This window comes from Meles meles, chromosome 7, assembly GCF_922984935.1.
Source record: "Meles meles chromosome 7, mMelMel3.1 paternal haplotype, whole genome shotgun sequence".
Classification (NCBI taxonomy): domain Eukaryota; kingdom Metazoa; phylum Chordata; class Mammalia; order Carnivora; family Mustelidae; genus Meles; species Meles meles.
The window spans coordinates 56,401,389-56,533,749 of NC_060072.1; the positions used below are offsets into that span (position 1 = coordinate 56,401,389).

The 132,361-nt window shown below is 43.4% G+C and overlaps 3 protein-coding genes across 18 annotated transcripts; 2 read left to right on the forward strand and 1 right to left on the reverse strand.

Annotated features, from left to right (window-relative positions):
• Positions 1 to 702: 702 nt before the first annotated feature.
• On the reverse strand, positions 703 to 37,542 carry GPR19 (G protein-coupled receptor 19). Of its 9 annotated transcripts, none has more exons than XM_046010805.1 (5): positions 37,170 to 37,528; positions 36,750 to 36,837; positions 23,401 to 23,557; positions 2,335 to 2,464; positions 703 to 2,029 (listed from the first exon to the last, which is right to left on the reverse strand). In XM_046010805.1, exon 5 carries the CDS (start codon positions 2,005 to 2,007, stop codon positions 760 to 762), a length of 1,248 nt encoding a protein of 415 aa, XP_045866761.1. In that variant the 5' UTR covers positions 2,008 to 2,029; positions 2,335 to 2,464; positions 23,401 to 23,557; positions 36,750 to 36,837; positions 37,170 to 37,528; the 3' UTR covers positions 703 to 759. The 9 variants fall into 9 exon arrangements, with proteins under 9 accessions (XP_045866761.1, XP_045866757.1, XP_045866760.1 ...); XM_046010801.1 differs by lacking the exon at positions 2,335 to 2,464 and adding an exon at positions 30,006 to 30,090; XM_046010804.1 differs by lacking the exon at positions 2,335 to 2,464 and adding an exon at positions 30,006 to 30,090 and having other exon boundaries at positions 37,494 to 37,520.
• A 19,703-nt stretch (positions 37,543 to 57,245) lies between these two features.
• Positions 57,246 to 62,420, forward strand: CDKN1B (cyclin dependent kinase inhibitor 1B). The gene is made up of 3 exons (XM_046013449.1): positions 57,246 to 58,259; positions 58,796 to 58,925; positions 61,050 to 62,420. Exons 1-2 carry the CDS (start codon positions 57,785 to 57,787, stop codon positions 58,915 to 58,917), a joined length of 597 nt encoding a protein of 198 aa, XP_045869405.1. The 5' UTR covers positions 57,246 to 57,784; the 3' UTR covers positions 58,918 to 58,925; positions 61,050 to 62,420.
• Positions 62,421 to 66,063: 3,643 nt separating this feature from the next.
• APOLD1 (apolipoprotein L domain containing 1) lies at positions 66,064 to 116,388 on the forward strand. Of its 8 annotated transcripts, none has more exons than XR_006819635.1 (5): positions 66,064 to 66,285; positions 70,693 to 70,873; positions 75,668 to 75,935; positions 87,803 to 87,981; positions 109,673 to 109,966. XR_006819635.1 is itself a non-coding variant. In XM_046012110.1 (4 exons), the coding sequence occupies exons 3-4, from the start codon at positions 75,933 to 75,935 to the stop codon at positions 113,362 to 113,364; spliced, it is 747 nt and encodes a 248-aa protein (XP_045868066.1). In that variant the 5' UTR covers positions 66,064 to 66,285; positions 70,693 to 70,873; positions 75,668 to 75,932; the 3' UTR covers positions 113,365 to 116,388. The 8 variants fall into 8 exon arrangements, 4 of the variants coding, with proteins under 4 accessions (XP_045868066.1, XP_045868067.1, XP_045868064.1 ...); XR_006819634.1 differs by lacking the exon at positions 109,673 to 109,966 and adding an exon at positions 90,263 to 92,384; XR_006819636.1 differs by lacking the exon at positions 87,803 to 87,981.
• The last annotated feature ends 15,973 nt before the right edge of the window (positions 116,389 to 132,361 follow it).

The following is a 132,361-nucleotide window of genomic DNA, read 5'->3' on the forward strand; positions in this document are numbered from 1 at the left end:
AGAAGGGAAGGAAGTAAACATCCCAGACACAGCCTCGATGGGGTACAGATGTGAGAAAAAAACATTATGACTTCAGAAGTTTCAGGGCATCATCAGTTGCTTAGGTTAAGGGGGAATGGAAAAAAGAGAGAGAGAAAGAAAGAGGGAAATTAGGCAACTTGATTATCAATTTTCTTTCCCTAAGAATCCTGACTAAATTCAATCACAAAGTTCCCAGCAAGTTCCAACCTATTTCATCCTATGGAGTGCATTCTATAGGAGATCTGGACAGTGGATTCTCGGAAGAAGGTAATGTAAAAATATATACAATATTAACATTACCTCAGTGTTATTTAGAGTAATGCAAGTCTCTGAAATGTGTGACACAGAAGATTGCATTCAGAACCAGAAGCCCAGAGTTAAAAAATTTCAGGAGGGAGGAGAAAAAGCAGACAGAATAAAACTAAGTTGAGTCATGAATCGAAGACTGTGTGTATGGTTTATGCTTTTTGGACCTAATAAGGGTAAGTAAAAAGTAGGAAAGCATTACTTTTTTTAATGAATGTAACTAATACAGTAAAGGACTACTGACCATAGCTCAAAGTGAAAGCTTCCTCTAAAACAAAAAGCAGCCAAAATAAAACCACAGTTTACAAAATAAAACATTTCCCTCAGAAAGTTGATTGGAAAAAAAAAAAAAACATATAAAAAGCTCCTGTTTTTAGAGTTAAAGCTTTTTAATCTCTGGCACATAACAATAATTGAAAGACTTCTGCGAAATCACACAAAAGTATTTGGCGGATTTGAATTAATGGGCCAAGCGAGCTTTTTTTCCTTGGCTTCTCTGTCAAATGAATCATATATCGAGTCTTTGGTTATAGTTTTGGCCGTGGGAGGAATTTCTGAAATGCCAACGTAGTTTTTTTTTGCCATCCTTGAACTGGTTGTGATAGTATAGGCATTGCTTCGGTAACATTTCATCGAGGACATGCAAAAAGTCTCTTTCATTCCTCTCCTAAAGTTGGCATTATAGACGGAATACAGCGTAGGTTTAGAGGCTGAAGAACTAAAGGATATCCACGTGATAGCTGTGAAAACAAGGGAACTTTTCTTCAAGTCTCGTTCGTGGGGGTGCCACAGCTGAGCCACATGGAAAGGCAGCCAGGAGAGCAAAAACAACAGATTTAAAATGAGGAACATCTTGATCGTTTTCACTTTGGTCCTTGGGACAATGTTCATGGTCCTCCTCACTGTTCGGCCATCAGTGCCTATTCTCCAAATGTACTTCACAACCTTCTGGTAAAACAAGATGATGAGGACAGACGGGATCACAAAGCTCACCAAGAAATGGATGACACTATAGGCAGTTCCTTCCCAGGAGGAAGGGAAGAAATAGTTGCAGTGATTGTCCCAGCTCGAGCCAAAGAAAAAGAACACGGGGGTCACAAAGGCAGCATCGAAGACCCACGAGGCCACGATCATTTTCTTGGCCTTCTCTCTGGACACCTTGAAGCTCAGGGGGTAGACAATGGTGTAGAACCGGTCTATGCAGATGGAGAGGAGAACATAGATCTGGACGCCTGGGGTGAGGTACTGGAAATACCGCACGACCTTGCACATGACGCTGCCAAGTGTCCACCTGCCAGTGGCAAACTGCAGCAAGACGAAAGGCGTGCTGGCCACGCTGACAAGGAGGTCTGCGCATGCCATGGAGACCACAAAGTAGTTGGTGGTGGACTGAGTCCTCCTGCTCCGGTGGATGACCAGACAAACCAGGGAATTGCCGAAGACAGAAAACAACCACAGGGTCCCAAAGAAAATGCTGGCCGTGGCCACCTCGCCAGGTTTCAGCCCCAGCTGCACGTCTGTTCCGTTGCTCGTCCAGCCGCGCACCTCCTCTAATTCCGTCAGGTCACGGCGTGGCAGGGAGGAGGCGACCTCTGTGCAGCTGTGGTTTTGTAGGGGCACCAGCAGTGTGGGAATAACCAAGGGTGGCTTGCTGTTCTCCATTCTGGGAGCAAAAACCATACTCACTTGCTTCCTCTCAATTCTGGATAAGAAAAGAAGAAGGAGGTCTCCTATTAAAATGGTGTCATACAGAGCGACCCCCAAGCCTACCAATCTTATCTGACAATTAGATGGGCTGTCATTCGCCAGGGAGGAGGACTTGTGCCTTGGCAGGAAAACGGGACTACTATCCAGAAACAGCTCGAGCTCCGTCTCTCTTTCAGGAGCTGTTTTAGCTGATCCCAGCTCAGGCTCTCTCTGGACTCCCCCTCTTTTGACCCTTCATCAAATGGGGTAGAACTCGTGCCAAGCCCCACCCCTGAACATACCCATGTCGCCCTCACACACCAGGGACCACGAAGGGTAAAGGTGCTCGGATCTGGCTCATGGCAAGGGCACCACCCCCCAAATAAAGAGCACTGGAATGGGGGTCAACAGATGAGAAGTTTTTAAAGGTCATGACACTGAAGCAATGAGGCTGTGAGCGGAAAACATGAGGAGATGGAAACACACAGATGTCAGCTCTGGAAATGGCTTCCAGGAATCTGTGCATACAGACTGGCTCGCTCCTGGAAGGGGCCCCGTTCTTCCTTCTGCAGAGCTTCCAGTACAGAAGCATGAGGGAAGTACAGAGCCACCGTACGTAACCCTTACAGGAGCCGGAATAGCGCCTAATTTAATGACCTCTGAAAATGGCTCACTTTTTTCCCAAAGAGGATGTACTTCATGTTCTAATAGCTTTGCCACTTCTCCATGACATATCTTGAGGTCCATCTGCTTGTTACTGTTTCATAAAAGGACATATTGACAGGAGAACATACAAGGTGTCCTCTAAAGAATGTAACCAGGTTACGGGAAGCTTGTGGTCTCCAGATGACTAAAAGCAACCAACTATTAACCGTTAGCTTTTCAAAAGCTTATGATCCTTAGATATAGAAGAATATTATAAAGTCTAGCCTTTATTTTAATTTTGGGGGGAGCTACTTGGTGAGAGGAAAAAATTATCCTTTTGAATAGGTAAAATGATTATATACTTGTGAGCTTTTCAGTTAAAATTGGGATGACTTGGGTCACAGTTGGATTTATTAAGGTCTAACTTGTTCTGAATCTCTTAAGCAGAAATGAGAAAGCACAGCCCCTATAACCAGAGCAATTCCATGTGGGCTGTGGACAAGAGGACGGCATCCAGCATCAGGGCCCAGGGTCCGCCCCCGCTGGGTTCCTGTGACTAGCCTCACAAAGAAACATTTCTGAAGTTTTAGAGGTGGGATTAAGGAACATGTTTTTGGGATTTTTTTAAGATTTCATTTTTTTAAAAGTAATCTCTACACTCAATGTTGGGCTCAAACTCACAATCCCAAGATCAAGAGTTGCATGCTCTACCCACTGAGCCAGACAGGTACCCTGAGGACAGTTCTTTTTTTTTTTTTTTTTTTTTTTTTTAAAGATTTTATTTATTTAGTTGACAGACAGAGATCACAAGTAGGCAGAGAGGCAGGCAGAGAGAGAGAGAGAGAGAAGAGAAAGCAGGCTCCCTGCAGAGCAGAGAGCCCAATGCGGGACTCGATGCCAGGATCCTGGGATCATGACCTGAGCCGAAGGCAGAGGCTTTAACCCACTGAGCCACCCAGGTGCCCCCTGAGGACAGTTCTTAATGAAAGAACAGTTCTTACTGGCCTGTTTTTCTTCGAAGGAATTTGTGCTTATTTGTAGCAGGGAGAGGAGTGTTAATATATACTGGCTTCACCAAGAAACCACATTCAATGAAAATCTGGAGCTCAGGGCAGTCCCATATTATCTTCAAGGTTTTATCTGTTTTGTCCATGAGGCAGTCCTACTTGATTTCTCAAAAGAAATGTAAGATAATTAGACATTTGACTACTAGAAGTCCTTTAAGCATGGCTGGTTGGTTGAGAGTCAGTTGTAAGAATAGCAACCATACTTTCCTTATAAAAAAACCAGGATATGCAGTCTGAAAACAGAACATGAGATCTAAAATTAGCACTGTCCTAGAAAATCTGGAATGCATGACCCTTGTACTTAAAAAATTGAAGTAATCTCTTCACCTTCATTTGTGTAAAGCTTACAAAATGTCCCCCAAAATTTTTTAAAGATTTAAAATTTAGGGGTACATGGCTGGCTCAGTCAGTAGAGCATGCAACTTGATCTCAAGGTTATGAGTTCAAGCCCCACGTTGGGTGTAGAGCTTACTTACAAATTAAATCTTAAAATAAAATAAAGATTTAAAGTTTAAAGGAGACGAGCAAGTCTCCCAGGCAAAAAGGGCTGTTCTAAACATTTTGGATGCCTGCGGCCTAAATAAAACAGGAGTTGGTGCCACAGGCACTAATCTGTAGTCAATACCCATTATTTTGAAACCTGTGAACTGACTTGTTTCTCTCTTCCTCTCATAGCAAAACCTTGAAGATGAAACTCAAGTTCACCACCACAACTTGGGCACCGTGAGGCCTCCCATCTGCCATCACTTCCTCCAGCTGCATGTCACCAGTGAGTGTGTCTGCCCACTCTTCTAGCCCCACCACTGGGAGCAGAGGGTCCCGCTCCTCAGAAATTGGACAAGGGAGCCTTGAGGAGCTCCTGAGTCCACGTCTCCCCCTGATGATGGCACAGCTGTTCTGACTCTACACAAAATCGCTGCAGCTCTGTTTATTCATTCCACAAATCAAGACACTATGCTAGGTACTAGGGAAACAAAGGTAAGTAAGGCCAAGAAGAGGGCAAATGTATACACAAGCTGTTTGGTCATATTATAACTAAATCCTAAAATAATTAAAACTGACACAACAAGACAAGGAGCTAAGTGGCAGAGGAAAACAAGGACCTGATTTTGCATGGGATAGGAGAAGGAAAGATTTCACAAAGGAGGTGAGGTTCGAGTTGGGAACGAGGAGACCAGGACTTCTTCAGGAAGACAAGGGAATGAAAAAACATTCCAAGGGAGAGAGAAAGAACATGGAATGATTTGGGTGTGTGTGTGTGGGGGTCATCTTTCTGGGTTGATCTTTTTGGGGCCCTTTTCCCTTTAGAGACCTCACTTTCTGCCAATCATACCTTCCAGAGTTTGTCATTTTTAAATGCCCGACAATCAGACTGGCCTAACTTTCCCCCAAGGTTACAATGAGAGGTTATATTTTCTGTATTCATGGGCTGCGATGTGATCAGACAGTGGATGAGAATATTAACATATCCAGAACGGTTGTGATATCCTTGTTCACACAGCACTTCAGCATTTTCCAAGTGTGTTTTGCTTTACGGCAATGGTTCTCTAGCTCAGCAATGCACTGGACCCTCCCAAAGAGCTTTATCTTTTTTTTTTTTTTTTAAGATTTTATTTATTTATTTGACAGACAGAGATCACAAGTAGGCAGAAAGGCAGGCAGAGAGAGAGAGAGGGAAGCAGGCTCCCTGCTGAGCAGAGAGCCTGATGCAGGGCTCGATCTCAGGACCCTGGGATCACGACCTGAGCTGAATGAAGACAGAGGCTTAACCCACTGAGCCACCCAGGTGCCCCGAGATAGCTTTAAAAAAATAACCCTGCTCTAGTCCTACCCCCAGAGAGTCTAACTGAATTGGTCCAGAGAACAGCCTGGGCAGCGGGAAATTTCAGGGTTCCCCCAGGTGATCCTCACGTGCAGCCGAGATCAGGAATTCCTGCTTTAGAACTGTTTCCATGTTTCTGTCTTTCCCCCACCAAGCTGGGGGCTCCCAGAGGAAGAATGTTATTCTTTTTCTTTACATTAATAATTTTTTATTAAGTATTTACTGAATCAAATCCATGACAGAGAACTGAAATGCGTGACTCCTGCTCTAGGGGGCTCTGCTAGGAGAATTAAACCAGAGATAGAGAGTGACTGTGTCTTCTTTGGAGCTGAAACACTGATGACCATGGAGACAGGGAAAACAACTCCTGAGCAGAGCAGGGCAGGCGAAACTGAAGTCCCCCTGGACAACTGTCACCTACAGAAGAATTCCCATTGAAGGAGAGTGAAGGTAGCTGAGGGGGTCCTCAGACAGGTTTCTGCAATCCCCACTCCAGAAAAAAATAGTATGCCATATTATATAAGTAAATTCTAGGGTCCCTAAGTAAAATTTCAGAAAGGTTTCCCTGCTTCATTGATTTGGAAATAAATCCCTCTTCAGAGGAGTGTTTCTGAAATACAAGGGCTTCTTAACTGATTTTTATGTCTGGGTCGTTCATATGCAGGAATTTTAAAAGGTTTCCTGCTCAACCTATGTTTTCCCATCCAGTTCTGGGACTGCCACATGACACACCCCACTGACTGAAGGCCCTTATTAAAATATATCTCTGTACAGGGGCACTTGGGTGGCTCAGTTGGTTAAGTGTCCAATTCTTGGTTTCAGCTCAGGTCGTGATCTCGGTATCATGAGATTGAACCCCACAGCAGGCTCTGCACAGGCGTGGAACCTGCCTAAGATTCTCTCTCTCCCTTTCCCCAATCCCTCCCCCAACATTTTCTCTTTCAAAAAAAAATTTTTTTTAAGTATCTAATACTTGAAAATAAGGCAAAGAGAGTATAGCAGATCTTCTTAATGTCATGCTAAGACATTGTTAAATTGGCTTCCCCCCAAAATTATTTAATTCTCTGGGAGAGAGCATCCATGCTTGACTTTGCTATTTACTATATGACGAGAGCCCAGACATGTGAAGGTACGTGTTAACATGCAGATTTCTGTCTAGCAGAAAAAATAACCCCCCAATTTATGAACTTATTGCTCTGTAGGACATTAACTAGTTTTGTGTCTACCTAGCAATCTTATGTCCACCTTCTTTAAAAAAAAAAAAAAAAGACAATAACAAAATCCTATAAATACCTGTTTATTCGAATGCTCTCGGAACCAGCCTAATGATCTCACCGATTCCTTCAGGAGTAAGTTGACAAATCTCTGGCATGCATTCATCCTTTATTTGTAAAAGACCCATTACTTTATTATTCATTCATTCATTTATTCATTCATTCACTCATTCCCTTATGGGGGGACAGAAGGAGAGAGAGTGAATCTTAAGCAGACTCCACACCCAGTGCGGAATTGACTCTATGACCCTGAAATTGTGAACTGAGCTGAAATCAAGAGTCAGATGCTTAATCAACTCAGCCACGCAGGCACCCCAGGAGTATGACCCTAGCTTTCTGAAAATCACCCTGAGAGGTGGATGAATGTATGAATGATGAGAAGCACATGAAAGGACCACAGGGAGGTACAGAGGGGCTCGGCTGACAAACTCCGTGTATGTCACAGTTCTGCCTGAGGTGATTCTTGGCCAAGCATATCAACTGGAGTTTAGGCTTGTTCTTGAGTCCAAGAATCCTAACAACGAATGTCTTTTCCCTCATGAAATTATAAAGATTCACAGACATTCTCACAACATAGGAAGACCATTTTTATTTCTGACATTTGTTCAAAAATGTAATGTCAAACTAGAATTTTTATAATGTTGAATTTTTACATGATTTGGTTGGAAAAAAGAAAACCTGTAGCATTTTCTGTAGAATAGTAAGCATCTGCTGGACAGAAGCCAACACCTACGATAAGGCTGTTTACTAATGACCAATAAGATTAATTACAAGGACAGCAGTTATAACATTAATACTATGGAGAGTTGATAGATATTTTGTGCTTATCTTATGTCAGGTATCTTTGAGGTAGGTAATATTGTTAGCTCTATTTCACAGATGGAATAAACCAAGTTCCTCCCCAAGATCATACAGTTATAAAGGAGTCACCACAGACTGCCTCACTCCAAAGTCCATGCTCTTAACCACCCCTGGGGCTTCATGCGTGAAGAGGCCACAAAAGGCAGGATCTGAATTCAGAAGTTCAAATGGTTGTACGGGGATAGGTCTTTCTTGACTCCTCAATCAAACAGAGGAAGGTAAAATTATTCTGCCACAGCCTCTTGCCTACCCACAGATACATCTGTTCAATATGCTAGCTCAGAAATATGTGACATAGTGAACATTTGGGGGAAAAAAATCACTCCCACCACATACTGCACAGAGGCTTGGCATCAAAAGTGCAGTAGACATATTGGTCTGGAAATACAGCCTTTCTTCAGAATAGCCCCTGAGACTACAGGAAATTCATTATGACAGATGAACTCTTGTAGCCTTTAAACGCAGGATGAAAGCCGAACTCTAAACCATTGTGAACTGAAAGGAGGAGAAATTCGATCAGTGGTACTAGCGCAGGTAAGAAATTGCCTCCTTTAAATTTTAATTGTTATAACTTAGAGAATACCGCGGTGGTAGAGATTTTCTCTTAAACATTTCATGACGATGTAGGCTCTGTGTATCTGTGAAAAGAAGAAATGCCCAGAACAGGGGTGGGTGACTGGCTTGCGTGAGCTCCCCAGAACCAGCTGTGTGCATTTATTCCCAACTCCAATGACATCATGTTGGCATAAATCAGCCACGGTTGGAACAGTCACACCATGGAAATGGACAAACACCACAAATGAGGTTTTTTGCCCCCTGCGCACCCAGCTGTCCCACATTTACCAGCCTCACACTTCGTAGGATACGATTTACAGGGCGACATCTCCCGGACCCCTGAATTTACAAACAGCGAAGGAGGCCACAGAAGGCATCAGAAGCTTCCCGAGTGGCTCTCTTGCTCTCTGGCCCTGAGCTTCGGCTCTAGTATGCACATTGAGCCAAGTGCTTCATGACTTTGGTGGGGGCACAGGAAAACCAGGGAGGATAAGACACATTCTCACAATGGGCCGCCCAGGTACAGCTGCCAGATGAAATACAGGATGCCCGGTTCAAGGCAAATTCCAGATCAATGGCTTTTCTTAGCATAAATATGGACCATATAATATTCAACTGGTGTCTTGTATTTTTATTAGCTAAATCTAGCAAACTTATACCCAGAACGTAATCCTGTGCTAAAAAACATCTATTCTTCACCTTACAACACAGGGATATTGTGAAGTAGATATGTACACAGGCTTTGAAGTCAGACAGCTGAATTATGACACACGAGTGTCACACACTAACTAGTTGTGTCACCCAGGACACATTTTCTAGCCCTCTTGAGCTCCAGTTATCTTATCTGTCAAACAAGGATAATTAGTCCCTATCTCACTTGATTATTGTGAAGTTTACATGAGATAATATATGTACAGGAGTGAAACGAGTTAACACAAGTCAGTCTGCCTGGTAGGAGGAAAATACTCAATCAGTGTTATCCCTGTACAGTTATATAAATTATCTAACACAGTGTTAGATAATTTATAAGCACACAGCACGTGCTTAAACAATTAGCACTCTTGGGGCACCTGGGTGGCTTAGTCGGATAAGTCTGACGTTGGCTCAGGTCATGATCTTAGGGTCCTGGGATCCAGTCCCACATAGGTGTCCCTGCTCAGTAGGGAGTCTGCTTCTCCCTCTCCTTCCACCCCTGGCCCTGCTTGTGCTCACGCATGCACACACGCGCTCTCTAGCTCGCAAAATTAAAAAAAAAAAAAAATTAGCACTCTTATGGAGGGTCCTCAGAAAGTTAAAAGTAGAACTACCTCATGATCCAGCAATTGCACTTCTAGGTATTTACCCAAAGAATAAAAAAAAATGCTGATTCAAAAGGAAACATGCATCCCAGTATTTACAGCAGCATTATCAACAATGGCCAAATTATGGAAACAGCCCAAGTCCATCGACTGATGAATGGATAAAAAAGAGGTGGGGTGTGTGTGTGTGCATGTGTGTGTAATGGAACAGCAGCCATAAAAATGAATGGAATTTTGCCATTTACAATGACATGGATGGAGCTAGAGAGTGCTTTGCTAAGCGAAATAAGTCAGTCAGAGAAAGACAAATACCATATGATTTTATATATATGTAAAATTTAAGAAACATATAAGCACAGGGAAAAAAGAGAGAGACAAACCAAGAAAGAGACCCTTAACTATAGAGAACAAACTAATGGTAACCAGAGGGGAGTGGAGTGGGGGATGGGAGAAATGCATGATGGGGATTAAGGCATGCACTTGTGATGAACAAGGGGTGATGTATGGAAGTGCTGAATCACTATACTGTACACCTGAAACTAACATTATACTCTATGTTAACTCACTGGAATTTAAATTAAAACTTATTAAAAAATTTTTAAACTTAGCCCTCTTACTATTGTTAGCCCATAAAAGTCTTAAAAGCACTATGACAAGCAAATTTTAATAACCATATCACACATCATGTACTATAGTGATAATACTAACATGAGTCACATAATTTAACTATGTTAAGAGCCAGTGGCTTTGGGGGAAGAGCCTAGTACCTAATCATCATTCACATTGTTGGTTTTAAGGGGAAAATCACTAAGGTCCTAATAAATCAACACAAGCTTTCCCCAAGTTGGGCATGATTTCTTTTAGTGACATATTAGCCCATAAAACTTTTTCTATACCCTAAACCAAAACATGTAATACAATGAGTTGAATATTTCTCAAAAGCATCTAAAATCTACTCTCCTAAATTACTTCCATCAGGTAATTTTGAATACTTGCCAAAAACTTTGTATTTCCAATGAAAAGAACTTCCCCTCCACCATTTGGGACTCCTAGTATCACAGGCTAATAAGCCTAGAATTTTCTTGAATGCCCTTTTCCCCTTTCCTATTATAGATTATGTAATATATACAAATATTCCTCCATAGTATTTCCAGCTCTGTGCCTTTCATCTGTTTCCCAACTGGGATAAGCTCAGTTTCCTGAGATCAGACTGGGTACACCACTTTTGTGTTTGGAGACTGGCTGTTTAAGGAACTGCATTTACTCTTCTACCACATTTACCGTTCTTTGTCCTTCATGTGAATTTTAAGTCAGCATCATAGGAGTGATTTCTGGAAACAAGGAAGGCTTCTATCCCAACTCCTCTTATCATTAGAATATCACTCTTCTAAGGTCAAGGTCCCAATTAAAATGTAATTCCTATGTAAGATGCAATGCTTCTTTTTTTCTAAAAAATGTTTTATTTATTTAATTTATTTTTAAGATTTTATTTATTCATTTGAGAGAGAGAGAGAGAGAGAATGAGTGGGGAGGGAAGAGGGAGAGGGAGAAGCAGGCTCCCTGCTGAGCAGGGAGCCAAAAGTAGGGCTTGATCCCAGACATGAGCTGAAGGCAGATACTTAACTGACTGAGCCACCTAGGTACCCCAAAATGTAAATGTTTCTTAAAGAGTACTTATTTTTACATATTATCAGTAGAATGGTGATCTCTGAGACCTCAGTTACCTCTGAGATCTATGATCTTAGTGGAAATGAAAACAGAAGAGATGCTGAAACAAAAGCCTTGAGGACAATCAGTATCTGGAACAATGGGGCTGGGGTGCCCATTACAGAAGAGAGTGGGGGAAGGGTGAAAGACTGATGGAGAAGCAGCACCTACTTGATGGTTCTATGCAGGGATGGCTCTAGCATTGCAATAAATGCCGCACCCAAGAGAAGGTAACAGAAAGGAGTCCAAGCTTTACTCCACAAGGTTTCTGCTGGCTGCAAGCTGCAGGCCTCTCCAAATTCTTTACAGTGTTGCAGGAAAAAATGTTAGGTCGTACTGGCACCCCAACGTGGGTATGTATAAAGGACACTGGCCAGTATTTCTTACCCTATTGCCACTTAGTAGAGTCGTGCATAGGAGGGATGCAGCTCCAGACCTTATAATACTAAACTTGTCGCTCTCTCTACTGTTCCCACAAAATCTGTAAAGTCAGAGAAGGTGGGGGAAAAAAGAGAAATAAACACTAAGAAACTTCACCCTAAGAAATGACTATGTTGTTACGATGGTATATGTAAAATCATCTTCTATTTCACATTTACCCAATATTCTTTTCATACATAGTATGAACAGGATTGTGCTAACTACTGGAAGTACAGAAGTCAACGAGATAGACAAGGTCCCTGCTTTTATGGAGCTTATCTCTGGGGAAGGGTGGGGAGAGAAATAACAGCAAAACAAACAAATACATGCATAGTAAAGAAATGGCTGGTGCTATGGAGGAAAATAAAGCAGAATGAGGTACCAAGGGTCCATGGGAAATGGAATGATAGGTGACTGGTTGGTCATCTAATGGCCATTCCCAACTTCTCCCTCACCTTCCTCTGTCAAGTGGCTGAAAAGGCAACATAACCACTTTCCGCCATCCCTTGCAGCTAGGGATGGTCACATCAACATCCTCTGCTTCTAGCAAGACAAGAGGAAATCTCTAGGAGGGTGTTGTGAAGCTCTTGGAAAAATGTCTCTTTCTTGGTAAGAGGAAAGAGGCATGCAGAGTGTTCTCTCTTGTGGGCCTGGCTGCCCCTTGCTTCTCACCTTTGTAAACTGTCATGTGATGATGCCAGGGCACTGGGTGGTATCTTAGAAGGTCAAGGAAGTCCTGAGACTCACAAAGATACTACCCAGTGTCCTGACACTGTGGTGCATCCATCACTAGACTCATTAAATAAGCAATATGTTATGGTTTAAGCCCCTCTGAGTTTTCTGTTATTTGCCTCTAAAATCATCCAGACTGATGCAGGGTCTTATTTCAGATGGAGTGGCCAGAGAAAGGTTCTCTGAAGAAGTGATACTAGAGCTGAAACCCCAGTGATGAGAAGTCAGCCATGTGAAAATTGGAAGAGCATTCTGTGCAGAAGCGATGTGTGCAAAGACCCTGGGGCAGTAATAAGCTATAAGCTGGAGCAGATGAATGTGGAAGGAAATGGCTCCTGATAATCATCAGAAAGGTGGGCAGGGAATCAGATCACACGGCATTGTCAGGCACAGGTATTAGTCCTACTGCAGTGAAATCAATTTCAGGTTTTATGCAAGGGCGTGATAGGAGTATGACCTGATTTATGTTTTAAAAATACAACTTTAATTGCTGTGTAGGTGGCCAAGAGAAGTGGGGGGCATCAGTTAAGAGGCTATTACAATAACCTAAGTAAGTGATAATGATGGCTTAGACCTAGTAGTGATGTAGGTGAAGAAAAGCAGATCAATACTGAAAATATTTTGGGGACAGCCAAAAAGATTTGTTGATGTGTGACAGGGTTTGGGGGCAGGGATGACTCCCTGGGCTTGAGGTTCTGAGATGGGGGGAAAGTTTGGGGAGCTGGAAATCAATAATTCTATTTTGGGTGAGTTGCATTCTTATTAGATACCCAAGTAGAGCTATCCAGTTGGCAGATGAATATCAAAGTTTGGAAAAATGTCTATTCAGATTATTTGCTCATTTTCATTAACTCATTCATCATTCCATAAATACATTTTACGATCCTACCCTGTGCCAGAATGTACTGTACTAAGAACCATGTATACAGTGGCCAATAAAACTGTGCCCCTCCCTTCATGAAGATCACAGTCTAATTATGACTATGGTGGAGGGATCTGGAAAAGAGTAATAAATAAGTATAAATAAAGACAGTAAGTTGTAATGAGCAGAAAAAAGCTAAGGAGCAGAGCATGGCAGGAGGGCCTGCTTTGGGACTGGATGGTCAGGGAAGCAATGGAAGCAGTAGGAGCCAAGACAGAGAAGAACAGGGCCATCTATGGTAGACTCTCTAGGACTCCTCCTGCAGACAGATGACAGGACAAGGAAACCAAGTCACCAAGCTGCCTTGGATCCCCAGCCAGCTTTCAGATCCTGAGCAATGTTTCAGGCTCCTTGAGGCCTGGCCTTAGGGCTTGTTATAGGCTGATTCCCTTGAGGCAACTCAGACTTCTCTGCAGTCCAAAGAACCTATCACATGGTGGGGGATGGGGTGAGGAAGAGAAAAAAAGGGGCAAGTGGGCCCCGGAGGGACAAAGTGCCTCTGGAAACTTCCTTGCACTCTTGTACAAGATGTGTTCCTCTATTCTCCCATCCCACTCCACACTGCATCACCATTGGGTCATTTAAGCAGGAAGCAAAGAATGCCTTCATTTCTGCTTAGAGGAGGAAGGAAGCGGGGGAGGGGGCGGGAGGGTGGGGGAGAAGGTCTGACTCACTTCCCTGCAGGTCACTGCTCAATGGAGTCAGAGCTGTCCAATAACTGCAACTGGATGACTCCCGCACATCATACAGAGGCAAGATAAGTCACTGGGGGTATTGATCTGTGCTATGCTTCTTGTTGAGATTCTTTCCTATTCCCTTCTGAGAATGAACCCAGACCCTAAATGCTGCCTTATCTTGAAGGAGAGTCGTATCGCTGGGCCCAAGAAAACCGTTTCCTTGGCTTTCATTTTCTGGAGGCTGAGTTCTCTGAGGGGGATTTCTACAGAGTGTAGGAGGAAGAAACAAGGATGTCGGAACCAGGATATGGCTGTGGCCCCTGGAGTCATGCAAAAGGCAGGCCTGGATGGTCACAAGAGATCTTTTTGGGGATGATGAAAAGGTTCTGAAATTTGATTATGGTTGTGCAACTCTGTAAATATAACAAAAATCACTGCCTTGTACACTATTATGAGTGGGTGTTATGCTATACAAATAGAGTTGTTTAAAAAAAGAAGAAGAAAAAGGTAGGCCTGGGACCCTTGCCTCACTTCCCCACTGCACTCCAGGTAAGTGACAAGTGGTAATGGAGGAGTGCAGCAGAGGGGCTGGATCCAAAGACTTCCTGGCAGAAAGTAGAGTCCACTACCCCAGGGCGGGTACCAAAGTCGCGATCTCCCAGCTTTCAAGGATACACGCCACCTCAGACCATAATTACACCTCAGCCATGATCAGAAGGGATCCAAGGTTAGAGGGACTACCCATACATTTTGCTGGGTTTGCAAGCCCCAGGAGCTAGGAAAAGGAAGAAAATCCCAGAGATGCTTGTCACTGACTTTCCCATTAGCCTGAAAGGATGGAACCCTCTGTTATTTAAAGGAAGTAATGTATGTAGTAGGCAGACTGGCCTCCTAAAGATGTCCATGCCACACAGCAAAAGGGACTCTGCATACATAATTAAGGTTATGAAACTTAAAATGGGAAGATTATCCTAGACTATCCAGGTGGCCACAAACTAATGAACCCTTAAAAACAGAGGATCCTCTCTGGTTAGAAGCAGAGAGATGAGGCAAAAGAAGTCAGAGAATGATTCCAAGCATGAGAAGGAGCAGACATGCTTGCTCTGAGATCCAGGAGCTCCGATGCGATAACCAGCGAGAGGCCACTAGTTGTTACAGATGGCCTCAATTGACAGCCATCCAGAAAATGCGACCTTAGTCCTACAACCACAAGGCACTGGATTCTGCCAACCACTGCAAAGAGTCTGGAAGAGGAATCATCCTCTAAGAGGAACACAGTCCTGCCAACACCTTGATTTCAGCCTATGAGACTCAAAGCAGAGAAACCAGCCAACCCACCCAGACTTCTGACCTGCAGAACTGTGATATAAGAAATAACTGTTGGGGCACCTGAGTGGCTCAGTGGGTTAAAGCCTCTGCCTTCGGCTCAGGTCATGATCCCAGGGTCCTGGGATCGAGCCCCACATCGGGCTCTCTGCTCCGCGGGGAGCCTGCTTCCTCCTCCCTCTCTGCCTGCCTCTCTGCCTAGTTGTGATTTCTTTCTGTCAAATAAATAAAATATTAAAAAAAAGAGAAATAACTGTTATTTTAAGCCATTAAATTTGTGCTACTTGTTCTGCAGTAATAAAAACTAATTCAATATAGCCATTTCTTTGATAATTCAGTGTGAACATTAAAATTCATACCAGCCATCCTACCACTACCTTCCACTACTCCACCAGCATCTAGAATATCAGAAACCTTGAGAAGCTAGAACAGTATAGTGCTTTCTGGTTTACCTTAAACATGGCACTGGGGCTAAGAAACCTCGGCTCTAATTCTGAATATAAGCACTGAACAGCAAGACAAGAGACACAGGTCTTATTTCTATATCACGGTAAGGACCTTAAGTAAATCAACCTCTCAGAATCCCCATTTCCATGGCTATCACATAAGTGAGTTGGTCTAGATGATTTCTGAAGTCCTTTTAGCATTATGAACTAAAACTGATAGGCAGACATTGTGATGAGCAACACACATTTGTTTAATTTATAACTCACTACTTTCACCTGGCAGAGAGCTCGCCCCAAGAGTGCATTTTGGTGGGAGGAGAGGGAAGCTAGTTAGGGCTGCTGGGGCTTCTGTGAGCTTCTGATATCCAAGATCAAGAGTATGGGTCTCCAAAGGAGGGGTGAATTTTCCCTAGAGGCCAGCTAAGCAGCCCTCCTCAACAACCCCAGTAATTATTCTGGAAGTGCCAACAATCTCTTACTAAGATTCCCTGCAAGAAGTGGTCTGGTCAAAGAGCACTTGCCAGCTGTGTCTGTCTGCCTTTCTATCTACTACCAAGCTTCTCAGAGGGGAGAGACACTTACTAGAATCCCTGGCTATCCTCTACCGATTTCCCACACCTCTCTTTTCAGTATGGAGTCTTTCGAATTCAGAAGCAGACAGTTTGGCCAAGGCATATGCACCTCCCCAAACTCAACTTAATTCATTACCACAGACATTTTTTAAATAGTAGCTGTGTGCTCGCTGAGTCTAAAGTAGAGGGAAACAGCTGTTTGGGAGGTAAGCATTTAGTTTCATTTTTCAAGCTCGGATTTCAGTATCAACAGCTCTAGTTGCACAACTTAAATAAGAAAGAAGCAAGGAGGCAAAGACCAGACACATCACACTCAAAGCCAAGAACTACAGAGATGCAATTTACAGGAATTTGAAAAGAAGGTGAAGTTGATGGTAAGCACGGAGTACAAACGCTACACAAAGAGTTACTAAGAACTCTGATTTTCAGAAATATATTCTGTCTCACAGCAACACTCAGGGTAAATTTTAATCCACACCACTATCGTCAATCAAGGTGTTCTGAGAAAGCAAACCTTTAAGTTCACAGAACAGAAGTTAGATTTGAATTTGCTTTCATGTGCATTTTTCATGGACAAATAATGCAACTGTATGTAGTCAGTTGTCATTGAAAATATGTTGAATGTGGGGCACCTGGGTGGCTCAGTTGGTTAAGCCATTGTCTTAGGCTCAGGTCATGATTCTGGAGTCCCAGGATCAAGTCGCGCATCAGGCTCCTGGCTCTGAGGCGAGTCTGCTTCTCCCTCTGACCTTCTCCCCTCTCATGTTCTCTCTCACTCTTTTTCTCTCTCTCAAATAAATAAGAATCTTAAAAAAAAAATGCTGAATGTGTATTTGCATGTTTCACATGGTTAATATATATTTTAGTACTGTGTATTTTTAGACATCTGTTCGGTTAAAATGATATTGCTCCCTTCTCTCAGTGCTTCTTACTTTAATCCCTCTGCACATCAGTCATGGTTCACCCAAATCATCAACACCAGCCATTTTTAGCCTTTCTTCCTCAGAGACAGATGTGACAAATGTGTTCATACATGCAACACACTCCTACAGATATACCCAGAATTATGTGCAACTCTAGGAGCTTGACCTGTAACTCCAACACCAGGTCCTCAACCTAAGAAAGCATGTGGAAAAGAACATTATTACGTAAATATCCTTAACTTTATCCTAATTAATTTAAAAAAATCACTAGCAAATCTTGGAATTTGATTTATTAGCAAGCAATTATTTGCAACAGACATCCTCTGTTTGGGACATATTTTGACACCATGGTTGATAAGCACAGTCTGCTATACCGTAAGTGTACAGTATACACCTGAAGTCTGAATTCTTTTTTTTTTAAGGATGTATTTATTTATTTGAGAGAGAGAACATGAGAGAGAGCACACAAGCTAGGGGAGGGGCAGCCGGAGAGGGAGAATCTCAAGCAGACTCCCCACTGTGTACGGAGGCTGAAGCAGGGCTCAGTCTCAGAACCCTGAGATCATGACTTGAGCCGAAATTAAGAGTCAGACACTTAAATGACTGAACCACCCTGGTGTCCCTGAAATCTGAATTCATGAAGGCTAAGGGTGCCTACCACAGAGAACGGAGGGAAAGACTTGAGACAGAAATATGGTTATTTTTCAAACTGGGCAATGACGGGATACTATGAACCTGTTATAAAAGTCTATTAAGGAGCATTTTTTTGTAAGTAACTAATCTCCTACCTATGACCTATAAAGCCACTGATATTCCAGAAGGTTTCATAGGCTGCACCCAAACTTGAAGGCATGCTTCCTTCTTTAGATGTGGAAGAAAATAACTTTTTGCAGATCTTAAATATGAAGAGGCTATATAATGCAGTGATTAGGAGCATGGGCTCTTAGAGCTGTGGTTCACAGGTCGTTCTGCCTCCCAGGGGACATCTGGCAATGTCTGAAGACATTCTTGATGTCACACCTGGGGAAGGAGGGTGTTACTGACATCCAGTAAGTAGAGGCTAGGGATGCTGCTAACCATTCTAGAGTGAAGTGAGATAGCCTCCCGCAACACAGATGTAGCTGGCCCCAATACCAACAGTGCTGAGGTTAAGAAACCCTCCTGTAAAGCAGCCTGAATGGGTTTCAGGTCACTTAATACTTGTGTAACCTCTACCAAGTTACTTAACATCTTTGTCCTTATTGTCTTTACCAATGAAATTAGGATAATAATGGTACCTACCTCATTGATTTGTTGTGAGAGTAAAATAAATGATGCAAGAAAGGAGCTAAGAACAATTCCTGAAATAAAAGGAGTGCTCAACAGATGTTTACTTTCCTTATTACCGAATGCACTGAGAAAGACTGAGAAAGAAATATACCAAAATTTTAACAGTGGTTGTTTCTAGGTAGCAAGATCATAACTGATTTTTATTACACTTCTTGTTTTTGTTTTTTCAAAAGATTTTATTTATTTATTTGACACAAAGAGAGGGAGAGAGTGAGCACAAGCAGGGGGAACAGCATGCAGGGGAGAAGCAAACTCCCCACTGAGTATGGAGCCTGACGTGGGGCTCGATCCCAGGACCCTGGGATCATGACCTGAGCTGAAGCAGTCGCTCAACCGACTGGATCCGTGTGTGGGTGTGCGCGCGCATGTGTGTGCGTGTGCGTGTGTGTGTTTTAAGATCTTTATTTGAGAGTGAGACAGAACTTGAATGGGGAAGGGCGGAGAGGGAGGAAGAAAGAATCTGAAGCAGATTTCCCACTGAGCACAGAACCCGTGCAGCTCAATCCCACAACCATGAGATCATGACCTGAGCTGAAAGCAAGAGCCAGACACTTAACTGACTGAGCCATCCAGGCACCCCTATTTTCATTACATCTCTCCATTTCTCTTCATTTCCCAAATTTTCTAGAACTGTACTTATATTAACCTAATATCCAAAAACGTATATATTTTTAAAGAATGCAGAGGAAAGAACTTTACTTGTCATAGAACAGAAAGAGCACAGAATTCAGATCCTGGCTCTATTTGTTGTGTGGGACTTCAGGCAGGTTGGTTAATGTCTCTGAGCTTCAGTTTCCTGATCAGAAATTGGGGCTAATAACTTATATCGCAGAGTCTCTATCAGGATTTCACATGCAGACATCCAGTGCCTAGTAAAGTATGCCAAATGAGAGGCTCCATGAGATGATGACTTCAGAAGTTTAGCTGAGGGAAAATGACCCCATAAACAGGAAAATATATTTATTATGGTACCCCTATTTTAGTTTTGAAACTGTCCTCTTGGAGAGACCACCTCTCAGCTCATGCCATTTTTTTGGCTTGGGTCATAAAGGAGAAGTTGCATCCATACTCAGGTTCTTCTGTTTATCCCCTCCTCCTTCCCTATGTACACATATGCTAGGAAATGATCCAGTCAGTAGGCTGGCAAAGCCTGACTCGGGTGGCAGGGTTTACTGGCAGTGGGCAAGTGACTGTGCCTGAAAGGCAGGACCCAGACCTCACTTTCTTGTATCTGCCCCCCAAGCTTACTGCCCCCTATCTCCTCTTTCATTCCAAGTCTCCAAGTGGAAAGCACACTTGGCAAGGCCTCTCCGTAAAGGGACACCTCGCTACTTTCTCTCTCTGTTGGATCTTCTGTTCAGCTGGTTGAGCAGAGCTGGGAGATTTGAGACAGAAGAGTAGGAAGCCCAGCAAGGCTTCCAGATAGCCTGTAGAGGACACCAGGCCGGCTTCTTTGGGCAGCCCTGCAGGAACGTGGTGGGCATGCAGCTCGTGCCCAGCCGTACTGGGTTGCCTGCAGAGCTGTTTCTTCTGCACAACTCACTCAGCAGGTAACACTGGAGGTAAGGAAGATGAGTGGATAGGATTTAAGGATCCATACCTTATCTATAAACCCTATTCTTCCACTCAGTGACTTAATTAGATGGGAATAATAGAACAAGTATGTTTGTGATTATCAAGAGAAGTGACTTTTTTTTTCGATTTTTTTTTTTTTAAGATTTTATTTACTTATTTGACAGAGAGAGATCACAAGTAGGCAGAGAGGCAGGCAGAGAGAGAAAGAGAGGAGGAAGCAGGCTCCCTGCCAAGCAGAGAGCCCGATGCGGGACTCAATCCCAGGACCCTGAGATCATGACCTGAGCCGAAGACAGTGGCTTAACCCACTGAGCCACCCAGGCTCCCCTTCAATATTTTTTTTTTTTTTAAAGATTTATTTATTTGACAGATAGAGATTACAAGCAGGCAGAGAGGCAGGCAGAGAGAGAGAGAGGAGGAAGCAGGCTCCCAGCCAAGCAGAGAGCCCGATGCGGGGCTCGATCCCAGGACCCTGGGATCATGACCTGAGCTGAAGGCAGAGGCTTTAACCCGCTGAGCCACCCAGGCGCCCCTCCCCTTCAATATTTTTTAACATAATCTCTACAACCAGTGGGGGGGGTCGGACTCATGAGCCCAAGATCAAGAGTTACACAGGAGCTCCAAGACAGAGGACTATTCTAACCCCAGTTAGCCTGCTAACTTGAACTCAAATCCTAATCAACATTTCCAGATACCTTGAGACAATCTTTAACACTCAAGTCCTAGCTGCCTCGGTTTGGGAAAGGCAGCCTGGCTCCAATCTACTCTAATACTAAGGATCCCAGGGTTCTCTGGGGAGGAGTCCAATAGTCCTCTGAGCTCTTGGTTCAGCACTCCGAGGACTGGGAGCCACAGCTGATTAGGAGAGGCCTGCCTGGGGCAAGAATTGACCTCAACATGTTCAATCTCAACCCAAGGTGAACTATTTCAAGTGTTGGGAAATGGTGCCAGGCAAACGCCACAAGAAAATGAGATTGTTAGGGTGCTCTACATCCAGATATAAATACAAATACCAGGAGAACTTCATTCTAAAGATAAATAAAATGTCAGGGGGATTCATAATCCCCAGGAAAGAATTTATGGATACTTCTTGAACTCTAGTGTGCTACTGCTCCAGAGTCAGTCAGACTAGCATATATAAATTTCAGACATAATTCTGGCTGTTGCCCAAGTCCCTCCTACTACACTGTCCTCCCTATGAGCACATGCAGAACAAAACAGTAATGGGCCCCTATACAGGCCCTGGCAGAATGCTTTACAGAACTTCCACAAATGGGTATCGAGAGCTTACCATAAACCAGGTCTAGTGCTAAGTGCTAGAAACCTGACGATGGAAGCTATGGTCCCTTTGCTCAAGAAGCTCACTTCAGGAGACTATGATAGTGTAAATGTGGTACTTGCCCCAGGGAAACAGATTTCAGCAGGGATCCAGAGTTTAATATAAAGGACCAAAGTTCAGTATTGTAGGGGACCTAACCACTCTTCAAAGTATTCTTCAGTGAAACCCTGATAGTAAAGAATTTCACAAATTTTAGATTTCTATCCCTTTTTTTCTCCTTATACCTTTATTCCAGTAACTTCCCTTAGTTTTCCTATAGCATATAAGAATGAGATCAGTCATCATTTATTGTCAAGAAGGGAAACTACACAGACCATGGAAGAAATCTCTATATTTCAGAAATTTCTAGAAGTTAAGAAAAAAAAAAAAACAAAACTTCCTTTTTCCCTTAAACCCTAAAATAATTTGCAAAGAGAGTAATCTATTCCCTTGAAGTATGGTAATATTATTTTAAAGCAACAAATCTCGTCCATTCAATACCACAGTTTGTATTCATAATTTTTAGAAGTTGTTAATCTATTTATTTTATTGTGAAAACCAAGTAAGTGCTTTTTAAAGATAGTATGTTTAGGCTGGTATTGTTACTAGGTTCAGCGGATGAAAGAATGTTAAGTTCAATTAAAAAAAAAAAATCAACCATGATGTAATTCTAGATTTCTTTTTTGCCTTTGGACATCATCTAGTCACCATAGTAACACGGTATTTTACTACCAGATATCTATACAGCTCAAAGGGAAGAGAAGAACAGGCAATTACTTACTGGGTTATTTGGGGGTACAGAAGATGACTATTGGGATAATTTAATATATAAATACAGATTCCACTGGGGATCTGTTTCAGCCAGGCAAGGTAATTTGATCTTCTAGTAGCGTCAGCTGAACAAAATTTGTAGCCAAATCAACTGTTGACATCATTTGAAATAACACAAACAGGGAAGAAGCAAAGGTTAGATTAGGAGTTAAACTCATGGACTCCGAGGTCAAGTTTCTTGGGTCCAAATACTGTTTCTAGTATTTGCTAGCTGTGTGATCTTGGGAATATTCCCTAACTTCTCTGTGCTTTAGTTTTTTCATTACCAAAATGTGAGTACTAATACCTCCCACAGAGGGTTACTATAAGGATTAAATGACGGATTATTTGTGCTTATAATGACGTCTCACACACAGCAAGAACTTTGTAAGTATTTGTTAAAGATGAAATAAAATTTAAATTTGCTAGCTTCTCTCATTGTGCTGGGTAGAAATGGTCAGAGATACCAAGATTTGAGTACATGACAGATTATTTTAGCCTGTAACTTTGGAAGATTCCTTTGAGAACTTCCTGGGAGCCTTCTTGAGAGCTATTCTGTAAGATTTGGAAGTCAGTGGCACTCTACTATCCCAAACTGGAGACGGAAATAATCATAAGCTCTTCTGTTATCAGGAACATCAGAAGGCACACAATTGCACAGCACAAAGAAACAGCATGCCTGCCCACTCAGGCTCCCTAAGCCACTGCCAATCACCTCTGGGAACATGGGCACAGAATAAGCACTAAAAATGGAGAAAACAAGATTTTATGGCAGTGACAAAGAAATTTAGTTGATTTCAGTAATATTATTTGTTTCCTCTTTCCAGGACTCAAAGAAAAAAAATCATTTTCATCAATTAGTGCTTTGTTTTATTAATTATCACTATACATAATTTCCATCAATTTTTCTTCAAGGGGCACTTACTCTGGTGAATCAATTCATTTTACAGTAACTATCTAAGCATCTTTTCTAGACCTGTAACAAATCTAAAGCCCCCTAACCAAATCTAAGCCAGGACAAAAATCTCCAAATTGTCTAGAAAAAAGAAGGTATCATGTCCTATTAGCCAAATTTCAGCCGCGATACCACGGGAGCCCTGACACGTACCTTCATCTGGACTTGATTTCAGAGACCGCCTCCTTGGGTCTTCTCGGTCATGAATAGCCCTTGCACAGGAGTTTGGAGAATGCCATACACCACCGGGAAAGCTTGGGAGCACATTCATTTCTGTCCTCTGCCTTCCCCTTGGCTCATAGCCTGCTTCCTGGTAGGAAGACAAGATGACGCTGTGCTGGGTTGACTGTTAAACCATCTTCCCGCCCCCAGCCCCACTCTCTTGGTGCCCCTCCCTTCTCCTTTCCAAGGCTCTGGAATGTGTCACATGGGAAATGGATCATGTGGCTCAAGGGGAGAATGTGGCCATCTTCTATCTCCCTTCCCCCACTTTTCCTTTCAGGAGCAAAAGCAGCAGAAATCTCTGACCTGATTGGCTCTGACCAAAAATCTCCATATGAAAAGGAGAAAATTCAACCAAACCTCAAGTCTTCTCCACTTTCTTTTTTGTTTTATTTTTCATCTGAACATTTTATTCTAGACATTCAGGGTTGCTTGGTAAGGAGTGAAATGTTACTTTCCTCCCAGCCTCTTTCTTTCTTTCCTATCATCAACACCCTAACACGACAAAGGTGTTCCCTCACTCCCCTCTGGAGCCCCCTTATCACGTCTGAGACAACTGAGTGTTCAGCACCAAGGACAGCATTACACCCCTTTCAGCATTCATTAAAACCATTTGTCTATTTCATCCTCAGGTAAATAAAGATATTTTAAAAATATTTCTCTGAGGTCTTGTGTCCAAATATAAATCAGGCTGTATAATTAGGGCTCTGACTGCCCCTACTATCAACTTATTGCTACCTTATAAATACAATTTTTACATATCATTAAACCCCAAATCCCATGCCTATCTACCTTCCAGTCCCCATTCTACCACCCATCTCCACCCCTTAGATATACTCCATGTTTTGGGGGAGGGGAAATTCTCATAGCACAGTTTACTATATGCCCATATATCTATGCTTATGGACAAAACAAAACACAGAAACACATATGATTTTTTTTTTTAAGTATATATGTCAAGACGTCCTTAGCCCCATTCCTAGGCCTCAGGCAGAGCTGAATTAGAGAGGCAGGGAGGGAGTCTGGTGGAAGCTGTTTTGTGCAGGGTCTATCCTGCTTTGCTGACGTCCCTGTTGCCATGGTGCTAGGTAACTGCTGAAGGGGATGATTTCTTTCAGAACCGGTCACCATGGGACCCTGCTGACTAAAGAAAGGGAGAAGGAAAAAGGCTGAATTGCTGAGGAGGACTTTCAATTAGCATTTTCAGAGCCAAATTTACCTAAAATTCAGTAAGCCCTTTCCTTACTGAATTGCTGCTGACCCTAAATCTCAAAAGCATTCTGGAAATTAGTATGGACACTGCGATAGTCACTCCCCCATATTCCACTGCTTCTTTCCCCTAAAGGTCTATTTAGCTGCAACTGAATGAAAATACCAGCTTCACAGAATGACTGTGGAATGCCATCCCAGAGTAGGAGGAAAGGACATAGGAACCGATTTCCCCTCACGTTGGGGCTTCTTCTGACTTTTATGACACCATTTACCCAAGTACCAACAGCCTTAATTGGGAGATGCTTTAGAACCACACCTGACTGCTGACTCAAGGAACAATTTGCGAATGCTTTACAATGTTATGAGAGAAAGGACAAATATTTTTTAATGTGAGCTGCTGAACTATTTTGAATAAAAATAAATTTGATTAGTTTAAGGTCAATCCTTTGGATAGATTTTGGACTACTCCAAATCAGGAATTTAAACTAGCTCTACGTTTGTCTCATTAGGCTGGCATAAAACCGATTGTTTTGGGGCGCCTGGGTGGCTCAGTGGGTTAAGCCGCTGCCTTCGGCTCAGGTCATGATCTCGGGGTCCTGGGATCGAGTCCCGCATCGGGCTCTCTGCTCAGCAGGGAGCCTGCTTCCCTCTCTCTCTCTCTGCCTGCCTCTCTGCCTACTTGTGATCTGTGTCTGTCAAATAAATAAATAAAAATAAAATAAAATAAATTAATTAATTAAAAAAAAAAAAACGATTGTTTCTAACTCAGAGTCCTTACCATGGCAATTCTAAATATTATTTTGGGGGGGCAAAAATACTTTCAATGTGCAGGAATGAAAATTCTGTTAAAAAAAGAGAGATTTCACAGGGGAGCTGGAGTATAATGTCAAGAAATCAAAGTTCCTTCCTTGCTCAACATGCACATCTTAAGACATATTTACTTCTTTTATTTTAGGAGAAAAGTCAGGTTAATTCCAGTTTTTCTATATAAGACTCATAGAGGATTTCAACTCTGCTAATTCTGATGCTTGATGCTTTCAGAAAATTCATTTATCAGGAAAGCTGGAGAGGTGTCTGAAGAAATTCTTAGAGAGCCAGCAGGATGGTGACTTCAATATCATCTCCCTTTTCTTTGCCAGTAGTAATGACAAGAACAACACAAACAGCTAATATGTAACATGTGCCAGGTGTTTAGCACATGTCAGTCAGTCTTCCTACCAAACTGTGAGACAGATACTATAAGGAGCTCTCCTGTTTTATAAATGAGACTGAAGCTTCCAGAGGATAAGGAATATACTCTGAACTGCACAGCTAGTTAGTGTGGAACAAGACTTTGGAACTATTTAACCTGATTGCAGAGCAGGCACACTATACTATACTATTCTGCACCGTTAATAATGGACTAGACTAAAATAACTTGTCAGTGTAATGTGATGTGGTTCACTACTAAGGGCCTCCAATAGGAGAAATCAAAAAGATTGTTTCAAATTACTTGAGACAAAAAAAAAAAAAAAAGACCAAATTATTCATTCCTTTTAGGATGATTGAATGTGTACATCACAGCTTAATGATAAATAATAATAATTTTTCAAAGAATCATAATCTAGAATACTATTAAGGATTTTTATAAAACATGTGGTATAATATACTAACACTGCTTTAAAAAAATCTTAAATTTGTAATCACCAATCTTATTCCTGATCATTTGGAAGAAAATAAAAGGACAGGGTCCTCCATCCAAACTCCTAAAACTCCACAATACCTGTAATTGGGGTAATATTTTGAAAATGATTTATGTGATTTTTTTTCTCCTTTGCCTGGTAATCAATTTGCCTTGGAAATAGGGAGTGTGGCACTATTTCAAGTTGCAAAAAGAATGGAAAGAAAGAAGGAATTAATATATTCAGCTTCTGAAATTCAAAACAGGAGTGTGCAGCAAGACAAAAGCCTTGAAATCCAGGCTGTTCTTTTGAAAGTCATTCTTGAAATTCCTTTATTTAGGCCTTTACTTGTCATCAACCAAACATGAGAGAATTTGCTTAGAGTGTTCGGCACTCTAGAGAGGTCTTGAGACTGGGGCAGACAAAAACTTTCCAAGAGGTCCCAGAGTACACAGACAGTTTTATGGGAACTAATTTCTAGATCCTCAACTTCCACAAGTATGATTTTTTAAAAGACCATTTTAAATTTAATTTGACAGAGAGAGAGAGATCACAAGTAGACAGAGAGGCAGGTAGAGAGTGAGGGGGGAGCAGGCTCCCTGCTGAGCAGAGAGACTGATGTGGGACTCGATCCCAGAATCCGAGACCATGATCTGAGCCGAAGGCAGAGGCTTAACCCACTGAGCCACCCAGGCACCCCATAAGTAAGTTTTCTAAAGCTGATTTTCCTGAAAACCTGTGCAGTCAGGATGCCATACTGATTCTTGGTCCCCACCTACTAGTTTTCCTTCCATTCTACCATAGAAGGTGAACTCTCACTCACCTTTATCCTACAGTGGTACACAGCTGGAATTTAAAAAGCTCCTGGGAATCAAAGGAACACCTGGAAATACTGGGGATGCTCTTGAGATACCAGTGACCAGCCCCAATAATTGAGTGACAAACCCTATTAAAAATCGTGAGTTTTCTAATGGCTTTCAACAAAATCAAAAGCAACCCACTATCCAACTGGCCACCGAGAGATTCATTAAAATAGTTTTCTTAAAAGAAAGTTCTTTTTACAGAAGAATACCAGCTAATGAATGTAGAGTATAATAGCTAGGGCAGCATTTTTGCAGCTCCCAGTGAAATAACTTATTCAGGCAAGGACTAAAATGGGTATTGAAACCATCAGATGAAAAGTTTTTGAGAACAGGTTGTAGATTATTTGCAAACTGCAAAGGGAAATGTATCCTTTTCCATGCTGAGACTGGAATGGAAGGTCACCATCTTACAGGTGACCAAATTTTTAGTATCACTAATAGTGAGACAATGTGAAATTATGTGCCTAACAATGAAGCAATATGACCTACCCAACATTACTAATCAACTATTCTTTCTAAAAAATGTTTAACCTGAGTCTAATCAAACCTCTATTCACAATGTCTAATTTTTTTTAAAAGGGCAGGGGTGAGAGAACAAGTTACAAAACATTATGAGGAAATAATTAGCCAAACAGAATACAGAATATTCTACAAGGGGACTCGACTGGACTTATCAAAAAGTCAATGTCATGGGGCACCTGGGTGGCTCAGTTGGTTAAGTGTCTGACTCTTGACTTTAGCTCAGGTCATGATCTCAGCGTCGTGAGATTGAGCCCTGTGTCAACATGGAGCCTGCTTAAGATTCTCTCTCCTTCTCCCTCTGCTGCCCCACCCCATCGCTCATATGCTCTCTTTAAAAAAAATAAAATAGGGGCACCTGGGTGGCTCAGTGGGTTAAGCCACCTTAGCCTTGGGCTCAGGTCATGATTTCAGGGTCCTGGGATTGAGCCCTGCTTCCCCCTCTCTCTCTGCCTGCCTCTCTGCCTACTTGTGATCTCTGTCTTTCAAATAAATAAATAAAATCTTTTTTTTTAAAAGATTATTTTTTTATTTATTTGACAGAGAGAGAGAGACATCACAAGTAAGCAGAGAGGCAGGCAGAGAGGTGGGGGGAAGCAGGCTCCCTGCTGAGCAGAAAGCCCGATGCAGGGTTCGATTCCAGGACCCTGGGATCATGACCTGAGCCGAAGGCAGAGGCTTAACCCATTGAGCCACCCAGGCGCCCCAAGAAATAAAATCTCTAAAATAAAATAAAAAATAATATTAAGTCAATGTCATGAAATAAGAATTAAAAAGTTGTGCTGTTAGAGATTCAGAGACTAAAGACAACAACATAGGATTAGCTGAAATGCAGACTGGGAATGGAGAGAGAGTGGCTATAAAGTAGCTGTAAAATATTTTGGGGACAATCTGGGAAATGTGCATTGTGAAATGGACATTAGGTGATACCATGTAATTGTTTTCTATATTAGGTGGGAGAAAGGAATTATAGTTTATGGGAGAATTTTCTGATTCTTAGGAAATGCTGACATATTCAGGATAAAGTATCAAGACAAATACAAGTTACCCTCAAATTGTTCAACAAGAAAATATATGTATGTACATAAACAAAAGGGCAAGTAAATATAGGAAAACATTAACAACTGGTGAATCTAGGTGAAGAGCATATGGGTGTTTACTGTACTTATCTTTAAACTTTGTCAGCTGAATGAAAAAATAAACACTGCCCTGTGGTAGAACAAGTACGTGCCACATAGAGTCTGGCCCTTTCCAGCTCAGGTTTAGTGAGAAAGAAAGAGAGATCAAGGAAAATAAAGCTGTCAGGAAACCAGGCCTGACTTCTTTCTAGGCCAAAGTTGGATTTGAGTGTATTCATTTTCTACTGCGGCTGTAACAAATTACCACAAACTTAGTGGCTTAAAACAATACAAATGTATCATCTTACAGTTCTGTAGGTTAGAAATCCAACATGGGTCTTACTGGACTAAAATCATGGTTATGGCAGGGCTGCATCCCTTTCTGGAAGATACAGAGAAAATCTATTCCCTTGCTTTTCCAGCCACCCACATTTCTTGGCTCGAAGCCCCCTTACTCTATCTTTAAAACCAACAACTTTGTACCTTTCTAACCATCACTCCATAGTCACATCTGCCTTTGACTCTGGCCTCAGACTGGAAAGTTTCTTTCAAGGACCCATGTCATTAGATTGGGCCCACCCAGATAATCCAGGATAATTTTCCCTCTCAAGGCCCTTAATTTAATCATAACTACAAAGTCCCTTTTATCTTGTAAGGTAATATATTCATGGGTTCCAGGGATTGGGACATGCACATCACTACGGGGCCCTTATTCTGCATACCAATGAGTTACCTCTGTGTTGAGATGATCTCTGCCTTTGCTCCTCTTTTGGGATGACTGCCCAGGCCCCTCATACCTCACTCTCAGCACTTTCATTAGCTGTTTGGGCCAATGGCAAGTCTCCAATAGTGTAGTCAGGCAGAGAGAGAGAGAGAGAGAGAGAGAGGAGTCAACTATCCTAAGCTGTTCCTGTTCCACTGAAGCATGGAGGCTGAACTAACAGCCAGGGGGTCTGCCATGGCTAGGTGAGGTGACTCCACAGCAAGGGCCAAGAGGAAGCTGAGTCCACAAGAGGAAGTAGCCAGTACTCCCTAGGAGATTTGCCTAAAGCCAAAAACCAGGCCACGAATTCACCAACTGCAGGCTTCAGCATCACAGACCAGCAAGTTCCCCAGCAATCGGGCCAACACGGAATATCTTGTCAAAAACTGCCAGTACATACTCTAGGTCCAGAATGAAGCCAGTGAGTACCATCTCTCTCACCAGTTCCACAAGGATGTGACGTTACGGCTCTCCACCCTACCGCCCTGTATAAATGGATGTTACCATTAGAGAAGATACAGGACATCCTTGGGAGGCATTATGAAACATGAAACATTTTTATCCAAAGGAGACTTAAACTACTTAAAGGAATTGTTTAAATAATGAAATTGAACTATATTCGAAACTAACTAGACACTCAGGGTTTTTTTCCTCCTGTAACCTAATCATTGTGGGGTGTGTGTGTGTGTGTGTGTTTATGTATGTCTGTGTGGTTTTAAAACATGTCCACAAATTCTTTGATATTTCTCCCTTCAAATAGTGGTATCTAACACCACTCTCCTCAAATGTGGGCCTTCCTTAGTAGCCTATTTCCAGTGGAAAAAAATGTGGCAGAAGGGGTTCTATGTAACTTCTGAAGCCAGACTGTAATAAGGATAGTTTCTGTCTGGCTTTCTAACATCTCAGATTACTCATTCTGGGGGAAGCCAGCCACCATGTCAGGACATTCAACCATCTTGTGAAGGGGCCCACATATGGAAAACAGGCCTCTCACCGACCAGCACCAAGGAGCAACCAGCTGAGTGAGTCGCCATGGCAGCAGATCCTCTGGCTCTTGTCAGGTGACTGCAGTCCTTGTCAACATCAGGACTGCAGCTATGTTGCCAGACCCCAAGCCAGAACTGCCCAGCTAAGCTACTCCCAAACAAAATTAGGAAATAATGTTTATTATTGTTTTAAGCTAGTAAGATTTAGGGTTTGGGTTTTTTTTTTAATAGATTTTATTTATCTGAGAAAGAGCAAGAGCGGGGGTGGGGCAAAGGGAAAGGAAGAAGCAGGCTCCCTGCTGAGCAGAGAGGCCACCGTGGTGCCCAATTCCAAGACCCCAGGATCATGACCCAAGCCGATGGCAGACACTCAACAGACTGACCAGGCACCCCAGTTTTAGGTTATTTTGTTTTACAGTAATAAATAATACACAGGTGAAAACTCTGGAATAAAAAACAAGACACCCACTCTTTCTATTATATCTTATTATAGCTGAGCTGTAATAAGTGAAATAAGTATCCCTGCTACATATATGTGTTCCTTACATGGAAGGTATGTGGTTTCATGACGCCAAGACATTAGGAAGAGGAGAATACAATTAGCTACTTACAGTGTTGTTTGGGAGGAAAAAAGATTATAAAGATTCAGAAGAGCTGTACAGAACTCTAGAATAGGAAGATGGACCTTAGATGGGACTGAAATAAGGGACCAGAAAGCTGTCAGAGCCAAGATAGCCACTGACTCTGTCTTTCTCTATGAGGCTACAATGCCTATAGTCTCCTATTCCCTCTTCATTGGCTACATTCACCTGTTTCTCTTTTGATATCAGCTCATCCTGCTTTACTCTGCATTACTGGCCCCCACAGGCTGGTCCCAACAGGCCAAGATGTCTCTGAAACATGCATGACCTTACAAGCTCAATGCTCCTATCAAAGTAACCCAATCTCAGTTAAAAACTGAACTACCATATCATCCAGCAATCCCATTTCTGGGAATATCTCAAAAGGAAATAAGATCAGTATCTTAAAGAGATATCTGCATCGCATATTCATCAAAGCATCATTCATAGTAGCCAAGATACAGAAACAGTCTAAGTGTCTGTCAAAAGAGGAATGGATAAAGGAAATACAATACACACAGAGAAATATTTTTCAGCCTTTAAAAAGAAGGAACTCCTGGTGCGCCTGGGTGGCTCAGTGGGTTGGGCCGCTGCCTTCGGCTCAGGTCATGATCTCGGGGTCCTGGGATTGACCTCCGCATCAGGCTCTCTGCTCAGCAGGGAGCCTGTTTCTCTCTCTCTCTCTCTCTCTCTGCCTGCCTCTCTGCCTACTTGTGATCTCTCTCTGTCAAATAAATAAATAAAACCTTAAAAAAAAAAAAAAAGAAAAGAAGTAAATCCTGCCATTTGTGACAACATGGATGAACCTGAGGACATCATACTAAGTGAAGTAAGCCAGACAGAAAGACAAATACTGCATGATCTCACTTACATGTCAAATCTAAAGAAGTCAAATTCCTAGTAACAGTGAGTAAAACAGTGGTTACTGGGACTGGGAGCTGGGGAATATAGGGAGATTCCAGTTAAAGGGTACAAACTTTCAGTTATAAGATAAATAAGTACTGGAGACCTAATATACAGCATGGTGACTAGAGTTAACAATAATGTATCAATATTTGACAGTTGCTAAGATAGACTTCACATTTCCTTACCACACACATACAAATAGTAACTATGTGATATGGATAAACTAATTAGCTTGACTGGTAATAATCACAACATCTATGCATATCAAAACATCACAATGTACATCTTAAATATATACAATTTTTGTCAATCATATTTCAGTAAAGCTGGGGACAAATATATGACCCAGTCTCTCAATGTTCTGATCTATATTCTTAGGAGGCAGAGTCTGTTGGACTCAGCCTAAGTCAGATACACAGCTAGATCCCATCAGTTGTAGGCAGCAGGATGGAGAGGAGTTCTCATACTACTCTCTCAGCACTCCATAATTGGCAAATTTTATAAAAGTGCAGGGCAAGGAGAGGGAGGAAATGAATGACAGAGGAAATGACTGGCATCTCAGTATGCATGTATGTGTTTTTACAATCCCATTAACTCTCCACAGGTGAACCTGCCAACAGCCCAACTCTTAACTCACAACACCTGTGGCCTCCAGCTCCCCTCTCTTGTAATCACCCACCTGGCTATGCACACCGTTCACTCTGCTTGTAGCTCTCCCACACACACACTATGCTCTTTCCACAGCTGAGACTTGACACACGATGTCCTCTGCCCTGTCCACCTTGGGAACACGTAGTCCTCTCTCAAATCCTGCTGGGTTTCATCCTGGGTGTGGTTCTATGTCTCTTTACCCCTACTCCCTCCAAAATAAGTTACTCATATCTTCCTTTTTACTATAGTACTTCTTTAATCCTCACACATATTACTTCTGTTGTTGTATATATTATATTGCATTGTGTTCATAAATTCTTATAGGGAGGAATGTCATCTGGTTCATCCTTATACCTCCTGGATTAAAAAAACAAAGAAGGTACTCAACGATAATGTTCCAACACATTGAACAAACTTGATTCTGGGGACTAAATGAAAGCAACTTAATTCTTATTTTCCACTGACCCTGTGAAAATACTCTGCAGGGGTTGGTTCTTCTCCCATCCCTGAATAAAAACTTGGGTAGCCCCATTCCTTTTTCTGGTAACTTTTAGTTAAGAAAAGTTAGTAACTGAAATATCCAGTCCTGGGCACCTGGGTGGCTTAGTTGGTTAAGCATCTGCCTTCTGCTCAGGTCATGATTCCAGGATCCTGGGATCAGCCTGCATCGGGCTCCCTGCTCAGTGGGGAGTCTGCTTCTTCCTCTCCCTGTGCCTGCCACTCCCCCTGATTGTGTTCTCTCTCTGTCAAATGAACAAATAAAATCTTTAAAAGAGTTATATATATCCAGTCCTGTGTAATAATCAAACTTTGCCACCTGACTTAAAGGCTTTCTCCCTCCTCCCACTTTGTGCTTGCTACAAAGGGAAGCTTACATTTAGGAAAAGAGAGTGGCCACTTCTCTCTCCCTGACTTGTCTAACAACACTCCAATAAGTCCATTCAAATATTCTCTTCGAAACCCCTTTATCAGTCTTCATCTTGACTTTTTATGCCCTTGATATGGGTGAGAGTTCAAGAATAGCCTCATCAGTTCTCACCCTCCTATAAATTACAAAAGACCTACAGAACAGTCTGTGGTATTTCTTGTCATAGAGCCTCAAGCAGCAATCCTATTTTAACATATTTTTACAAAAGCTGGACTAAACTGTCACTGCTTGAGATTTTCCTGTTTCTAACTTTCAACATACTTCCCTCCTTATGCCAAGTCTCCTATCCTCCTACCCCATTCCACTCTTCACTTCGGCATATTCTGCTATTCTCCCACTTCATAAGCTTTCACTACTGACCCCTGCAGTCTGAATCCCTTGTCTCCTTATCTAGCCAAAAATGTTTACTCATTTCCCCAGTGCTCTTGCTAGGGACTAGACAAACTAATGTGCTTCTCAAGAAAAGGGACCCAATTAAAGACAGGCTACCCTATGTGGCAGAAGATATTCCTGGCCAGTACTGCTACAGTTGGGTCCAGGCACCCAAAGACTGAAGGAGTATGTTGGTTTCAACTTCTGAAGCACTTATATCTCTAGAAACTAAAGTCGTCCTACTAGAAAGTCACTTGTCTTTCTGACAAGTGAGCCAGACATGCCATTCCTTCTGTTTCAAGAAATTCTTTATTCACTAAAAAGGTTACAAAACAGGCTTTCATCTCACCTTTCTTATCTGTTAGTATGAACAAAACTGCGTCATGAGAGCAGCCACAACAATCCTCAAAGGTTTCATTGTCAATGGCCTGCTGCACGTGTTTTCCCACAAGCACCTTTCCACCAGAGAACACCCACATATACACACTACAGTGATGTCATGATGCCCCTCCAGCAGAGTAGAGCCAGCTATAAGAGGTCACCTCACCCCACTATGGACATCAGCCTAACATTCACCACATGGTAAAGCAATAAAGACATCATCATCTGTGTTGCCTGTGCTAGCTCAAAGTATCAACTTGGGAGGCTCAAAGTCCTCCATCTCTACAGCAAGACCCATGTACTCCTGAGGTCTGTATTAATGACTTCATCACCTGCCTTTCCCAAATCTGGATGTTTACCACATTCTTGTCATAGTGGCCTCTTTTCCTGAATATAGCCCACTACGCCCTACTCATCTGCCCATCTCAAGCACTAGCCTTTATTCCTCTACAAATTTTTCAAATATATAGTTATACAGATAGATGGTCTTTTTTTTTAAAAGATTTTTATTTATTTATTTGACAGAGAGAGATCACAAGTAGGCAGAGAGGCAGGCAGAGAGAGAGAGAGGAGGACGCAGGCTCCCTGCGGAGCAGAGAGCCCGATGCAGGACTCGATCCCAGAACCCTGAGTTCATGACCTGAGCCGAAGGCAGAGGCTTAACCCACTGAGCCACCCAGGCGCCCTCAGATAGATGGTCTTAAACTACAAGTCTAATTTTCTTCTCCTTCTTCTAGACGGAATTTTTTTTTAAGATTTTAGTTATTTATTTGAGACAGAGAAAGATAGCTAGAGCAAGCACAAGCCGGGGTGGAGGGTGGGGAGAGGGAGAAACAAGCTCCCCACTGAGCAGGGAGCCCCATGAAGAGGCAGCTGCCAGGACCGAAGGAACATGACTTGAGCAGAAGGCAGATGCTTAATCGACTGAGCCATCCAGGTGCCCTAGAGGGAGCTCTTAAAGCAGTGGTTCTAACTTTAGTAGCAAATGAGCTTTAAAAAATTACTCATGTCCAGGGGCACCTGGGTGGCTCAGTGGGTTAAAGCCTCTGCCTTCGGCTCAGGTCATGATCCCAGGGTCCTAGGATCAAGCCTCACATCGGGCTCTCCGCTCAGCAGGGAGCAGCTTCCCCCCCCCCCCACGCTTTCTCTCTCTGCTTGTCTCTCTGCCTACTTGTGATCTCTCCCTCTGTCAAATAAATAAATAAAATCTTAAAAAAAAAAAATTACTCATGTCCAGACTCCACTACCAGAGATTCTATTTAATTGATTGAGGGGGCAGCTTGGGCATTTTTTAAACCTCCGCAGGTAATTCTAATGTGAAGGCAAGGTAAAGAACCTGTCTTAAATACAGATGGCTTTATGCTACATAGAGCTTCCATATTTGAGGGGCAGATAGCATGCATAAATGTGGGAGGCTCAGGGGAAGACACTTTCATTTGTTGATCATAAATTATATATCAAGTTCTATGTAGTAACTCATGCAGCCTTCTAAATCGTACCTCATTTCATCTTTACAATCATCCTATGAGGTAGGCACTGTTATCCTTATTTTACAAAGAAGAAAACTGAGGCACAGGCAAGTCACACAGAGTAAATGGCATAATCAACCAAGGCAAACTCCAGATCTGATTTCCAATTTGACACACTTTCTGTGACACCATACTGAGATGTCATGCCTCCTACAGCTAGATGATCCCGCTTCCTAAAACGAGACACCTAAGCTTTATCCCAGAAATCCTATTCTACTGCATCCATGACTTTTTTTCTGGAATATTTTTCCATGAATGGCGCACATAGAGCCTTGCTACCAGGCTGTACTTTAGGCTGCTAAAATAGAATGAAGTGCTCCAAGGGAGAACTTTTTAGGGAACTACCATGTAGGGTAGTTATTGGGTCTTTACTGAAGTATTTCCATTTTAGAATTCATACCTGGATCCTTTGTCCATCATTGCTGACTTAAATCCTGAAGCTTTCTCTATTACAGATGAAGCTATACTACCTACCTACAAACCACTGCTTTGGTTGGCTAGTAAAATTATGTACTCCATCCCTCCTCTGCCCTGTACTCCAGACAGGACACAAAAAATCAACATAGAGTGGCTAAGCTGCCTAACATTGCTGCCAGTATCAAGATAGACTCCAATACCTAGTGAATTGGAAAGCTGGAATTAGAAGTATGTCTTTTTGTAATGCACCAGTGGTATGTCTAAGGGACGAAATTCCACCACTTCACAAAATTCACATTTCATTCTGGCTGAGGTATAGGGTGAGTGGGAGGTGGTGGGAACAAGGGGACTTACTGGGAGAGAGCACTTCAGTTATCTGGGTGGTACCTTTCAGACGATGCAGGACAAAATCCAACGTTTGTGTGCAGGTGTCCCGTGTATCCTGCAAAAGAGGTTCGATTAGTCAGGCAGATAACTCAAGGCAGTTCCCTGCTCCTGTGACCTTAAACTGTTCTTTCTAACCCTAACTTCAGCCCTTGTTCAGGACTATGGCTTTTAAGACCCCCCTTGTTCCACTCACTCAGGGACTTCCCAATTTTCACCTTACAAATCATGGCCTAATTATTTCTTCCTTTCTGTTTACGAACATGCATAGGTTCACACTACTTTAAGGAACGTTTTCTACTGACAAAAGTTGTCTTTCTAGTCTCACCTCTCCCTTGTGCTGTATAGCTACTGCCTTCATTTATCATCTTCTCCTTCCCACTGCATTACCTTAGTTCAGCACAGCGTGATTCTCCAGAAAGGGGGGGGGGGCGGAATCTTGGCACCCTCAGGTTTATTCCTTTAAGTGGCTCCCCGAGTTATCTTTCCAAACACATCAAAGTCATCACCCTCCTTTTAAGATTGGGATCCGCCCTTCCAACCCCAACTCCTTTACTGCTGGCTTGGCTGAAACTTCCTCTGACACAGAATTCACGGCCAATATATAATAACGAAAAGAAGGGACGACCATTTAGTCGTGCAGAGTTGTGAAGGCAAAGTCTCAAAGAACGTAGTATTGTGCGCTTGAACATCCCACCCCCCACCCCGCCACACCTTTCTGGAGGGCCAGATTTAGTTTACTATTGACGTCGCCGAGGGTTTCAAAACTTTTTCGCGCTCCCAAGGATTACTCAGGGGCATGCGTACACGTACCCGCGGACGTGCCGCTCTACGCTCGGGCAGGTCTCGCGTGGTTTGAGGAAGCCTCGAGACGAGGAAGTGTTTTGTGGGGCGGTGCGGCCTTCCCACATCTTACCCCCACCCTCCACCCGCAAGCGGGGTGGATTTGTGCCGTAAACAAATAAAGGAGAACGAGACTCAGCGGCGAGAGCAAGTGAGGCTGGTATAACCAGCCGCTAGACTAGCGGCAGTATTCGAGGACGAGTAATTCTGCAGACTTCTCTGCAAGGCCCCGAAAGCCGCGCCTGTTCCTCAGGGGAAGAAAAAAAGCCAAAAATTAGTAAAAATAGAAAAAGCCAAGCACTTTGTCACCCTAAGCGGCGTTTTGTTTTGCTTTTCCACTTCAAACTTTACGAAAAATCCTCCAGGGGCTGCGAAGCCTCCGGTTGACCCTCCTGCCACTGCGCCTGCGCGGCGTTTGTTTACCAGCTCGGGAGACCGCTGGTCCTCCTTCCCGGGCGCCGGTGCTTACTTGAGCGTCTTGGTGTGTAATTCACGTGAAAGTCCTGCTTCTTTGGAAGTTGAGAACGGGACGTTTAAAGTGTTAAATCCGAAGCTAGTGAAAATACGAAAGGGAATGAAAACCCTGAATATTCAGAAATCCTTGCCTTGTCAGACCTGCCATGGGAGGGCTTTATAATGAACGTGACGAAGGAGGGGGCACCACTGTAACCATTAGTTAAGAAGTGGCAAGCAGCGACAGTAAACCCAAAAGGGCAGGTAGTATTTAGGTACCTGTTATGGAAAAGATGCAAAGAAGCCTAGCCGGAAAGCCATCTGGGTCGAGCAAACCCATAGCAGTACCTGCACGATTAAGACTGGCTCTTGAAACAAACTCAAAAAGGCAGCCATGCAAATTTTGAAACTAAAAAGGGAGGCTAACTCTAGAAGCAATCGCCATTAAAAGCACAAGCAAATTTTAAGAGATGGTTTTAAGATGCCTCCCGAATCCGTTTCAGATGGTTTAGAAGTCCATGATACTTGGAAAATGAGAATATCTGGTAGAACTTAGTGTTGTGGATTTATGAATCTGAAAACACACACGAAGGCAGGAAAGCTGATTTTTAAGTGTCTTTGTGGAGGCATTTCTATTGATGCACTTTAACGTGCTCAGAAATAAACACGAAACTGGTAAATTCAACCAAACCTGAATCTTTATCTTAGAATTGGATAAAAGCATAGATGTTAGCAATTTGGCAATTTTATTGCACTCTATTTGTTAAGTTTTAAGTGAAGACTTGGACTTGGGATAGAAGAAAATTTCTACAAAAGAAGGTGAGATTTTTTTTTTAGGTAGCATGAAAATCAGTAGAAAAAAATGTATGGACGTGTGCAGGTGGGGCCAAATTTTGAAGGCTTTGGACATCTGCAGTATGGTTCACATGGAGCCTTCACCTTAAAAAATTAGCCTCGGGGACTAAGGCTGAGCCTGGGTGGCTCAGTTGGCTGAGCATGACGGGGGTGGTGATCTTGGGATCATGGGGTCTGGCAGGGTAGGACTGCACACTGGGCACTGGAGTCCGCTTGGGATTCTCTCTCTCCTTCTCCCTCTGTTCCTGCTCACATGGGTGTGTGTGATCTCAGACTCTCTCTCAAATAAATAATTATTTATAAATAATTTAATAATAAATAAATTATAAATAATTTATAAATAAATTAGCTGCTGGAATATTTTTTATTATGTTCAATGTGATAGTAAAATTTAGTAAATCTGGTAGTTTGGATACTTACCTTTTAAGACATAGTTGTACCAAAGTCAGAAGTAACTTTAAAATCCTGCTCTGCTATCTAGAAATACAGTCATTTGGTTGAGGAAGGTGATAACCAGTTTTCTGAGCCAGGATTGCATTGACATTTTCTTTATGAAGGAAAAGAAATGTAGATAAGGTGAATTGATTCTTTGTTCACCTTAATGATTAAGACTGACTCATAAAGACGGCTGGCTTACTTTGTCAACACAATCAATAACTGTAAAACAAACTGAATACTTTTATTGCATTGGAAGAGATGACTCTAATGAAAATTAAGTATGGGAATCGGATGAAGAGTTGATAAAGAACTGTGAATCCTTTGAGACGCCTGGTTTGTTTACATGTGATAAAAATGTTAGTGTAAGACTGGTAAGTGGTAAAATAAAACTTCATCTTTGTTCACTGAAAAGAAATCCTTTGATGAGTAAAAGAAAATCACAAATGGATTGGTTACCCATTTAGTCTATCATATGACTCAGCAGAAAATATACTTACCAAAATTTCCACAATCAGTAGCTGAAAAAGTGACCCATACCATTTTTTTAGCAGCATTCTGGGCACACTGTCCTGTTATTACCCTGACACTAAAGTAAAAAAAAAAAAAACCAACAAAAACTGCTGCCATTGTTATCCACATATTTATGTGAATCTGGGTTCTTGAATTACTGTGACCTCGAGACAAGTAAGAAATTGCTGAACAATGAATCTAATATGCATTACCAATTATTCAAAATTGGTTGAATCAACACAATATAGTCTTATTAACTGAGTTGTGGACATTTTTTTCAGGATAAATAACTTTAAACATTTTTTAAAGTATGAAATACGTATATAACAGCCAAAGTGCAGTGTTTGTGCATGGAACCTTAATGATAAGGGACTTCAAGGAAATTTTGCTGCTGCTTCTAATTCTGCAGTCTTTTAAGTGTTGGGAGTAATTCCAGCACTCTTGTCATACTTAAAGAAAGAATGTTGTCATCAGTTAGCAAGGGGGAGGAGGAGGGGAGAGAAAAGGGTGAACCTCATTTGCGAATATTATGCAAAGCCCATTGAGGACATCTTCTCTGCTGAAGCACCCTTCCTTCTGCTAGAGAACTCTGCCCATCCTCCCTCCCACCCCCATATTTGCATGGCTAGCTGCCTCATTGCATTTTCATCTCTGATCAGCAAAGATGCCTTTCTATTCTGCCATCCTCAACATATTAATGAATCTTCTATCCTAGTCACCAGATGGCTGCCATAACTTCAAACAGTATGTTCTTTTTTTTTTTTTTTTCATATTTTATTTATTCATTTGAGAGAATGAGAGAGCGAGCGAGCATGAGTGGGGACAGGGAGGAGCACAGGAGAGGGAAAAGCAGACTCCTCACCGAGCAGGGAGCCTGATGTGGGACTTGATCCCAGGACCCTGAGATCATGACCTGAGCTGAAGGCAGATGCTTAACTGATTGAGCCACCCAGGCACCCCTAAACATCATGTTCTCATATCAAATGTTTCAAACAGAAAGAAAGAGATGTGGTAGGGGGAGGGAGGTGCTCAGCTCTCTCCTTGTGGCCTCTCTCTTCTTATCAGGGTGAAAAATTTTCCCATATGACTTCACAGACTTCCCTTTACATTGCTCATAACCATATCATATGACTACCCATCGCTGAGAGGAAGGCCAGGAATGCATGTACAGGAAAAAACAAGTGTTCTTTAAAATTGTGCACTAAAAATAACAGGACTTACAGAAAATGTATAGGCTTAGGAGCAGACCCTCAAAACCTATGCAACTTTGTTACTTGAGGATAATAAAAATTATTATGCTAATAAAAAATAATACCAATTAAATCTCCACTGGCATTTGTGTTCAACTTCTTGGTTATCCTTTAGATCTATGCTGCTCAATATGGTATCCATTAGCCATGTGTGCCTCTTGGGCATTTAAATATGCTAATCCAAATTGAGATGCGCTATAAATGTAAAATATACGACAGATTTCTAAGACTTAGTAAGAAAAAAAGAATGTAAAATGGCTCATTAATAGTTTTTATATTGATTACATGTTGAAATATTTCACATGTTTCTTTTTACTCTTTAAAAATGTGGCTACTAGACGCGTCTGGGTGGCTCAGTCCTTAACCGTTTGCCTTTGACTTAGATCGTGATCCCAGAGTCCTGAGACAGAGCCCTGTATAGGGCTCCCTGCTCCTCTGGAAGCCTACTTCTCCCTCCCTCTCTTCCTCTGCTTGTGTTCCTGCTCTCACTATCTCTCTCAAATAAATAAATAAAATCTTTTTTTCTTAATGTGACTACTCGAAAACTTAAAATTGCATTACATGTCTCATATTTCTATTGAATAGCACTGCTTTAGAACATTTAACCCTGGAACACAGGCTTCCTTACACACATAGGTCCTGGAGGGCATTTGCGTCTAATTAGAAGCAGTTTCATCAAAATTAAAAATATGATCCAAAATTTAGCCTTCTCCATCAGTGGCCACCCCCTCCCCACACACACGGGAGAAACTCATTTATACTGTGCAGCTTCACCATATAAACTATTGTTGTGAAAAGCTTAAAGGTTCTTAAAGATCCAAACAAGCCTCTACTTGCACTAAAGAAAGGCGTTCCTGAGGAATTGTCTGCTTTTTTTCTTAAAGTTTTTATATTGCTAAGGTTTTTTACTTAATTGTGAAAAGGCTTGTCCCCTGATCACTTCAAAGTATGCAAGTATGCCAGGAAAAATAATGAACAAATCAATGTAATTTCTGCATTATGTTGACATTATTTCCCCCATTTACCAACTGCATATGTGCTAACAATGACTATATCTGGCATGTGAAGCTTTTATGGTGGGAGATAGAACTGCCAGTAGGCAAAGGGAGAGAGAATTTCAATCCTGTATTTTTAAAGGATTGGTATATGTTTATGGACTATCTTGAACAGTGCCAGTGAATGATAACAGGGGAATAAGATGACTTTTATTTTTTAAGTTTTTATTTATTTATCCGACAGAGAGAGGAAGCATAAGCAGGGGGAATGACAGAGGGAGAAGCTTACTCTCTGCTGATCAGGGAGCCCTACTCATGGCTTAGTCCTGGGACCCAGATATCAGATCATGACCCGAGACAAAGGCAGACGCCTAACCGACTAAGCCACCCACGCACTCCTAAGATGACTCTTCTGGTTACAAAGTTAACATTTAGTTATTTGTCCCATTCGATTAACTCAATTACCACTCCCCCCACCCAGTTAAAATCCATTGAATTTTTAAGGTCCATTTCTTTTTTTTTTTTTAAGATTTTTATTTATGTATTTGACAGAGACCACAAGTAGACAGAGAGGCAGGCAGAGAGAGAGGAGGAAGCAGGCTCCCCACTGAGCAGAGAGCCCGACGAAGTGGGGCTCGATCCCAGGACCCTGAGATCATGACCTGAGCTGAAGGCAGAGGCTTTAACCCACTGAGCCACCCAGGTGCCCCAAGGCCCATTTCATTTTTTAAAAAGATTTTATTTATTCATTTGACACACAGAGAGCACAAGTAGGCAGAGTGCAGGCAGAAGGAGAGGGAAAAGAAGGCTCCCTCCTGAGCAGAGAGCCTGATGATGAGCAAGGAGCCTGATGTGGGACTCTATCCCAGGACCCTGGGATCACGATCTGAGCCGAAAGCAGCAGCTTAACCCATGGAGCCACCCAGGCATCCCTTAAGACTCATTTCAAAAACAACCTCTGAAGCCCTCCCTGATCTCCCCTCTAAAAACTTCATAACACTTTGTGCTATATTTTTAAAGCACACAAATTTGGCCTTGCATTAATATTATTGTCTCTTTAATTTTTAGATATAGAATAAAACTCTCTCTTGAAGACAGTGATTGCATTTTATTCACTTTTTGAAATTCCTCTAGTGACTGGCCTTATGGTTCATACAAATTGTGCACACTTAAGTATTTGTTGAATTTCATTATATCGTATCCTCTGGTTATTTAAATAATAGAATATTTTAAAAACTTAAAGTATGAATTGGTATTTGACTCACATCTCTAGTGCTAAGAAAAAGTACAACAGAACCCTGTATAGAATGGTATATATTTTATATAGGGATAATAGCATTTTTTTAAAGAAAATCCAACTAAACATGTTGAAGTATATACCAATGGGTTTTTAAATTATCTTAAATAATTATATGACTAAACCACAGTAAATATAGACCTATGATAAATCTGGACCCATCCAAAGAGTGATGACTCATGTTTTAAAAGATTCTAGTTTTCTCATCTCCCTTCTTCTCTCTTTCCTCAGTACCTTTTCCCCTTCCTCCTGTTTAAACATCCTGTGTTTTCTTTACTTCTCTAATTTGATAATCACTCAAAATAAGAAATCAGCAAGGGTTGTCTAACTCTTAAATCTAAAATACCATAACCACATTTAAAATTCTGAGAAGCCAAAAAAAAAATTCTGAGAAGCCAGCATTCATATTAAATAATAGTCCTGATGACATTAGTAATTATTGGGGCGCCTGGTTGGCTCAGTAGATTAAAGCCTCTGCCTCCAGCTCAGGTCATGATCTTGGGGTCCTGGGATCGAGCCCCACATTGGGCTCTCTGCTCATTGGGGAGCCTGCTTCCCCCTCTTTCTCTGCCTGCCTCTCTGCCTACTTGTGATCTCTCTCTCTCTGTCAAATAAAATCTTAATTAAAAAAAAAAGAAATTAGTAATTATTAACCCTGTCCATCTAATTATAGCATTCTACCTCCCAGTGATCAAGGCACTCAAGAATGATGATTTAATTCTGCTCTCGTCTTTTCACTTTGTTTATATAGTATGTTGACACAAATCTCATGTTGACTAGAGCTGTATCAGAATGACTTACTAGCAAAAGAGAATCTACCATTTGCCAATCAGATATAGTTTTTCTAAATTTTATACAATTTGTTTCTTGTATAATGTTCCCCATGCCTTTCCATGGGAAAAGCTGGGAGCCCCTCAAGTACAGAGAGCTTGTCTTATTTGCCACTGTTGCTCATTTGTCTCTGTAACCCCAGCACCCATGTAATGCTTGACATGTGATAAGTAATTAATAGATACTAAGTAAATGAACTACAGCTTTGATCATAGAAACATATAGTTCTGTGTGAGCTTGGTTGGGTTTATATGTGTGTTTATACTGGTTATGGAACTTATCTGTGGATGATGACTCATTTGTTACCTTGAGTAATGTGTGGGGTAGGTGTGCACATGTGTTCATGTGTATTATAGGAATCTTAGACATACTGCCAAGTCCTTAGAAAATAGAAAGTCAAGCCATGGGGCCTTGAAAGGGTCCCATGTAAGCAGGAATCAAAAGTTCATAGATAGAGTTCTAGATGCTTTGCCATGGAAATCCATGGCCTCTCATTCCAACACATAGTGACTGCAGGGTCCCTGCATGTCTTCTCTCTGTGTCTGTCTCTTTTTACCATGACCTTCTGGTTCTTACTATGCTTCCCAGTTCTAAATCTTTAGTCAGAGTGTAAGATTGAATTGCTAATTATCATCACATATCAGGCCCCATCATAAACCACAGCTCCTGGTCAGGAGCCCATGCCATAGCCTATAAGTGGGGCACTTTCTCTGGAGAGGGGCCAGAGACTTGATGGGTTCTATGACTGCCATTTCTAAGACCCCCTAATAGAATACAGTGGGAGAGAGATGCCTGGGTGGCTTAGTTGGTTAAGTGGTTAAGCATCTGCCTTTGGCTCGGGTCATGATCCTGGGATCTAGACCCATGTCAGGCTCCTTGCTGGGTAGGGAGTCTGCTTCTCCCTCTGCCCCTCCCCCTGATCATGCTTTCTCTTACTATTTCTCTCTCAAATAAATAAATAAATAAAATCTTAAAAAAAAAAAAAGACTGCAATGGGAGTTATCTCTCTGAGCTATAAAGAACGTGTGTTATTGGCCACTATTGGGTGCTACAACTTTGCATTTATTTTGTTTAGAGAATTGGAAGTGGCCTTGTTGGAGATACAAAAAAGATTAAATGTTGTAGATTTATATCTGAAGTCAAGGCAAATATGTCACGGAGGGTATATGTGTTTGTGTGTGTTAAGGGGCTGCCTTTCTGAAAGAGCTAAGTTTAGTAGAGAAGGATCAGGTTTAAGTTGTTACCTCAACCTTACTCCTAACTGTGTGTGACCATAGACAAGTGACCTTTTATCTTTATTTCTACTTCCTCGCTTGTTAAGGGTTATAATACTTAGCTTGACTGACTACACAGTTACTTAAACACTCCGCTATGATCAAATAAATGTTAAATCCAGATCAGTAGGTGAGTAAGGTATGTATCATTAATGTATAAGACAATCCGAAAATGTTTAACAGGAGGGATCTATGCAAATTCAGCGTTCAATTAAATTTGGTGGGGATTGAAACCGTGTATGCATTTTTTTTTAAGATTTTATTTATTTGACAGTCAGAGATCACAAGTAGATGGAGAGGCAGGCAGAGAGAGGAGGAAGCAGGCTCCCTGGGAGCAGGATGTGGGGCTCGATCCCAGGACCCTGAGATCATGACCTGAGCCGAAGGCAGAGGCTTAACCCATTGAGCCACCCAGGCATTTTCAAAAGTAGATTACAAATACGGTTGTCATTTGCCATAGTTGCAGGATTAGGGCTGACTGGCTCTGGCCTTATGCTGCCCTCCTGTGCTGCTTAAACAGCGCAGCAGGCCGGCTGCATTCCTGCCTGATGAATGCTCTTGTGGGGGGAATTCTATCTTATTACTTACCCTCTTCTGTCCTCCTGTGGCCACCGAGGGCCTAACTGTTCTGGATGTTCCTGTTTTCTTCAGTAAAGGGAGAGATGGAAAACTACTCTGAAACATTCTACTCCAGAAAATCTAATCCCGGGTTAAGGAAAAAGGCAACAGATTGCATTTGACACCGGAGATCTCATTGGTCCACTGATAGAGGAAGATACTAAGCAGATTTTTGAGGTTTATAGAAGAATACCATTATGACAGAGCAAGGAAGGGCTTTTTGTCAAGAATAAATAAAAATGCAACTCATTGTCCTTTCAATATGCTAAGAATTTATAATAGACCCTTACACTGTTTCTTTGGTAAATAAGACACTGTATTATAGTGGGAACAGAAGATGCTGTTCTACAATGAATTTCTAAGCAGAACATTAGCCAGTTGAAATATGAGACTCACAAGCAAGGCTAATTCCGTGCTAATTCTCTTAGCACATTCTCCAAAAGTGATTTCTTTCAAAGAGGTTTAAGGTAGTTTGTCAACATGACAACTTTTTGGAAGGTTCAGAAAAGATATTGAAAGAAGCATCATGAAACCATACAAAGAAACAAGTAGAGAGGATAATCAATGGACACTTTTATAATGTGTTTACTCCCCATCTGCCAATGCTCAGACCTCACCCCTGGCCTGCTTCCAGACTAGTTGACTGATATTAGAACCTAGCTACCCTCTGCCTACACGAGGTACATGTGTGCATATTTTATTCTGTGGGTATATAGCAGTCAAGATTTCACATCTTCCAGTCTACCAAAACTACTCTTACCAAGATCACCAGTGACGGGGTGCCTGGGTGGCTCAGTGGGTTAAAGCCTCTGCCTTAGGCTCAGGTCATGATTCCAGGGTCCTGGGATCGAGCCCCACATCAGGCTCTCTGCTTAGCGGGGAGCCTGCTTCCTCCTCTCTGTCTCTCTGCCTACTTGTGATCTCCGTCTGTCAAATAAATAAATAAAATATTAAAAAAAAAAAAAAAGGATCACCAGTGACCTCCATGGCAGAATCCAATGGTGGGTCTTCAGTCTTTATATTTCTTTCTTTCTTTTTTTTTTTTAAAGATTTTATTTATTTATTTGACAGAGAGATCACAAGTAGGCAGAGAGAGAGAGGAGGAAGCAGGCTCCCCGCCGAGCAGAGAGCCCCATGTGGGGCTGGATCCCAGGACTCTGGGATCATGACCTGAGCAGAAGGCAGAGGCTTTAACCTACTGAGCCACGCAGGTGCCCCAGTCTTTGTATTTCTTATCAGCAGCACTTGAACCATTTGCTTTTTCTCTCCCTGAAACACATTCTTTAATTTGGTCTCTGGGTCACCTCACTCTAGGCGCTCTTCCACTCCAGTCTGTGACTCCTTCCCAGTCTCCTTTGCCTAGATCCTTCCCACCTTCTTGATTTCGAAAGGTTGTAATACAGTGAGGCATACTGCTCAGGCCTCTTTTCTTCTCAGTCTAAATTTACCTCCTTGGTGACCTCATCTGTTCCCATGGCTTTTTAGTCCCATCACCTAAATGCTGAAAATTTCCAAATCTGTATCTCCAACACAAACTTCTCTCCCCTGAACTCCAGACTCACATATACATCTGCTTTTACTCAACATCTCAATTTGGATGTCTACGGATAGCTCAAGCTTAACGCATTCAAAGCGAAATTTGTGCCTGTCTCAGCCAACCTCATTTCAGCAAATGACCAAACTTTTCTTCAGCTGCTTAGGCCAAAAAGCTTGGAGTCCTTGTGGACTCCTCTCCCTGATACACACATTTCCAAACCTTCAGCTAATCCATAAGCTATGGCTTTAAAAACACCTCTATCAATTCTATCCTTTTTCTACTTACACTGCTACCATCCTGGTCTGAGGCAACATGACCTCCTTTTGGATTATTGCAGTGATGTGCTAACTGGTCTTTCTGCTTCTCTCTTGCTTCTTTGAAGTATTTCCCACTCAGCAAAGTGATCAAAGTTAGCCAAAGTCCCATTAAAACTCTCTGCTCAAAGACAGCTTATCTTAAATGGAATAAAACCCAAAGTCTTTAGCATGGCTTATAAAGTATACCTCATCTGGGCCCCTACCTACTGTCTGATTTCATTTCCTACCTCCCTGTCCCTACTTTATTTCTGGCTTACTAGTTTCCTTACTGTTCTTCAGCCATTCCAGGCACATTTCTACCTCAGGGCGCTGGGATTTGCTATTTCCTCTGCCTAGAACATAGAAAATTACATTGTCAATTGCCCTCATTTCATTGAGATTTCTATTCAAATGGAACTTTATCAATGAATTCTTTCCTTTTAATATAGCATCTGCCGTCATTACTCTCTTACCCTGAAGTAGTTTATTTTTCTTTCTAGCACTTGTAAAAACATGACACACTATGCTTATTTGTTTGCGTATTGTCTGCCTTCCACACTTGAGTATAAGCTCCACTGCATGAAAGCAGGACTTTGGCTATCTTTGTTTTCTACTGTGTCCCCAGAAAGCCTGGCATCTGGTAAGGGCTCATTAAAAATTTAATGAATGAAGGAATGAACAAATATTCATGTGAACAATTATTCAGAGAGTGGTCAGGAGTAGAAAATGAGCACTTTCTCTTCTCTCTCTCTCTCTAAGTGTAACTTTGCATAAACTGAAGACTGAGATCATAATCGAAGGAGGTTTTCTCCTTCATGTTTTCTCAGTTTAAAGAATAGAATGTGGCTGAAAACAGTGAATTGATAGTGAATGTGTTTGTTATCCCAGATTCTGTGTTCTAGTCCAGAAGTTGTCCACTTACATTTCAGTCTTGGAAACTGAATAAATCAGGTAAATAAATCACATAAATCAGGTATGCAGTCACAATTCCAGTTCTATTTATTTCCCATGCTTATGAAACAAGCAATACTAGTAAATCTGCATTTGCTTACTATATTTTACTTGGAAATGATGATTTGCCTCTAAGTAGAGACGCTTGAGGTATTTTTTTCTTTTTTTTTTAAAGATTTTATTTTATTTATTTATTTGACAGACAGAGATCACAAGTAGGGAGAGAGGCAGGCAGATAGAGAGAGAGGAGGAAGCAGGCTCCCCGCCAAGCAGAGAGCCCGATGCAGGGCTTGATCCCAGGACTCTGGGATCATGACCTGAGCGAAAGGCAGAGGCTTTAACCCACTGAGCCACCCAGGCGCCCCGAGGTATTTTTTTCTTTAAAGCATGACCCCACTTATCAATTTGCAACCCTTTTTGAATCCAGTTTCTTTCAAAGTTGCTACTTTTCTTTGCAGGAATTTAACTCTCATTTCCCCCAGAAACAACAACAACAACAACAACAACTACTACTACTACTACTACTACTACTACTACTACTACTACTACTACTGCGTCTTCTTCTTCTCCTTCTTCTTCTTTTTTAAAGATCTATTTGAGAGAATGAGTGCACACGTGTTGGTGAGGGAGGGGCAGAAGGGGAGAATTTCAAGCAGACCCCGCCCCCCCGCCCCCGAACCCTTCGCTGAGCCACTGAGCGCACAGGGACCAGCCTGGGGCTGGATCCCAAGACTCACAAGATCATGACCTGAGCTGAAACCAAGAGGTGGAGGCTTAACCGACTGAACCACCCAGGTGCCCCCCTCGCCGAAACTCTTTTTATGAATACTGCATTGTAGGTAAGTTTAGGCAATGACTCCTCAGTCATAAAATGTACAAACCCACCACGTCATTGCATCTTCTACAAGTGTCATCACCTTGGACCCTGGACCGCTTCACAAAAGCAGGCACGCTAGTCTTTGTGCCTTTTCTGCTCTCTTGCCTGGCTTTGGAACACTCAGCCTTCTGTCTCAGGCCTTCATCTGTGAGGAGCATAATAACATTTGTCTCATAACTGTGGTCTTATGAGGGCCAAATGTGATGACACCAGGAAAACTGCTTTCAAATATGTAAACTGTTGTGTTCCTCAGGAACATCTTGGGTTCTGCTAACAGAAACTCATTAACAAACCAGCTTGGAAAAAAAGGGTGGGGGGGGGGAACTGTTTTATAAACACAGGGCTGTCCACAAAACTTAAGTCCAGGGAGTTGGACCTCATGAGCTTCGGGATCCAGAAACTGGGGAGTCTTTGGTGGCTGAGGGTTGTCTGTCTTTCTAAAACCCATGGTCTCTCTTCTCTGCCCCTCTTTACATGTCCGTTTCTTTCTTCTGACACTCTACAGGTGATCTTTATCTGCATATCCATCATATATGGGTCAAAGATACTTTTCTTAAAACAGCTTTTCATTTTTAAAACAAATTTTTAAAGATTTTATTTATTTGACACAGAGAGAGAGAGCACAAGCAGGAGGAGGCAGAGGGAGAGGGAGAAGCAGGCTCCCCGCTGAGCAGGGGGTCTGATGCATGGGCTCAATCCCAGGATCCTGGGATCATGACCTAAGCCGAAGGCAGATGCTTAATGGTCTGAGCCACCCAGGTGCCCTTAAAACAGCTCTTTCAATTCCAAATCGTCATTACCTTATTAATCCCAAGCTTACAATTTATTAACTGAAGTTTCTGAGACTTTTCAGGAGAGGGAATTTGGTTGGCCATGTTTAGGTCAGATAGGACGCCTCCTCATTCCTCATCTGGTCAGGTTCAGGAACGGAATGGGAACAGTGTCATGTAATCAGCTGTCCCTCAGCAGAAGAGGCTAAGGGAACAGACTCTCTGAGAAAAGAGCACCAGACAGTTGGAAACAATGAATGTTGCATACCTCCAGTATGATACAAACATAAACAGATAGAGAACACCTCGTACATCCTCATTCCCATGCCTCTGTAACTTTTAATCTACTAAGTATCTGATGTAGCCATATGACTAATGGCACATTTGTAAATACGCACAGGTCTCACAGAGCCCCACCAACCAAGACAACCTTTCACATTATGGTTCAGATAAATGTTTCTAATATTATCTCTGTAGCCCTCTTTTTTTTTAAGATTTTATTTATTTATTTGATACACAGAGATCACAAGTAGGCAGAGAGGCAGGCAGAGAGAGAGAGGAGGAAGCAGGCTTCCTGCTGAGCAGAGAGCCCGATGTGGGGCTCGATCCCAGGACCCTAAGATCATGACCTGAGCCGAAGGCAGCAGCTTAACCCACTGAGCCACCCAGGCGCCCCTCTCTGTAGCCCTCTTAACAAACATAGCCTCTCTTTCTTTTCCTGAGGATCGAGTTTCAATGTATATACTGACTGTATCAAATTCTTAATCTTCCCTATTCTTTATCTCCCCAATTTCCCCCTCTATAGTAATTAGAATTGAGTGCAGGATGCTAGAGCAAATAGACCCCAAATGTAATGGTTCAGTGAAATAGAAATTTTTATGTTTTCTTTCAAGTCAGGGACCCAGGTTGATCACCTTCAACATGTGGCTTCCAGGACACCTGTCTGGCTCCATCGGTAGAGCATGCAACTCTTGGTTGGGGTTGTGAGTTCAAGCCCCATGTTGGGTATAGAGCTTACTTAAAACAAAAGCAAAATGAAAAACATGTGGCTTCCAAAGTTGTGGTAGTATTCACCCTTATAGCCCATGGGAAGGGGGAAAGAGAGAGGCAGAAGCAGGATGTTGATGTGACAGGTTTTATGCGCCGGACTTGGGAGACCACATACCACTTTTCCTTACATTCTGTGGAAAATACCTGATCATAAGTCCATATCTATCTGCGCACTGGGAAATTTAGTGTGGCTGGGCGACTGTCAGCCCAGTTATAATTCTGAGACAAAGGGACAAAGCAAGAATGGATCTGGGGGGACAGCTAGCAATCTCTGTTACCTCCTCCCTCTGCGCGACTGCTCTTCGTTAATGCATGACTCTGAAATACCTAAGTGTGAGTCCTTCAAGTCAGCCTTCATATCTCTGTCTTTCCCCAATCCCCTTTGCTCTTCGAACTACCTAAGCAACCCTACGTTTGTTCTGAGCTTTTCATTCCCTCCTCCCTGGCACTGCTTCATGCTCTTGTAGCCCTTGCTTGAGCCTCTGAAGTTACCTGAATGACCTCCCTGAGTTAGCCTCTTCAGGCTCATACCCATCTATTGTCAGATGCCACTTCCTACCACAAAGATCTGGTTGTCCAAGACAGTTTGGGCTGCTTAGCAATTAGTCTCTCCTATACTGAGGCCATAATCGCCACATACAACGCATCTGAGCTATGCCTTTGTCGCTCAGGTGATGGTGCCAGATTGCCTCCAAACCCCTGTTCCAAATCCTCTCATCCTGGTCTGGTGACCCATGCTTCTACCCTCTTGCCTCATATCTATACTTTGCCCAACACCAACTTCCTTTGGATTAACACCATAATGGGACTGTCTACCTAGCTTTCCACTTAGCTCTGTCCCTGGACACTGTCTCTCAAAGCCCAGGCTTCCCCTTGTTCAAGAGGCAAACCTGGACAGTGATCACGTTATTCACTTCACCAAAAGCTCCATCACTTCCCATTGCTTACTGAGTAAAAGTGGGGTCTTTGTTTGTTTGTTTGTTCGTTTTTTAGCATACCATCCATGGACTGCCAACTGTCTGATCCCATCCCCCAATTACCACCCCTACCAATACATCCTGATAATCTTGATATTTTTCTCCTTCAAGATCTGAAGACAGGGGTGCTTGGGTGGCTCAGTGGGTTAAGCCGCTGCCTTCGGCTCAGGTCATGATCTCAGGGTCCTGAGATCGAGTCCTGCATCAGGCTCTCTGCTCAGCAGGCAGCCTGCTTCCTTTTCTCTCTCTCTGCCTGCTTCTCTGTCTACGTGTGATTTCTCTCTGTCAAATAACTAAATAAAATCTTAAAAAAAAAAAGATCTGAAGATATTACTTCCGTAAAGGCTTCTCCCTCCTCCCTCCTTTGGAGTTCATCTTTGTAACCTGTTCTTCCAGGTACCGCTTTCTACCTCCGCAATTTCTTGTACACATGGCGGCCTCCCACACACCCGATGTATACTTCCTAAAGGCAGTCCTTCTGCTGTCCTGCTGAGGGACAGCTGATTACATGACACTGTTCCCATTCCGTTCCTGATCTCTGAGGATCATCTTAGGTCATCCTTTTAAGCCCCGTGCTGCTGAGAACAACTCTGTGGGGAATACCTCACATATGGTAAGAGCTCATCATTCAGCTGCTTAAAACCTCCTAATGTCCCAGTGGCTTCCCGTATCACTCAGTCCACGATAAAAACTCCATAGAGACGGGGCACTTGGGTGGCTCCGTCGGTTAAGCCTCTGTCTTCCGCTAGGGTCATGGTCCCAGAATCCTGGGATAGAGCCCCACATTGGGCTCTCTGCTCAGCGAGAAGCCTGCTTCTTCCTCACGTTGCTGCTCCCCCAGCTTTTACCCCCGCCCCCCCCCCCGTTGTCCAATAAATAAAAAACAAAAGCCATACAAAAACAAACAAACAAACAAACAAACAAAAACTCCACAGAGGCCTAGATGGTCTTGTGTGGTCTGAGTTCCTGCTACCACTCCTCTGGCTGTTCCTGGAACACATCATACAAGATCTCACTTCAGAGGGTTTGCATTTGCTGTTCCCTTTATTTGGGACACCCTTTCCCCAGCTATCCACGCAGCTTGATTTCTCAAGTCCTCAGGGTTTCTCACCAGGTCCAGTTCCTCAGTGAGGCCTTTCCCGGCTACTCTGGTCACTTTAGGACCTCACATCCCTCTCTCTTCCTTGCCCCTGCTCATCCTTTCTTTAGAGCACTATCACTTCTGACACAGTGTATCTTTCCCTCCTGTATTTTTGTGTTTATTTTGTCTCCCCTCCCCCTCCTAGAACGTAAGTTTCGTCCTCCTCTAAATCTGTTTACTGCTCTATCTGCAGCGCCTAGGATCATGCCTGATATATCGAAGGCGGTCAGTAAATATTTGTCGAAAGAGAAAAAGGATAAGCAAATTAGTAGAAGGTGCCTAATAAATATTTGTTCCACTGAATGAAAATATCAGAAACAGTGGACTGTGAAATTTCTCAAACTCTGAAAGTATGTGGGTTTCGGAGAACAGCGAAATTGAGCAAAAGCCGCCTCCTTATAAACATCCTCGAGGAAGGATTAAAATTGGGTACTTGTGGTGGGAGGGGCTGCTGGGCCAGGAAACCAGTACCTTCGCAGAAACACTGGGGGCTGCAAGCCTTCCCCTCACTGGGAGGACCGCATCTGGGAGGCGGGCTCGCCCTACCCCCGCATTTGGACACTTGACTACCACACAGGTGTTTTAAGTTATTTTGGGGTCTGCCTCTCTCCGTGTGTGAAGGACACGGAAATCTGGGCTGGCTTACATGACACTGCTCTGTTCTAAGGAGAAAAGTATCTGGAGTGAAAACGACTTGCAAAAACACCGCTCAGGACGAGATTCTGGGTCCTGGGAAAGCAGAGCCCATTTTAGAGCAGTGCGAGTGGAACTTTTGCCTTCTACCCAAGCTCCGCCTTCGCGCTGTTTTTCTGAGCATTTCGCCGTGGCTTACTCTTTCGCAGCCGAACGCTTTCCGCAAGAGGATGGCGCTCTGATGTCCACATTCCCTCTTCCCCTGCGGACTCTGTAGTATTTTTTTTTTTTCACGCTTCGTCGCTACTACAGCAGACGCCTGCCTTCTCATTATTTACCCTCACCGATCTCCGGTGCCTGGACTGTAAACAAAACACTTTAGATCACAGCAAGGTCGGTGTAAGCACAGCCTTTCTGCAGGCGGCCCGTTGTCTTAAGGTGGCGTGACTGTGACTCGTTTACTTTTCAGGATTAACGAAGCAATAAAATGTGCTCCTACATATTACTGGAAGAAAGATTCAGGGTGCGTAGGGGGTGGAAATACTGATTTTCTACTTTTATGGGAGATATTCCATTAATAAAATCCAACTCTTGCGTATGTTGTAATGGAATGGAGTATCTCCATTTACATATATGTGGTACTTTATTCCTACATGTGAATTTATGCTTATATATATTACAGAATTCCTGTGTAGGCTAGCAATTAAGTGAAAATGTCAACAATGACCTACTTTCAGGAATAGGGTATAAATTATGATATGGAGGCCTACCCTAATTTTCTCATCCTTCTCCCCCCTTTTTCAGCCCAGTAAATTAAGTAGTGCTTTCGACGTGGAAAAATCGAGACAAGACCTCTCACTTGGGCTTTCACAGGATCAGACAAATATTTTCTGTCAAGCAGGTAGAAGTCCTGACTTTGAAACAAGTTTGGGACACTGCCTCTCTTCTCTCACTGCTTTCTGGGTATCACCCTTCTCTTTCTGGAATCTGCATTTTAGTTGAACTAGTGCATAGTGATGGGAAAAGCCAGTGACAGCTGCATATAAATATCAGTGACCACAGGCCACATCAAGGAAACATCTGCAGGCAGCCCAGGGAATGAGCGGGAGCCATTTTGAATCACTTGTAAGAGAGGAGGACCTGCAGGCTACATACAGCCCAAGCGAATGCAGACAAAACCTGAACCTTTAGGGAGGAAAGAAAGAGAAAATGAACTAGCCAGAGAGGAGACCTGCCTCTAGCCCCGGGTCTGCTATCAGCTGGCTAGGCATCCCTGGACAGGAAACCTCTCCTGCTGTCAGTTTCCTCAGTGGTATAAAAGAGAGGGTTGAGCCCCAGTGTTCCGAAGGGCCCTGCCTGCTCTGCCATTCTGGAGCGCTGAGGTGAGCGAGGCAGGCCCCCACACAAGTGGAACACACAAACAATATGTGGTTAAGAAAACAAGTTAAAAACCAAACTCACCTGTGGCATAGATGCCTATGAAAACATTGGTGCTGTGTACGATTACAACTGAGGGAGATTAGTTTCCAGTAAAATGTACTAACTTTGTCCTAAACCAAGATTATATGTATGGGGGTGCGGTGGGGTAGAGGGAGGAGACAGCAGAAGACCCTTTGAGCTCTGCCTCAGACAGCCCCTCTGCCTACTGTTTTAGGTCCCACCACCCCGCGCAGGATCCTTCTGGTAGGTAATTTCTAGCTGCAAAGGGGAGCCGAGAAACGCCCAAGTAATAATATCAGACGTGAGGATATGGTTGTGGTGGGTTTTATGAATCATTTCATAATCTGGACTTTCAGATTACTTTCACCCTTCAACGCCTTGTAGCCGTCTGTCTAAAGGCATTCCCTTGCACCTAAATTCTGTTCTGGGAGGGCAGGAGCAGTGAATCCGGTGGGGAGAAAAAGGTGGAGGAAGGAAGGGGCTGTTGTATTTGGCGGCGGACTCAGGTAGCGGAAACTGCTACAACCCCAGGAAAGAATCGAAAAATGAAGAGGAGACGGAGTTCCCACACGCAGCCCCCGTCAATGGCTTTAACTGTGCTCGGGAAGCCAGAACCTGCGTCAGGGGTGTAACCTCGCTTTTGAAACCTAAGTGTCTTTGAGACAGCTACTAAGTTCACTGGGGACTTGGGAGAGCAGCGGACTTTTGGATCTTGAAACCCTTACTTTTATGGAGGGAGACCTTGGGTTCAGAATACATTAGAAGCGCTGCGTCTTAGGTTCGCCTCGGCTTCTTCCCACAGCCCCCCTGTTCCCCTAGAACAGCAGAGACTTCTAGGTTCAGAGTGAGCTAACCAAGGCTTATCCCCAGCTGAGGCACTCAGGCAGGGGGGCTCCCAGCCCCTCGGCGCAGGCGACCCTGCCTCCCCGCAGTGCCAGAGGTTGGGGCCCACCGGCGAGAGCCCAGCTGGGGGGCAGAGCTTCCACAGCCCGCCTCCGCCCTCAGCGGCCCGCACCCCCCAGACTCGGCGACCGCGGGGAAAAACAAGATCGCCACCGAGGCGTAAACCGACCGCCAACCACCTTGGAGATCACGGGATCCTGCCCCGGCGCCCCCCCAACCCCGACGAGCAGCGGGCGCGCCAGGCAGCGCCGCGCGGGGACCTGAACCCGAGGCCCCGCCGCCCCCGCCCCTCTCGCCCCTCCCCGGCTTCCCGGCCGTTTGGCGAGTTTGTTTGTCTCGTTTTTAATTTCTCCGAGGCCAGCCGGAGCAGGTTTGCTGGCAGCGGCACACCTCCGGCAGTCACGCGACCAGCCAATCTCCGGGCGGCGCTGTCGGCGGCTGCGCGCGCGGGCGGGCGGGGAGGCGGCGCGGCCGCGCGGGGCCACCTTAAGGCCGCGCTCGCCAGCCTCGGCGGGGCGGCTCCCGGCGCCGCAACCAATGGATCTCCTCCTCTGTTTAAATAGACTTGCGGTGTCAATCATTTTCTTCTTCGTCAGCCTCCCTTCCACCGCCATATTGGGCAACTAAAAAAAGGGGGCTCGTCTTTTCGGGGTGTTTTTCTCCCCCTCCCCTGTCCCCACTGCCTCGCCGCTCCGCGACTCCGACGCCGGCAAGGTTTGGAGAGCCGCTCGGTTGGCGGGACCCGCGGGCTCGCCGCCGCCCGGGCTTGGACGGGCTTTGCCACCCCCTCCTCTCTCTACTCCCCTCCCCTCCCCGCCCTCGAGCTCGCCGGTACACTTGATCGGCGGCGGCTCTCGGCTGCCTGGCCGGGGCTTCCCCTCCCCCTCCCGCAGAGCCAGCGCGCCCCTGACGCTCGGGCAGTTACTTGTCCGTGTTTGTTTCTCTTGGCTCCGAGCGCGGTCGCAGGGCTTATAAGAGGGGTGCGGGCTGGGTCGGGGCGTTTTGTTTTGTTCAGTTTTGTTCTGCGAGCGCGCGCGCGAGGCGGTCGTGAAGACCCGGGAGGAAGATGTCAAACGTGCGGGTGTCTAACGGGAGCCCGAGCCTGGAGCGGATGGACGCCAGACAGGCGGAGTACCCCAAGCCCTCCGCCTGCAGAAACCTCTTCGGCCCGGTCAACCACGAAGAGCTGACCCGGGACTTGGAGAAGCACCGCAGAGACATGGAAGAGGCGAGCCAACGCAAGTGGAATTTTGATTTCCAGAATCACAAGCCCCTGGAGGGCAAATACGAGTGGCAGGAGGTGGAGAAGGGCAGCTTGCCCGAGTTCTACTACAGACCCCCGCGGCCACCCAAAGGCGCCTGCAAGGTGCCGGCGCAGGAGAGCCAGGACGTCAGCGGGACCCGCCAGGCGGTGCCTTTAATGGGGTCTCAGGCAAACTCAGAGGACACACACTTGGTAGACCAAAAGACTGACCCGGCGGACAACCAGACCGGCTTAGCGGAGCAGTGCACTGGGATAAGGAAGCGACCGGCCACAGACGGTAATGACCCTTCCCCACACAGAACATGTCCGTCTGTCTGTCCGTCCGGTGCACCGCTTTGACGTGCTTGAGGGTCTTCACCTCCGCTTTTTTTTTTTTCAGAGCATTCCGATTTAGCTTTCGGGGAGCGAACTGCCCTAATCTTAGGTTTTTATTAAATGCTGTCCGGCTGACGGCTTGTCTGGTGATGGTATTTAAGTCAGGAGCCCCAGGGGGTAGCATCTGACCATTTCTCCAACCGAAAACATCGCCGTGCGTCCCCGCTAGCCAGCGGTAGGTCTGTGACTACGCCGGGATGTTTATCAGCGGCCTCCCTCTTGGCAATGGAGAGAGAGCTTTGGGGCGTAGAATACACTTTCTGTTATGTGAAAACAACCTCATTTTGTGCCCTTAAAGGCCACTGGGCATGACGGATCCAGGATTGTGGGTGGAGGTGTGGGTTTTTCATCCCCTGACTATTGTGCCAACTTCTGTCAGCCATTGTTTTCCTAATAAAGGTTGTGTGTGTTCTTTTTAAAACTCCCTCTTGCCCTTAGATTCCTCTCCTCAAAACAAAAGAGCCAACAGAACAGAAGAAAATGTCTCAGACGGTTCCCCGAACGCGGGTTCAGTGGAGCAGACGCCCAAGAAGCCGGGCCTCAGAAGACGTCAAACGTAAACTGTTCGGTGGGTTGATTGCTAGGAGCGCGTAACTGACACCCCGAATTGGGTTTTCATACCCTGAGATACCCGATCTTAGTGGTTGCTGGCACACTAGAGCTTGTGGGTTTTTGTATTGTTTATATTTGGGGAAGTCAAAAAGTAGGAATGGGGAAGGCTGGGAATCACTGGTGGGGATACTGTAATTTTTTCACAGTTTCTACATCCCGAGATCATTTTTCCTTGAAACACTGAATCACCAGAGCAGGTGTCCTAGCCAAGTACTTGTGACAAAAGCCCAATGAGTAGGAAGGTCCAGTCTCTCTGAATCCCACCAAAACTTGTTGGGAACAATAGATTCTTTCCTCCATCTGAACAAGAACTGGGCTGTGCTTCAGTCCCACTTCTTGAGAATTCACTTCCCAGAGGTTCAGGTTGACCCAGTAACAGATTTTGAGGTGTATGTGGGAAAATGGCAAGTGATTAAATTTTAAAATTTGAGGGAAAAGTTAGGTACAGATGGCTCATATCTGGTGAATCCAGTTGTTAATGTGAATAGAGAGGTATATTACATTCTTTTATCATTTTCACAAACTGCCACTTTCCCTGTTTGCTTACAAATCTGGAGAACAGGAAACGAGCCCTGTGTGTGTATTTAAAAAAAAAAAAAAGGCGGGGGGGGGTGGGTGGGTGGACAAAATAAAATGGAAAAATGCTAAGGTCCTTACAGAATTTTCTGATAACACTGAAGTTGCAAAGCAGAAGTTAAGTTAACTTTGCTGGATTAAGCAGTCCAGGCACAAGTCAGAATATGTATACTAATTATCTGATTGTGCTAGAACAGGATGATTGGGATATTTGTAGGGAAAACGGATAATAGATAACAAGGGCCTGCAAGGGTAGATCTACCACCTTAGGCAAGAAAAGTGGAGATTTTTTTCCATCTACTAAAGTCTGATCAATATGAATAGTTAATTTGAATAATTGAGCCCTCAACTTTCCACAGATTGGTTATCCATAACGATCAAAGTATATATGTTAATAGTTTGAAAACTTCGTACCTTCGAGGACCATGACTTCTTCCCCCCACCCCAAACACAGTCATAGCTTCGCACATAAAGAGATTTCAGTAGATGTTACTAATTTTTAAAATTCTCATTTATAAAAAGGTAGGAATAAAGAACATAGAGATTAAGGTGAGATTCTAGTTTGTTGTGTTTTTAGCTCATAATGTCATATATATGATTTCTTCACACCCATCTGATATTTTTCAAAGCTTATACAAAACATCCCTGTAGAATCTCTATTTTATAGCTATATATATGAAGTGGGAAAATTGTATAAAAAAATTTCCTGAAGCAACCTGCAGCTCGGGACTTGTGGTTTGTGACCTGTAGCCTAGCTCATCAGATGAGCCACAGTGAATCACACTTACTGAATTTTGATCTGACCCCATTCTGACATACAGAGAGGCATCTGTTAGTAAATACTGCCTGTTCAGAGAATACTAGAAATAGTAATAAGAACTTGTTCAAAAGCATTCATGTGTGTATTTTGCATATGACCAAGAAACTAGAATGTTCAGAATTTTTCTTTGGCAGACATTTATAAGTTATAGGCCCAGGTGTTTTTCAAATTTAGAAGATTCTGATACTCTTTAAGTATTACAGTTTCTTAGTTTTCCTCTCCTTACAGTCTTTGACCCCAATTCTCTAGACCAGGGTTTCTCAACCTCTGCACTGTTGGCATTTTGGGCTGAATAATTCTTTGTTGTGGGACGCTGTCCTGTGCATTAGTAGAATGTTTGGCAGCAACCCTGGCCTTTCCCAGCGGATGCCAGTAGCACCCTCCCCACCCCCAGTGTTAACAACCAAAAATGTCTCCAGACATTGCCAAATGTCTCTTGGGGGGCAAAAGTGCCCACTGGTGAGACCCACTGCTCTATAAACAAAAATACATGACACAGAGGAGAGTAAAAAGCCAATGAAGGGAACACTGGATGGAGATGACTATAGTCATCAACTTTTAGTACACACTTTTCTGTTTTGTCACTTAGGTATTTCACAATTAAGACAGTGACAAAATGATTCCTGTACTTCATTGGTAATGTTATTCTAGTGCTTTTCTCCTAATTTTTTTTTTCTTTTGCAGAATTAAGAGCACGTTTCCTTGTTTATCAGATACATCACTGCTTGATGAAGCAAGGAAGATATAAATTAAAAATTTTTAATACATATTGCTGACTCCATGGAATGGACATCCTGTATAAGCACTGAAAAGCAACAACACAATAACACTAAAATTTTTAGGCACTCTTAAATGATCTGCCTCTAAAAGCATTGGATGTAGCATTGTGCAATTAGGTTTTTCCTTATTTGCTTCATTGTACTACCTGTGTATATAGTTTTTACTTTTTATGTAGCACATAAACTTTGGGGGAAGGGAGGGTGGGTTGGGGCTGCAGAATTGGCATGGGGGGGCTTATGAAGAGCTTGCTTCCATTTAGAGCAAGGAGTAAAATATTTGACTTGCGTGGAAAGAACAGTTTTGGGAAGGGTTTGAATTGTTTTCTTTAAAGATGTAATGTCTCTTTCAGTGAAAACTGATACTTCATTTAAAAAAAGCATCCGAATTTGAGCACCAGTTGCAAATAATGGCCAATTATTTTTACATGAAGCTTTTCTCATTTGGGAGCTCTGATGATTCCATATATACTGGCAAATGGCTTTTTTTTTTTTTTTTTAAACAACAGCAAAAAAAAAAAACCCCAAACCCTATTCTCAGTCATCCCCGCCCCCAGTTCCTCTTAAAATTGGAATTTACCAGTTAATTATTCAGCAGTTAGGTAATCATTCCAGGTAATTCTGGGCAAAAATCTGGGGTGTATGGGGGAGTTCTGAATGCTCAGAATTGACCATCTAATTTTTATCAGGTTTGTTGAGAAATTTTCTTAATTTTTTTGGACTTTGGGCTGTATAGACATGGTCAAAATAATTCCAGATCCTTGGATATTTTTTAAAGATTTGCATCTTCACATAAAAATAATGAAATAATTTTTAATTTAAAGCTTCTCATTCTATTTGTTAATCTGTCCAAAGGAAATAGTATTTTTAAAGGAAAGTGTGTAGAGAGAAAAGCACACGTGGAATTATTGAAATGGATACTACATCTTTAAACAGTATTTTTACATTGCCTGTGTATGTGTATGAAACAAACCATTTGAAGTGTACCTGTGTACATAACTCTGTAAAGACACTGAAAAATTATACTAACTTATTTATGTTAAAAAGAGATTTTTTTTTTAATCTAGACCATATACAAGCCAAAGTGGCATGTTTTGTGCATTTGTAAATGCTGTATTGAGTAGAACAGGTTTTTTCCCTTCTTATGTTAAATAATATGGCTATGCTTAAAAGGTTGCATACTGAGCCAAGTATAATTTTTTGTAATGTGTGAAAAAGATGGCAATTATTGTTAAACATGAAGCAATCAATAAATAAACCTTCCATAGCTATTCATTGAGTTTAACTGTAATGTGCTTTATTAAGTTTGAGGTATTTGACCTGGCATTCTAGTTTTACACAAATATAATGTGAAGTGGCAAATATCTTGATAATTTAGGCCCACGTCTGAGATGATGTTTATGTGGCTCTGAATGTGGTAGTCACTATCTTCCACTTAGTTCTGTATGAGTGAGCAAAGCTTTAGACATGTGAAGTGGAAAAGCCACATTTTCATATAAATAAGATTGTCTAATCTCTCATTAGTTCAGATATTTAGGTCTTATAGGATATGTGTCAGAACCAAAAATTTTTACGTAAGTGTAGGCTGGCTGATCACACATTTGCAGGACTGAAAATGAAAGTAACATGGTGACTTCTCTAAATTGTGTATTTACACATAGAAGCGTTGTGAGAAATGAGAGCAATTGCTTAGACCATCTAATGTACACCTCTTGTCCAAAGTATTAAGATATATATAGGTCTTTTAGAAATTGGCATGCATTCCACACTAATTTAAAACAGGTATTCTTCAAATTAAACTGGTCATGACAGATTCCTCAATTTTGAACTTGCCTGGTGATAATCCACACAACCTAAAACTGGTTAATCTGAATACCAAACCTGAGGGTTTGGGGCCCATACCCACATGGCAGAGATAGATACTTTTTTTATTTAAGTAAAAAATTTAAACAAGGCCTTTTAAAATCAAATTTACAAAAAATGATTCCTGTTATTTCACATTCTCTTAAAAATGTAGCTAAGGTGTAAAAGTAAATTATTTTTTCTAGGCATCTGCAGATGGTTAAATTGCAAAAATCTGAATTTGGGTTAAACTGTTACCCTCAAATACTTGCATTTACATTTTTGCACCCCAAAAGGGACTCTAAACAAGATAGTTTGAGCTTATTTTGACCTGAAATTGCTTTAAAAAAAGGCGTGTGGAGGGGGGTAGGTTGTCTCTCTTCTGCTGCCGGGAAGGGAAAAGAAGGTCCTTTGGTCACTGGACTACATCTTCCAAGTAGGTATTATTTTAACTAAAGGCTAAAGGTGTTTTTATGATTCTATTCAAAACACGCAGATGGGGTGTTCTTTCAGGAAGACACTGAGAAAGCAAGAAAACAAAATGGGGAGGAAGGAATGGAGAGTCAGGAAATAATGAAATAAAATTACTTTCTGAGCCAAAAAGCGTACTTAAAAAAGTCTCTGACAAAAGAAAAAATCCTCTTAATTGCTGCCTGTACCCCATTTTCCTTTCCTCAAAGGGCATCCTTAATGTGAATTTTTATTTAGAGACTGCGTTTTAGGAGTTCTGGGCCAGGAAGAAATGGATGCTTGCCGCGCCAGGCACGTTCACAGAACACAGCTCCCAAGTCACCGGGTGGATCCTTTCCACGTCTGTGTCAACTCTCCAAGTGCGTCCCCGATATTCGGAGCGTCCTCTCCCCGGCCCCAGACGGCGGGGCTCGCCGCGGGCGTCCCTACGAGGGGATGCGGCCGCGGGCGCCAGCCACCCACCACCCCGCTGCCCAGGCCGGTGCGTCGTCCTCTTTCCAAACTGCCCCGAAGCCCGCACCCTCCCGCCCCGGCAGCGCGGGGTCCGGCGGCTGGCACCCCTGGACGAAAAGCCCATCGAGTCTCACTGCTCGTCTGCCACTTGCAGCGCCCGCGCCGCTGGGGTCACTGCGCGCAGTTCCCGCGCCCCGGGCGCCCGCAGGCCGTGCAGGGCGGCTGCGCCCGGACCCGCGCAGTGGCGTGGGGCCGTTTCTCACCAACTTTTCTCCCTCATCATCTCTCCTCCGGGCTAAGAAAGAAGCGGAAGCCCCCTACTTCTTTCCACAGTCATACCCTTCACACCAGCACCTTGTCAATTCTAGAGCGGTGGGGGGATCTGAGCGAAGGGGAGAACCTTTCCGAGTCAGTGGACCCTTCGGGGCAGCAGCCCGCTCCCACCCCGACCCTGGGCTCCAATGATCCGCAGCCCCGCGCATTTCGAAAGGCTTCCCGGCTCGCGGGGGGCCAAGGAGGACCGCAGCAGCACGCAGGAGGGGCCGAGCGCCACAGTCGCTTGCGGGGTCGCTTCCAACCTTGCAGCCGCTTTGCAAAGTCCACCACCCCCCACCCTCAACACGCATCCCTAGCTGTCCGGCGCGGAGGACTGGGGCAGGGAAGAAATGGGAAAATGTGGGGGCCAGGGGCATGACTGCGGGACGTAGGGGACCGTGGAAATCCACAGGACTGGACCGGGACGCCCGGCCTTTCAGGCCACGGAGCGCCCACCGCCCGGGCCGCGCCTAGAGACCTTTCCCGGCGGCCGGGAAACGCTGCCTTCGCCATTTCATCTTCATCATTGTGAGCGTAGACACTTGCTCTTCATGAGGTTTTTTTGGATTGAAAAGGTGTTTTAAATGCACGTCTAGGATCTCCAATCTGCTTTTCAGAGTGTGGATTTCTTTTTATTAATTTGCCATCTCTTTCACCTGAGCCACACCCAACGCCCGCTCCCCTCCCTCCCCGCCAACATTAAGGTAAAAATCCTGCAGACGAACTTGGGGGCCCAGGGAAGGAGGGCCCACGGTCCTGCCAGATCCCCTCCGCCAACCCGGGGTCGGGGTAGGGGGAACCTCCCGGATCTCGGCTCGCGTGGGGGTGGGGTGGGGTGGGGTGGGGTCAGTTTCAGTCGGACCCTGCAGAAGCGAAAGTGTAGTATTTGCACGGACGCCAAAGTCCCCGTGCGGCCGCCCGCGTCCCAGGCCTGTCTCGCGTGGGGACATACAGTAGGCAATTATTAGAAAGCGAAAATACAAAAAGAAATCGGTGCGTTTTGGGCGCGAAACGTCGACGCGCCTCAAAGGAACGCGAAGAAAAGGCAGGGAGAAGGGCGCGCGGCCGGGACGCGGGGCTGGGGGATTGCATCATTGCTGCTCCCCCTCCAGAAAATGGGCTCCGAACCGCGGCGACCATCATGGCGCTCGGGTCGGGCCGCGCTTCCCGCGCGCCTTCCCCGAGCGCTCGGGCCGCGGGCACTGAGCCCCAAACGACGTTTTGCAAACACCCCCCCCCCCCAACTCGGGCGCCTGTCCCCCCACCCCCTCCTTCCTTTTGTGTGCCCATGTATGTGAGTGCGTGCGTCCGTCTGAGTGTGTGTAGAACTAGAGAACTTGAAGATTATTTTTTTTCCTTTTTTTCCCCTCCCTTGCTGGTGGTTGTAAACTTGATTGGCATTGGCTGCGCCCACTGACCCCTGCGCCGAGTCCACTGCAGATTTAAGGTGGATCGGAAAGGCTGCAGCTTCAAGCGGAGTCTCGCGCTTTAGTTGGTTTGGGAGGAAAGGGAGAAAAGGGAGGAAAGGGGAAGGAAAAAAAAAAAAAAAAGTCCCAAACCGTGCGCCGGGCGCGTTTTCACGAATCCCCTGCGGTACCAGCCCCCGCGCCCGCCCCGCCCGGCGAGCTCTTCCTCCGCCCACCTCCCGCTCCTTCCCCATTGGCCGGCCGGTGCAGTTTGAATTTTTTTCTTTTCTTTCTTTCTTTCTTTTTTTTTCTTCGGATGCTTGTTTTCTTGTAAAAAAATACAGTACCCCACCTCGTACTATGAAACCCACTGCGGCGGCCCGAGGTGGGGTGTTTTAACTGGTTTGGGGGAGGCGGGGGGAGGGGCGGAGCATCTGTGCCAACATTTTGCCCCGAAGTGCGGTTGACATTGTGCAGGCGGGTAGGGGAGCGTGGGGCCGCGGTAAACAAACTGAGTGGCTTCGGCAGGGACAGAGATGTAGTATAAAACGTTAATGGATGTCCAGGGCGCACCGTTTCGCCGGCTGCTGGCCAGAGGTGCTAGGGAGTTGCTGACAGGAGCCCGGGAGAGGATGCACCTTCCCCTGCCTTGGAAAGGTAGACCTGGGGAGGGCTGGGGCTGGGGGTGAAGTTGGCCCAGAAAGAACACCTCCTCACAAACAGGGGGGTTGGGTGGGGGGAGAAGAAAAAAACAGGGGAGGTGTAAATATAGTTCAGGTCTATTACCTCAAGCGCTGCTCAGCTAGCATGCATCATAATTCAGCCAGTTGGTGTCATTTTTATTGAATTTTTAAAAAAGTTTTCTCTCTGATTTCGAGAGTGCTTTTGAGTAAGGACAAGTGTTAAAATTGAGGAGAAAAATGAGGGAGGGAATATGACTTTTGAAGTGACTTTGGTTTCTGGGTCTGGCAATTAATTCTTTTGATAAAGTCCTTTAAGGTTTAGGATAATGTTATTTGTATTACAGGTCTAATAGAAATGATAGCCCTTACTAATTATAGCCCAATTATGTTTCACTTTGCTGTGAAAATTTCAGAAGTTTATAATAATTCAAAGTGTTATTCAAATCACTCTATAAGTTAGTGAAGCTAGCACATGTACATACATTGTGGGGATCTCTTACTCTTCTCGCACTGTAGCTAACGATTTTAACCAGATGTCCAGCTCAGCCTTCAGTCCAGCCTTCAGGCTTAACAGTTCTTAACTTCCCCCAGTCATTTTTTTAGTTCTTAACTCCTTCAATTCTTCCTAACCCAGCTAAGGCTTTACTTACTCAATCAAACTGAACTCCTTGGACCACCATAAACCAAACTACCCGTGCCCTTAGAAAGGAATATGTTTGAGTTAAGAAAGCCCCCAGATGGACTGGCTAGCCTCAGGAAGCAGTGAGTTCATCATTCCTGAAGTGTGAATCAGTTACTAATCCCGATGACACCTTGATAGGGACATTGTAGACAAGACACATGTATCAAGTGAGTGTGAGGACTAGTTACCTCCAAAGTCTGTTCTAGACCCTTGAGATACTGTATTTCCAATCTTGAACTTTATGGCTATCCAGTAAATTTAAGCAGCTTTCCTTGGTCATTACCATCTTCTGAGTTGTCCTGTCCAATACGGTAGCCAGAAGCCATATGTGGCTGTTGAGCACTTGAATGTGGCTAGTCCAAATTGAGATGTGCTGCAACTGTGAAATACACACCAGGTTTTAAGAATCAGTAGGACAAAGAATGTTAAATATCTCATTAATTAGTTTTATATTCATTACATATTAAAGTTATCATATTTTTGATATATTGTATGAAATAAAAAAATATTAAATTTCACCTGCTTCTTTTTTTTTTTTTTTAAGATTTTATTTATTTAGGAGCGCCTGGGTGGCTCAGTGGGTTAAAGCCTCTGCCTTCAGCTCGGGTCATGATCTCAGGGTCCTGGGATCGAGCCCCGCGTCGAGCTCTCTGCGCGGCGGGGAGCCTGCTTCCTCCTCTCTCTCTGCCTGCCTCTCTGCCTACTTGTGATCTCTCTCTCTGTCAAATAAATAAATAAAATCTTTTTTTTAAGATTTTATTTATTTATTTGACAGAGAGAGAGATCACAAGTAGGCAGAGAGGCAGGCAGAGAGAGAGAGGCGGAAGCAGACTCCCTGCTTAGTAGAGAGCCCGATGCGGGGGCTCGATTTGGGGCTCGATTTGGGGCTCCCATGCGGGGCTCCATGCGGGGCTCCATGCAGGGCTCGATCCGAGGACCCTGGGATCATGACCTGAGCCAAAGGCAGAGGCTTTAACCCACTGAGCCACCCAGGTGCCCCATCTTTTTATTTTTATTTTTTTTAACGTGGTTAAATGGACGATTTTAAGTTGCCTTATGACTTAAGTTGCCTTGTATGACTCCCATTTTATTTCTATTGGACATTGCTGTTCTAGACTGGCACCTGTGATAACTTGAAGTACTATCTTTCAGAGTGAGGACTAGTAATACTGACGAGTAGGTAACTTCCAGCTGCCATCCGAACTTCCCAACTGAAAGCGAGGCCCAAACTGAGCCTCTGGAAACTTTAAAAAGAATTTTGCCAACACCTAACACCTACTGTTTCATCTTTAACACTTAGTATTGGGTTTGAGCCCAGACTGGAAATATGGTACAGATCTGTCTGATGAAATCAGACGTGATAACAGCTTTCCACATTATGTAAATAGAGAGACTAAGGAGTCCAGTATGTTAGGAATGAGTCTGGAAAACAATTTAGACCCAAACAAAGTGTCTACAGGTAACTTTTCACTACCACTCTGCAGTGGACAGGAAGGCAGGGGCAGATGGAGCAGGGTTCTCACTCTGTGGATATATCTCTAATGGAAGACTTGAACAAATGAAAAGGTGCATCATATTCTTGGGATAGAAATATTCAACGTGATAAAGATGACAATTAAATCTATACTTTTACACTAAATTCTGGTAAGTTCTGATTATCCTATTCCATTCTATTGTTCTATCAGTTTATGCACTCAGGACTATGTTCTTTTAATTACTGCAAATTTAGAATTATGTCTTAATGTTTAATAGCACTAATCCTCCATACCCAACCAATCCTTTACTCTTCGTTTTTTCAGAATTTTCCTGTCTGCTTTTGCTTGGCTGTTTTCCCATTTGGACTTAAATGAATTTGTCTAGTTTGAATTCTATTTCTTATAGGCATCTAAAAAATTGGAATGGGATCCTTATCTCATACTTTACACCAGATTCAATTCCTGGAGGATTAGAGTGAAGTAAAAAAAATGAAATTATAGACATAGCAGAAGAAAGTTCAGAGGATTTTTTAAAAACCTAATCTGAGAGTTGGGAAGGTCTTTCTAGATATGAAACAAAGCAGAGTCTATTGAATATAATATTGTTAAATTCAATGACATAAAAACATGTTCCATATGGCGAAAGCTATCAGCAAAGTCAGAGGCAATGAATAGGGATGATAGTTCCACAACAGTGTGAATATACCTCATGCCACTAAGCTGTACATTTAAAAAATGGTTAAAGTGGTAAATTATATGTGTTAAACCCTAATAAAAAAATAGATACCTACATGCATACATACTTACATGCATTCATACATACATACATACACACACCCTACTGGAAAAATTTTAAAGTTGTCCATGTTCTGTCTGAAAGAATCTCACACACAATGTTGTGGGTCCCATCCTTTGTGAGACACTGGTTGCATTTCAGGCTCGAGTCAAGAGTACTTGTGTTTGATTCCCGGTCACCTAATTCATTGCCTATAAGAGCTTTTGCAAGTTACTTCACCTTTTAAAGTTCCTATTTCTTTGGCTGTATAATGAGGATGCCTTTAGTTCTCTCATTGGGTTATTAATTTAGTCAGTGGGATATTGTATTGTGGTACTTAGCACAGTACCTGTTATATAATAGATATTAATCATTATATATATTTATAAACAATATAATATCCAGATCATATTTTGGATTCTCAAGTAAGCAACCACAATCAGCACTATATTAACCCTGTAAATATGTTTCTCAATTTTAATTACTGCTGTTACTACCCTTAAGAAGAACAATTTTTATGGGTATTTAATAAACAATATAGTGCAAAAATGGTTAAAATGGTAAATTGTATGTTAAGTATAATTAACATGATTTAAAAAATATTTTATTTATTTTTTTGAGAGAGAGAGAGAGAGAGCACATGCGCAGGGGGAGTGGCAGAGGGAGAGGGAGCAGCAGGCTCCCTGCTTGACAAGGGACTCGATCCCAGGACCCTGAGATCATGACCTGTGCCGAAGGTGGACAGTTAACTGACTGAGCCACCCAGGCACCCCTATTTAACACAATTTTTTTAAAAGGTTTTATTTATTTATTTGACAGAGAGAGATTACAAGTAGGCAGAGAGGTGGGGGAGGGGTGGGAGTGTGGGGGTGGGGCAGGCTCCCTGCTGAGCAGAGAGCCCTATGCCGCCTCAATCCCAGGACTCTGAGATCATGACCTGAGCCAAAGGCAAGAGGCTCAACCCACTGAGCCACACAGGTGCCCTATTTAATACAATTTTATTTAAAAACCTAAATAAAGCATTTGTTGAGTTTAGGGCCATTTCTAGTGACCTCAGAAAGGATCTGGTATAGATTTGTTTGTGGTACCAAATCAATAACACACACCCTCCAAACAAATAGAATGGCAAACTGGGAAAACTGTCCACAACCCATATACTGGAGGGCTAATTTCCCTGATAATTACAGAATTTCTATAAATCAATGAAAAAAGGCAAACCAACAGGAAAATAAGCAAAGGATATGAATGCAGTTTTCAGAAAAGGAAATACAAAAGGCTCTTAAAACATGATCACATGCTCAACTGTAGTTTAAAACTATGGGAATATAAATTGTATACAGAACACATAAGTCAAGGTAAATACAGTCACAATTAGCATCACTCAGATACAAGGTTGGCCATTATCCTTTCTTGGTAGTTTAACCTTTCCTTCCCTCCTTTCTATCCAAGGCTGAGTGATCGCGTCCCCGCCCCCCGCTTCACTGGTGACCAGAGCAGCAGAGTTTGCAAGTGTGGAAGCCATGACCACCGTTCACATTCAGTGTCAGATTCCTGTCATCCAAACCGGCTAGTCTTCGGCTTAGGGTCACTTTTTTTTGCCCACAGAAATCCTCTGAATCAGCCTCTTAAAGTGAGTCCAGCCACTTTTCTTGACACATCTCATTCATTCCCAGTTTTAATTCCTGTATATTGGCTGATAATCTGAGCCTCTCCCAAATCGCCACCTTAGCCAGGGGTTTCCTTCAAGTTCTCTATTCTCTTAAAAGCTTCAGGCGGAATTTAGTAAATGATAAGCACAAAATATCAGATCAGTAGAGACCGTATGATGGAATAAATGGCATTAGGTTGCAGGATTATAGATAGCCATGTGGGAAAATGTGAAATCTCTCCTACAAAAACACACAGACACACATTGCATTTTACCTTGTAGACTGTTTCTTTTTAAATAATTCCTCTTCTACAAATTTACTTTTGGGAAATAATCAGATGTATGACTAAAGATATATTTACCATATGTTGATCTTTATGAAGTTATGTATTTGATTATAAAAAGAAACAAAGGAGTAAACAAACAAACAACAACTCCTTAGACATGGGAATATGGGATTGATTATTCAAATCAACTGTAGTATATCCAAGAATGACACAGATGGCAGCCATTAAAACACCCTAGGTTCCTTTATATATTCGTAGGAAAAGTCAATAATATTAAAATAGGCACAGAAATGTTTATGGTATGACTCCATTTTGGTCCAAAAAATTTATTGATTTATTTACTTACTTACTTATTTTTTAAAAAGATTTTATTCATTTATTTGACAGACAGAGAGAGAGAGAACAAGCAAGAGAAGCAGGAGAGGGAGAAGCAGGCTCCCCACTGAACAAGGAGCTCGATGCGGGGCTCGATCCCAGTATCCTGGGATCTGATCTGAGCAGAAGGCAGACATGAGCCACCCAGGCAGCCTCCCCTTATAAAAAACTTTTAACAAGGGGTGCCTGGGTGGCTCAGTGGGTTAAAGCCTCTGCCTTCGGCTAAGGTCATGATCCTAGGATCCTGGGATCGAGCCCCGTATCGAGCCCCGTATTGGGCTCTCTGCTCAACAGGGAGCCTGCTTCCTCCTCTCTCTCTCTCTGCCTGCCTTTCTGCCTACTTGTAATCTCTGTCTGTCAAATAAAATAAATAAAATCTTAAAAAAAAAAAAACTTTTAACAAGCAACAACCACAAAAGTAGTTCAAATTTGAAAAATATTTATCCTTACAGTTATGGAATGCAGAATAAGTCTCTCGTTCTCTTTTCTCAGACATCGGCAGAGAACAAGCATTCTATAATTTATTTCCCTTCTATTTGTCTGTCTGTTTAGTTTCAGATATCATTAAATCCATATATGAATTATGAGGAGTGCGTTTTTGGGTATACGCTTCCAGAGCACGTAAATGAGGTGTAAATATCATTCCCATTAACTCAGGAGTCTCTTAACAAGCCCTGAAAATTTTTTTGTGTGCCCTATTCCATCTTTTTGGCACAAGGGATCCTATGGGTAACATTATTCCAAACCTCATATTCCTTGATCTTTGGCATTTGGCACACCCAGGGATTCTGCCCAGAATTCAACAGATTAGTTCCCTGTCTTAGTTTTATTACTTAGGACGTAGTGCTGGGGAGATTGTTTTAAATTTCTCGTTAGCAGACCAGTCTTGAGCTGCGACTCTCCTTGGGACTGACTTGGGGCAAATCTTAGAGTCTCTGAATACCAGGTGTGGGAGATCATGGCATCCAGTGTCCATTTTATAGAGGAAAATATTCTAATCCTTGACTTCCTGTAAAGTGGGGAAGTTAAGATGATTTATAGGTTCCTTCTGGCTTATGATTCTGTGATTTCTGTTTCCTCTCAGAATCACGTAGTCCATCCACGTGGATCAGGTTATTTTCCAGGGAAGCTGGATTCTTGATTTTTGGCTGAAAACCGCATATTCACAAGAGTCAAAGGAAGATGATCATACGATAGTGTAGACGGAACAGCGAACATTTATTATCTTACTGGAAAAAAGCCTTTGATAACTTCGTGGTTGCTCAGTGGTGTTAAACACTGCTTCATTGTTGCCTGCAGACTCGTCCAGCCTCTGCTACGGGCCAGGCTCTGTGTCTTCAGGGAGACAAAACGGAGTATTGCCCTCTTCAGGCTGTTGGAGGAGATGGACAGGGAATCGCAGCCGTACTTATTAAATGGAATTTGCTCTAGTGTTCCGAAAGGATCTCAGAGCTTCTGTTTTATGCTCCAGCAGTCTGGGCTCCCTACAAAGGTGTTCAGCTGGGGGAGCAAAGCAGGGGCTGAAATCCCAACTCTTTCCCCAAGTCTGCCTTTGTTGGGCAAAGAGAAACAAGTCATTAAAAATCCAGCTCTCCACGCGGGGCCTTCTGTAGTTTGCTGAAAGTCCCCTGTGTCCTAACGGCTGTCCTGTAGGATGCCCTAAGAGTTTGACACGGTGTGCCTAACCTAGCCGTGGTGGCAAAGAAATCACTCCTAAGGAAATGACTTTCAGTTGAGACCTGGAGATTAAGGGAGGAAGGGGAGGAGAGTGACCCAGGCGGAGGGGTCCAAGGCCCCAAGTCGGGGAAGGACTTTGAGGAAGTGGAAGAAGGTGCTTATGGTTGGGATGCCGTGAACCAGGACAGCGGGAATGCGAACTCTGATGGAGTCGTGGTGAGGTCTAGACATGATGGGATTCTGGACCTGACTTTAAGAGCAACAGGAAAGCCATTTCTTTGTAAGACATTACTTAAGCTACTGACTTGTGCAGGTTCAATTAAACTTGATTATTATCCTCCTTTAATCTAATTCTAGTCAAAGCCGTTACTTTTTTTAAAATTTATTTTTATTTATTTATTTGACAGACAGAGATCACAGTAGGGAGAGAGAGAAGAGGGAAGCAGGCTCCCTGCTGAGCAGAGAGCCAGAGGGGGGGCTCAATCCCAGGACCCTGAGAGCATGACCTGAGCTGAAGGCAGAGGCGTAACCCACTGAGCCACCCAGGTGCCCCAAAGCCCTTAGTCTTGATCAGGATCATTTCCACTGGATATGGGCAAGAATACTGAGGCTGGCACCTTTATATTTCTTTGCAATGCTGTTCAACACACACAACAGTGTGTGTTGTGTTTGAAAACATGTTTTCTTTTTTTTTTAGATTTTTATTTATTTATTTGACAGAGAGAGATCACAAGTAGGCAGAGAGGCAGGCAGAGAGAGTGAGAGGGAAGCAGGCTCCCTGCCAAGCAGAGAGCCCGATGCGGGACTCGATCCCAGGACCCTGAGATCATGACCTGAGCCGAAGGCAGCGGCTTAAACCACTGAGCCACCCAGGCGCCCTGAAAACATGTTTTCAAACTCTGGTTTCAGTAAACGAAGGGAATGTGAAGTCTTTGGACCATCAGGGTGGATACTGGCCACAACAGATACATTGCTGGTTCGGTGGGGGACCCCCCCGCTGCGCCCCGCAAATCCCACCTCCTGGTGTCCTCTGTTGAGTGATGGAAGCTGAAGGTGTGCATCTTACCCACCCCTCGGGCTCCCCTGGCTGCCAGTTCAGCTTGCCTTCTCTTCTCTGCCATGATGAGCAGGTGGCCTGTCATTTTAGGGGTGTGCACCTGGTGTGCCCTTTGCGGTGTAAATCTTCAGCCTAGGGGTGAATACCGAATCGTTTTTTCTTCAGATAGCTCAACATTTTTTTTTTTTTTTTTTTGGCCTTCCATTTTTACTGGGCGACTGGCTGGAATGTTTAAAAATAGTTTGGCCAAAGGAGTCACCATTTATTTGGTTTTGGAAGGAGACTTCAGAGGAGGGATGAGAAAAACGAGCAACCCATGGAGTTCTGTTTTTTGTTTTTGTTTTTGTTTTTTAAAAAACAAACCCTGAAGATAGGAAAAGAGAGACCTCTGCTGGCCAAACTGAGATAACGCCCTGCCCTTGGTCTGTGACTCCAGGAGAAGCTGTCCCTCTGGTGGGAGCACGTATTTGCAGGTTCACGGCTCCCTGATCATTTCCTCAGCCATCAATTCAGGTGCTTTTGGAGCGAATCTAAGTGACCTGTACTTCCCAGCTCGGTCCTGATTACTTCTGCTCCAGTCTCTAGGAAGAATGTCAGTCTTTTCATATTTCTCGAAAACAAAGCTCTAAACAGCAGCGCCAGCGAAACCCCAGGCCTGAAATAGCTCCTACATCTTCTCTTTGTTTCCTTTCTCTTTCCTGCCCTTCATCTCCCCGCCTCCTCTCTGACAGGAAAACAAAATCAAACACATCTTCCCTCAAAATTGGTAGCTGGTGCTGATGGAAAGGGAGAGGGAGGAATTAACCACTTATCTGTATTCTATCCTCCACTGAATGTGGCAGCTGGGGGCCCAGGATTGGGGTTACACACCTGAGGGACTCCGTCAGTGGGAGACCCCCTGCTCCTCTGGAGAAGGTAGAGGGTGGTTATGTGGGAGGAGGGGGGAGAGGGTCTCCTTGAGCCCTTTGGTTTGTCCACAGTGAGAACCATGAGCCCAAGTGCTTTACATACCTTAATTCCGTTTCTTACTTTGCCTCTCTCTTTACAATCTTAAAAACATCTTTCTCCAGAAAAAAAAATTAAAAATAGGTCATCAATTTAGAACAAAACCTGCATAAGAATAATAGCTATGCGTGTGCTTGCTATTTTATTAGGTGTTTTTTTTTTTTTTTTTTTTTTTTGTTCTCTGAACTAAGCTGCACCCAGCCTGCATATGAGAAGAGGCTTTCCCTGGGCTCTGTGCTCTCTCCCTCTAAGAAAACACCTTGGGGCTGTGGTGGAGAGCTGCAGAGGGGCCTCCTGGGTCTGGCACTTTGTTTCCACACGATGGTTCCATGTCCTGTCTCCCTATGTCTAACCTGCTCTCACTCATTCTCCTAGGTTTCACCAACCTTTTCTGCATCTGCTAACACAGGAGCCATTGGTACCAAGTGATGGTCACTTTATGGCTGGCAAAGGACCTTAAATCATCTAGCCCGAGTCTCTCTTTTGAGACAACTGAAGCCCGGAGAAGTTGTCAGCAGCCTAAAGTTACCCACCTCGTGGCTGGCTGAGGCAGGACCGAAACCCAAGCCCCTGGATTCTGGAGGAGACACTTCCTTTAGGACACCCGCGCTGAGGTTGCACAGATGTCCGTTGTGCACAGATGGTTCGTACTTTTACTTCCTGCTCTTTCTCCCTGGTTGCCTGTCCATCACCCCCTCTTCTAAGGCCTCCACTCCTTCATACTGCACACAGGCAACCCTGGCCAATTACTGCATCCACTAGGCAGCCCTGGGCGGCTTTCCTTTCCTCCCCACGCTTACCTCTTCTGCTTGCACCTGGTTAGTGCGGTAACAAATCCCTTGACTCACACCTTTACCGAGTGAGGCTCCCAGATGTCGTACCCTTCTCTGAAATGCCTGTTGATGTTGGCATTCCTGGGCTGCTACATAGTCTTGAGTGTTTTTCATGTTTGCGTTAAGTTTGTGTATGTTGGAAGTTGCCTAATCCTTATTTTAACCCTCTCTTGATTCCTCAGCATAGTACAGTGCCTTGGACTGGAAACACAGTCCCTTAACCCAGCAGAGTAAATCTCTGTAACTCTGGGAAGGCCAAGTACAGTGGAAAGCCAGTTACACAGCTGTTTTCAAGCAGGGCGTCCTTTTCCGACTTTCAGATGATACTCTATAGTTTCTAATATGGTGCCCTGGGTATCCTGCTAACATTCGCTAGTTTTGTAGATGACAAATCATCCAACCGCAGAACTTCTTCATTCATGGACCTGGCGGTTATTGAAGGAGTGCCCCAAAAGTATGGTGCACTGCGTTAGGCCCCTGAAGGCATTTGAAAAAAAAGTTTGACATCTGCCAGTCTGTCCCCTTCTGGCTGCCTGGAAGGTGGATAAGATGGATGCAACCTGAGGAGGCATCCTTTGTTTCTGAGGATAGAAGGTGCATTGTAGAGCACAAAGATCCAGGAACTATAGGGGGTGCCTTACCAGCTCAGCACCGCTTATCTCCAGAATTCCTTTAAAGAAAAGAAAAATACACTTTTATCTTGTTTAAGCCACTATTATTTCTGGTCTCTGTTACTAGCTGCCAAATGCAAATCTTAACTGATAGAGAGAAGTCCTTGAGGATTTTTGAGCAAGGGACTGATTCTGATTGGTAGCTATGCAAGAGATAGATTCCTGGCTGGGGGGCTGGGATGGGGAGGTGTTCCGGGATAAAGTGGGCCTGGCAGGTGGGTATGGATAGTGGGGTGAGGCTTTGAATGAGGAGAATACACACATCTTGCAGGGGGTCATTGATTTTGTTTCTTTTCCCCCAGGACACCTCTGCTAAACTCCTGTTATATAGTGGCTATTTAAATATGTAGTTCCTGAGTGATTTGCATTGTGCTATTGTCAGGTGGCCTGAAAGCTAGGGAGATTGAGAAGATGGGCATTCTTTGTGTCTTAAAAAGGAGCAGGCGAAAGCTGGCACAGGAAAAGCGTATCAGTGTTACAGTCAAGCGAAGTTACTATGTTTGCTGAACTCCTGCCGGCTTTCCAAGGAAAGGAACTTTTGTTACATGGGACTGTCTAATCAAGATACATTTGAAATGTATCCTCTCCTGGAGAGCAACTGTAAATAATATTTAAAAAATGTATCTTGGAGTAACTTGCAGGGTAAAGATACATTTCATGTGCTAAAAAACTTCTAAAAGGGGGAAAAATCTACTTTATTAACTTACTCTCAGCTTCCCATCTTCCTAGTGTACTTTTCCTCTTGAGGTTGGGTGGGTAATTTCACACCTCTTAGATTAGAAGACATTTCATTCTTGTTTAAATAGGCTAGAAACATATGAGAGCAGAGCTGTGATCTAGCATAATATTCCTGTGAACTAGCTGTGCTAACCTAATATCTCGGTCTCTCTGTTTCCTGAAAAATTTGTTGACAATTCCAAAGTTCTTCCAAGCCTGGCTCAAACAGGTAATTGGAAGCCTACTACAAATACCAAGGTCCCTTAAGGCATTGATTGGCCTTCAGCCTTTCTCTCCCTGCGCATAGAAAGGCAGATGTGCCCAGTATTGCCTGAAAATTCTTGCTCATTAATTATGTCTCCCCACTCTTGCCCTCATTTGGAAAAAATATGTTTGACTGCAAGCCATTGGGGGCGCCTGGGTGGCTCAGATGGTTAAGTGTCCCACTTTTGATCTCAGCTCCGGTCTTGATCTCAGGGTGGTGAGTTCTAGCCCTGCATTGGTCTCCATGCTGGGTGTGGAGCCTCTTAAAAAAAAAAAAAAAATGCAAGCAACTGAATATTAGGTGTTACCTGGACTACCTGCTGCAAACTTCCATACTTTTCTACCAACTCAATTTTAATAGCATATATGATTGTCCCTCGTTTATAGTTGGAAGAAACAGAAAAAAAAATGATTCCAAATATTGGGTTTTGATTTACACCTCCCTGAAGTGCCTGGGTTTAATTCCCAGTAGTCTGATGAGCAGATGTTCTCTCCATACTGTTAAAGAGATAATAACATGAACCAACATTTCCGGAGCACTGTGTGCTGAGTCACATATCTACATTACTTCTTTTAATCCTGATGAAAATTCTGAGCAACAGCTGTCTCGACGAGGAAACTGAGCCTTGGAGCTATTGCTCACAGTCACATTAAGCAGCTGAACCAGGGCCCAAATTTAGGTCTCGCTGACTCTTCGCGTGGGTTTAGAGGCCGTTCTGTTATTCTTGTAAATAATCTCAATGAGAACAGGGCCAACTGGCTCAGGGTAACACTCGATTCCAAATCATTCTCTTTTACTTTTTGCCAGATTGGAAGACTGTCTAGTGATTAAATATTTCTGGCCAGCAATATCTTGCCATTTATGGAAAAATGATACCCCCTAATCTTTAATAATTGTTTCATTAAGAACAAAAACAATGTGCCTGCTAAACTTTGGAATGACTGCAGGAAAATCTCAGTACTTCTTGTACCTTCCTCTCTGTGTCTCCAGAGGCAAGATGGAAAGAAGAGTATCTCTTAGCAGAGTTGCTTTAGGAAGAAGACAAACAGAGGATGCTACTGAGCTATGATTAATAGATAACTTTCTGTGGCAGCACAGGACACTTTAAGATCTGGAAAACCCTTCTTAAAGGATAAGACGATTTTATGTTCCCATAAGCTTGGAAAGCCTAAGGAAGGAGTTTTTAAAAAATACGAGCTTGTCTTAGAACTTCCTTTTGCTTTTTAGTTCCACAGAGAGTCTGGTGTTTCCAAGGCCGCCTTGTAGGTTAGGGAAGAAAACCCAATCCTCTCTTTGCCAAACTTGTTCATGTTAGTTCTCCTACCTCCTACTTCATTGGCCTGGGAAGGGGGAACCCGGCTTGCTTTTGGGGAGGTGTAGCAAGGTAAGAGCCAAGTTATGTTTGCTATTTTTTAAAATTAATTTAATTTTTTCAGCATTCCAAGATTCATTGTTTATGCACCACACCCAGTGCTCCATGCAATCCGTGCCCTCCTTAATATCCACCACCAGGCTCACCCCCCCCACCCTGCTAATTTGTTTATTTAGTGAGGGGGTCTCACTAAAAAAGTCATCTCTTTTGTGTGCCTAAAGAGTTCCTCAGGACATTTTCTCATTTATCTGGGTTTCAGGTGCTGTTTTGAAGGTAATTTTGTAGAGAACAGTTCAGGCTTAGGTCTTCTTTTCAACCTGGCAGGCCCTGGAGACACCAGTTGCTTCTTCGGTGGGAATACACCCACAGCTAGGGGGAGCAGTGGGGTGGGTGGGCAGAGACAGAGTGGGTTACTTGAAATCTAAGGCAGTCCTGCTTGCAACAACGTAGATGGAACTAGAGGGTATTATGTTGAGCGAAAATAAGGCAGTCAGAGAAAGACAGTTATCATATGATCTCACTGATATGAGGAATTTGAGAAACAAGACAGAGGATCATAGGGGAAGGGAGGGAAAAATGAAACAAGATGAAACCAGAGAGGGAGACTCTTAATCTCAGGAAACCAACTGAGGGTTGCTGGAGGGGAGGGGGGTGGGAGACATGGGGTGGCTGGGTGATGGACATTGGGGAGGGTGTGTGCTATGGTGAGTGCTGTGAATTGTGTAAGATTGATGAATCACAGACCTGTACCCCTGAAGCAAATAATACATTATATGTTAATTAAAAAAAAGAAAAAATATAAATCTAAGGCAGTCTTCCTCAGTGGGCCACGGCAATGTCTCGGTGAACCAGGCCATGGCAGACTCGTAGGTAGAGTCATGATCTTCGTGTTGGACATCTAGCTTATGAGGGAAACTAATAACCTCCCCACAAGGCTGTTGTCATGAGCCACTGAAATAAGGTATCTGAAAGTGCTTTATAAATACATTATTATAATGTGGGAAAATGGTGGCTAAAGCAAGTGTTACAAAATGTCAGCTATTATTAATAAGAGTGCAATTCAATATTAGGCCTACTTGGAGAAAGCTGATTTATCCAAACATGGTGCCTCATGTATTTGAAAAGTGCCTCATGTATTTGAAAAGTGCATTTTTTAATACACTTGTATTTTTGAAAAGTTTTTTTCAGAATACATCCTCTTCCTACCTGTGATGTTCCTCAGCATCCATTCCCATCACTCCCCACTCTCTCCAGTTTGCATCGTCTTTTCATATAAATGCATTCTTCCATTCAGTTTTAGCAGCTGGAACATGGATTCGGTTTCCTTAGTCGTTCTGTTCTGTGTGAAGCGAACATTGACTACACATTATTCTTTACTTCGGGAACATGAGGACAATTCAAAGCCAAGGGCATGTTGGAACACTGGATAATCTGATGTCACATGGCCCATGCTTGGAATAATAGGTATATTTTCCTCAGGCCTGGCATCTCGGACCTGCTTCGTAGGACCAGTGCCTCATTTCTTTTTATTTATTTATTTATTTACTTATTTGACAGAGAGAAATCACAAGAGAGGCAGGCAGAGAGAGAGGAAGGGAAGCAGGCTCTCCACTGAGCAGAGAGCCCGATGTGGGACTCGATCCCAGGATCCTGAGATCATGACCTGAGCTGAAGGCAGAGGCTTTAACCCACTGAGCCACCCAGGCGCCCCAGTGCCTCATTTCTAAGCACAATATTTCCTAATTACTCAAATGAGAACAAGGCCATGTTGATATGATATAACTGCATTAGTGCTGGGCACGATTTCTCCTCTGGTTAGCTGACTGAATCATCACGATAGCTAACATAACTGTGTGAACTGTGGCTCTCGCACCTGCAACGAGGAAGAATGACCTATGTAGCTTTGACGTTGCTCATTTGCACAAAGTTCAGGAAAATATCTGAGAGGGAGTTCTGTATCAGTTTTCCTTTCTTTCTTTCTTTCTTTTTTTTTTTTTTTAAGATTTTATTTATTTATTTGACAGACAGAGATCGCAAGTAGGCAGAGAGGCAGGCAGAGAGAGAGGGAGAAGCAGGCTTCCTGCGGAGCAGAGAGCCCGATGCGGGGCTCGATCCTAGGATCCTGAGATCATGACCTGAGCCGAAGGCAGAGGCTTTAACCCACTGAGCCACTCAGGTGCCCCTCAGTTTTCCTTTCTTTCTTTTTTCTTTTTTTTGTATATCAATTTTCTTTTTTCCTTCCCTCCTTTTCCCAATAAAAATGTATTGAGCACCTACTGTATGCTAAACATTAGGTATAAAAAAAATCATCCCTGCTCTCAAACCCATAAGAAGCTCAAAGGTGTGTGTGTGTGTGTGTGTGTGTGATCACAGTACAATGAATTATGTATGAACAATGAGATAGGTTTGAACAACCTTCTGTGAGTGTGCACGTGGGAGAGGACAATTCTGGGAAGGCTTTTGTGAAGCAGATGTTATGTTAACTATTGAAGGATAAATAGGAATTTGCTGGGCCCAAACCCAACAAACGAGAGTAGAAGAGCGATTCATTTGGCTGAACAGACTCTACAAAGGCACCGAGGCGTGGGGGAACATGATGGGGACATATGATGTCTAGTCTGGTCTTGCTAAGCTCGGGGAATTATGATTTGGAGTCTGTGTTAGTAATGCATGGATGCATGGCTCATGGAATTAGACATTCGGTGGGTCTGTTCCTGACGTTGCCCCGTGGGTATGGTAATCATCTGCTACAATCTGCTTTTTGTAGGCAAAGATTATATTCCTTTTACCTCATGGTGTAGAATTCTGGGGGATCAGTAGAACTCTTATTAATCAGTTCTCTGTGTGGAGGTGGAGTTGACTACCAGTTGCCTCCTGCCACTAAATGGGAAATACTTAGAGAGTAGGCCCACAATAAAATTACCTTAAATCATTTGAATTAGCTGTTCTGGTAAATAATGCTGGATTTCAAGAGTCACACCAGCTCCTTTTAGCTAGACTAGGATCACACTTAGGTGGTTTCCTCTGTCTCTTTTCTTCTGTGCTTTGATCTATTTCCTATTAACTGCCTAAAACAGAGCCTTCCCCATAAGTGAAAGAAGCTCCTGGTCCATCTCACTCTGGGTTTGAAAGGACGCATAGAAGGGAAGTGTGAGAAGGGACAGAACTAAGATAGGTGAAGCCGAGATGGATTGAGTCATGTGGAAGGAACAGTCAGAGGAGTCTCATGGCTCTTCAGTATCACTTTTGTGTTCTGTTACTAGATGGAGGCAGCATTGGAAAGCATGGCCGCAGGACAGAGTCAGGCGTGGGTTTCAGGTGACTGGCTTGAGGACTCCCATGTGGCCTTGCTGAACTTTTTTGAGAACCCCACTGTGATCCAACACACTTTCACTCAGCCTTCCTTCCTTCCCGCTCCCCTTCCCTCACGGTCAGAGATACATCATGGTTTGACAGCTTCCACAACTTCTCTTGGCTCCTCCTGACTTCCTCTACAGATGTTTACCCTAGTAGATTTCTTTTCTTTCTTCCTTTTTTTTTTTTTTTAAGATTTTATGTATTTATTTGCCAGAGAGAGAGAGAGAGGACAAGCAGGGGGAGCAGCAGACAGAGGGGGAAACAGGCTCCCTGCAACGTGGGGCTTGATTCCAGGACCCTGAGATCAGGACCTGAGCCGAAGGCAGAAGCTTAACTGAGCCATCCAGGCGTCCCCCTTAGTAAACTTCTTGCGTGTCTAATTCCATCTTGGTGGCTGCCTCTCAGAGGACCCACACAATACTGCCCGGAAAGGGCAAAGGAATGCTGTTTTCAGTTCTAATATTCTCCCATTACTGAGATTCACCAGTAGGAAAATGGATCAGAAGAAACATTTAAAAAGAAAAGAAAGAACAAAAAGCATGTCAATAAGTCAAGAGAAAGCTGTTGAGAAGGATTAAGGTTAGATAAAATAGAGATGACAGGGTAGGAGATACAAGAAGATAAAACGATTTAAAAATATTCGAACAAGCATGACATGGCGGTGGGTAAAATCAGAATGCACTGTCGTGTGGTGGCACGCCGGCCCCGTAAGGCCTGTTTCGTGGGTGGAACCTTCAGTTGTCTCTGGCTGAGGCTCAGTTGTGGGCTTCCCCTTTAGTTTACCAGCTCATTCTCGTAGAATAAAAATCCTCTTTTGGAGTGGCAATTTAGTAACTGAATTGTCCAGTTTGATGTTTAATCAAAACTCCATCTTCATTCAAGTGAAAACCTTTTCTTCTTACCTATTGACAGGGACAAGAAGGATCCTATGGCCTCTTAAATTCTAGACAAAACCCGTGCTCTTGTCTCTTCTAGTTGCCAAAGCAAGTCACGTGGCCAACTCCAAAGCTAAAATTCAAGGAAACAGACTTATTCCTGAGTGATAAAACCTGTAAATTACATGTGAAATGTGTGGATAGAGGGAGGAGCAAAGGTTAGGGCCAGTAATTCAGTCTTCCATAGTGCGGAGGGGAGAAAGTCTCTTAATTAGCTGTGCTTGGCTCCTGTGTCCATCCCTTGACCAACAGTCCCTGAGGCCAGGGTGGGGACATGGTAGTATGATTGGCAACTATAACAGGACCCTATGCTTGAAGTGAGGAAGGAGAGCTTTTTCCCCAAAAGAAGGAGATGCTGATCTGGGAAGAAAGGAGGAGTGTTGGAACCAAGATATGCGACGTCTGCTACCGTGCCTTGGCTGTTTGTCCTTGTAATCGCTCTCTCACATGGGTCCCACTAATATCCTCTTTTCAGAACTGAGAAAATCGAAGTCGAGAGAGGTTATATAACTTGCTCAAAATGACACATCTTGAGTGATGGAACTTTTTGGATTAAAAAAATAGAGGTACCAGGGCGTGGCTGGTTCAGTTGGTAGAGCATGGGACTCTTGATCTTGGAGCTGGGAGTTCACACCTCACATGGAATGTAGAGATTACAAAAAAAAAAAAAGGTAGCTGGGGGATGCACCTGGGTGGCTCGGTCATTAAACTTCTGCCTTTGGCTTGGGTCGTGATCATGAAGTCCTGAGATCGAGCCCCGCTTCGGGCTCTCTGCTCAGTGGGAAGACGGCTTCTCCCTCTCCTACTCCCCCTGCTTGTGTTTTCTCTCTTGCTGTATCTCTCCCTGTCAAATACATATATAAAATCTTTTTTTTTTTAAGATTTTATTTTTTTTTTATTTATTTGACAGAGAGAGAGATCACAAGTAGGCAGAGAGGCAGGCAGAGAGAGAGGAGGAAGCAGGCTCCCTGCGGAGCAGAGAGCCCCATGCGGGGCTCGATCCCAGGATCCTGAGATCATGACCTGATTCGAAGGCAGCGGCTTAATCCACTGAGCCACCCAGGCGCCCCATAAAATCTTTTTTAAAAAATATTTTTATTTATTTTTTTGGCAGAGCGAGAGAGAGATCACAAGTAGGCAAAGAGGCAGGCAGAGAGAGAGGGGGAACCAGGCTCCCCGCTGAGCAGAGAGCCGGATGTGAGGCTTGATCCCAGGACCCTGGGATCACGACCTGAACCGAAGGCAGAGGCTTAACCCACTGAGCCACCCAGGTGCCCCTATAAGATCTTTTTTAAAGATTTTATTTTTTATTTATTTGACAGAGAGATCACAAGTAGGCAGAGTGGCAGGCAGAGAGAGAAGGGGAAGCAGGCTCCCCGCTGAGCAGAGAGCCTGATGCGGGGCTCGATCCCAGGACCCTGGGATCATGAACTGAGCCAAAGGCAGAGGCTTTAACCCATTGAGCCACCCAGATGCCCCCATATATAAAATCTTAAAAAAAAAAATGAGGCACTTGGGTGGCTTCATCAGTGAAGTGTCTCTCTTTGACTCAGGTCACGATCCTGCCTTGGAGTCCCTGCTCAGCAGGGAGTCTGCTTCTCCTTCTGCCTCTCCCTTCCTGGCTTGTGCTCTTTCTCCCTCTCTGCCAAATAAATAAAATCCTTAAGGAAAAAAAAATAGATTTATCTATTCACAAAAGCTACAGTAGTCAAGAGAGTGGTAGTATTTATTGAAAGGATAGACACCAAGATCAATGGAACAGAATACAGAGTCCAGAAATAGACACACCCATTTATTGTCAACCAATTTTTTTTTTTTAAGATTTTATTTATTTATTTGACAGAGAGAGATCACAAGTAGGCAGAGAGGCAGGCAGAGAGAGAGAGGAGGAAGCAGGCTCCCCGCGGAGCAGAGAGCCTGATGCGGGGCTCGATCCCAGGACCCTGAGATCATGACCTGAGCCTAAGGCAGCGGCTTAATCCACTGAGCCACCCAGGCGCCCCTCAACCAATTTTTAATAAAAGCACAAAACCAATTCATTGTAGGAAGGATAAACTTTTCAGTAAATGGTGTTGAAACAAATAACAACCTTATGCACGCACACACGCGCGTGCGCGCACACACACACACACAAGAAGAGAAGAGAAAAAAGAAAAAAAAAGGAAAGAAAAAAAGAAAAAGAATCTCGACCTATACTTTTCACCTTAGGCAAAAATGGATATGCAAAATCCTCACAATGGATCATAGACCTAATTGTAGAATGTAAAACTATAAAACTTATAGAAGAAAATGTAGAAGACAATGTTTGTGAACTTGGATGAGGGAGAGATTTCTTAGATATGACACTGAAAGCATGATCCATGAAAGAAAAAAATTGTTAATTGGACTTCATCAAAATTAACAACTTTTATTGTGTGAAATCATCATTGAGATAATGAAAAGAAAAACCATAGTCTAGGAGAAATAGTTTTGAATCACGTATCTGACAAAGGACTTATATACAGAACATCTAAGAATTTTCAAGAGAAAACCACCCAGTTAAAAATGGACAAAAGATTCTTTTAAAATTCTCTATATGAATTTATACCTATGTATATATATATCCTTTTAAAAATGATTATATTTATTTATTTGAGAGAGAGAGAAAGCAAGCAAGCAGGGGGAGGGGCAGAGGTAGAGGGAGAGGACAAGCAGACTCTGCTGAGTGCAGAGCCCAACATTGGGCTTGATCCCACAGCCCTGAGATCATGAGCTGAGCTGAAACCAAGAGTCAGTCGCTTAACCATTTGAATGACCCAGGTGCCCCACATATATCCTTTAGGTAATAGTTTATTAGTATGATCTGAATTTTCTGAATGACATAGACATTAAGGGGGATAATTTTTAAAATTTCATACAGTTGAGCAATTTTAGAGGCTATTTTTGTTATGTATCACATTACAAGGTAAAAATATAGGATGTATAGGTTTTCTGCCTTTCTGATACTTATTATATTTTTTTTAGCTAAGCTGTCCAAAAAAGTAGTCAACTTGGATTTAGTGAAAAAAAAAAAAAAAGTTCTTCTGTCTTGCCATTACATTTTTACTATTACAAAGTTATTTTTATATCATTTATTATTTGATATAATTTTTAAAATTGTGTTTTATCTTAAAAAATTTTTATTTTAATTCCAGTGTAGTTAACATACAGTGTTACATTAGTTTCAAGTGTAAAATACAGTGATTCAACAATTCCTTTTTTTTTTTTTAAGATTTTATTTATTTTTTTGACAGACAGAGATCACAAGGAGTCAGAGAGGCAAGCAGAGAGAGAGGGGGAAGCAGGCTCCCTGCTGAGCAGAGAGCCCGATGCGGGGCTCGATCCCAGGACCCTGAGATCATGACCTGAGCTGAAGGCAGAGGCTAAACCCACTGAGCCACCCAGGTGCCCCTCAACAATTCTATACATAACTCAGCGCTCATGATAATAAGTGTACCCTTAATCCCCTTCGTGTATTTCACTCATTGTCCCATCCACCTCCCCTATGGTAAACATCAATTCTCTATGGTTAAGAGTCTGTTTTTTGGTTAGACTTTTTTTTTCTTTATTTGTTTCTTAAACTCCAATATGAATATTTGTCTCTCTCTGACTGACTTATTTCACTTAGCATCATACTCTCTAGATCCACCCATGTTGTTTCAAATGGCAAGATTTCATTCTTTTTTATGAGTAATATATATATGTTACATATATAATATATATTTATATATCAAGTCTGAGCTGGGCTCTGTGCTCAGCGGGGAGCCTGCTTCTCTCTTTCCCTTTGCCCTTCCCCCTGCTCGTGCTCTCTCTCTTTAAATATTTTATTTATTTATTTGAAAGAGAGAGAGAGAGAGTGGGAGAAAGAGCACAAGAAGGGGGAGAAGCAGGCTCCCGACAGAGCAGGGAGCCTGATAGTGGGGATCGATCCCAGGACCGAGCTGAAGGCAGGTGCTTAACTGACTGAGCCACCCAGGTGACCCAGTAAATAAAATCTTAAAAAAATAAAAATAAACTGCACTCCTCTTGCCTACGCCAGTGTTCCTGAAAACACTTTCCGAGCCCCCGGCCTCCCCCTGCACGGGTGACTTGACCTCATTGTAAACCCAGTTTCATGTGGTGTCTGTCCCCGCCTGGAGATCCATGTTCCTGATCTGCTTTTCCGCCACCAGATAACCCTACAAACTTGTGCCTGCCTAGACCCCACACTCGCTTCACCCTGACATAAGTTTTTCTTCCCTCTGCTTCTTGCCTGCTTGGAATTTTGTTTTCTGCCTGTGTGCCAGAGGGAAAAAAATGTATCATAATGATATACCCGCCATGCCTCCCCTCTTGTCTGCAGGAAGGCTGAATGCTTTGTGTGCTCGGCTCACTCTAGAGGGCTTGTTGAATTAAGCAGAGTGCCCGGCAGGGAAGAGGATGAAAATGCTGAGAGAAGACCAAATTGCTCTCCCCACCCCAGGCTGAGGGTGAACCTTGGAAGAAAAGTTCATGAGAAGGTTGAAGAGGCAGAAGAGATGGGTGAGCTATAGGCTGTAGGGCTTTTGAGGAAAGAGAAACTTGATGCATATTTAAAAGGAACGTTTCCTGTATGACCTGTACGGGTATTGTTGTCTTTGCCTTCCTAAGAAGCTGGCTGTGTGGGAGCTTGGAGGCAGTTAAGTGCCGAGGTTGGCCTTAAGGCAAGGGCAGGATGACCCCAAACAGCCCAAGTAGTTTTAGGTGGGAAGAGTGAGGCAAGGGAAGGCCTCCCAGTCCTCGGGGATTCTTCAGAAAGCCTGCAGGAAGAAGCTACACCTCAGAGCAGTCCTCAGAGCAGTCCAAGAAAGAGAGACATGAGGGCGTTTACCTGCCTGCCCCCTCCTGTCTCCATTTCCTTTGGCCAAGGTTTCCCCCTACAGGAAGCTAACCCTCCTGAACTCACTGGGGGTGTGTGGTCTGGCCACTCTGTGACCACCCCCCTCAGAAAATCAAGTTCACACCTTGCGGCTTGGCCATTTCACTGCAGTCTGGAAGTGGGGTGACTTGCATGGGTGGGGCACTGACTGCCCAAAAGACCAGAAGAGGAAGTGTAGGGAATCTGAGAAGGCTGGAAGCATTTGTCCCTGAAACTGAGAAAAGCTTTTATTTATATCTTGCTCCAAATTGTATCGTGGTTTTTTTTTGCTTTTGTTTTTGTTTTTAAGAGAGAGGGAGAGAGAGAGAGAAAATCATAAGCAGGCTCCATGCCTAGCACAGAGCCTGACTTGGGGTTCCATCTTGTGACCCTGAAACCTGAGCCAAAATCAAGAGTTGAACGTTTAACCAACTGAGTCACCCAGATGTCCCAATGAATCATGTTTTAAAGTGCAAAGCTAATAAATGTATGAACTGATGTATTTTCATAAAGATTTGAAAAACTACTGGGGAGACATTCCCTAATGCTAATTGATAATACCCCAGAAATCTTATCTTTAGAATTCCAGATTATGGGGTGCCTGGGTGGCCCAGTTGGTTAAGTGTCCAACTCTTGGTTTCAGCTCAGGTCTGATCTCAGGATTGTGGGATCGAGCCCAACATTGAGCTCCCCGCTAAGCAAGGAGTCTGCTTGGTTTTTCTCTCTCCCTTGCCCCTCCCCCCAAAATAAATAAATAAATCTTAAAAAAAAATTCCAGATTATAACCCTAGCACACAGTCCTACCTGGTGGGAGCTTCGATGATTTTGGTTTAAAAAAAAAAAAAGTGTGTAATTACTCAATAATACATATGATATTTTTATTAGTTAAAAAAAAAAAAAATCAAGCAGAAATTGCCCTTCCAAGTGAAGGCAGTTGTTTTAGATTTTTTTCTACCCTTTCTTAAACTCAGCGCCAAACTGAAAAAGGGCATGATTTAATTGGCAAATTTGGGGAAAATAAAGCAGCAATGCCCAGTTCATTTGCATCCACTCTCCTCCTTGGAATTGAGCGAGCACGAGGTCTGCTCTCAGGGCAGTCTGACGCCCCCACCCACAGGGAGGCAAGTCCCCTTTGGACGAGACCTGCTGGCTCTCACTCCAGCTGGGTGTTGGGAAGCTCTTCTGACTCAACCCAGCTTTATCAGGAACTAAGTAATACTTGGGCCTTCTTCGTCCGTGCCTTTATCTTAATTCTTCATTTGTTTTAAACTCAGAAAAGGAGACAGGGTGCTATTTATTGGGTTCTGCTTCAGTTCCAGCTGGTCGTATGCTGGCCAGAAAGTGGACGTGTAAGAAATAAGGTGCACAATTAGGGAGAAGCCCGTGAATACCCGGGGAGTGATGGAGGCCTCTGGAGTGGCAAGGGTTTGGCCTTGGCCCTGCGGTCTTGCTCCCTAGTGTGCATGCAGGACATTTCGATCTTGGCAGTGTGTATAGGCTTGTATTGAGCCAGGTAGGTTTTCATGGTGGTGCACTTGGCTCTCAACAGTGGGGGCCTGGGAAAAAAGGCCTTGGAAAAGCCACTCTGAATCTCTAAGAGGGCCTTGGCAAGGGCACAGAGGCCATAGAGAAGGACTTAGCAGAGGCCAGCAAGCTGAAGAGGCCTTAATAAGCAGTTCAAGCCGAGGCAAGGATTCAATTATAGGGAGAGAGGAAAGTCTTTTCATATACTGCCCTTTTAGATATTAAAGAAGTAGAAAAGTATTTGCTCTTTTTAAACAGTGGGGGCAGCTGGGTTCTCTTTGGACCAGAGAGCACGGGTGAGAGACGAGTTTTCAATGTGCTAGTACTAGGTCTGGGAGGGTAACATGAACAAACAGCCCTAATTTTAATTCCTCTTTTATGTTGCTTTGAACTATCTTCAAGGGCAAAAGTGGATGGACTAAGTTGGCATTGATGTGGCTCAAGAACGCCTCCCTCTACTTGTCCTCAAGGTGCTAGACACCGGTTATTTAAATATGATGGAGAAATCCTCCCCAGGTGATGGTTTTCTTAGGCCTAAGGAATTCCACTAGAAAGGGGTGGTGGAAAAAGCCCTGTAGCACAAGAAGAAAAATGCTTCCTGGTTATCGTGGGAGCTCTGTTACTGGACAGAATTCACCTTCATTGCAACGCTATGGCACAGGCACCTAAAGGTCAAAATGGCCATGGAAATGAAAAGGTTCTGACCAGCTGGGTGGGAAAGAACAGCTCCACAAATAAGGTCGAATGACTGAAGGTGTTGCTACTGCACATTTCTGCCTTTGCAAGAAGGCACCCCCCCTCAATGCCTTCCCAGAGGCGGGGCGTCCTGGTCATGGTATGTGCAAGGTGCCATTGTGCCGAAATTAACCTGTAGCTAGTAGATTTCTCCTAACTGGGTTTTAATTCACAGTGCACAGGTTCTGGATTCTTGGTCTCAATCAACTGGCTTCTTGGTGAGGCTGCTATATTTGCAATAGTCTTTGGCAACCCAAAATACGGATGCTGGCTATTTTGCTTGAGATACTTGTGAAAAAACTGTCTTTTCTGGCTATGGTGTGTGTAGAGCTGGTGCCATATGATCATTTTGCATCTTCTATTAAATCTATAGACTCTAGGAAAGAGCACATTACAGACTTGCTGGTGTAACTGTTGCTTTCTAATTTGGGGGTCTGGTAGGAGCTGCCGCCATTCCAGTGAGATCTGGCTTAAGCTGTAGTTAGTTACTAAAGATCCCTGACTCAACCCAGACATTGAAATCCCCTCCAACTGAGACAGAGCAGAATAAAAAATTGGGGAAGATGAATTTTAGACCTTAATTTTTTTTGAATTTTAACCCACAAAAACAAGATAATTTTATTTTGAACCTTACTTTCTTTGAACTTCATGTCTCATGATTTGGATTTCATTCCTTGGACCTTAATTTCTCCCTAACCATTTGATCAAAGGAAGAGAAGAGGTTAAAGTTAACAAATCTTTCCCCCTCAACATTATTGGCATTTTGTTATTGAGCTTTTGTTGTGCATATTAATATTGGAATTGTGTAGTTTTGTCATATAATCTCCATCCTGATCCTCTGATTTCCTCTGCTGACAACATGGACAGGCATGATAAAAATGGGTGATAGAAAAATGAAAATTTCAACCTTGGATACAAAATGGCATTGAACTATTTAATTAATGCATTATAGGGAACTATTTTGGAAACTTTTGTGAGTGAAATCTCTTCCCCATCACTGCTCCTGGGAGGGCACCAAGTTGGCGGGTGTAAGAGGGAAGGGTAGCCTCTTGAAGATGGAGCAAGACTGTTCTGATAGGCTGCTCGGATCCTCTCTTAAGGATGTCAGGTACACCTCTGGTTGACAGAGATTTAATGTCTACACCAGTGGTTTAAGAGAACAAAACAATCAAGGGACTATTAGTGGGAGAATAATTCTCCCAACTTTGGATATTACCTACTGTCATAGGCTGAGTGGTTCCCCAAACATGTCCATGTCCTAATCCCCAGAACCTGTGAATATGTTACCATATATCAAAGACTTTATCGATGTGAGTAAGTTAAGATCCTGAGGTGGGAAGGTTATCCTGGATTATCTGGTTGGCCTGATGTGATCACAAATGTCCTTATAAGAGGGACACAAGAGGAGTAAGAGTTAGAGAGGAAGGTGATGCGACGACAACCAGAGATGCGACTGATGATCATTGGCAAGGGAGGAAGGAGACACAAGCAAAGAAGCACAGGCAGCCACAAATGACAAAAAACCCAACAATAACAACAACAACAACAAAACCTGCCAGCACCTTGACTTTACTTCAGTGAAATGGATTTTGGACTTCCGACCTCCAGAACTACTAGAGAGTGAAGTTGTGTTGTTTTAAGTAACCACATTGTAATTTGTTGCAGTGGCCACAGGAAATGAATACACCTTCCATACTTGAGGGAACCTGACTTAGTAGATCTTTTGTGTCCTTGGAGAAGGTGATGTAATCTGATGGGTGAATCTGGAATAATAAATCGGACACGATTGGCTTGGTTTCATTCTTCTTCCTCTCTGGGAGCCAGTCAGCCCAACAAAGCACAACATTTGCCTCTTCCAGGGCAGGGCTACACAGGTGCACTTGGGGCTGTTGGGTTTGACTGGTTATATCTGTACAATTGTGTGGTTCAGTATTAGGAGGCTCATTTGCCTTTTGTGCTAAACCACATTCTCCAGTGACTTTTTATCAGGAAAGGTGATATTTTGGTTCCTATTGACTGTTTCTTGAATTATTTCTCTCGTGTATAATTCAAGCATGGTAAAAGGGTGAACTCAAAGATAATGGATTGAACAAAAATGGTGCAACGTTCTCTTCCAGCTCCAAATTCTGTAAGGAATGGAAAAGATAGATGAAGAAAATCAAACTGCATGGGAAACAAGAGGGGAAAATTTCCAGGGACCAGCAATTATGACAAAAGTGTATGCATGTCATAGGACCAGGTGAAGAAAGTTTACCATAGCTAAAACTAGAACAGTGATTTTTTTGCTGTAAAATATAGGAAAGACACCCTGAATGCTCATTGCCCCAAAGGGATAGATGCTAGCCGCAGGGAAATGTTCAAAGTTCAAATAAAATGACCAATTCAGGTATACCAGAGCAGGAATATCTAGATGGTTTGATCCTTCCTCACCACCCCTTCAGCTAGACGATAGTCATGGCAGTGTCTCTCGCCCATGGGAAGGAAAATGGCGAGGAGGGTGAGAGTAAGAAAGTAAGGAAAGACCCCACCTTCAGGGTCTAGTGGTATCTGGGAAGAATGAGGAGAACCTGCACCAGAACACTATCTACCAAGGTATAACCAGTGATATCTTCTATCCTTCCTCAAAACAGGCTAAGATAAGTGATAGAATGTAGGTCTAACAGGGGATGTCTTCTATAGAGATGAGCAAAAAATGAAGAATGCCAAACTTGAAAGAAGGCCACTGTGAAAGAGATGGAAGAAAGGCAATAACAGATGGTCACAATTTCTGAGAAAATGGAGTTAGTAGAGCAAGAGGATTAGGGCTTTACAATAGGTTATGATTTGTGTTGTGAAAGAAATGTGAAGGTTTCATACACTTTAGTGTAAATAAACTGGAGTTTATGGAACCTGTTGAAATAATAAAAGGGCTAAATCAAGTTTGCTGAAAAACAAATCAACAATCTGGAAAACAGAGCTATGAAATTCTCTATAATTAAGATAAGTGAAAGATCCAGACTTCTAATTTTTATCTAATAAGAGTTCCAGGGGCACCTGGGTGGCTCAGTTGGTTAAGTGGCTGACTTTTGATTTCGGCTCAGATCATGATCTCAGGGTCCTGGGATAGAGCTCTGCACCGGGCTCAGTGCTCACTGGGGAGTCTGGTTTGGGATACTCTCTCTTCCTCTGCCCTTTCCTCCTGCTCTCTCTCTCTCTCTCCCCTTCTCTCAAATAAATAAATAAATCTTAAAAAAAAAAAAGAAAGAATATAGAGTAGGGAAGAGAGGCAGAGCATTTAAATAAGTCCTCAAAGAAGGCTTGATTGCCTACTAATAGGCAATACTATTTGCCTACAAATAGTATGAAATTTATGAATAAAAGAGATAGGGAAAGAAGCCTTAAAATCTTCCAGACAAAACAAATAGAACGCCTGCAAAGGAGGGAGACTCAAACCAACATCAGATCTCTCATCAACAGCACTGTATTTAAAAGGAAAATCAAAAGACAAGTAGGATGGTGAACCTTATATTAAGATTCATAAAATGCAAATAAAAACAATAACGAGATGCAATTTTTAAGCCAGCTCGGCAAAAATATAAGTATGATACCAATTGTTGAAGGCATAGAGCCATAGGACCTACTCTGTACCACTAAGGGAAGGTAACTGGTTTGTCCACTTCGGAAAACAATTTGGTCATGTCTGGAATAGTTACAAATGCACATAACGTAGCCCTAGGATTCCACTCTGAGACATTCACTCAAGAGAAAGTCTTGCCACAGGAAGTCAACAAGACTCGGAAGAGAATGTTCAGAGCAATTGTTAAAATAGAAAATTCTATTGTTAAAATAGAAAAATTGGAAGCATGCATTAGAAAATGTATTAGAAAAATGGGTAGTTAACTTGGGTTCTTTTTTTTTTTTAATATTTTATTTATTTATTTGACAGAGAGAGAGGTCACAAGTAGGCAGAGAGGCAGGCAGAGAGAGAGGGAGAAACAGGCTCCCCACCGAGCAGAGAGCCCGATGCGGGGCTCGATCCCAGGACCCTGAGATCATGACCTGAGCTGAAGGCAGAGGCTTAAACCACTAAGCCACCCAGGCGCCCCAACTTGGGTTCTTTTCTTTCTCTGTCTCTCTTTTTAATTGTGTTATGTTAGTCCCAATACAATACATCATTAGTTTTTGATGTAGTGTTCTGTGATTCATTGTTTGTGTATAACACCCAGTGCTCCATGCAATCCGTGCCCTCCTTAATACCCACCACCTGGCTCACCCATCCCCCACCCCCTCCCTTCTGAAACCCTCAGTTTGTTTCCCGGAGTCCATAGTCTCTCATGGTTCATCTCCCTCTCTGATTTCTCCCCGTTCATTTTCCCCTTTCTTCTCCTAATGTCCTCCATGCTATTCTTAATGTTCCACAAATAAGTGAAAAGAAGGGCTATATGCAACCCAATGTTCATAGCAACAATGTCCACAATAACCAAAATGTGGAAAGAGCTAAGGTGCCCTTCAACAGGCAAATGAAAAAGAAGATGTGGTCCATATACACACTAGAATATTACATAGCCATCAGAAAGGATGAATACCCAACTTTTGCATCAACTTGGATGGGACTGGAGGAGATCATGCTGAGTGAAATAAGTCAAGCAGAGAGAGTCAATTAACTTGGATTCTGTTTATAAAAAGATTACCATAAATCAATCTGATGAGATTATGATTAAGCTTAAGCTTCACATTCAGCATGGGAATGACTTTCACCAATATGATGTTGTATGAAAAAAGCAAATTGTCAAAAGAAAATATATTCAGTAAGATACAATTTATATAAAATTGGAAACAACCAAAAAAATACCATGTATTGATTCAGGATACATACATAGCAGATAAAACCTAACAAAATGCATGGAATGATAAGCCAGACGCAGGACAGTGTTTACCACTGCAGGAAAAAGAGGAGGAAGCCATCGCTAAGGAAACAACAAATCAAAAGAAGTAACTGCAGAACATTTGAATCAGACAATTAAAATCTTAATCAAAGATGCTGAAACATATAAATCCCATATATGTGGGGTATATATATCCAACAGGTAGAGAAATACCATTTTCTTTAATTCACATAAAACATGTACAAAAATTGAGCATGTAGTAGGCCTGTTTCCCAACCTGTATAGTATGTGGGTCCTGTATACCAGGAGCCAGAGGTTTGGGGATTGTAGCCTGACTCCTACCAGCATCCTAATCTGGGGCTCTAAATTCCTTTTGCCCCCAGGAGATGTGCAAATATCATTTTCTATATGTAACATGACACCAAAAGATTTGGAAAGCAGATGCTTGACCATAAAGAAAAGCTCAATAAATTTCAGGCCCCATGCAGTAACTACAATGTAATAAAATTAGAAACTGAGGATAAAAAGAACCACCCTCAAATCTATACACTTAGAAATTAAGAATACAAAGAGACATTCCAATAACTCTTGGATTAAAGGGAAAGTCCAAATAGAAGTAACATTATTTAGAATGGAACAAAAAAGAATACTATACATTAAGACCCATGGAATGGAACCAAAGAAGGAAATCTGTAGTTTAATTAATTAATTTTAAATTTAATTATTTATTTTAAGTTGTCTTTCCACCCAGCATGGGTCTCAAACTCATGATCAAGAGTTGCATTCTCCACCACCAAACTGAGCCAGCCAGATGCCCTGGAAATCTGTAATTTTAAATGTACTTTTTTAGAAAACAAGAAAGAAAATTAAGTGCCTAGGCTATTAACCCAAGAAGCTAGAAAAGTAACAAACCAAAAGAGAGTAAAAGAAAGGAAATACTGTAGATAAAATGGGAAACTTTTTTCAAGTTTTTTTTTTGTTTGTTTGTTTTTTAAGTAATCCCTACACCCAACCTGGGACTCGAATTTACAGCCCCGAATTTCAAGTCACATGTTTCAACAACTGAGCCAGCCAGAGGCCTCCATCTTACATTTTTATTTGCTAACTCTGGCAACCCTAAAATTAATGAAAATAGAAAATGAAGTTAGGTTTTTTGGGGGGTGGGGAACAAGCAATTAGATAAACTTTTAGAAAGTTTAATCAAAAAAGAGAAGATAAACTTGACTTTGGGATAGAAAGAGACATAGAGAATAGAGATTTTTCAGAGTTATTAGAGAATACCATGTGTAATTTGTGTGCCAATATATTTAATGAGATGGACAATTATTGCAGATAACCTAAATGTCAAAAATTGAATCCACAATAAGTAAAAAATCCAAAATACACCAACAACCACAAAAGAAATTGAAATGACTGTCAAAGGAATACCCACCAAAGAGGTGCATGGTCTAAACGCGGTCTGTGTTTTACAATGAATTCTCCCAGGCAAAGAACAAATAATTCACATCCTATCCAGGCCTTTTCAGAGCACAGAATCAAATGGAAAGCTATGTGACTCATTTTATAATCCTGATGACAAGGACAACACGAGAAGAAACAAACCCAGTCCCATATAGGAGCATAGAAGAATCAATCACTCACTCAACAAGCGAATCTAATTTAGATGTGTTCTGAAAGAATAATGCATTATGACTAATTAAAATTTACCATAGAATGTAAGAATCATCTAAATTAAAATTGTTAACTAGTTTACCACATCAACAGATTCATTTAACAAGTGTTTAATGAGCTCCTATTACCTACCAGGCACTGTACTGGGAACTGAGAAAACAACAGCAAACCAAAACCTTTAAAAAATGTTTAAGTCAACTTTATCTGAAACCCTATCATAAGAATCAGAATTCAGTAAATCTTTCATTTGAGTAAAAATGTAATCATTTAAATAATAGTAATTTCCTAAACTAAAAATGAACAACAATTCAAAATGAATTTTGAACAGAGACTTTTTTTTTTTTAAAGTCTCTAGTTCAGGGGCGCTTGGGTGGCTCAGTCACTTAAGCATGTGACTCTTGATTTTGGTTCAGGTTATGATCTCAAGGTCGTGAGACTGAGCCTTGCGTTGGGCGCCACATTGGGCATGAGCCTGCTTGAGATTCTCTCTCCCTCTCCCCCTGCCCCTCCCCCTTTTATCTCATTTTCTCTTAAAAAAAAAAAGAAAAAAATAAAAAGTTCAGCAGTAGGTGTGATTGAAAGCTGAATCAACCCTGAAGAGAACCCACCACATCAAGATACAGGGATGGTGGAGTGAAATAGTACACAAGAGAATAAAACGAGGCAAATGTTTTGGTGAATGGGTATTTCTCATTGCTTCTGAAGGTTGTGGTAGGCTAGGGAAAAAAGGATTGGTAGAAAGGATTTTAAGAGGGTCCATACAGGCTTTCTGGACATACGGAAGGGAGAAGAGGTCCCCTGGACACACTGGCAATGGAGGGCTGTGAATTAGCGAATGAGGCATGTGATAATGAATTCTGTTGTCAGTTTGCTAGGCATGGTGCCCAGTTGTTTAGTCAACCACCAGTCTAGATGTTGCTATGGAGGTTGTTTTTTTATTTTTTAATTTAAAAAAAAGATTTTATTTATTTATTTGAGCAAGAGAGAGAGAGAGCACAAGCAGGGAGAGCGGAGAGGGAGAAGTAGTCTCCCACTGAGCAGGGAGCCAGAAGTGGGGCTTGTCCAGGAATCATGACCTGAGCTGAAGACAGATGCTTAACTGACTGAACCACCCAGCTACCCCGAAGTTTGTTTTCTCAGATGTGATTTACCTTTATATCAATAGATTTTGAGTGAAACAGATTACTCTCCATCATATGAGTGGGCCTGGTCCAATCAGTTGAAGGCCTTAAAAGCAAATACTGAGGTTTTTCAGAGGCAAATCTGCCTCCAGATTTCACTGTCTACTCCAGCCTGACTTTCCAGCCTGTCGATTTTGCACTCAAAATTGCAAGTCAACTTTTCCCTGAATTTCTCGCCAGCCAGCCTGCTCCACCAAGTTCAGACTTGCCTGCCCCACAATTTTGTGAGCCAATTCTTCCAAATAAATCTTTCTCTCCATATATATCTTACTGGTTTTGTTTCTCTGGAGAATCCTACTATAGTGCAGAAGAACAAAGTCTGTGAACAAAGGAGAGACTGACTGGAGAGACATGAAAAGATCTGTTCTCAGATGAAACTGTCCCTGTAGTTCAGAACTGTATTGGAGATGACTCTGCCAGAGGGAAAAGTCTTGAGTGGTTGCAGGGAGTTTGATTTATGTTTTGGTGCTTTTATCCTCCCTGTGATACCAGCACCCAATTTCTCAGATTTCTCTTTATCCGTTCTTTTCCATAAAATCTGCTTCACCACAGGATCCAGAACTGGACCCGTGTGGCTCTTCATAAGAAGCCTCCAGATTTGCTGCTCCCCATGGCTCTTTATAAAGGTGGGCATCTTGTGAGGATAACTCCACACCATCTGAATTTCTTAATATGGCTAATCTCTTCAAAAGTTTTACATTTTCCTCCATTTAGTTTAAGTTGTAGAGTGAGCTTCCCTCCTGCCTCTGCAATTGCTTTCTGTTTTGTTTTTTGGTATTTGTTTTTATCTGTAAAATACACCTACAATTTACCATTTGAATCATTTTTTTAAAAGATTTTATTTATTTATTTGACAGACAGAGATCTCAAGTAGGCAGAGAGGCAGGCAGAGAGAGAGGAGGAAGCAGGCTCCCCGCTGAGCAGAGAGCCCAATGCGGGGCTCGATCCCAGGACCCTGGGATCATGACCTGAATTGAAGGCAGAGGCTAAACCCACTGAGCCACCCAGGCGCCCCATTTGAATCATTTTTAAGTGTGCAGTTCAGCAGCATTAAATACTTTAACAATGCTGTGCAACCATCACCACCACTGATTTCTAGAACTTTTACATCATCCCAAATGGAAGCTCTGCCTCTCTGAGGCAAAAACTCCCTATTTCCCTCTCCTCCCAACCCCTGGTAACCACTCTTCCACTTTCTCTTTCTGTAAATTTGCGTAGTCTACCTACCTTATAGAAGTGGAATAATACACCACTTGTACCTTTTTAAAGTTTTTTTTTTTTTTTTTTTTTTTAAGTGAACTCTACACCCAACCTGGGGCTCAAACTCAACCCTGAGGGCAATAGTCATGCAGTCTTCCAGCTGAGCCAGCCAGATGCCCGCCATACTTGTCCTTTCTACAGTTGCTTTTTAGCTGAGTAAAAACTTCTCCCAGGCAAGAAAACTATGAAATCTTCCAATAATTGTTGCTCACACCATCATCTCCAAAAAAACCTCAGAGACTAGAACCGAGATTTATGTTTTCAGGCAACAAGACCACAGTTGGAAGATTCTCCAAGGAAGCCCTGAAGCCCAGTTCTGAGGCAGTCCATGGTCCTTTTGTGGCGCACACGTTTACCACAGATCATCTTGTGGTGGTTGTCGGTCCACCGAACCACAGCAGACGTCACCCTTCTTCCCAGAACACCCGACAACCTTCAGCTGGAGCCAATCCTGCACTGATATCAGTCAAGGAAGCAGGCCCAGGGCTTAGAGAAGCCCACTGAAGACCTCACTCTACACTCCCTCTTCTCATCCACACTCTAAACATAAATGATTTGTTTTACTTAACTTTTTACTGAAAAACAAAACAGATTAGAAAATGACACAAAACAAATCACTATAAAGAGAACATCTTTGTAACCATCACCCGAGTCAAGAAATAGAACCTTGTCAGCCACCCCAGAAATTCTTTTATGTGTCCCAGCCCCATCTCAACCCCTGTCTTCCCCCACAGGTAACCTTTCTTTTTTGAATGACTTTATTGAGATATAATTCACATACCATGCAGTTCATGTATTTGAAGGGTGGGATTAAGTGATTTTTTAGTACATCCGCAGAGTTAGGCAACCATCTCCTGACTTTTCTAGAACTTCCTTATACTCAGCACATATGGGAAAGGCAGAAAAAAATGTTTGTTCTGTCCTTTAATTTATCAGCTTTCAAGATACTGAATTATTTTTCTTCCATACTTCAGAAGTGAAGTGGTTAGTTGAGGTTTTGTTGTTGTTGTTGTTTTGGTTTGGGTTTTTGTTTGTTTTAAGTAGGCTCCATGTTCAATGTGGGGCTTGAACTCAAGACCCTGAGTTTAAAAGAGTCGTGGGCTTTACTGACTGAGTCAGCCAGGTGCCTCTGTTTTGGGCTCTTTTTTTTTTTTAAGATTTTATTTATTTATTTGACAGAGAGAGACACAGCAAGAGAGGGAACACAGCAGGGGGAGTGGGAGATGGAGAAGCAGGATCCCTGCTCCCTTGCTCCATGGGGAGCCCGATACGGGGCTCAACTGCAGGACACTGGGATCATGACCTGAGCCAAAGGCAGATGCTTAACCAACTGAGTCACCCAGGCACCCCAGTTTTGGGGCTTTTTAAATGGTTATATACTCATAGTTTTAAATATATTTGATGAGTTTCATCTATTGCAAATTATTAGTGAAGCCCAAATTGTCTCATCTTGGCCAGCATTGCCTCCTGTGTCCCTTTGAGAGCTTTCTTGCTATCTGATATGATGAGCTGCTATCAAGCATGTCAGAAACCTTGGTAATTTAAACAATGTGATATTGATGTAGGACCAAGCAAATAAATTAATAGAAATATGGAGACTTAGTAAGTCATAAGGCCATGCAGTAGACATCTGTTGTTTTTTTTCCCCCCAAATTTTATTGCATTGTCTACTAGGAACAGCTTCCCAAAGTGTATTTTGGCTATCACTGCTCATTCATTCAGCCTTACTGAAGTGTGCTGAGAGGGACTGACAGCATCATTGGACTTGATGGACTTCAGCCAATCAGCCTATCCTATCACCTTGTTTAAGTGACTGTTCTAGAGATGGGCCTGACCAGAGTCCACAAAAGGCAAGAAGATATTCACTGGGTCTTTTAGGCTAGGTTTTGGGGTAATTTGCCTTCCTTTTGATATTAAATTTCTACTTCTTACCATACATACATATTAATGGAAGGGGTACTTAAAACCTAGAAGAGTCTATTATTAGCAGACACAGAAAGGTAAAAAGCCATATTGATAGATTGATAATTGGGTCACACGATGTCAGGACAACAAACACCATGAGTATAATTAAAAGACAGACAATTGGATGAAAGTAAACATTTCCCATATCTAGAACAAGAATTAGTACCCAAATCACTGTGAACCTTCTACACGTGGATAAGAGAAAAGGCAATCCAATAGAAACGTGGGCAAAGGATACGAGCAGAAAATTCACATCAAAGGGATATAGAAAAGGGAAAAACCCCAAATATATGAAACGTGCTCAGTTTCACTCAGAAGCAACAAAGTGCATTTTAAAATTAGGGCACAAGTTTCCAAAGCATGGACATATCATACGTAGTTCAACCATTTCCCTAGATGATGGGAATTTAGATTATTTTTAATTTACTACATTCAATGCTCAGTGGACATCTGTCTTGCCTCCTTGAATCTATTTCTGCTTCTGAGCTATTAAAACTTGTAAGCTTAAACCTAGAACATGATAGCAGACATCTTGGGGTCTGGGCCCCAAACAGAAGTTGTGCAGGATGTGAATGTCCTCTGCAACTTACCATCAGAATGTTCTTTGGATTTTATTCTTAATCATGTGCTTAATCTAATACACTTAGGGACTCTTGGAACTTTTTCTGGTCAGATTAGTTCAAACAGTCAGAAATTGTTCTCTTTCCTTGAAATAAAGCTGATTGAAGGATTACATTGTCTGAATAGCTGTAGGATTCAGAAACTCCTTTATAAAGACTTACTTTATTTTTAGGTTTAAAAATATTCATGATTTCTTTTGGATTAATGGTCTAAACAGGCATGTTTTACTGGGGCCTTCCTTTTTTGTTTATTGTCGCTATAGCTTGTTTGTTGCTCATTGTACATACGTTCCAGGGAAAGGAAGCTGTTGACTTTGACTTTCTGCCCAGGAGGGAGAGAAAATATTTATCAAATTCAAAATATGTATGTCTTTTGTTCCAGCAGTTTCACTTTTAGGAATCTCTCCTACAGAAATACTCACCTGTACACAAACACACACATGACCACACACAAGAATAGTCACTGTACCACGATTTGTAATAAACAATTCAACTGAAGATATGAAAAATGGCCATCAGTAAAGGAATGGGTAAGTAAATCATGACCTGTCCATAAATTGAGTGACAGCTACATATATCACCTTGGACAAAAATACTGAATATAAGAAGGTCCTGGGCGCCTGGGTGGCTCAGTGGGTTAAAGCCTCTGCCTTCAACTCAGGTCATGATCCCAGGGTCCTGGGATTGAGCCCCGCATTGGGCTCTCTGCTCAGTAGGGTGCCTGCTTCCCTTCCTCTCTCTCTGCCTGCCTCTCTGCCTACTTGTGATCTCTGTCTGTCAGATAAACAAATAAAATCTTAAAAAAAAAAAAAAAGTACGTCCTGGGAGGAAAAAGAACTCACCCCAGATGGTTCAAATGAAGAGATTTTTTAAAAAAGATTTTATTTATTTATTTGACAAAGAAAGAGAGATCACAAGTAGGCAGAGAGGAAGGCAGGGTGGGGGGTAAGAAGGCTCCCTGCTGAGCAGAGAGCCAGATGAGGGGCTCGATCCCAGGACCCTGAGATCATGACCCGAGCCAAAGGGAAAAGCTTAACCCACTGAGGCACCCAGGTGCCCCTTTTATTTATTTTTTTTAAAGATTTTATTTATTTATTTATTTATTTGACAGAGATCACAGTAGGCAGAGAGGCAGGCAGAGAGAGACAGGAAGGGAAGCAGGCTCCCTGCTGAGCAGAGAGCCCAATGCGGGGCTCAATTCCAGGACCCTGGGATCATGACCTGAGTTGAAGGCAGAGGCTTTAACCCACTGAGCCCCCCAGGCACCCCCCAGGTGCCCCTTTTAAAATGAAATTCTTTTTTTTTTTTTAAGATTTTGTTTATTTATTTGACAGAGAGATAGAGAGCACAAGTAGGCAGAGCTGTAGGCAGAGAGAGAAGGAGAAGCAGGATTTCCAGTGAGCAGGGAGCCTGACGTGGGGCTCGATCCCAGGACCCTGGGATCATAACCTGAACCGAAGTCAGACACTGAAGAGAATTTTTTTTAAAAAGATTTCATTTACTTATTTATTTGAAGGAGAGAGAGAGGCAGATGGAGAGGGGGCAGCAGACTTCCTGCTGAGCAGGGAGTTCAATGTAGGACTCAATCCCAGCACCCGAGGATCTGATCTTCTGAACTGAAGGCAGACACTTAACCAACTGAACCACCCAAGTGCCCCTCAAATGAAGAGATTTTAAGAAAGGGTTTACTTACAGAGGCTGAGCAGTGTTAGGCCAACAAAGAAGGGATGGGCAAGTACCTACAGACTAGTAATAGTGGAAAGCCATTACCATCCCTAGGGCTTCGGGTACAGGGGAGAGGACATAACAGGAGCCCAATGACATTTGAAACCATAGAGGCAGGGCAACAGATGGAACTATAGACAAAAAGGGATGAATCTACTGTAAGAGACAGAGCTGTGGCTGGTGAAAGCAGGCAAAGAACACTCTGACTTCTTCCCTCCTATGCTCTGATCTCCTGCTGGTCCCTCCCATTGGCTGGCCCCAGTCAGAAGCATCTGGCAAGGGAGGCTGAGTGAAACCATCCATAGGGGTCAGCCTGCTGGGACATGGAGCAGGACAGAGAGAAAGTCCAAAAAATGACCTATGGGGATAAGAAAATGACTAGCATGATGTTTATGTTATATTTTTTAAGTGGAAAAAAATTTCATAGCAATATATGCAACAGTATGCTACCTTTGTAAAAGAAACTCACAACACATATTTGCATAAACATTAGGTAAGAACACGTGGCAAACTATGAACCTCAGTGTTGCTTCTAGAGGGTGAGAACAGATGGAGAAGGAAAACTTTCTAAATTTCTACATTTTTATATTATATAAACATGTTACAAAAAGTACTTCTTTGGTGGCTAGGGAAATCAAGATAACTATATTTCCCATGAAAACAGAGCATTTTTATAGTTAATGTGAAGACCAAGTAGGAGAACCCCTAAATGACTAATAGCTGACTCATTCATGGGCGCTGCAGAAACACCCCCCAATCCATGTTAATTATTATTATTACTATTTTAAAAGATTTTATTTATTTACTTGAGAGAGTGAATGTGCGAGAGAGAAAACACAAGTTGCGAGGGAGAGGAGCAGAGGGAGAGGGAGAAGCAGACTCCCCACTGAGCAGGGTGCCCCATGCGGGGCTCCATCCTGGGACTCCAGGATCATGACCTGAATGGAAGGCAGACGCTTATGTGACTGACCCATTCAGGCACCCCTATTATTATTATTTTTTAAAGGTTTTAAAATTTATTTTTAGCGAGAGAGGAGGGGGGTGGGGCAGAGGGAGAAAGAAAATCTCCAGCAGCCTTCCAGATGAGTACAAAGCCTGATGAGGGGCTTAATCTCACAACTCTGAGATCACAACCAGAGCAGAAACCAAGAGTCAGCTGCTCAACCGACTGAGCCAGCCAGGTGCCCTACGTGTTAATTATTTTGATGTTAAAGAGTAGATTTTGTATGCTGTCGTGTTGGTTAGGGTTCTCTTTTATAAAGATGAGAACTCAAAGATCTCTCCAGGAATAAAAGGAAACTAAGGATACACAGATGGCTCATGGAACACAGTGATGGAGAAAAAGAAAAAATGAGACTCTTCTGTCTGTCTCCAGGTAGGTCCCTGTCTCTCTCTTGTTCCCAGCAAACACACCTTCTCTGTTCTTTGGGGGCACATAATAGGCAAAATGCAGCTGCCTCACAGATCTAGACTTTCATACTTCAGTTGTGGCCACTGAGATGAACTCAACTCTCTTTGGGTTCATTTTCTAAACTCCCAGGAGAAAGAATCAGATTGGCCAAGTTTGGTTCAGCTGGTCACCTCTGGTCCAGTTGGCTATAGTCGGGTGAAGCAGGATCATGTAATGTAGTACTAACACAGATCCTGGAATCTTCTGGAAGGAGATGAAGAGATACTGTTAGACCAAGGGTAGGGGATATGTTCTTAAGCTACCTGCTACAGTTTCAGACAAGGCAGAGAACATTATAAATTGATGAGTTGAAAATCATTTTTAGATTGTTCCATAGCTGAAAAGTAAAAAAAAAAAATTTCTGAGGGAGCCAGGACTCAAGCCTGGTACAAAGCTTTACCTTATAGAATATGCTTTCCCTCTTTTCCAAAGATAATTTAAAAAATTTTTTAGCATAGAAAGTAAAGGTAGAAATACTTTTTTAAAGTGTTAAATTTTAGGAAAAGTGGATTAAAAGTTCTTTTCTCACTTAATTCAAAAACAAATAGAGTTGAAACCCTACTATAGAAACCATTTATACATTTTTTGAAAAAGCAAATAACCAGAACAGTAACAATCCACTTTCAGTGTATTGGAAGATACATCCTTGCTTCACTACAATGTTTAATGTGAAATGACTAAATTCTTCTATAAAAAAATAGGCTTTGAGCAAAGTCAAAAAAGAAAACCAAAATCCAACATTCTCTTGCCTATAAGAGACATGCTAAAAATTAAACCCTTCAAGGAGTCTAAAACCTGGGGGAGAGCTTAAAATTTATTATGCCTCTGTACATGCAAAGCCAGCAGGTGTCCTAATCCAGGTTCCAATGATTATTGTATATGTGTGAGAACTTGAGAGATAATGACTAAGCCTGGGAAAGGGAGAGAAAAAGGTAATAGTTTCCTGGTGTCCTGTCCTGGGAGATAAGAGAATCTTTATGGCTATTGGCGGGGTGTGGACTCAGCTGCAGTCTTTCTGGCACCAGCGGAAGAGGCTTGTGGAAAAGAAGATATGCTGTAATGGAGCCTATGGGGCAAATGCTTCTATGTTAATGAGGTAATGTATGTTTCACCCACGTGATCCCAGGTGTGTTGTGCATGTGTACACACCTGTGGAGGGGGAAGGGGGACAAAATCAAACTGGCTTCAGGGAGATTGGGCCAACCAAAGAGCTCTCAGTGTCAGATTTGTCCAGAAGAATAAGTAAGATTATATATATATTTTTTCCAGAAGACAATGACAGGTTCTCATTTTAAAAATACAATGTGAAGCAGTGATTTTCTTTCTTTCTTTTTTTTTTAAAGATTTTATTTATTTATTTGACAGAGAGAGATCACAAGTAGAGAGGCAGGCAGAGAGAGAGAGAGAGAGAGAGAGAGAGAGAGAGAGAGAGAGAAGCAGGCTCCCCACTGAGCAAAGAGCCCGATGCAGGACTCGATTCCAGGACCCTGAGATCATGACCTGAGCCCAAGGCAGTGGCTTAACCCACTGAGACACCCAGGCGCCCCTGAAGCAGTGATTTTCAAAATTATATTATACTGAATCAAAAACAAATTGATCAGGGAAACGGAATTGTGCTTCAAGAAATAGATGTAGACAATAGTAACAAATCAATATAAGACAAATTAGCCCATGTATAGAACACATTTATAGGAAAGCATACTATTGTTTTATAAAAGTGAGAAAATTATTATGTCGATTTGGAGAAGAATTAGCTTAACTTCCATCAAGCACCATTATAAACTCCAGGTAGGTCAAAATAGATGAAAACATTTATGGTGGATGCTTTCGTTTTCTTATTTCTTTTTTTCCGTAGGCATCCTTTTCTCTCTCCTCTAACACCCCACCATAATTTCCTACTGTAAAATTTCTTCTCCCCGAGTGTAGGTAGTGTTAGTGGGAGGGTAAAGTTCTGTTACTATCTTGCATTTGGAAGCTGGAATGATTCACTCTCCCTCTCTCTACCCAGTGCAGACAGGGAATGGGCACTTGACCTAAGCTCGGCCAAGCCAGTGGTCACTCCTAGAATTTTGATGTGTAAGCTGATGCCAGTACAAGAAAGAGCAATGGTTGGTCAGTGGCATCCAAACAGGCTATTCCAGCTGTAGGACAGCTGCTATCCTTCCAGCTTTGGTTTGGCAGAGCTCCTTGGTTCATTCTCAAGCACATTCCTGCAGACACATACCAATAGTTTCCAATAGTTTGATTATATTAGCCAGAGTGAGATGCTTTCTATATTCACAGAGAGACTCTAATTCCCGAGAAATAACTGAGGATGAAGAGAGTGTATGAGATGTTTTCTAGTGTCGTAGTTCATCTTGGAATATGTATCTCCTCCACAAGAAAAGCACTCTGGTAGATGGCCTGATGGTTTGCATTTCTTCCTCTTGCCTCCTTCTGTGGCAGGAGTTACTTCTTTATCCCATCTTTGTTGGCCATGTGACTTGGTTGACCAATAGAATGTAAGTGGGTATGATGAGTGCCATGTCTGAGCAGAAACTTTGAGGATCCGTTGCCAATTTTGTTTCAAAATAGATATTTTCTTGGGCACCTCGGTGGCTCAGCCAGTTAAGCACCTGGCTTCAGCTCAGGTCAGATTCCCAGGGTCCTGGGATCTAGTTCCACATTGGATTCCTTGCTCAGTGGGGAGTCTGCTTCTACCTCTGGCCCCCTGCTGGCTTCTGAGTGTGTGCTCTCACTCTGTCTCTTGCAAAAATAAATAAACAAAAACCTTAAAAAAAAACCCACCCCAAAATACATATTTTTTCTTTTATCTACTCCATTCCATCTTGGCAATACTTGCCAAATCCACAATAATCTCATTCATTTACTTTATAGCCTTCTAACTCATTTCTGGCTTTTTAACTATATTTCTCTAGAAACCGTCCTTCATACAATTGTCAGTGATGGCAAATCTAACCCTGTAAGGCCACAGATTAAAGCCTTCCCTGGCTCCCTGTCCCCCATGTGGCATTTGAGAGCCATCAGGATTTACATACCCTCTCAGCCTCATTCCTGGACAGTCCCAGCTTCCGGCTTTATGCTTAGCCAAGTGGAACTGCCTAAAACATCTTGAACATTCCTCCATGCCTTTGTCCATTCTGTTCCCTTCTTCCGTCCTCTCCCTCCTAATTCTGTCCAAATAACATCTGTTCAACTCTCAAGTAGATATGCTTCCAGAAAACCCTCCCTGGAACTTCCTAGTCATGCACTTTCCCTGTGCTTCCTCAGTGCACACGCATCTGACACTCTCCACATCAGCTTGAAATGATTTGTTCTGTAGCTTTCTGTCTTTCCTGGAGGACAGAAATGGTGTCTTATTCAGGTTTTAATCCTCAAAATCTAGCATGATGCCTGGCACACAGTAGGTTTTCAATGCACATTCACAGAGGTGAAATAAACCAAGCAAGTGAAACATTATATAAGAAAACTGAGTTGTCTTAAATCCTACAGCTGGGATTCCTAAAAGCTAAGGGCATTTTAAAATGATTCTTCTGGAAGGCTGTATAACGACGTGTAACAAAAACTACAAAAATGTTCTCCTTCCTTCACTTGGGATTTTCCTATTTGTGAATACTCCCCAAAGAAATAATCCAAATGGGTAAAATGTACACAGATGTTCCAGGCAACTCTAGTTATAATTGTGGAAAGAAAGAAAAAAAAAAAACAACCCTGGAAGCTATCCAAGTGTCTAATAGGGAAATGACTAAGCAAACAATAGGATTATTACATAGCTATTAAAAATGACAGAGGTGAGGACTGTGTCAACATAGAGAAGTGTGCAGAAACGTTAAGTGGGAAAAAGAACACAGACCAGCGTTTAAACAATAGTGGTTAATGAGAAGTGTGTACATTAACAAACCTGAGAGGCCAGTTTGGAAAAATGAAGATGGCTGGAGTTCACTGGATGTTTTTTTTTTTTTTCCTGTGCATTCCATGAGTTGATGACAATAATAGTTGAGATATCATTGCAACATAATGTTCTGAAAGTCCTCTGGTGTATAGCGCTCTAAGTAACCTACCAGCTCACATATTCCAAGAGAGAGTTTCATGCTAAATTCTCATAAAATTATGAAAATAATGACATTTCTTTGAGAGAACAAAATAGTTTCTTTCTTTTCTTTTTTCTTTCTTTCTTTTTTTTTTTTTTAAGATTTCATTTGTTCAAGAGAGATAGAGATAGAGGGAGCATGAGCAGGGTCACCCTGAGCCACCCAGGCACCCCTCAAGTGTCCATTCTTATAAATAATTCAAAGTATTATGTTGACCATTCTCCTCTACTTTCTCTTTCTTCATTACAGGTCTGTACTATGATTATTCGTGCTCCAAAGAAGATGATCCTTCTGTATCCCATTAAAATTCCTCATCCAAGAGATTAAAATTTAATCATGGTCATCTAAACCCCCAACATACAAGAAAATAGCAAGGAACGCTGGGAACTGAAGAATAGTTTATGAGGCGCCTGGGTCGCTTCAGTGGTTAAGGGTCTGCCTTTGGCTTAGTTCATGATCTCTGGGTCTTGGGATCAAGCCCCCACATCGGGCTCCCTGCTCAGTTGGGAGTCTGTTTCTCCCTCTCCCTCTGCCCCTCCTGTTCATGCTTGCTCTCTCTTTCAAATAAATAAATAAAATCTTAAAAAAAAAAAGGACTATGTTGTAAGTAGTAGCAAATGATGTTGTGTTGATAAATGCCAAGCATAGATAAAAAGGTGGGGAATTTAATTGTGTTCCAGAAAGAAAAGGCTGTTAAGACCTTCTAGATGAACCAGAGAGTTGGGACAATAATTATTTAAGTGAAAAACCAACTTGCCCTTCCTCATTGGAAGGTGCAAGAACGAGAAGGATGATGTATTTGAGGTTTCCCGGCTGAGCTCCAGCCACTGATCTGAATGCCCCAGAAAGCAGCCACGGATGCTATACGTGTTTTTCCCTCCTGAATTACCCAGATAATTGCCCTTCAGCCTATGTTCCACTAACCTGGGACTAAAATCTGTTCACTTAACTATTATATGGGCCGCAATTGGCACTTCAAATGAAAACCCAGGAAGCCAAATCGCAGCTGCTGTTGAAAGTGTATAATTAGCTCCTTGTGCAGCCTGACCCCACTGATTTCCCTGACGTACTTGGCCTGCCGTGTGCCCTTTCTGAGACCTCCAGCATCTTCTCCACAGCTGGAGATGCCCGAAACTGCACGGAGCACTTCCTGTGGGTGTGGCCTTACATTCTCAAGACTGCACGCTGAGTGGATCGCGTTTAAACCACGCAGCCTCATCATGCTTTTTAAAATACAACAGTGGACTATGAGTGGCTATATCAGACATAAGAGGGTTCCCTCTTTTCTTTTTCTTTTTAAAAAATGATTTTGTAATGATGTCTTCTCAAGAAACACTATAATTGGACAGCCTGGGGTGCGTTTTTTGTCCTCCCGTGTAACGTCATTAGCTATTCTCAGGAGAGGAAAGGCAGGGTATGCCCCCTGGGAGAATGACAACACTTGTTTCAAGTTGGGGAAGAGCCTGTGGGTCTTTTCCTGCGTTTGGGGAAAAGCGAACACACAATGTTCGTTTCCTAAATACGGGATGTGCTGTGTGGCTGGCAGGTCATTTTCCACCATGTCACATCCTTCTGGTTGAAGGCAGCAGGGGCTAGGACAGGAAATGGCAAATTCTCAGAATGAGACAAGGCTTTCCCAGGGCAGTCATTGGTTCTCTGGGACTATAAAACATGCTCATCCAGAAACAGCCTCAGATTTTTCTTTCCTGGAGATAGCCAGAAGTGAATGGTAAGTGGGGGAGGCGAGACGGATTCTAAAAGACAGCCATTGGAATTGTAATCCTGGGGTTATATCCTTGGTCCACTACATATTTTATGTGACGTTTCCTCATTTTGCTAAGAGGTGTCTTTGCCTCGGAGTGTATCACTGGTGGGTGGGATAACTGGGGCATGCAAATAAAATTAAGACCAAGGAGTCAGGAGACCAAGATTCTAGACGGTTCTGTGAAGAATCAGCTGCATCTAGAACATGTCTCTATTTCAATTTTCTCATCTTTCAGAGGAGAATGATGATTCTGCTCTGATACTTCACAGTATTGAAATGCTCTAGTTCTATGGCTCATTTGCCACTTTAAAAAAATATTTTATTTATTTGACAGAGAGAAATCACAACTAGGCAGAGAGGCAGGCAGAGAGAGAGGAGGAAGCAAGCTCCCCGCGGATCGATGCGGGGCTCGATCCCAGGACCCCGAGATCACGACCGGAGCCGAAGGCAGAGGCTTTAACCCACTGAGCCACACAGGCGTCCCTCATTTGCCACTTTTGAGAAGTTCCTAATAATGAGGAGTACAGTGGATATGAAGGTGGGACTCTCTAGCAACTAGGAAGGAGGTACCTTTACCCCAGAAACGCAGTTCTCTTTCTTAGTCATCTTCAGTTGACTTCAACTTGGTAAGAGGTAGCCCTCGGTGAGTTGTTAAACAAAAATGTTGGGCACTTAGTTTTATTTCAGTCATTACTCATTTTTAAAGAAAGATTTCATCATAAAGAAACACAGTGGTATTAATTTAATGCAATTTAGTTTTAATTGTGCACCCACCAAAGAGTGAGAATAGAAAAAATTGCCCAAAGGACATCTTAGGCTTGATTCTAAGGTCAGAGCCTGGAAAAATAACAAGCAGGAGAGTCGCTTCAGGGAACCATCTAACTTAGAAAGATTAGTTTCTTACATCCGAGAGACGGTATGATTTTTGAGTTTCGCGGGAGCTTGTCTTTTTCTCTCATCAGAGGGGGAAAAAATGTCTTGTCAAACTCGTAGGATCCAGGCTTCATGTAAGGAAAGGGCTTTGGGAGCTGGTACAACCCAGGGCCTGCAAAGTGCAATCCTTCGAGCATAGCAGAGGCCTCAGTGTAGGAGTAGATTTCCAGAGCCACCACTCCCTCCTCTCTGAGCTTATGGAACAGTTAATGAAGTGCACCCTTTTGCGCTCTCCCGGAGAGAAGCGGACCAGAGCCTCCCTCCGGCTTGCATGTGCGTTTTAAGGTCCCGAGAACTTATGTGGCTCCTTCCAGATTCCAGAACCTGTCTCTGCGAGCTCGACACGCAGGCCTCGCCGGGCGGGGGCCTGTTCGTTTCCCCCGGCGCCGCCGGGGCTGTAGTGTCCAACCCGGGCGTGCGGGAGGCGCGAGCGCGGCGCAGGCGGGCGCGGGCAGGCGCTGAGGCTCCGGGCTCTAACCGCGCGTCTGTGTCCCCGCAGGGCATGGAGCGGCTGGCCGCCCGGGAGCTGCAGGGCGCGGAAGCGCTGCGCCGCTTCCAGGGGCTGCTGCTGGACCGCCGCGGCCGGCTGCACGGGCAGGTGCTGCGCCTGCGCGAGGTGGCCTTGCGCCTCGAGCGCCTCCGCCAGCGCTCCCTGGCGGCCAACGTGGCTGGCAGCTCCCTGAGCGCCGCGGGCGCCGTGGCCGCCATCGTGGGCCTCTCGCTCAGCCCGGTCACCCTGGGCGTGTCGCTGGTAGCGTCTGCCGTGGGGCTGGGGGTGGCGACTGCCGGAGGGGCCGTCACCATCACGTCCGACCTCGCCCTGATCTTCTGCAATTCCCGGGAGCTGCGCAGGGTGCAGGAGATCGCCGCTGCCTGCCAGGACCAGATGCGCGAGATCCTGAGCTGCCTCGAGTTCTTCTGCCGCTGCCAGGGCCGCGGGGACCGCCAGCTGCTGCAGTGCGGCCGGAACGCCTCCATCGCCCTGTACAACTCTGTCTACTGCGTCGTCTTCTTCGGCTCCCGTGGCTTCCTCATCCCCAGGCGGGCGGAAGGGGCCACCAGGGTGAGCCAGGCCGTGCTGAAGGCCAAGATTCAGAAACTGGCGGAGAGCCTGGAGTCCTGCACCGGGGCCCTGGACGAACTCAGCGAGCAGCTGGAGTCCAGAGTCCAGCTCTGCACGAAGGGCGGCCGTGGCCGCGACCTCAAGATCTCTGCTGACCAGTCCGCAGCGCTGTTTTTCTGAGAACATCCTTTCCCCTCATGACCGAGGCCAGAAACCATCCCCATGGGATGCTCCAGATTTGTAGCTCCCTCAGGAAAACAACACTAAGTTGGATGAGGAGCGGAATGCAAAGGATGAGAAAGACTGTTCTTGAAACTGGGGGGAAGGAGGGAGTCCTCAGAGCCCTTCTTTTCCCATCACCGTGGCATCCTGCCTGGGGTTGTGTGCTAGCGACTTTTTACTTGCCTAATCCTATGGGCTATGTGAAATGAAAACTCTTGTTCCTTTATCAAAACCGTTCAGTTGCCACACTGGTGGGCGCCACTGTATTAAAGTTGACTCAGGGTCCTTGCCCCAGCCCCAGTGGTTTGAGCAGAGGTTGGGGAGGCTGCGTGTGAGGCCACCCTCTGGTGCCTCTCCAAGCCCCACTAGGCTCTGAGGTCCTCAAAATGAGGAGGAGACACTAGCTTTTAAAACTTCTCTTCCAGAGTTTCTGAGTATAAACAACTCCAGAGTCCAGAGCAAATCAGGTCCCTCTGAACTGTGTAGCAGGGTCCGGGACCCAAGAGGGGCCTCTCCCATTCACACACTCTTCCCTCCACCCTCTGGGTGCCCACTCTCAAATCCAGCCTGGGGCAGAGTGGGTATTTCTGAAGGGCTTCATAGCGAGACCTCTGGATATTCTGGGAGGGAAACCAAGTAAACGGTTCTCTGAATCCCACCCCCTTGCTACAAGCCGCGGAGGCCAAGGAAGATGAAGTGACGCACAACCTTCCTTAAACACATCCTAGTGCACAGAAGAGAGCGATGGCTTTGAGTTAGTCCTGGGTTTATTATAGGCTCTGTCACTACTGTGGGACCTTGGCCACTTAATTTCTCTGAGACTTGGCTTCCTGGTCTGTGAAACAGATGCTAAAGTCACCCTGTTTTAAGGTATTGAGATGAAGTGCCAAGCACAGTGTCTGACTCAGGAAATGTGTCCCCCCCACCCCCAACCCCGTCCGACTGGCAACATTAGCATCACCTGGGAACTTGGTAGAAAGGCAACTTCTTGGACTCAACAGTCGACTTAAGGAATCAGAAACTCTGGAGGTGGGGTCCAGCAACCTGTGTTTAAAACAAGCCCACAGGGGAATCCTGATATCCACTAAGTTTTGAACAGCACTGCAACAGATGTTGTTGGTTTCTGATCCCCTCGTGGGCGTTCATGAAGTCTCACGGCCTCTCCAGGGGCTCCATGGTCTTCAGAGTCATTCACAGAAGGTCAAGGACGGACAGGGTCCCAAAAGTGAAAGAAAGAATATGTGCAGGATTTGTCAGGGCGTCCTGGGGCAATTTCCCACCCTGCGAAGTAAGGGATATGACAAAATAGCCCTCTAGAGGGCAGTGTTGCCCACTCATTGTAGGAACTGGTACACAAAGGACGGTGGACTTAATGCAAATTGACCTTTGTTAAATTCTTCTGAAGATTGCTGGGCCTTGTGTTTTTTTTTTTTTTTAATTTATTTTAAGTTTGTTATTTAATTGCTGTTTATTATTTGCATTTAATTGTATTTAATCACCATGCCACGTTTAGAAAATAATAGGAATAGCATGTTTCTGATTGGGAGGCTGTGGAGACTTTTTAGGAGATGACGCTGAGTTTTGCCTTCCTAAGGTGGAGCATGAGTTGGAAACAGTATTGCTCTCCTTGAGTAAGGCTCTCTCCAGGAGAGGGGGAATTTTATTTCCTAGTGATCTGAGTGATCCTTTTAGGTAAATGTGGGGAGTTCTGAATAGAGAGACCACAGACGAATTTAGGCTTACTAATGGAGGTTTGACTTGTAGGCTATAGAAAGGATGCAAGCATATTTATCCTGAAGGTACTTCGCCAGCAAGTAACACTTGATCTGAAAGAGAACCTATTTTGTTCGGGGAGGAAAAGAACCTATTAGAGGCATGAGAAGGAGGCACTCAGATCATGGCAGCCTCATGTCTTGTGACATTATGTCTTATGACATTATGTCTTGTGGGTGATAGGCAAATAGCTTATGTGGTGATGTGTTATATTTTCACTTCAGGAGCTGTAGGGAATCTGTAAGCTGTCTCTAAGAAAATACTTATCATTTCTTCAATTTCCATTCCTACAACCATAATGTTGAAAAGCCGTTGGGCACCACACACCCAACACTTGGCTGTGTTATTTAGTTGTTTAACATGCTTCAAATTTACCCAGTCTACTCCCATGTTTCCCAGTGGTGGCAGAGTGTCTGAGGAACTGTAATCTCAGCGCTGGGGGGAGGGCTTAGTGGTTCTGTGTTTTTATTTCTCCTATAAATTGCAATTGATCTGTCCTGGTTTCTTTTGAAGCTGGCACTGGTTTCTTTTTAAACTGGCATCATTTCTTAGACCACCTAGCATTTTAGATCACCAGAATGTACTTTACATCGTTGTCTGGGTTGTGTCTCAAAGGCACAACTACTCCCTGACTCCATCTTTTATTAATGCTTAAGTTTGCATCATAGTCTTCCAATGGGTGGGTTGTTCGCTAGAAATTAACTGGGCATTTCAGGAAGCAACAGGAGCAACAGCAGCAGCAAACTTTTCCTATCATTAGGGTATTTTGGGGATATCAAAGTCATAAATTCCCAAAGTTGTCATTTCAGTGGCCCCCTTTACATCTAAGGAAGAGTGTCTACTTTGGAACAAACTTTGCACATTATAGGAGCCCAATACATGCATTAAATAATTTAATGAACTGCTTAGCTATAGTATTAGAATTTATTGGTAATGAAATGTTATCCATTCTTTTCTGGGTCTGATATAAAAAGTCGAGTCTCTACCAGGATTTAGCCAAGTCCAGTTAAATGGATCCTAGAGACAAATACTTATTTATTTCTTTGGGGGGAATGCAAATAAGGCTTTTCCTTAAGGCCTTCATTCTGTAAACAAACAAATTGAAATGGTATGTTGCAAAAGGAAGAAGAGAGAGGAGTATTTAGATTACAAATGTACTTCAGAAAAATGTCCAAGCTTGAAAAATAAAAATTTTGTTCTAAGATTTAAGTGTTTCTGTTAGTTTCTTGGGTTTATAATAGTTTGGATTTTTTTTTCCAAAAAAAGGAGGTTCATTTGGTTCTGCACTTCAAGGATTCAGTAAAACTACATTCTGCTCTATGAAAAAAATGATCCTTAGCAAGCATTCTGATCTTCATTGCTCTGATGCCTTTGCCCTGAGGTACCTGTCATTTCCAAGATGGCAATTGTCATAGTGGAAAGTAGTTACTGGGAGAAAAAAGAGAAGAGTGGTGTGGAAACCAGCCTAGATCAGATAAGGCAAACAATCAGTCAACTTGATATATTTCTCATTCAAAATCTTAGTGTGAAAAGGAAGGGAAGTGAGACATTGCCATAAAACATTGTACGGAGATTAAGTGGGGATACAGTTAAATGCAGCAATTTCTGAACTCCACATTTTTTCCCACTGTAGCAAAATAAGTCCTTTCCTCTCATTGAAAAAAAAGGCCCATTCCACAAACTTTTTGACCTTTCTGTAATTAATTACCTAATCTCATGTCTGCCTGCTGTGAATTAATAACTTTGAAAAGGGGCGGATGTGTAACCATGTTCACTTAGAATATTCAGTGTTGACCTGTATAAATGAACTTTTAAACTTTTATTTTTTAAAATATTTTATTTATTTATTTGACAGACGGAGATCACAAGTAGGCAGAGAGGCAGGCAGAGAGAGAGAGGAGGAAGCAGCTCCCCTGTGAGTAGAGAGCCTGATGTGGGGCTCGATCCCAGGACCCTGGGATCATGACCTGAGCTGAAGGCAGAGGCTTTAACCCACTGAGCCACCCAGGTGCCCCTATAAATGAACTTTTAAAAAGTAATCAACTACTATTATAGGAATTCTCTTATTATCTAGAAGTCTCAGCAGTTTCAAAACCGTTGGATATAATTGCAAAGTAGGAAGCAATTGAAAGGAAATCTAGAATCAGCCAAACCAGCCTTCACAAATCCCAAACACTAGAGAGAGGCAGAAAGGAAGAGTGAAGGCAAAACTCCCCCAGAAATTTCTAGGAGACTTCACCTTGCAAGTAGCTGATCTTGACTTTGCAAGGCCTGTGGGAAACTAGTATTTTTAGCTACCACTTTGCTGTTCCCAATACACCTAGGATTCTGTTTGTAAGGAAAAAAAGGAGGGTGGACATTGAGTGGGAGGTCTAGCAATCCAAAGATTGTAGTGGTCGCTGCAGTCTTTTGAGAACTTCTGGCCTGGATGTGATTTCACTGAGTGCCAGCCTCTGAGACTCCACCTTGGAGACTCTCCTGGGTCCTCTGAACGTTGCACTCTTAATGACTATGCAGGGAAAAAAAATTGCTGCATTGGTGGGACAGTTTGCAAAGGCCAGCCAAAAGCTGGGATCTTATCTTTGCTGAAGCATATGGCATTTCTGTCGTGACAAGTGTCCTTTTAGTGAATTGCAATAAATCTCTCCTTGTTGAGTTGACAGGAGGTTGGGATGGTGCCTTTTGCTCCTGCCAAACCCTTATGCGAGAAGGTAAACCCTGCTGTGGTCTGGAATACGACAAAGAGGGAGCCCCAAGATCTGGAAATAATCCCTTAGCAACCAGAGACATGTCTGGAGAGGGGAAGTCATGCTGATGAAGCAAGACCACTGCAGGGGCTAAGAAGGAACATTAGGGCTCCTCCGCACCCCCAATCCTGACTGGCAGTAGCATTAAGTCGTGGAGAGAAGGTCTTCCAATGTGTTGTTGCCTGCACAGGTAAAACTCGGCTATACCAAGCAACATCTGCAAAGAATGAGGTTTAATCCCATTTTGCATTTCCAGTGTAAGCCCAGGGCTGGATGTGCAGGCAGGCCTATGACCTGATTTGCCCTAGAACTTTAGCAATGAGTCACAGCCAAAGTCCTCTGGCTCCCAGATACACAGGGATAGTCACAATATGGCTTGTTCCAGCATTTGTGGGGATGCAGTTGCCAAATTTACCCAAATTTTTGTAAACGGAGTCAGGGAGGAGTGATGATGTCTCACATCTTTCTTTTAGGTTAAAATGTCTTTTTTCCAGGCTCCCTGGTTGGCACGCAAACATTTATTCTGCCCTCCCCTTGTTATTAAAATTATACTCATGAAACGTTGGAAGAACAATACTTTTCTCAGTGCTTAAATAAAATGGCGTGTAGATAATAAATATAAAAGATGTGGATATTTAATGATAATAGTAATAGCTAATATCGATTGAAAACTTCCTTGTTCTAAGTACAGTTTGACATGTATTATCACATTTACCTTACAAAAGTCTTATGGGTTGGACAGTAAGATTACCCCATATTATTAAAGAAAGTAAGGACGTGAGAAGTCTTACAGCTAGCAAGAGGTGTCCCAGGATTTGAATCCTGGCAACCTGACTCCAGAATTATGCTCCTTAGCTCTTCTGAGAGTACATATATTAATAAGAAAAGATAATAGCTCACGATATTGACAACATTATGAACAGCAAGCTGAAAGATTCATTCATTCATCCAGAAAATACATGTTGGATACTAACCTTGTCCTAGCTACTGTCATTTGTGGGCGATGTAGACAGAATTCTAGATCTTACAGTGCTAACAATCCAGTAAACTAGGCAGGATTATCTTATGCCAGTAGGCTATTCAATAAGAAACTAAAATGCAGCTTTGCAAATGACAAGTATGTGTCAAAAACAAACAAACCAACAAACCAACAACCAAACCAATGTGGGTGTGATTTGAAAATGATCAAACTTCAGCTTAGATCATAAACACTTGCACACAGTTATTTGTAATGCTGTCCCAGATGTCTCAATCATGGCCAGATTCTTGTGAACAAAATGTCTAGAATGGAAGGACATGCTTAATAAGAACTTTCTGCTAACCACTGATGTGCTGGGAAGGCATTGTCAGACACCACACAGACATGCATTGAGAAATGACTGGTTCAACAGGCTTTTCCAGATCTTATATAAAAACCTCTGAAAATGAAACTTCTGGAGGGTCATTCCATTGAAACCAGCACTGACCCTGCTTGTCGGTTTTCTTCCCATTAGGGCGTGTGCTCAGTTCCCTTCCAGTGGTGTGGCCTCATACTGCTGGGGGCTGGTGGGAGAGCTGCTAGGTGTGAGCATGAATAAGACCTTAGGTATCATGAAACTATTCAAAATAATAACATTTTGTGGATGATTTATTGTCATTTAAAAAAAAGATTTTATTTATTTATTTGACAGAGAGAGACACACACAGTAATAGAGGGAACACAAACAGGGGGAGTGGGAGAGGGAGAAGCAGGCTTCCTGCGGAGTAGGGAGCCTGATGCAGGGCTTGATCTCAGGACCCTAGGATCATGACCTGAGCTGAAGACAGAGGCCTAGAGACTGAGCCACCCAGGAGCCCCCATTTGTTGTCATTTTTTTTAAAAAAACTTTTATTTATGAGAAAGAGAGCTCAAGCATGAGCGGGAGCATGAGTGGGAGGAGGGGCAGAAGGAGAGGGACAAGCAGACTCCCCACTCAGTGGGAAGCCCAACACAGGGCTCGATCCCAGGACCTGGAGATCATGACCCAAGCTGAAGTCAGATGCTTAACCAACTGAGCCACCTAGGCGCCCCCTCATTGTTGTTTTCAAGACTTTAGTATCTCCATGGGGCACCTGGGTGGCTCAGTGGGTTAAGCCTCTGCCTTTGGCTCAGGTCATGATCTCAGGGTCCTCGGATCGAGCCCTGAATCGGGCTCTCTGCTCAGCTGGAAACCTGCTTCCCCCTCTCTGCCTGCCTCTCTGCCTACTTGTGGTCTCTCTCTGTCAAATAAATAAATAAAGTCTTTAAAAAAGAAAAAAAAAGACTTTAAGTATCTCCACACCCAGCATGGGGCTCAAACTCACAACCCCAAGACCAAGAGCCATGTGCTCTACAGACTGAGCCCGCCAGGCGCCCCTGGATGATCCAGTTCTGCATCGGGGTCCCTGCTTGGCGGGAGTCTGCTTCTCCCTCTCCTCCCTGCTCATGCTCTGTCTCCCTATCTCTGTCTGTCTCTCTCAAATAAATAAATAAAATCTTAAAAAAAAAAAAAGTCCTTTAAAAAATCTTTTTAAAAATCTCGTGTAGGTGCAAAAAAACAAAAAAGAAAGAAAGAGAAAAGGTTTTTTTCTTTGTGATAAGAACTTAGCAACTTTCTAACATACCCTACAGCAGTGTTGGCTTTAGTTTCCATGTCTACTATTACATCCTGGCTACTTATTTATCTTGTAACTGGAAGTTGGCACCTTTTGGTTACTTTAACCCAATCTCCCTTCTCCTGCCCTGTGTCTGGTGGTCGCAAATCTGATTTTTTTTTTCCTATGAGGGTTTTTTTTTTTTTTGAGATTTCACATATAAGCAAGATCACACAGTATTTGTGTTTCTCTGTTTGACATATCTCACTTAGCATATGCCCTCAAGATCCACCCATGTTGTCACAAATTGCCGGATTTCTTTCTTTTTTATGACTGAATAGTATTCTGTTGAATATATCCACCACATTTTCTTTGTCCATCAGCCTGGTGGTTTGAATGAGCTGGAGAGAAGAATGGGACCATTGTGTGCCACCAGAACAAACGTTTGCGAGACCTTTAGTGATGAGAAGCAGCAGCAGAGAGGAAAGGCAGTTCTGTGCTGCACCTGACACCCCACCTCCCTGGGCTCTCGGATACGTTGGGCTGGCCTCAAAAACCCAAGCCCAGCCCTAGGTCAGCATTGAGTCATAAATCTGTGGTGTTGACAGTGAACTTCCTGATCTCTGAACGCTTTCCTCCCCAGAGTGGCCTCCTTTATACGGGGTGTTTTCTAATGAGGGGAAGACCTCGGAATGGTCTGGGGTATCATTTTCCACCTCTCTTGCATGACCCACTCCGTAAGATTTCTCATGTAGTTGGCGATCCCCATTTCCCTCCCAGGACAGGACGGGAAGACCTGGTTTCTTCAGTGTGCAGGAGCTGGTAAGACAGTTTTCCTCTGTGGACCACAGTCAAGTTGGACTTTGTCCTCATGCTCCAGCATTATACATGGAAAGCTTCTCCTCTCCTTGCCAGGGATGACCAACCTGGGCCCTGGGTAATAATCTGTTTCCAGAAGCTCAGTCTAGTTTACTACTTCTTTTACATATAAGCATCTAACCTCTCCACGTGACAACAGCTGCTTTGTCTTTCCTCTTCCTCATTCCCTCCCAAACACATCACACACCCACAGACACGTAGATATTCATTCATTCAACAAAGTACTTATGGAGTGTCCACTATATGTCACATATTTTTCTAGGCAATGAGTACAGGGTAGTGGAAGAAATCTCCAATTGACTCTACTATCGTGGAACATGTGGTCTAGTGATGATAGGGAATGCAGGCATAAGTGAAGAAGGAAATATCTTATTTATGAGATACTGCGTATTTGTTTACTATTGATACTGTAACAAATTACTTCAAACTTTGTGGCTTAAAACCAAACACATTTATTTTCTTATAGTCAGAAGTCTGATGTCGGCCTCCCTGTGCTAAAATAAAGTTAGTGGGGGGCACCTGGCACCTGGGTAGCTTGGTTGGTTGGGCATCTGCCTTTGGCTTGGGTCCTGATCCCAGGGTCCTGGGATCAAGCCCCATGTCTGGCTCCCTGCTTGGTGGGGAGTCTGCTTCTCTCTCTCCCTCTGCCCTGCTCCTGCTCATGCTCTCTCTTTCTGCTCGCTCTCTCTCTCAAATAAGTGAATAAAAAACAAAGTAAAATAAAATAAAGTAGCTGGCAGGGCTATGATCCTTTCTGGAGGCTCTAAGGGAGAATTGTGTTCCCACATTTTCTGTCTTCTGGAGGCTGCTGTGTTCTTAAACTGGGACTCTCTTCCTCCCTTTTCAAAGCCTGCAGTGAAGAGTTGAGTCCTTCACCCATCACACCATTCTGACCTCTTCTGCCTTTTCTTCCACTTTTCTGGACACTTGTGATTACATTGGGCCCTCCTGGACAATCCAACATCATCTCCCTATTTTTAAGGTCAGCTGATCAGTGACCTAAATTCCGTCTGCAACTTGATTCCCCTTTGCCAAGTAACAGAATGTGTTCACAGATTCTGGAGAACAGGAACGGGCTCATTTGTGGGGGCCATTATTCTGCTTAAGGTGATAAGTTCCATGGAGGAAAACAAAGCAGAGCCAAGGGAGAGAGTGCCAGGGGACGGGGCTGCGAGGCCTCAATGACAACGTGACATTTGAGTGAAGACCTGAAGCTGGTGTGTGGGAGAGAGCCATGTGGGCACCCGAAGAAAGAGCACGGGAGGCTAAGGGCCCAGAAAGGACCAAGCCTCTGAGACAGAAGCATGCTGTATATGATATTGGGAGGGAGGAAGCTCAGCATGGCTCGGTGGGACAGGTGAGGACGGGCAGCGTGGGAGATGAGTTCAAAGGGCAGTGGGGCCCATGTGGGTAGGACTTTCTGGACTGTTGTGAGGATTTTGCCTTTTAGTCTGAGTGAAATGGAAATCTTTGGAAGGATTCGAGCAGAGTCTGATCGTAGGTCTGATCTGATCAGACTCATGTTCAAAAAGGATCCTTTTGCTGTTACATGGAGAATTCCTTACGAAAGGGTGAGAGTAGAGTGAAGACCGATTAGGAGGAAATTGCAATACTGCAGGGGAGAGATGCTGGGAGCTGGCAGGAGAGAACAGTAGTGAGATTCCAGATATGTTATGAAGGTAGACCAACAGGACTTGCTGACGGATTGGTTTTGGGGGTGGAAGAAAGGACTTCTGGCCTGAGTGGTTGAGATAGATGATGTGGCCATTTCCTCCCCTGGGGATAGCTGTGGGCGGCACGAGTTGGGGAGAAGTGGCATCGGGAATGTTCCATTTTAGATACATTAAGTTTGACATGGAGACATTTAAGAGGAAAGACTAGACCATTGAAGAAATGAGTCTGAACCTTGAGGAAGAGTTAGAGAAGAGTTATGAATGAGAGGATGATTAGCAAATGGGTGATATTTGGGCCATGAGACTGGGTATGATACTCTGGGAATGAGTAGACACAGACAATGTAGGGAATAGCTCCAAGGACTCAGCTCTGGGTCTGCCAACATTTAGAGTGAGGAATGGGTGGGGGTGAGGGGGAGATATCTAGGAAGACAGAAGGAGTGGCCAGCAGGACAGGGAAGAAACCAGGGGTCTGCGTGGCTTGGAAGCCAATGAAAAGGATTTCTCAAGGAGGAGGGAGCCAAAGGCTGCTGGAGAACCTAGCAAAATGAAGAATGAGAATTGGCCATTGGATTTAGCAGCATGGAGGTCACTCACGACCTTGACAAGAGAAATATCTTTGGAAACAGTGGGGCCAAAATCCTTACTGAAGTGGGTCTCCAATCAGCATGTATGGACATCTCTCTTGAAGGGTTTTGCTGTCAAGGGGAACAGACATTATGGACACTAGCTGGAAGGGGATATGGGGCCATGAGAAATATTCTGTAAGATGAAGAGAAATCAGAGGGCCCATGTGTGTGCTGTGAGAATGATCCTGGAGAGAGGGGGAAAAGGGGATGGTGCAGGAGAGGAAATAGAGGCTTTAGAAGATTGTTTTTGAGAAAGTAAGAGGTTGGAGGTTGCCCAGGGACACTGGGCAACATGGGACACTGACCACACATGCTCAGAACAGGAGGGAAGGTGGAGCAGGCAAGTGTTAAGTTTGGCGTGGGAACTTGTGGAAGTTCTCTTCATTTTCCCCTGAAATAGGAAGCAGGGTCACCGGGTGAGAATGACAATGGGAGGGGGGCACTGGATGGTTGAGAGGATGTTTAGGTCAGTGGGAGAGACAGCGGACAGACACAGGAAACGTGCTGGGCTCCCTGGGCAGCGAGCAGCGCCACTTATAGGGGGTTGCTGAGGAGCATATTTTAATTATGTTTACGTGGTCTCTTTTTAACAGCTCTGCTACTTAAAGTTCCTAGATGCAAACAACAGAAGCTCTTCCAGCTAATTTAGCAGAAAAGAAATTTATTAGAGCATATTGGGAAGGACAAAGAATCTCCAAGAAGGTGCAACTAAGGCTTGGGGGTAATGCTGCAGCTGGGACAACACCCAAACCCCGTGACGTCACCACGTGAGCAGAAACTCTACTGCTGCTGTCACTAAGCTAGGACACCACGGACGGCAGCATCTGGATACCAGAACCTTTGCCACTGCTGCCCCTAGAGCTGGACACCTCGGCCAATGCCAGATCCACTTGCTTGCATCGCTCTGTTCTGAACTGAGCCCTGACACAGGTGTCTCTCTTTGGTACAGACTTGTGCCCTAGGTGTAAGGGAGGGTGGGTGAGTAAGGTTCTGGTTTCTACTTAAGGAGAAGGAATTGTGCCAGGAAAACATTGTGAGTCATTAGACAGCTGTTGCAAAGATGCTGGACTCTCACTGAGGATGAGAAACGTCCTGGATAGCGGTTGATGTTTTACTTTACGTTTATTTATTTCAAACATTTAGACATCAAACTCATTATACTTAAATTCACATGCTTCTATTTGAAAGAGCAGTTGGAAGCTGCTGTGTGTTATTATTTCATCGTGGCAATGGTACCTGGATTGCCAAGGAATTACAAAAACACCTCCATTTCCAGCATTTAAAAAAAATGTGTATGCAGGGGCGCCTGGCTGGCTCAGTCAGTAGAGCATGTGGCTCTTGATCTCAGGATTATGAGTTCAAGCCCCCTGTTGGGAGCCTATTTTTAAAAAATTGTAAAATTGGGCATGCATTAAAAATAAAACACTTATGTAAAAGGCATAGGAAGCAACCAGGAGACCAGGAAATGAGACATTAGCTGCCTTTCCTTTATCACCCATCCCACAGTATGAATGAACTGACCTTGAAACTTCAGCCTTTGTGCTCTCTACCTAAGGATTATAACATAACATTTGAATTTCCTGCTTGTTGTTGACTTGGGGTTAATTCCATCCTTTCTATACATTTATTTACATCTTAGAATATTGTCCTCTGCACTGTAATTCTCAGTCTGAGGCACCAGATTTTTTCTGGTCCCGGACAGAGCAATCTCTTTTGGGAAAGACCCAAGGAGGGTAGTAGACCAGACCGAGGGGTTCTGGGTAATGTTCAAGGGGCCAAATGCAGAGTTGGCAGAGCAGCTGGATTTACTGCCACACTGAGCAAGCTGCTCCCGGCCACTGCTTACGGGGTGGTGCCCATCACGGGAGGGGCTGCCTGCAGTCTTATTAAATTGGATTCAGAAACTCCCGTGATCCATATAATTAGTAAATAAGTAGGCTTTGGGGATTTATTCATGCTAAGCTCACTCATAGGAGACTAATCTACAAACCAGTCTCATTTATTCATTGGGCAACTACTCGCTGAATGCTTATTCTCTGCCTGGCACTGGGCATCGCAGCAGGGCAAAGCACAGTGTGGGTGCTGCCCTTCTAGTGCATATCGTCTGCTGGGAAATCACACAACGAGAAAGTCCTTGTGGACCATGGTGGGAGGGGTGGGGAGGGACAAGCAGGGGAATTCAAGACAAATTTTGGCATGGAGTCTGGAGGACTTGCTGATGTGGAGCCCGGAGGAAAGGAAGAGTTGAGACAAGGAGGATGGAGAGGGATGATGGTGTGGAAGAGACATCCAGATGCCAATTTTTTGGTTTGTTTTTTGTTTTTGTTTTTTTAAAGATTTTATTTGTTTATTTGACAGAGAGAGATCACAAGTAGGCAGAGAGAGAGAGAGAGGAGGAGGAAGCAGGCTCCCGGCCAAGCAAAGAGCCCAATGCGGGACTCCATCCTAGGACCCTGAGATCATGACCTGAGTCGAAGGCAGAGGCTTAAGCCACTGAGCCACTCAGGCACCCCAACCAAAGTTTTAATGTTTATTGGGAGATAAGGCCAAGTTGAGATTCAAAACTAATTACCCACAGAAGAGATGCCCTTTAGGGTACGTAGACTACCCAGGAGACAAATAATTTGGCTTCAGCTAATTGAAAAATTTAAGGGCATATTACTTATATTTCTATCTCCCTTAGCCTTATTAGGGATAACACACACATGATATAGTATGGTGGTGAGAGTGGGAACTCTGGAGCCAGTCTGCTTGGGTTCAAATCTCAGTTCCTACAAGAACCATTCTCTTCTGAACATGACCTCACTCCCTTTATCTGCCCACATATTTGCCTCTCTTCTGGGGTCTCCTAGCTATGTAAAGGTTCCAGTCTGTTTCTTTTTGCTCAAGCTGAACATTGGGAATCATCAATGTGATGACTGGCCTTCATCTTTCACGTTAAATCATTCATGAGGATTTATCCAGCCTCTCCACACCCTTTGATTTTGTCCATTTCTCTCCACCCCCACTGCCCCTCTCTGATCCAAAACACTATCATCTTTGGCTTGAACACCTGGTAACTGATGTTCCCGCATCCCTCCCCCAGCCCAGTCTGTTCTCCACTGCAGCTGACTGAGTGATCTTTTCAAATACATCTCTGCCTCAATCTCTTCAAAGGCTTCCTATTGCCCTTGGAATAAAGTTCAAATCCCAGATCCTTTACATGGCATATGGGTGTCTTAGATATTCACGTCCCTATCTCTACTGCCAGCTTCATTCTTTTTTTTTTTTTTTTTTAATTTGACAGAGATCACAAGTAGGCAGAGAAGCAGGCAGAGAGAGAGAGAGAGAGAGAGGGAAGCAGGCTTCCTGCCTAGCAGAGAGCCCGATGCGGGACTCGATCCCAGGACCCTGAGATCATGACCTGAGCCGAAGGCAGCAGCTTAATCCACTGAGCCACCCAGGCGCCCTGCCAGCTTCATTCTTAATCACCATCTTCTAATCACTATAAGCTTCGTTTGATTTTTTCCATGGCAGGGCCTAACCTAGGATATTCTGTCTTTAAGCCATTCCCTATTCCCCACACAGCTGGTCAATTCCAGGTCTCAGCTGAAAATTCACTTCCACAGGGAAAACGTCCATGATTCACAGATAAAGGTTAAGTGATGCTCTTGCTTTTCTCCTTGGTACCATTCATCTCACTTGTGATTACTTTTCTGTGTCTATCTGTCCCTCTTGACTGTGAATATTTCTTTCTTTCTTTTTTTTAAAAGATTTTATTTATTTATTTGAGAGAGAGACAGTGAGAGAGAGCATGAGAGGGGAGAAGATCAGAGGGAAAAAGCAGACTCCCTGTGGAGCTGGGAACCTGATGCAGGACTTGATCCTGGGACTCTGGGATCATGACCTGAGCTGAAGGCAGTGGCTTAACCAACTGAGCCACCCAGGCACCCTCTTTCTTCTTTTTATAAAATATTTATTTATTTTAGAGAGAGAGAGAGCGAGAGCACACATGAGAGAACAAAGGGGAGGGGCAGAGGGAGAGGGAGAGGGAGAACCTCTAGTAGACTCCCCACTGAGCAGGGAGCCTGACATGGGGCTCCATCCCAGGACACTGAGATCATGACCTGAGCCGAAATAAAGAGATGGACAGTTACCTGACTGAGTGACCCAGGCACCCCTATTTCTTCTTATTTTTTTAAACAGTCTCTCTCCCCTACTGGAGCTTAGGTTTCATGCTTAGCTCTGGATCCTGATGTCTGGCCCAGGGTCTGACATAATATTTGAGACTATTTGTTGAACAACAACAAAGAAGAAACAAATACAGATTCCTCTGTATTTTAAGAAGCTTTTCAAATCAAAAGCAAAAAGAAGACATCAACAGTCAACTGGGACCAATGATCTTTCTTCCTCTAGACAGGGATTTGTTACATAACTAAGTTGTTTGTATGTGAACTCTCTTTCTTCTGGCCTGTTCTGTTTTTGCCCTTGTTGTAACAATCCCGTGTCTCTCTTGTCTTGAACATACACATTCATAGCAGATTTTAATTTATAAGTTAAAGAGAATTTTCTGACTGATTACATTTGGCACTGGTTCCTTCTTGAGGAATACAGAACACGTTTGGGACAGAAAGGGAGCTTTCTCCACGACTGGCTACAGGAAAAGCAACTTCTGCGAGGATCTTCAGCAGAAAGTAATGAACAAAGGACTCTGCATCTTCTACAGAAGTCTTGTTCATAAGTTTGGGGGCTCATTCCACATTTGGTCCAGGATTCACTGCTGTCCTGACTTGCTCATGCCCCCAAATGGCTCAGGGTCACTGACCCGCTGAAGGCTTCATCATGGTCCTTCCCTTATGTGCCAAGGGCAGGAGCCACAGTGCCTGGAACCCACCATACTTATAGTGGCCCACAAAAAAGGTTTCAACTTCTTTTAAAATCGAAAGGACATGGGGCGCCTGGGTGGCTCAGTGGGTTAAAGCCTCTGCCTTTGGCTTAGGTCATGATCCCAGGGTCCTGGGACCGAGCCCTGCATTGGGCTCTCTACTCAGTGGGGAGCCTGCTCCCCCCCCCCCCACTGCCTGCCTCTCTGCCTGCTTGTGATCTGTCTGTCAAATAAAAAATAAAATTAAAAAAAAAATAGAAACGACAAACCAAAGAACTTTCACATCAAAGAAACTATTTTAATATGGTTATATTTATATATTTGTCCTTATACTAATGCAGCCTTAAAGTATAATTTTTAGGAATTGTTTTGTGGGAAAAGGGTCCTATGAAGGCAGGAGTACTAAGGTCTGTGAAAACCTTTGAGAGTAAGGTGGGGTCTGTCCCTTTGCCCTCTCCCTCTGGAGCCAGTGTATTGTTTCAGCCCTGCTTTCCCCCCTCATCATTTTGAGTGTTTATTTGGATTTCCTCTTTAACCTTCCTCATTGTTCTAAAGTACAGGATATGACACTGCTCAGTTACTAGAACGGCTTCTATAGTATCCATGACTAGAATATAAATATCCAAATGACTCCACATCGTCAAAAGCAGACAGTCCTCTCAGCTGGAGCCGCCTCTCCTCTGTGGAAACCTCTGGGGTCCCCCTGCTGGTCTGACGTGAATCCTGTCCCAGGCGTGGGTGCTGGGGGGAGGCCCAAATCTTGCCCACATGCCTTGTGCCGGGAATGGCGCCACCAGGCTGCTGTTGGGGCCACTGAGCCCTGTCTTCTCCACGTCCCTCTATGCCTTCGGGACACTCGCACCACAGGAAGTCTTAAAAATAGCTGATATCTGAATTATCCAAGAACAAACAGAAACGCTTTGGGCTTGGCTGAAAAGAGCAGTTTATATATTAAGAGCAGCTGAGTCAGTTGAAATCCGTCCCCCCTCAGAGCAGCACCAGAAATCTCCTGTGATTTTTTTTTTCTTTCCTGTCACACGTTTTAACAAACCCTGGGGAACTTTAGACCCCATATGATATGCAGGTTTTTTTTTTTTTTTAAGATTTTATTTATTTATCTGACAGACAGAGATCACAAGTAGGCAGAGAGGCAGGCAGAGACAGAAGAGGAAGCAGGCTCCCTGCTGAGCAGAGAGCCCAATGCGGGGCTCGATCCCAGGACTCTGGGATCATGACCTGAGCTGAAGGCAGAGGCTTTTTTTTTTTTTTAATATTTTATTTATTTGACAGAGAGAAATCACAACTAGGCAGAGAGGCAGGCAGAGAGGCAGGCAGAGAGAGAGGAGGAAGCAGGCTCCCCGCGGTGCAGAGAGCCCGATGTGGGGCTTGATCCCAGGACCCTGAGATCATGACCTGAGCTGAAGGCAGAGGCTTTAACCCACTGAGCTACCCAGGCGCCCCTGATATGCAGTTTTATAGTCCTTCCAATTGCTTCCATCTGGGTCTCCTTTCCAGGCCTCTAGCTTCCCTCCTTTACCGTCAGGGCTTCTGGCTTCCCTCAGCACTTTTCACTGCCCACTCCCCTCGAAATGAACCTGGAAAACGAGTCTAAGGGAAGCTGAAGAAATACTTTGGCCACTCTGTCGTTGTTACAGAAAACTCTGTGTGGCAGTGGGATTAGGAGTGTGAGTCCGCAGGAAGAAAGCTCCTGAGATCACGGAAGCTGATGTTCTCTGTGGGGAAACGCGCCGGCCGGGCCCTGGAGGCCTGGGTTCTACTCTTGTTTCTTGTCACCTTGCTGTGTGACGTGTCTCTTTCTCCCTGGACTTGAATTTCTTTCTCCTTTGTCCAACGAAGAGCACAGCATTTCCAGCACGTCTACCAAGCACACAGCACAGAAAGAGGAAGAGCGAGAGTTAGTATGAGATACTTTCTTTGGGATAAGTCAACTTCTCCTTATCCCAAAGACTGTTACCCAGAGCTCACCCAGGCTGGCCTAATTTCCCAGTCCTGGGAAAACAGAGAGGGTGGAGGTGTAGCAGGCTGCATGAGGAGCTGGAATGCTTCAGACTGTGTTGGCACAAGCACGGGCTAATTGAACCCATCTCAGGGTGACCTGTTGTCTTATACAGTGTGTGTCTGCTGTTCTTTCCTTTAACTTGGAGAAAAGATATAAAAAGACCAAAGGCCTTAGTGTATTTTGCAGGAGGTGATCACAAAGCTAGAAACGATTTCACTCCCTGAGGAAACAACCAGTGAAGTTCCTTCTGATCTGCCTTCATACTTGATTCCGATGTTTCCCTGAGTTGTCATTCATCCAGGCAGCATCCATTTTTGTGTCAGGCAGTATGCTTAGAGCTGGGGGCAAGAAGATCAGCTCTTGCTTCCTACATTCTCTTTCTATCCTTTACGATCTGTCTCTGTAAAGAGAGTGATATTTTAAATATGTAGATCCTTTCTCTTCCCTGCTCAACATCTTCCAGTAGGTTCCTTTTGTATTCAGGATAACACCCACCCCCAAACTTTCTTACTGGAGGACCCTATAGCCCTACAGGGTCTGACCTGACCCCACTTCTCTGACTGCACCCTACCTGTTTTTGTTGTTGGAGACACCAATGTGATTCCTAAATCAGGGTCTTTTCTCAGCCCTGCTGGTGGTGGTGGGGAGGATCTCAGGCACACTGAGTTGAGCTGACACTTCTCAGTTCAAGGCACATTGTCATCCGAAGTTCCTTCTTTTTGCTTTGTATATGTATTCTCTTTTATTCCCAGCTCCCCAATTCCCAATTTTATCCCAACTCCTCTCGCTCCATTGATAACCTATCTCTAAAGTGTATCTTTCTGGGTGTATGTGCTCCAGCAGAAAGTGATATTTTGTGGACATTTATTTTATTTATTTTTTGGGAGGGCATATATTTTATTTTATGTTATTATTATTTTTTAGATTTTATTTATTTGACAGAGAGAGACACAGGGAAAGGGAACACAAACAGGGGGAGTGGGAGAAAGAGAAGCAGGCTTCCCGTTGAGCAGGCAGCCAGATGCAGGGCTAGATCCCGGGATTCTGGGATCAGGACCTGAGCGGTAGGCAGACGCTTAAGGACTGAGCCGCCCAAGTGTCCCAAGAAGGGACATATATTTTGAATGTACATGGTATATTGTATACTTTTCTCACTCTGCACTAGGTTTTTGAGATCCAGCCATATTGTTATAGGCACATTGCCTCACACTGTGAACACATTTTAACTATTCTTTGCACTTGCTATTCCTTTCGTCTAAAATAACTCTCCCCTGGGTTCTTTTTTTTTTTTTTTTAAACATTTTATTTATTTATTTGACAGATAGAGATCTCAAGTAGGGAGAGAGGCAGGCAGAGAGAGAGAGAGAGGAGGAAGCAGGCTCCCTGCCAAGCAGAGAGCCCGATGTGGGGCTTGATCCCAGAACCCTGGGATCATGACCTGAGCGAAAGGCAGAGGCTTTAACCCACTGAGCCACCCAGGCGCCCCCTCCCCTGGGTTCTTGAAGGGACTTTCTTCTTCTCATCAGTGAGATCTCAGCTCAACTATCACTGCCTCCCAGAGGCCTTGCCCAATCTCATAGTTATCACCACAAACCACTCTCCCCAGGTTACTCTCCATCATTTTTATTTCCATCTGTTACATCTTAGCATTTATCACAACTCGACATCATCAGTGATCACTTATTTATTATCTGTCTTCTCCACGACAGCAAGGGATGTTGTCCTGTTCGTGAGGCATCTAGCATAGCCCTAGCATATGGTAGGCTTTAAACAAGTAT

Coding starts and splice junctions, on each gene's coding strand:
- GPR19 (XM_046010802.1), bottom strand. CDS start 2,007: ATGGTTTTTGCTCCCAGAATGGAGAACAGCAAGCCACCCTTGGTTATT.
- CDKN1B (XM_046013449.1), top strand. CDS start 57,785: ATGTCAAACGTGCGGGTGTCTAACGGGAGCCCGAGCCTGGAGCGGATG. Junction 58,260..58,795: donor GAAGCGACCGGCCACAGACG/GTAATGACCCTT, acceptor TCTTGCCCTTAG/ATTCCTCTCCTCAAAACAAA.
- APOLD1 (XM_046012108.1), top strand. CDS start 112,393: ATGTGCGTTTTAAGGTCCCGAGAACTTATGTGGCTCCTTCCAGATTCC.